Raw genomic sequence first — 144179 nt, 5'->3', positions numbered from 1 at the left:
ATGTTCTTACCATTGATTAGCTCTATCCATAAATAAAAACAACTTAGCCAGTAAATAAAAAGTATAGCGTGAAACATGGATTATTCCTAGATTATCATTCTAGTCAATGCCTTGAATGTTATTTCATGTTTTAGTATTATGTGTTTTTAAGATGATGAGACTTTCTTTTAAATGAATGTCTGTAAAATGAGAGGCGCTGCTATCGTCAGACACTCAAATGCCCTGAAGAGGAAGGTGACAACCTCCCATCGTTCCCACCATGCCCTCTTATTGTGGATGACACATTTAATTTGGCCTGGCAAGTACAGTAAGCATTTGACCCAAGAATGCATTAGCTGACATTCTAGACCAACTGGCACAAAGACGCACACTGCACAGGGCCTCACATACCTGCTCAAGCTGCACCAACAAGCTGGGACCACAAAATGCTTTTGGAATATAGTACAAAGAAATACAGCTGAAAATGTATTGTTTTAAAATCCAACTGACCTACAAAGTAAAATATGTTACACTCATATATAAGCAAATATTTGTATTTGCGTAAGCAAGTATTTAAGTATGTCACACTTAAATACTGTTACAAAAAAAAGATGCATAGTGTTACATAGTGTAACTTAAAAATATATAAATATGTCTGTTTATACTCACATTGTTCATGTGTTGTCAGAGTGATGGTGGTCACGAGCCATGAAGACTGATGAGCAAGATGCTGGCTGACATGCCCTGGAAGAAATGATTTGTTGTCATCCTTCATCACACCTACCTGCTTTTTTCACACTTGGCTTCTTTCACTCTTTTCCGTCCCTCCCTTTTACATGTTTTTTTTTCACCTTGCTGAGCACATATTTCACTGCTTCAGGACTTTTTGGAGCCATGTCTCCCCCACGCCTTCATCTGGTCATCAAACATGGGCACCAGCTCACGGTGCCATCCTGTTTGCCACCTGCAGAAAAACAAAAACACAAAACAAAAACCTGCTTCCTTCATCTGTCCTCAGACAAAGAGCCCCAGCATCCCCTCTCTGCCCTCCCTGTCCCTTGCTCTGTCACTCCTGTCTAGCTTTTCACTTACAATTAGCTGTGGCGGGCTTCGCACTCATCAACTGTCGCGAGTTTAGCACCCAGTCATGAAGGGCCCTGACAGATCAAGCTAAGGCACCCTGACACCACTGGTGTGAAAGAAGATTCTAATTCTGGATAATTAGCTGACGAGAGCATGTAAGAGGGCGAAAGGAGGGTGGGGGTCTGCTGAGGCGAAGTGGCACTGCGTCGTAAGCACTTTCTGTCAACTTAATGTTGATCTCTGTTCAGTCTTGCCGTCTCGCGTCCATGCGACAATTTATATCTCTATCTGTTTTCTATATTTTCCTTCACCTCTCCCAGCTTACTCTTATTTACACTTTCCTGCCATTTATTCCTGAAGCTGCATTCTGGTTTTCATCGTAAATTTATTCAGTTTGTCAGGAAATCCTTTTGTTTTGGTAGTTTCCGGTTGTCCTCACTCAATGAAGAGACACATATTTAAAATAAGACTGTATAGTGTGTATGTCTTGTTCAGGTATAAAAGACATCAACAAAAAAAGAAAAAACTGAAGATGTTGAGTTTAGAGAAGGGTCTTCTTTTTTGATGGCATCCTCTCAGTCATGACAGTATAAAGCTCATCTCAATATCGATAGTGACACCAGTGCTTCAGTAATGTTCAGTTTGTGGCAGGCTTGTTCCACCGTGGTTTCTGGGTTGTTGCCTCTATTAGACAGCAGTGAGAACAGTTATCACAATGCTAAAATTAAATATATGTACTTTCTCTATATGCCTTTGTAATGGACTGGCAATCTGTTCAAGATGCACCCTGCCTTTCGTCCAATGAGATAGGCATTAGTTTCCCTGCGACCTTGCAAGAATAAGTCTGTATAGACAATGGATGGAAAACTACGAAAGAGGATTAGGGCCACCAAAAAAAAAAAAGAATCTCACAAAAAAAGACTTTAAACTCAGAATTCTGACTTTAAACTCAGGATTCTTTTTTTTCTTTTTTTTTGGTGGCCCTAATCGTCTTCCGTAGAAAACCTTGTCAGAAGTCCAACTTTTCTTTCCCTTTTTCTTATGACACTGCATAAGAAAGCGCTTTAAATTGTCCAGCTGCTGGAATGTGCCATACAGACAAATTTCTCTTGCTTTGTATTAAATAGCAAATAGTGCAAATTAAAACAGGAGTGTGACCTTGTGATTTGCTTGAAGCTGATTTGGTGATTCCATATGCAGATTCTATTTGGATGCCCCTGGCGCCTACTTGTTAAAACAGAATTGTAAAATGCAAAGATATATACATCCTCTATAGAAGTTGTATTTCATGCCAGAGGAATGCGATGAAAAAGAGAGAACTGTCAATGCAAGTATATTTCCAATGGTGGTGCTAAAAGCGGTAATAATAGCTTGTGAAAACATAAGCAATCTTAAACTTATAGAAACACTTAAACAGATTTACACACAATAATACCAGAAAGCCTCATTATCTTGGAGCAAGTCTTGATGTAATGTGGAGATAATGCAGAGTGACACTTGTGATGTCACGTTCTTCACACTACCGGCTGGGTAGTTAATGGCGATTAGAGGCTGTGTGGGGCTTCTGATTGGTGTAAGAGGACAATGTGACAAATTCTATAAGCATGTATGTGTGCATCTATGATATCTTTATTTGTGACCTGCCCAGACCAGACATGGACCACATCAGTGCATTTATTCAAAAATTCAGAAACGTTCCTCGGATGACAGGGATTATGCATGTGGATACTTTCAAGCATCCTCTGTCTCCAGCTTCCCGGCCTTAACAACACATTTACTGAGGTAATCATCCATGAGTGTCTACATATCAGACCGTGACCCAACAGTTAAGACCGGCGCTGGGACCTCCATGTGCTGGACACACAGTTTGATCCATTCAACTGTGGAGAAGGTGGGCCCCAGCCACTAGGCTTGAGCCAGACACAATGGGGAAGATGACGGATTTTGAGATGATATCTATTACTGTTAGTGACAGCAGTCCCAGAAAGCGAGCTTTGACGCTCCCAGACACTGACAAGCCATGCAGAGTGACACTGATGGCTGTGGGCACAAATCAGAATTGCTTTACCGCATCGGCAGCGCCTTTGATGCAGCTATGCTCTCCCTAACCTTAGCAACAAACCTGTGCCTTGTGCTGCTATCATCTGAACCCAATAGTGAGAAACTAGTACTAAACCTCATAGTTAAATAGGTAGGTAAAATAAACTGAGAGAAAAACAAGTCAAATGTTAGCATTATGGCACAGAAAGGGGCTTGAGTATTTTCTTGCTTTTTTTGCCTTCTTTTTTGTTTTTGTCTTGTTTAGTTTTTTTTATACTGGGAGAATACATTTAAAAAGGCAGTCTTTTGAAAAACATTGCAATGTCTATCATAATGGTCTAAAAAATGTCAATGATTCTTCGACTCTTTGGTGCCAACATAGTGGCAGTGCATGTAGTTTTAGAACAGATACAAGTAAAATGTACAAAAAATGGGAACAATGACGTTCCACAATAACTTCTCTCCTTATTGCAGCAGATTCATGTAATTTTTCCAACTTCTTATCACTGATGTTGACTATACAGATGGAAAGGACATAGGTTGTCTGTCTAGCCATTGCTCAAAGTAGTGGCAATGCGTTAAGGCTTTGTACTCATTTTCCACTTCAGTCCTTGTGTGTTTCAGTTTTCACAAATTACAAACAGATTGTCATTTTAAAATGAAGCACTTTCTTAATTTGAACATTTTACATTTTGTGTTGTTTTTTTTTAAGAAAAAAACATGGCGATGATTTTAAAAATATAGATACTGTAAGTAATATTGGGTTAAATGTCCCCTTACCAGTTGCAAGAACCAAGTTAACTTTTGTAGCCATAAATAGCTTTATTCTGATTAAATACTTTCCCTCTAATGAGAAATGATGGCGCTCGTTTTGATTGGTGGATTTTCCGTCACAGAGCTAATGCTTAGCTTAGTGGGCCAATTCCAGAAGCTACATGTTAGCCTGCTTTGCCCATTCTAAATCCAGTTTTGATGTGTTTTTGTGATAACAAGGATCCAAAAACAACTTTTTATTTCCCTTTTATTGCTAATTTCCCATTGAAAGACTTTGATATCTAGTTTTAAAACAAGGTGATATAAAAAACACTTTCTGTAAAAATGCTTGCACAACTAGGTAGAGATAAGCATGTAAAAGAATGAATAATGAGTCCACAACAGCATCAGTTGTTTAATGTGTGTGTGCACACGCGTGTATGTGTGTGTGCATATGATCACCAGCATGTAGCTCCTTAGAGCAAGAAGGGAGAGGTAGTGGTCCCCGCTGAGCTGAAAGGCCTCTGGCCACCATGCCAGCACAATCTCTTCAGCACGTCGGGACCCCCATCGCTTGCGTGTCTCCTTTTCCTCCTCTGCCTCTCGCCTTTCCCCCAACCCGCGTTTATTTCTGTCAGCTTCCATATTCTTGTCTTCACAGCGTGTTTGCTCGTACTCACAAGACATTTCTAGTCCGTGCAGACGAAGAGCTGCCGCCAACAGTGGGGACCCCTGGTGAGATGGTAAACAGGCACACCAGCTTCTGCGGGCAGGCACTCCGGTCGTACACGGGGCCTGAGGCCACGTCGAAGTCAGACCTTCCTCTTATCGTTCCCCTCCACAGGGATGATCACTATCCCTTTTGTGGCCCTGGTTTGACACTGCCTGTCCTGTGAGATGTACCAACATGGGCACCCGGCTCTTCCCCTGCAGTCGTACGGCCTCCATATGCACACATCACTACAATGAGTGTCCTTCGGTGAAGACCCCAGCTTTCCCGATTTTAGAGATATTATCTGAAAAGATTGTTGCCCGTGGATAGCAACAAAAGGTCAGAGAAGCATTCACTGATCATGACCATGATAAACACAATGCAAGCTCCAAGTAACAATTGTGAATTGAGAGCTTAACTGTAATATAGCGTACATACTGAAACGAGTTCAACTTAATTAAGTGCCTAAGCCTTTTAAATAAAAGATGTTCAACAACTATTAGAATTTGACAAATATTAAAAAGAAATAACATTGCATTCAGCAATGTACAAGTGTGTAAAAAGACATCCTGTGAACTCTCAGTGTAACAAAAACATAAATAACATACATTGCAAACTATAATTCAGTGTTACCATTTTACTAATTACAACCAGTTTACAACTTCATAAGTAATCTTAAGATATTTTTTAAGAATAACTTCCCCATGTTGAAATTCTGTTATTTAGAGAAGACCATCATTCAGCTTGATAATCAATCCTAAGGTCAAGGAAATACGAGGCAAATGAACCACATGGGAGCAGGCAGACGGAAATTGAAATCAGGGGTGGACAACAGGAAATTCTTAAAGGTGGATTGCATTGCTTTAAGAACAAGAAATAATAATTAAAAAAAACTATGCATGCTAAAAAGTATTCAGCTCTGATCTGTATCTGTAACTGTATACAGTACTTTTGTTAGATTTCATGCAGCTGCCTCAGTGTACTTTATTACTGGTCTTTATCTTTGCAGCTTCATTATGCTTCAGTCACTGATGAACATCTTGGAGCCAGGACGGCTGTCCATCTGCCCTCTAATGAGATGAGCAGGAAGGAGGTCTTCAGGAATTGATGGCTGTCATTCTTGTAGGTTTCCTCCTGCTCCAGCCTCTGTACATCAGTTAGAGGAGGAAAAGCCCGTATATAATGACACAAGGGTTTGTTTCACTGATTTACAGCCCTGACTCACAGCATACCCTTACTGCATAGAGAAATGAACATTTGCCAGTGAATGTGAGTATTAACAATGTTTCTGCACAATAACCTTTTCTCATGAATATGCTGGATAATGAGCTATGGGTGACAAAATGTTTCTTGACCTAAAAGGTTTAAGCATACATTTCCAAAATGCATCGGTTAGATTTATGATGCAGGAATTTTGAGGATTATAGGGCAAATAATTGTGGAACCCCTAACACTGACTTTTTTCTCTCAAACATTAGATATTTCTTCACACTGAATAAATAAAATAAATGATTTACACATTGCCAGATTTATCAAAGTTGCATGGGGGGCTATAGTAAAAATAAATCTGACTCATGAGCCAGCAAAAAATTCAGCATCAGGGTTTTACAACTTTTTTCGAAACTCACAGAATATCAAGGTATCTATTATAAAAAATAAAAATCTGATATTTCTTGTCTGGAAGAGGAAGTTAAAAATATACGTATTTACAAATAACATAATGACTGTGTAGACTGGGTATCCTGGTTTACGGACTAAAAGGGATTCATAGGACAGCCAGTGTATCACTTTGTAAGACCCGAATGTGGACCTCCATCGCTGCCCAACAGCCAGAGTTTTCTGACAGATCGTAAAAGATAATTGCATTGCCTGGGCTTTTTAAAGTTTAGCCAAGGAGTCCTCCAGGGTGGGCTAGGAGACCTAAATGTGATCCTGCAAACACATTGAGACTAGATGCAACCACAGAACAGAGAGCAGATAACACATCAATTCTGTTCAGCTACTTATGCAGGTAGAGAAAGAACAAAGAAACACTTTCTTCTGCAACCTGTAAGTTCATTTCACACTTACAGGTGTGAAGTAAAAGGTAATTTCACAACTTTGCAGCATGGTGTGAAATTACCTGCAGAGGTAATTTCTAGCATACCTCTGCAGTTTGTGGCAACATGGAATAATCCTGTAAGTAAGTATGAACATTTGTCAGATTACCTGTGATTACAGTTCTGCAAATGTGTGTTTGTGTGTATGTGTGTGGGCCTGGGCAGACCCAGACCCAGCAGCCTATAGGGAGTTGTTGCCCCGTAGGCTTATAGCCCTGCTATAACTTCATTAGGTGTAAGTAATGGCACTGAAGTCCAGGAGCTCATAATGTAGAACCAGAGGCCCCATCGGCAGCCAACTATACCCCATCCCCCCACGGATATTGCTCTGGTATGCATGTGTCAAATATTTAGTTGCACGGACAGAATACATGACATTGCGTGTGAAACTGAAAGCATACTGAAAATTTGAACAAGAAACCTAAATAAATACATTAATTCTTACCAGACACATACAGGTCTACAGAATAAGACTTGTATGTGTGTGAATAAATGCTTGGATCGAATATAGATAGGTAAAAATAATTGATCCTAAACTCTTGAAAATCCATACAATTCACACCACTGATGTAATAAACACAGCCCAAACATGGTCAAAAATCTGCTGACAGGCAGATTGAGGTTTTTCCTTTGTTGAGGTGAATGAAAGGATGAGCAAAAATGTGCTGCTTCTTCAAAAATAATATATTAAACTCCCAGTTTAAAGCAACTTAATCTACAACCATTGCACTCTCAGGTGTAACAATCGATTTCAAGAGGTAAAGATTAAATTGCCTTATCTCATTATCCATATATCCCATTGCTTTGTAGGTTGTCACTCACTCTTGGCAGTCAACCAGATGAAAACAAAGTCTGCAGATAAAGGAGAGTTTCTATAGAGCTGAATTGTCATTATAGAAGTTACAAGGTTGATTATGCATTAAGAAGTTGGGATGTAATGAATTATGAGGATACATGTCACAAGAGGGAGATGTAACAATTTTGTTCAAGATAACAATATGAGATGAAAGTAATAGTTTTACAAAATTCTTTATACTTTATAAACAGCTTTAAAGATTATGATAAAGAACATTATGTTTTTTTAAAAAAATGTCTGACTACGTGCATTGTATTAATTTGTTTTCTTTAGAACAAACAACATTTCCTACACAGTAACTCTTTTATAACAGGATCAACAGGCTGATGTAGCATCCTGAATCAAATGTTGGGGACAAACTGGATTTAAACGTTTTTGGTCTGTTTTTTAGCAGAGGTGTTGCATTGCAATTTGGGAGTAAATTATTTATTGACAAACAAACCACAGTTTGTAAAACTGAAGTGTCATGTGTCTGTTCAAGTGGTGAGCAGCACAGGAGCACAACAGGGGACTGTACTCTCACCATTCCTTTTCACTCTGTACATCTCAGACTTCCAGCACAAAACAGACTTCTGTCATCTCTAGAAATACTCAGATGTCGTCTGCTTTGTAGCATGGAGTAGAAACAATCATCTTGAATGTGAACCAAAAAAAGGAGATGATCATAATTTCGATGGAAACAGCGTGAGATCAAATACTATTTCCTACATTAGAGAAGAAGTGGAAGTGGTGGAGGAATATAAATGCTTCAGTTTTCAACTGGACAATAAACTGGACAGCTTTAAGCCCACACTTTCATGTAGAAAAGTCATTAGAAATAGCTGTCAGATGTTGACAGGAATTGTGAGACAGAGTTTACTTTGATGTGAAATATTGTAGTCATTTTATGAAAACTCACTCCATGAGATCTTCACTAAACAGAATAATTTCTTATCTAGATTTCTTTTTAATTTACACACCTTTGAAAATCTTTTAAGATGTTATTCTGAAAGACAGCATTCGATATTTTCCTGGATGCTTGATATAAAACCTAAGAGAACATCTATCAGGAAGCAGAGCCTGACTTCTATGCCATCAACTACTTGTCTTTACTGGTTTTATTTGAGTGGACCAAAAGATATGTCTTATTTGAATAATCAGTCTGGTCATAGACAGCCACACACACTGATTGAGGCACACATCTCACTGCCAGCGTTGGGCCCTGTTTATTTATTTGTTATATGTCTGAACTTGCCTGTCTTGATGTTGTTGTGTTGTAAGTGAGTCAGAAAGGGGGCCCTTAATTTAATCAGTGGGCTCTCCTGTTGGATTGAGACTATCCCGCAGATCTATGGTAATACACAGCCCGGGGTGGAGGACAATTCCATTAGTGGAGGACAGTGACTGGGGCTGATAGTGCTACAGATAGGACCCCCTTCCTTTTTCCCCTGGCTCCCTTTGGCTCACTGGCGTTATAGCTCCTTCATCCTCAAGTTTTCAGAAGGCTTTGTGCAACTCGGAATAAATCTAGAGCCTGCAAAAAAAATGTAAAATAAAATATTGGCATATATATATATATATATATATAATCCTAATCTAATTTATTAGCCATTTATTACAGAAGTGCACATGTAAGATTACATTTTTATTATTTTGATCATCATCTTAGCATCACTTGTGTGTTGGTGTATCAAAAAATGCATCACAATTTGTGTCTTGTTTTTAAAATATATATGTTGCTTACTTATATGTTGCTTACTTTCTCTTACCATTTCTGGTCTTTTTCCTATGTCCAAAAACAGTTTGGAATAAATATTGAAAGCTAAATTAATTAAAATGTAGGTCACCAGGATTTTCATTAATGCAGACAGAGCATTTACATAACATAGCATTAGATTGACAATGCTGTTTGGGGGTTTTCTGCTGTATTTGAGCAGCACTGAAAATACAAAAATTAAATTCCGTGCTCTTTCCCCGTTTTGGAAAAACAATGGATTATATTGGTCTTAGCAGAGTACAAGGTGTAAAAGAGACAAATGAAACATAGTCAACCCTTTAACATTGGATCAATACAAGATACATATATTTGATTTACTTATTCATTGAGACTGTGTTTACACCAACATAGACACATAGTAAAATTGAGATTATTCTTATACAAACTTATAATTTTTAGCTTTTGGGAGCTAAAAAATAGAATTTTTAAAAATACTTTAGGGTTTTAACAAAAGCCAAGGCGCACTTCATTCTTGACTACTATTGTTTTTTGTTGTAGAAACATAACATCCAAGAAAGATATTAATCGGTTCTTTCCCCACAACTTAAATTATGGTATTCAGCTTCCAATGTAGCTTAAAATATTGTATGAATAAGAACTCACTTACAATGAAATCAAATGAAACAATCACATCAAATGAAACATATGAGCTACGGTTATTTTTCAGAATCTCGTTAGCCTGCCATTGTTGTTTCTGTGCTCTGAATCTTCCTCTGGGCTTTGATGAGGTTATTGATTATACTCCTACAGGTTGAGCATTGGTATTTGACTGGAATCATCGCTGACTTTTTGAAAACCAAAATCAGTTTAACAAATGTTCATACCAGTGCAGTAAAGGCCCAAGGCAGCATAAAACATGTATTGCTCCAGTGTGTATGCTATTCAGAGACATTCACAAGGCATGGCTAGATTTAGTTTACATTTTTCAGCCAACCTTTACAAAGTTGGGCCAGCAAATGAGTCAGACTTGGCCAGGCTCTGATAAAGCTTGTGATGAAAGCCCACCACTCTTGTTTTTATTGTCCACTCTCCACCAGGCGGAGTGTTGTGGGAACTCTGGAGACTTGTGGCTGCTGTTTGATCACACTCTGGGAGTCTGACCTGTCACTAAGTGGTGGCAAACACAGCCCACACACAGAGCAGCGAGCATCGACAAATCTATATGTGTGTACGTGTTTCCCACACACAGTGCCGCATACCTCACCAGAGGAGGCAGGTCACAACATGTCAGAGTGTTGAGGATTCATAATGGCCATTTAGCCTTCAACAGCTAATATCAGCACTGCTGATTTACAAGGAATTGGGTTGTTCTGTTCCTGTACTCAGGAGCTGCTCAGGGCAAACCTGTTTGAAATTAGACTGTATTAAAGTGTCACACTAAGGAACACAGATACTGCCCCCCTTTATATATGTACCTTGATGATAAAAATAAAAATAAACGAATTCCAGAATTTGATTTCTAACCATCACAAACCTTGGACTCGTTTCCATAGTTTGAAGAATGCCAATTGGTAACCAGCTGTTTGCAGCCAGAAAGAGTGACAGGGACCGCAGGGACCTACTGAAACTCTAGGGAATGACAGAAGCATGGTGACAAGAGATGACGGCACCCTCTCTCATGCTTGTGTTCCTAAACTGCATAGGACAGCACCCTCAGCAACAAGACAAGATGGAGATCATACACAATGCTAGGCTAATAGCCACAATATGCTCTGTTGAAGTCAGCTTTGATAGAGGCTTGGCTCCATGATCACTGCTGATAGGGGAACAGCGTGACTCGTGGATGTCGGATTGCATATCCGAAAACGGTAATGCATCGTCAAACTGGTTTCCAAGACTACAATGAGAACTGGGCAAAAAAATTTTATAAGTTACAATAGTGTTTAGTGATGGGTAAGCAATGATGAGCTACAGGATTTGACCTTAAATTCAACTGGAAAACAAATTTCTGAAAAGTGTCACTTAGGTGCTAATGGAGACTGTGTTTGGTGTTTGTTGGATATATTTGTGGCAGTGGTGGAGTGTACACAACATGTCCATGCAGATTTGACTAGACAGCCAAGCAGATAACATTCTGTAACAACTCTTTAAGCTTAGCTTCTTTAAAAAAAACATGCACATTTTACTGGCCTCTGTGACCAACTGGAGACCAGAGAGACATTGACATGACCCAGATAATAGGCCCAAAGTCTTGCCTCCACAATTTGATCAATTTGCAGTTTCCTCACAATCGCAGGCACCGTGCTGTCCCCCGCAGCTACTCTGAACCCCTCTTCCCTCCCTTCCCCAACACCCATCCATGCAGACACATTGCATAGTCGCCACAGCAAGATGCGCTGCCTTTCTCCCCTTTTCCCCCCAAATCACTGCTAAGCCTGCATGATGCCTGCTGCCGGGACACAAACGTGCTCTTGCTCCTGTCATCTCTTAGCAGGCACAGACAGGAGAGAAAAAAGCTGACAGTTTGTCTTGTACCATATGCCACGTGGCAGCAATGCCTAACTGATATGGCCAGAGTTTGGGTCACAGCCAACGGCTCCTTTATTCTATCTATTTTATTTTCTTTCTTCCTTGCATGTGCGTGCATCTTGAGTGGAAATGTTAAATATAATCGCTGTGCTGTCAGCAGGGTGGATTTACTGCCTCGGCCCAGCAAGTCGAAAGAGCTGTGTTGGCTGTTATTTAAAGAATAATAGTACTCAGATATCTTACTCTTTGCTGAAATTGCTCCACTCATTAGACATAGGCAGTGGTATACAAAAAGAATTATTTTTTCTTTCTGCAGAAAAGAAGAAAAACATTTAGTTAAATCCCCTCCTCCCCTTTGCCTGAAGAAATATTAGTTTTCAGCACATCCTCTCAGTCATGAATGTACCTGTGGGGTCTTTTCTTACACAGATCTAGGAGAGGAATTTGAGCAATGCTGTAGGTAGTTTAAAATTGACTTGTGTAGTTTTGGCTTAGTGAAAGCAAATTTGTTGCTGATGATGTTTTTAACCCCTAAGATAGCACAGCTTTGATCCTTTTCCACACAACTTGAAGAAAGGCAAGTCACAGACCCTGAGGCTACCCACAAATGTCAGACAATTAGGTGTTTGCTTACACCCTGGATGGGAGTGAGGAGGACATGTTAGGGTGAATGTATTTAGAATATTTGGACAGCAGGTATGGGAAACTGAATGTGATATGCTCAGTGCCTCTAAAACAAGTGTAATTTTATATAAATAAAAACACAAGGAGAAAAAAGCCAGCTGAGGGACATTTAAAACAATAAAAGATCACTAAAATCAAACAATTTCAATAAACCCCATTTGCAAATTAGACAAAAACCTCCCAAAAGTGAATGAACAACATACTCAAAATCTCTATAAATATAACATGTCCAGGTGATGATCTTTGGTTTTTATTTCATCAAACAATACAAAGCAGAATAGTCGAACACTCAATACTGCGGTTTTATATTTTTGTACTTGAGGTTAAGCTTGACTTCCTATTTTGATTAGGTTTCAGTGTTTTGTGTAACTTTGGTAAAACTTCACTGCAAGATCTGATCAAGACATTTATTATTGTATTTATTAAGCTGGTATTGAAAGTAGTTGTCTTTATCATGTTCTAAAATGATTTAAATGACTAGTGTAACAAAGGCCAGATCTAAATGGACCCTTTATGTAAAAAAAAATAGCAAAGTGGCACAGTTATTATTCTAAAAATATTTACACCAAAGTAACCTCTTCATTTGATGGTCCCTGACAGAAAGCCTATGGGTGTCAACATTAAAGATGGTGCTGCTCAGTAGTTGGTTACAGATGACATTTCAGATTAAATAAATGTTGTGAAACAGTAAGCGCAAACTGGTAGAGCAACTCTGGGACTAAAATGGGCTAAAACATTAGAAGTCCACTGACAGCTGACAAGACATCTACAGAATACAAATGCAAATAACTTTTACCTTTAACATTATGGCATGCCATATAGACAATACATACAAAACATGCTTCTGTTAAAGGTGAAAACTAAAATTTTTTCTAACGTTTTGAATAATCTGTTTTAGTACGAGATGGCTATGATGCATCATCTGTTGCAGCTGCCAAACCTGGAACAAGGACATCATGGTCACCGTTTTCGCTCGGATGGTTCCTTTCCCACCTTCGCTGAGAAATCAAAGGGGAAAACAGGAGCTGATGAAAAAAATGACAAGTGAGTGACAGATGCCTTGAGGAGCTGGAGGGATGAGGGGAGGGTGATGGTGGAGGTGCGTTAGCCGGCAAGGAATAGCACTACGCCACAGGTAAGAAGGTGCCAAAGTAGACGTCTGATGCACCTTTGATGGTGCCGGCGGGCAGCGGTGACACAGGTGAGAGGCGAAGTGAAGGGGGGACCTTCCAGGCTCTTCACAGCTGCTTCTTTGCCCCTGTCATACACATATTCACATGAAAGGAGCTTGAGAAAATGCAATTCTGTTTTTTGAGCAAGGAGGCCCAGTCAAAATTATATGACAGTTACACAGTAAAATTACAATTTCAACCTTTTTATGTGGCTATGTAAGGTTTTCAAGTTAGTAATACTTGAAAGAGGTCTATAACTGCTGGACAGATAGTGCTGGGGAAAGCTGGTTTGGGTTGCCTGGAACCACAATTTGTCTTGTGCATTGAGTTCAGCAGTTTTTCACTTGTTTTCTTTCTTTAATCCTTTAACGTCCCCATTCTCATCCCACTACTTCATAACAGGTGCATGTAATTATTGACTGTCTCATTGGCTACCTTTTCTAAATGGATAATGTGCTAATTTCTTTGTAGATAACCCAAACATTAAGCATTGAATTTGAGCCTTCCTTCTGGAATTATCTAATGTGGAGCAAACACCAATGTCTACAGCTGACCTTGATATGACCAGTGCAGCCAGAGTTTCTTCTAGCTTTGCAACATGTTTATTTGTTGTGTTGTGTGTGCTTTCCAGACTCTTTTCTGCTGTTTTACTTTAGACATGTCGACAAAATTGTACAATTATGTGTGTTCTTTTAAACCAGCATAAAAACACACAAAAAGTTAATTTTGAAGTCTCATGATATCCTCCATACAAACATTTTGGAAATAGATAAAACTTCCAAAGGAGACAATAACTTATTCACTAAAGTCAGTTGCCTCTTTGCGTCAACAGTAAGTAAGTTACTCACTGATAAAGATTTTTTTTTGTTTATGAAACAGTGGAAATCCAGCCTTGTTTTCTTACTTGTTTTTGAGGTTCATTTTTAATTCCAAATTGGCTCAATTTCCAGTGATTGGAAAAGCATCACCAACATATCCTTCAAAAGGTGATATACAAAGGTGGTGGCAGTGTGGAAATACTTTTCTATAGCAACAATAGAGAAACTGTTAGAGGATGCAAACTAAATGAGAGTGAATGGAGATTCACCCTCCAACACAATAACAACCCTGAACATGCAGCCATAGCTACAGTCAAATGGTTCACAGTAGATCATAAAATCATATTCAGTAAATAAAAATGTGGTTTCCAGTTAAGCCAGTTTCACCAGATCAAACGTACCTTTGAAGAAAATAACCTTTAAGCAGGTATAAAACAAATTTTATTTGTAAAAAAAAAAAAAATCTTAATTTTCCTTTCATTTCAAAATACAGCTTTTGTTGGTCACATAAAATGACAATGAAATAGATTAAAGTTCGTGGCTATACCGTGATTTTTTTTTAAGTGCTACGTACTTTTGCATGGCACTCTATCTCTTCAAATGCGGAACATTTAGAATAACTGAACATTTAACATTCATTTTCTTAATAATTATTTTGCCTTTCTAATACATTTTCCGGTATGTTATACTTGCATTTAGAGAATACTGGAACATGTTAATAGTCTTCGTCACATATACCGATAGCCGTCAGTCAACCAGAAGTATTGGTTGTTTTAGTGAATGGTAGATCACTCATAGAAAGCCCATAGTTTTCTATGGATGATATGGTGTTGAGGACAACATGCAACCCCACACCGCAGATTCAAAAGAAAGATTTGAACAATCAAAAAAGCAACTCTGCTTTTCTCCATGCAGATGAATTATAAATTAATCAGAGGTTTAATATTTTATTTAGGCGCCCTCAGTGGTGAACGGGGCACCCATCTGTCTCTCTTCTCTCTAGTCAGCCGTGGCATGTTTGACTGAAGTGAAAGAGAAAGAGAACCTCTGACTGCCTGCAACGGAGCTCTTTGCTGCTGCTCAGTGTCACTGCCACTCACCCGCTGTCCTGATGTGTTCGTTTCCCTCCACCTCCATTAATGTCACTGTATTCCAACACGCTTGCAAATGGAAACCCATACAGGTCCTCAAACTGGGGAGAAGGGGAACATTTCATTTATGTTTTAGGTGTACATGGACGCTTAAAAGACAGAACAAGAGTGGTATTTTTTGGCATATAAGGTTTGCATTAACAGATCTGTCTTTGAAATTCTGCTTTAAAAATTCTTGTTTTGTACTTTGGTGACCTGGTCTACAACTGAACTCTGCCAGTTGTAATCCAACTAGGCTGGCTATGGCCCCACAGTTGGTGAATGGAGATGTTTAAAGCACACTGAGTGACAAGGTGCATAAGAGGTCAGCATTCTAGAGGGGCGACCAATTGGATCATGACCCATGAGGGACAGATATGGGCAAGGGATTTAGCCTCAAAGGTCGCACTGGGGTCAAGGAGTGTCTTGCATTCCAGACTCCTAATCCTTTCCCTGCTGTCTGGAACGCTGGCCTTCACTGTTCAACACATCCATCCCCACATGAACAAAAACACACACCTCTCGAATATGCTGTGCTTAAAACAAACTTGCACCTCCTGCGTCCACATCGTCACCCTATTTGCCTTGAGCAGAGAAAGCGTGGGCTTTAGGTGCCCCCTCACTCAATTTTCTGACCTTCCACTTAACCACCCACCTCCTACAGGGCCATAGAGTTTCTCCTCTGCTGAGACATCAGAGTGGCAGGGATGTAGGTAATTTGTCAGGGGAACCCAATCCCCACTGTTCACGCATGTGTGTGGGGGTGTGCGAGCGCGGTGTGCGTGGCCAAGCATGTGCGTGCACTGGGGGCTTTCTCTGGGAATTTCTCAGACTGTGTCGCCAGTGGAGGCAATCCCAGACTGTTCAGTGTCAGCGGCTATGTAAGCAGTGACCATAATGGCAGCCATGAATTGGAAGCTAGGTCATCCTGGCTACAGTGATTCGAGCCATCCATCAGCCTTATGTGAAACGCATGTCATCCAACACCGTGCAGCATTTTAGGCCGCCTCTGTTGAACACATATATCTTACATGCAGGACAGATGATTTTGGAAGTCGAACCTGTTGACATTTACTCCCCAGTATCCTATCACACACTTAAAACCCACAAACACAGTGGCAAAACTACCCCTGCTGTGGCTTGGACTAAAACAGCTTGTGTGCAGCAACATACACTAACCATCAGCCTCTAAATGTTTGTGTTGGAGCAGCCCTCCTGCCGGGCTTTAGTTGAACCCCCACCCCCAAACCCCCTACTCACTTCCTATCCCACTACGCTATACCAAACAGAGCCAAATAAAACACAGGCTAACATAATGTAGCAGCATGTCAGCGGTGGGCCCTGGAGCAAGTCTGAAACATGACCCACTCTGTACCAGCCATTAGGACAAGAGTTAAAGCAGCTACGGTTTCGTTCTTGCCGCACAGCCCTTATGTTGCCCAGTGCAGGGCCTGTATGTGTCTGCTAGCAGCAGATTGAGTGATGTATCCTGTGTGGCTATAGTGTGTACAGAGGACCAGAGGGGAGTCCCAGTAGGGGACTACTTCTCCCTTGGCCCACAGGCCACTGCACTTCATCAGTTTCTCCAGTGGGAAAGACCTGCCACTGGATCTCAAGACATGACTAAGCTTACACAGAAGACAAAATCAGGTAATCCAAGCAAAGACACAAGCTAAATGTCATTTCTGATTTAAAATTAGTAACAGTGAGTGAATGCACTAAGTGCAAGTAAATATCTTTTGAAAATAGTTATTAGCTTATGTTGTGACTACTCTCCAAGTGTCAATTATGGAGGATTTGGCAGCAATGAAATCCGTAGATCACACAGTTTGTTGGAATTAAATTGTTTATATGCTACACCCAAAACACAGGAAGATATTTGCCTGTCTGTGACACGAGCAAAGTGTGTCTGGAGAAAAATAAATTTTGAAGAGATTTGCAAAATGTGGTCACTTGTAATCACTTGTGTTGTTAAAGCAGGAGGAATTCTGTTTGAGGGAGCACCTCACTAATTTCTGCCTTGGAGACAGAGTTAAAAGAATCACAAGCACATGGGCACATGTCAAAGCATATGGTCTGGCACAGTTCCTAGGCTCAGATACAGGCCACAAGCACAGATTCAGTGAAGGTGAGAAATACCTTGCCTTCTCTTGCGTTGATGATAGTGACTCCAAAACTTGAGAGGCATGTAGGGAATTTCTCATGCCTCAGCAGGAAGCAGGGATCCCTTCTCACTCTTTGCACAGATAGATTCAGAAGACATACCACTCAAAACCTTGCTAATCTTGAAGCATGCAGTGTGGCTACTGGTATCAAGTGAAACAAGGTCGTCTGACAAATTTTCTACTTAGAAAAAAAATAACACATGTACCAGATTCCTTTAGCTTTCATGATGCAGACATGTTTTGGGCAAGGCCTGCAGTCAGGGTTAGTATAAGCTTTACATCTCGTAAACATATTAGTCCTTATTAATATTTTAGTTTATTTTTTCATATTACAGCCACAAACCTGATAGACCAACACAAAGTTGTCCTTAATTGTAAAGTAAATAGAACATGATTTTCAACATTCCTTACAGATACAAATCCCACTTTTATTAGCAAAATACTCCATTCTTAGTCAGATGGAACAGAGGACATTTGTGAATAAATTTTATGACCTGTGAACTGTGAATTTCTACAGCCCTTCTAAAGCTACACTTTACCTGTTGATGACTTCTTTAATGCTTTCTTACTCAGTCTGTCAGCTTAAGTGGACAATTGTGTCATATAATTTTCATTTTCAGATGCTGAACTTTGTTCAAAGCTATTTAGACATAAATAAAACTTATAATATTGTTTCACCACAAGCTTCAGGAGATAAAAGAGGGTTCAGGTGGCTTGTTGAAGCACTAGGGCATATTTTAGAGAAACTCTTTTGATAGAGACTCAAGGCGGGGGAAGTTTTGAGTGCAATTGAAAGAGTCTCCAAACTTAAAGCAGTGATGAACAGTAGCATCATGTCATTAAAGATTGACTCAGGCAGAAATGAGGAAACAGAACTTGATAAAAGCCTTGAGAATGAGATGGACTTACTTCACCAAGAAGATCATCTAACTGTGTGAGAAATTTAACAATCTGGCAGAAAGTGGAGTCTGGACCCGGGCATTTATGAAGAGTGTGTATATGGCTGAATAGAAACAGCTGGCCTTGCTCACCAAGACCCAATTCTGAAATTAGGAGAGAGGGAGAAAAAGAGGACAGACAGCCACAGACTGGACTGTGGCAGCGCTCGCGACATGTGGAGCCTTTTTCAAGCTTTAGGGGTTGAATCATTGCTTCGTGAAGTGAAGAGGAAGCTTTGGAAGGAAAATAAGGAAGAATAATCGAGAGAAATGGAACACGAGCCAGAGCAGGCGAGGAGAGTTGGTTTACAGTGCAATCAGCATTAAGGAAATTGGTTTGCACTAGCTCTTTGAGTAGAGAGAGGTGATTGATGCTAAGTTAGGCTAGCAGGAAGGAAGTGGAGAAATTAGCAGCAGGCCAGGGCACTGAGAGCTGTCAACTACTTCCTAGTCAATCTAGGGGTGTGAGGTACCCGGAATCCAGTGCCAGACCTCACGTACCACTTGTGTTGGCTTTTCATAGTTAGCATTGTGCTGATATGATGCATGTACATAACGCAGAACTTTTCCACAAACTATTTTCAAGCAGTTTATTTGGCCCCTTTCCAGAGCACAGCTCACTCGCCTCACAAACCGTCAACGGCACTTCACAACAGCACAGCAGAATCTCCAGGGCACTGTGTCAAAACTTGGCTCAACGCTTGCCAACAGTGTAGCCATGTCAAGCCCCTGACAATAGTGGTAGTAGCATGCAGGCACTGTAATTAAGCACGGCAACAGAGGACAGATGCAGAAGGGGAGAAGACACAAAGATGCCCTTGATACCAGAGTGTGGCGTTGACAGCATTTCCTCTGACAGCTTCATCTCGTAGGCCACTGCAGAAGCCCTTACGTCTCCTGACATGTGCTTTACTCATCCCTGCCACAATCCTGTGTTTCCTCAACTCGACAAGAAAGATGGGTTGAAAGGAAAGAGAGAATGAGTTGGATGCAAAGATATTATGACGGTCAGTGTGGGCTTATAATAAGGGGAAGAAAAGGAATAAGTGGACGGATTTTACTGGCACAAGGAGATATGATGGTTTATTCTGAGCTTTAGCACAATGACAATTAAATTTGGAATGTAATAAACAGAATGTAACAGTAAAATCAACAGTATATTTTCTTCAGATAGTTCAGCTCTGGCAAAAGATTAATTCTAAACATCACCCTGACATGTTACTACCAAAAGAAACATAATACACAGCCAACAGACATTTTAGTGGCTGTGGCACCATGCAGTGCTAAATATCACATAGTTCATACATTCTACTCAATCTAAAAGAGAACCTTTCAAAGATAAAGAGGTCCTCAACTTCCCTGAGCATCTAATGTCAAACAGAAACTGAAAAAATATTTTCGTTCAGTCTACCACTGAATACAAATGACTATCACATTAGACTGAATAGTCAGCAGTTTTAACTTAAAATAGAGAGAGAACAAGCTTTAAGCAACTGGCTGAAAAATCTACACATTGATTGAGTTGTTTTGTTTAGCGTTTTAACCAAATAGACCAGTAACATTTCTGGAAAATACACGTCATGTCCTAATGATGTTATGTGTGAAGAATTTACAAATAGCTGCATATATATTTGCATCATCCTCCAGGAAAATGACATTTATTTCAGCCTTTAAGTGCTTTTCAAATGGAGGAAAATAGAAAGATTATCATTGAGGAAGAGCTGCATGGCTTACTGCTGAGAAGGTAACCAGATAACTGAATGTGGATGAACAGAATATAGTGTGCTTGGAGATGTTTGTGCCTTGGATCACAGGATGAGTAATTTACTGCTCAGGAAGAGAATATAGGCAAAAGACTGCTATTTACAGGAATTACTCTAAATGCATCTGGATCTATTAAGCAGACCAAAAATGTTTTGGTGCAGGTGATCAGTTGGTGGGCCTGCTGTCTGAGGCCCAAAAGACAGTGTTTGAATCCGATTTTTCACTCTTCAACCAGGTTTTTACACACAGAAAATGACTCAACAATCCCTCTAGACCACCAGAGTCACAAAAGTGACAGTATGTACCGGAAATCAAGCCAACATAAACACCAGCAGATCCTGCAGCAAATTCGCATGATTCCTGTTTCACTCTTTTTTTTTTTCTTCCATTTTGTCTCACCCTATGTAAGTAAGCTACTTTTTTTTGCAAGTAAAATAATTTAGTTGATATTTTCCCTCAAAGCAAATGTGTTTTATTTTGCCACTGTGGCTCACTTTTTCTCATTTATAACATTCCCATCAAATTACTGTGCAGCTCAGAACAAAACAGACCTCAGCTCTATCATGGTAAACAGTCAGAGACACAGTTACAGGGAAAGGTGAGCAGCTTGCGAGGCACCAATGACATTAGCGTGTTTTAATTGCTGCCTACATTATCCAACCCAATTTTCCATTGGAAAGGTTACCAGGACAGATCCGGTGTGTTTTGGGCTGTAGCCGTCTGTCCTGTATCAGAGGCACTTCTCAGAGCTATGAACTAGTGCCATTATCTATTGTAGCAGTTGCCTATTATGGAATCTATGGACACAGACTGGTGGAGGGACATTGCTGGCCAAGAAGTACAACTGATTTTCTTGACAAGTTCTCCAGCTGTTTGGGTGTCAAGAGTTGATCCTCTCCTCCCAAGTCCTGTTTGATCCATTACATCTGCAGGGAAATTCTAATACGGCAATAGGCTCTCCACAAGAAGAATGCAATTTGGTTTTATTATATACTCATTTAATTAAATGGTAAAAGTTATAGTTTTATATGAAGTATGTACCTTTTTAAATATGCCACAGGGATGTTTACTTAAAAGTTAAAGGAATAGTTAAGTTTTAACTCATTTTCACCAAATGACAAAGTATTACAAGGTGTTCAGAGGAGTGAGGCTGAATTACCAGTGAGAACAGTTTTCCGTTGAGTTCAGATTTCTGTTCACAAGGACCATATAGCTGATCAAAGAAAAGCTGTCATTAAACTTCCATCACTTTTTAATTACTGACCCTGGGGAGTTGGCAAGTTATCAATAACATTTTCATTAAGATGTCTGCTGAAAAAAAAGAATCATGTCACATACTACTTGTCAAACAACTGAACTGCAATAACAATCAGACTGCTTCTTTTGCTGGATATGCTTATTGATCTTTTTTTTTTTGTATCTGCTCCTCATGAGCCATTACTAATAATGGACTTTGTATTGTTATCGTCTTCACAAAACTTAGCTTAGTAAGTTTTCCTTTGAGTATAAAATCCATAATTTACTATGCACAGTAGAAACTATTTATGCAGGTAGAAATCTGAGAAGGTAAAGGATGAATATGCTTTGCGACAGATTTTGGATGACCATGGCCACTTTTTTCAGGCCAGTAGACTCGATATTTTTGTTTGTCAAATGACAGAGGTCCAGAAGAAAAAGGGCTTTTATGACCTGGTCTAAATGTAAATGGATGCCAGAATAGGTTAAATTCCAAAGATCTTGTCTCTTGCTTAAGCATTCCAGATTCTCACATGCAGAATGTGTTTATAGAGATTGCATGGCAAAAAGCCAAAAGCCATTTTTTGTAATTTGGGATCCTTAAAAGAGAGGTTCAGTGAGACCAGCTTAGTGAAAGAAAGATGGCCATTACAAAGGAGCCCATTTTTTACAAAGCACTCTGGTTCTTTCAGGCAGGATTGAGTTAATGTCCCTCTCCTCCCTCCAATCCTCTCATCCCTTCGCTGCCCCTCCTTTTTTACCATGACTCGCTGGCTTGATTTATCTGATGGAAGGAATTCTCCTCAGAGCTCTGGCTCTGGTGGTATCCTTATACTGTAACCTTTTCCCCCCACCAGATGTTCCTCTCTCAAAACATGGTAACGATCACCCCTCAAATCCCCCGGACAAACATATCAAGTGGTCTATACGTGTTTACGTGGATAGCCGCCGACACGAGCAACATCCACAGTTACAGAAGCACTGGGGGTTGGAGAGAAGGAAAGAGAGGAAGAGACATATTGGAATGGCCGATACTTTAAGTTCAGCAGTTTCCTGAGATCTAAGCACCTGGAATGATTTATCGTATCCTACGTTTTTACCCAGAATTTTCCTTTTACATGCTTTTATGATTCAGTGTTGTGCATTCCAGTGACAGAAAATGGCTGGGGGAGATGCTATAAAACCTGCTTTTAGCAGAAATAGTAGCTTATAATCCCAATTCTTATACAGACAGTCCTAAGATATTGCATGTTGTTAAGTGCAAGAAAATATACAGTCTCCAATATACAAGAGTAGTAAGGATAGTTAAGGGGATTTTTCAAAGGGAGGTTGTGTGAAGTTATCACAAGTATTTCCTTTACATGTACTAGGAAGATTTCATATCACAGTAAGTTTCTAGAAAAGTGAAGAAATTCTCAGACTTTCTTCTGAGTCTGATCATTTCAGACTCTAAATTCTTTTAAGAATTTAGAAGAATCTTCCAAATTCTAGAAAGCTAACATCTACTCAGATGTGCCATCCTTTTGTTGCAGATTTGAACAATTTAAAACCACTCTAGATTAAAATGATAATACAGAGGGGTGTCGCGTGGCACAGTAGTTAGAGTGGGTGTCTCAAATACAGAGGCCATAGACCTCAATATAGTCATCCCAAGTTCAACTCCCATCCTTAGTTCACTTGCTGCGTGTCTTTATAATTTAAAATAAAGGCCTCTAGTGCCAAAGAATTTCTTTAAAAAATAATAATATAAATGTATTACAATACAGTGTTAACTGAACCAAATTTATCACGTTTTATTTTTTCCTGCTGCCACACACCTGACTAAAATGAATGAATGATTAACAGCACTTGTTGGCATGAAAAGGAGGTAATGCAGACTTAGTGTCAGATTTTTGCTTGTATCATCTTGTAATGCTAATTTGAAATAACATTTTTTGTCAAACTGAAATCAATCTCTTGTAGCAAGAGTTATTTTGAGATCCATTTGTCCCCCTGTTGTGTTGACAGAGTCAGCTAATAAAGACTTCTCATTTTAGCCAAAAGCACAGTGTTACAAAACCATTAAAAGAAACCTCCCACACTTTTGAAACATTCATCTTAAATGATCTTATGTAGAGACAAGTTACAAACATTATGTAAGTGACTAACTGGTAGCTACTAACAAAGCTAAAGTTGATGGTTCAGAGCTTGATATTTCACAATTTTTTAGTGAATCTGAACTTTGAAACAGATAAGATTATCTTCAGTTAAAAATAAAAAAATACTTTGACTGACCAAACCTACACAGATAATTTTTTTATAGTCTACTGTATCTTTTATTCCTGCAAAGCAAATGTACTGGACTAGACAAACCTAGACTTGAATCTTTTATACTAATTAGAATGCAACATGGACAATACTTGAGACAGGAAACAAAACCAAAATTTACAGCCATGTCTGTAAAAGTGCAACCTTTTATTATTTGCTAATATAATGCACCATGTGTATGATAAATTACTGCCTGGCAAGCTGTTATTCTTGGTTTTCTTCACTTTTCAACAAATGGAAATTACAATTATTGCAATAAGTTGTCCTTTTAAGGTTTAGTCCTGTTATTTAGGTATTCAAACATTGATTTATTAGTGTAGTCTTTAAAGACTTCAGAATAGGGGGGTGTATTGTTTATACTGAGTTCTGCACACTTTACACAATATTTATGCATTAGAGACTCCACATAAACAGTTATTACACACAGTTTTAAATGCCTATAATTTCATAATAATACTTATCGTCTTCACAGATAATAGAGGATGAGCAGGAGAGATAGAACAAAACATAATATTGATGATGATGGTCCTACAAAGGATAAGGAGGGCGTACGCTACATCAGGGCTCTGACAGTTTTAACCGCCTCAGCCAATGTTTGTCACATTCAGCATGCATGAATTCTTGATTCGATGTGCCTTAATTGATTCAGCTCTGCCTGTCCCTGTCTGTCTGTCTGCCCTTTCTCACTCACTGCAGTTTTCTGACAATCTACTATTACAGTTCCCTGTTCATCTGCTGATGCAAGGAAGGCGGGGAGGACGCAGGCCAAAGTAGACACATTGTAGGAAGAAGAGCGGCCATAGATGTTGCCCTCTTGTGACCTCCTCTGTGATATAGTAAGCCTCCAAATGGCAGACATTATGGAGGATCAAGTGCTTCAAAGTGTGCCAAGCAAAGATGAAACCCTACAGGACTCATACATGATGAACAGTGTTTTTTTTTTTAGCAGGAAAAATCCATGACGTAGCCACCATGACACCCACACCCTGGAGAGCAGGCCTACCACATGTTGCATCAAGTAGCCGAGAGGTAAAGTAAGAGATATTAAGGGGCGAGGCTTCTCTGAAAGTAGTTAATCATTACAAAGTACTGGTTTATGGTTTACACTTGATACACTTGCATCAGTATTTGTTTCATTTTTATCAGTATTGACAAAGGTTTACTAACCGTCAATTTTCATCTCATCTGTTTACAGATTTTGATTATGGGCTTATAGAAGTTCAATTTTTTATTTGGGGTTAACATGCCACTTTTAGCTCACTGTGTCCTGTTACCATGGTGTTTTGATCAAGAGTGGCAATTGCATCTTTCCTACAGTGTATATCGGGGTGTGTGGGCGTGTGTATGTGTGTGTGTTTTTGTTTTTCACAGAAGAGTTGTTGCTTTACACATTTACCTTGGTTGTTCTCTAATGAGCCCTGCCAATCACAGCCAAAATTGATTTCCTTTTCCTTTTATTGTCATGGCAGAAGTATGCACCGTTTTGAGTGGTTCCGACTACAAGTGATGCCCTTCTCCTCATCTCATCCTTGGACTCGGTGAACAGTGGGACCTGAAAGGGATGGACAAAAAACATGCTTCATAAACACCTCAATCTGTGTGTGCATGTCAGAAGGGCTGATGGTGGTCACAAACCATTTCAAGAAGGAACACAAATGTGTGTAGGAAAAATGTCTTCTTTTTGTTTAGTATGTCATTTGTGATATGAAAACAATACAAGTTAATAAGATGATGTATATAGTGATGAGGAAACATGGTGTTTGTTTGCATAGTGAGCTAATCTCTTCTCATTCTGTGTGAACACAGGTGAACACATGCTGCCATTTGGTCAGAGATTGTGGCATATTCAAGATATGGGCAGATAATGCTCTGGTTCTATTCATAAGGAAAGCTTCTTCATGAGTTCCCCATCTGTGGGACAAGGTTTACTACCCAATATGCCACTTATAATGCTGCACTGTGAGACATTGCAGGAAGAAAATATTGTGGTAATTTTATACTTTATGTTATTTTGCTGATTGTTGTTCAGCATTTTCAGTCATCATTTGGTAGGCCACTGCAAATGGATTCAAGCAGACCTTTAAAGACTGGTGAAGTTTAGATTTTTACAAAGACAGTCATATTTTGAGCTGAATGTCTAAATATATTTAAAGTATTGTTTGGGACTATGTATAGAATATATAAAATGTTAGACATTTTTGTTTACATACATGGAAAGAAAAGAGCTTCTCCGTTTGCTTTCTTAATAATTATAGATACATTTAGTCTCAATTTATTTCTCACATTTCTTGAAAAATGTCAGGCAAATAAGAAGAAAGAGGTTGCTTTTTTTACAACAAGCACAGCAAAATGTACAGAACATGTCAAGTTAAAATTTAAATGCATGCTTGACTGCTTTTAAATTGGGTGCCGCTGATATCCAGCCATGATGTTAAGACTTCCTTGACGGGTGGTAAAAGCCTGAGAAAAACTTCTTCCAGGCAAAGATGTAATCACAGTGTTGTGTTCCTAACCCGCTCCACTCCAACCCCCGCACATTATGCTGCTGTGCTGATGTCACATTGATTATGCTGATCATAAACTGCCTTTGTTTGTCCCTCGCTTTCCTCCATCAGTCATCTGTCCGTGGGGATGAGCAGAAGTCACACTAAAAGCTCCCTTTTTCATGTTTTCTGCATTTTGAGGTTGTGCGGGAAAGATCATTCGTCCCACTGGAGGCAAAGGCGGCTCCCCTTTTTCTATTGCACTCCAATATATTAATTGCTTTTTAATGTTTCCCTTCTCTCCTGAAAGTTGCTGCTTACTAACAAATCAACAACAATAAGGTTCTTTTTGCTGCAATTGGCCCCAGCCTGGACTAAAAGGGTATCCAGTCACTGAATAATCCATGTAGGGTGCATTGGAATGAAGGCTTCAAGCTGGTAAAAGAGGAGCTGAAACAGGAGGCCATTTGGCTTTCTTTTCTCTTCGTCCCAAGTGTCTTCAGCTTCCAGCTGTGTGCATGTCACAGAATGGGATTATGGTGTGAGCAAGAATGGAAAGATGTAATACTGATCCAACTAATCCAGCAAAACCCAATGAGCCATTGTGACATTCCACATCCCTCTTGAGCAACAACTTTGGGAAAAATTAGTTTTTAGCATTCATTATTGATCTGGGAAATGTTTGGTATAGCTTTTTAGAGAAAGTGGAACAATCTGTTATGCCTGAAAATGAGGAAAACAGATTGTAACATATGTGAGCAAACATTATATTTTAAAGAAGAAATGAAAGAAACTTCACTCATTTTTCATAAACATAGAAGTTGCTTTCATTTCCCGCAAATATTGAATGCTTATCTTTTTTTTTTTTATATACAGAATTGTGTATTTTATTTTCTTTAACAAATAGATTGGCCCCTTCATATATGGAGTCAATTCCGCATTTTATCATATTAAAATAACCAACTTCAATGTTTTTGGGGACGCTTAGAGATTTGGGATATTAGTCCTACAGAAAGCAGAGCAGTGAGAAAATCTGTTACACATGGTTTTTCTTCCAGTTGACTTTTTTCCTAGTCGACATGTGTTGAGAAAGAGTATGAATTTCCATCAAAAAACATCCTTCTAAAACCATCCCAATGGAAAACGGTGGTAGTGGCAGTATAAGGATCTAGGGATGCTTCTCTTCAGCAGGGAACAGAAACGAGGAGCTAATGCAGGGCAATACCTGAAGAAAGCCCGAGGCTGAAAAGACATGTTGTGTTGGTCTATCACATAAAATCCTGGTAAAACACATTGAAGTTTGTGATGTCTCAAAACGGTATAAAGTTCTTGAGGTGTAAATATATTTGTGTAATATAAATAGTCACTCTGACATATTTAGGTAAAAAGGTTAAGATTATAACACCTAACTGTACGTAATGACCATCTTTTCGGAAGGCTAACACACTCACTATATAAGAAACAGGAGCTCTTAGTATTGAAGCTCACTAATCTGGCACTGTAACACGATTCCTAAATCAGACTACTGTATTATTATTATTTGCAGTATGAATTGATGACACTTATTTTATATTATTTCATAACATCAGCAGGTTGCTCCTTGCTGAGAAGTTTTGTCCCAACAGAAAACATACACACAGGTTTACAATGTTGCATGTTATTTCTTTAAATTTCAGCTGAATTTTCATTTTGAGTATTTCTTTAGAAAAATAACCAAAAATTTCCTAACTTGTACTTTACCTAAATCACTGGTGATTGTATTCTTATCTTTTACTCTAATAAGAATATGGTGATTCCAGTGGAAGCACGTTCTGATTGTCTGTAATATGTTTTGGTCTGAGAAACAAAAGCTAAATTTTGTTAGTTGTTTGCATTCAAACTTAAGCCTCAACATTGCATTGAGTGAGAAACACAGGGCGCAGAGGCAAGTGTTTGGAGCTTGAGTTACAGGGCCAGCATCTGCCATCCGGCCATCAGGCCCTCATATCCATCACTGGCCGATGGTGTGGTGCAACCCAGCGTTTGTAAAAACACCCAGAGGAAATGGAGTCTCTGGGCCAGACAAGAATAAAATTAGCTTGATGACTAAGTTCCTCCTTGGGTCCCAGTGGGAAAAGAACTCTGCCATTTGTTTTCATTACTTCCCTTGGCTGCATAAGGGAGGACAACGTGTGTGACTGTGTTTGTGTGTATGTTTGGTTGGAGTAAACTAGTGCGAGTATATGTATTTGCCTGCTCACAACCCTGCAAAGAAACAGGAAAACATATAATCACCCTAAAAACTGAGCTTTTTGTAATTTCCAGCCTTGTGTGGGTTTAATCAAATATATTTACTCATAAAAACACCACTTTGATTCAAACCCTCAGCCTGTGTATAATATTAGTGCTTGGTTCATAGAGGTGACATTACTGTTTGGAACTGTTCCACCACCCCTCATGGCATACTATATTGGCTTTGGCCACTTTATTGCATTTGCCTCAGAATATCTAATAAACACACAAAGGTTATAAAAATTGATCTGCACACAAATGTGTTTCCATTCATTACCAACGCAGTGACCTAAGCCAAGTTTTTCTGAGCTAGATGTGGCTTACCCTGGACAGCTTCTGTTATGCTAAAACATAAACATATGATATACATGTAGCATTAAGCTATGTTCAACTGTGTGCATAAAGGTTTAACCTATCAGCATCCTAATAATTTCAATATTGTATCAAAACCTTTGCCGATAAAAATGCAAGGATTCAAAGACATTAATATTTACTTTGGCATCATTCAAAAATAATTATGCTTGAATTAAGGAATTAAGAATAAACATAGGATTTAAATAAATAATTTTTAGACAAGATTTTGGGTGTCATCTGCATAGAATGAGAACTTGTCATGGGTAAATCTGAAAGACTGACTAAGAATATTGTCAAAGTATGCTTATTTGGAAAAATCTATTCCTTTGGATTAAAACTTCAGGTCTGCATTGTGCTACATTGAGATAATGTTGGAAATACTGAAGATTATGTTTGAAAAAAATAGCTGCCATTAACTCTTCCTTTCATTTAATCTCTTTAAACAGAATAAATCATTTGGACATAATAAGAATTCAAAGGGATCACTCAAAAGGCATGAAATAATTAGTGAGACTGAAGCTAATTATTGATCTAAGCAGTATCATCAGAGCAGAGGAGAAAAATAAGGCAAAAACAAAGCAAATGCAATCATTTTAATTTAAAAAGTGAATAACAAGTTATCAGTCCCAACTACTTTTTGAACTTAGAGTGGCAAAATGACCTTTGAACTTTACTTCCTTAGAAATGCAATGCGGCACTTTCGGTGATGTTTTTTAGTTTTTTTTACACACATTGTGAAACTCTCTTACACTGAGCTCTCTCACACACACACACCACAGATTAGTTCCAGCTTTTACCCAGGGTGCCTGTTAGGCCTGAAGTGAGGACATCTTGTTGTTCTTTAAAGCATGTAGCATTAACACCCTTGCCCCCTGTGTAAACCCCGAGTACTGACCTACACAAGAGGCACTCAGCTCTTTGCAACGCAGCAGTGTGCAACTCATAGGCCTGAGTGCAAATATAACAGCAGGCACCAACACTTTACAGCCTCTGCTCCACTGAGGAAAGAATCAGTAAAAGGGGATATTGAAGGTGAAGTAAAAGTAAAAAAATTTAAGTCAGTATGACTGCGTTCTGGGACATGAGTAGAGAAAAAAGTCATTGGGGCTTGTCTTAAATGTGTGAACAATGATATCAGAATGAAATCAGAAATCAGTCATTTCTGATTTCTAACGTTGTCTTGGACTCTCATGGACAGAGTCACATTTACTACACATAGGGCAGCTGACACCTTAGTCAGATAGTGAATAAGCAAAATGATGAAATAATTCATTTTAGTGCAAATGCTATCTGATTTATTTAATCATTTACATATTTAAACAGATCCTCTAAAGATGTGTTTGCTTTGACTGTGGCTTTATCAACCATTTTCTTTTATCAGATTAATACGGACAAAAAATATTTTGGAAATTCAAAATTTTCAAAAGTTCTGAACTTGTCTGCCATATTCCTTCACAATTAAATAGATATAATACAAATCTATAATAAAATCTTATAATGAAGTCAAACTATTTGAACACTGTTTCTTAACATTTATATATATATATATATATATATATATATATATATATATATATATATATATATATATATATATATAGTGCTACATTTGCAACATGCTTTGAATTTTATGACACAAATGGAAGCAGAAGCTCACGTCGCAACACTGCAATCTATACATGTCAGCTGGCCATAGAATAATGCAATTATAAAAGCATTTATGGTCAGATAGAGGGAGCACAGATATCGGAAGAATTGCACAACTTCCTAGAGCCATTGTTGCTGAAAGGGGGAAGTGATTTTCTCTAATGTATCTCTGTGTTGTGTCCTTGTCCTCCTGCAGCTGGCCTGGACAGACACAGTTCGGGGATCCTGCAAAATTAGGGTCAAATCAAATGCGTGTATGTTTGTTTGTGTATGTGTGTCTGTTGGACTTCAGCAGAAAAAGCGAGAAAGTGTTTGCCATCGACATGGAAGTGAAATAAAGTATAAAAAACCTCTGTTTCCCCAGTTAAACATACCCATGGGAGGAGGGAAGGAGGGACTGAGAGGCAAGACAGAAAGGTTATGAACCAACAGTTCTCCTGCAAGGAACAAGATTTACAGCTACCAAGTCCTGAGAGCTCTACCATGCTTACTTCTATAGCCAGTTAAAACAAATTGGAGCCATGTTTCAGTCACCCACATTCTTACATCTCTCATCCATTTGGGTTGGGCTTTTGGCTACAGAGCTGTTTCTTTCTTAATTTCTCTAAAACAAATACTTTCCTCTTGTGAGGTAATTTTTGTCTGGAAAGTCCCCACCTCCACCACAAACTTCACCACCCCATATATTCTACTCCCCCTGTGTGCTTCTCTGCAACTTATTTCATTTTTGCAAAGGACCTGCAGGAGTGTTAAATGGAAATATAGGCTGTCTATCAACATCAAGCTTTAGACCTGAATACTGGTCAAAAACAAGCAAAACTGAACACCTACAGCAAACGCAAAACTCTGCATCACAAGGCTGTCTGGGACTAGTGAAAGAATAAGAGCACATAAATTGCACACACAGCCTCTCTCTCGTCTATGTCTGATTGCAACGTTGCAGTAGAAATCTTGTGTAACCCGATATGCTGTTTGATTTGGGTTGAAATGAGAGTGACCAGCATCAGGCGGAGGAAACAGAACAGGGGCAGACGATCTTCAGGGGCAGGTATGGGGTCATTAGAGTGTCTTTTTCATGTTGCAGATTAGAAGCAGATGTCGGTGAGATTGCACCACCAGTGTCATCACTCAACCCACAGCTCCATCTTCATCCATACACATAATAAAAGCACCAACAAACATAAGACAGCATTATGACATGTTTATTGCTATTTTAAACTATCCATGTAGCTACTCTGTAAGAAAAGAGTAAAGATGACTGATGTGGAATTACAGCTAAATTATTTTATGTGTGGAAGAGTGGTTTCTTGCACATGTATTGAAGAAGAAAAAAGGTGAATGTGATTGCTAAGTCACTGGAGAACTGCAGATCTGGTGGGGTTTTCCTGATTTTATCTACCCATCCTGAGGGTTGAAAGAAAAAACTGTGTTGACCAATAACTGGTTCATGGGGAGCCAAGGCTTATTCCCAAACATGGTGCCTAAAGTGTTGGTCCAAGTGGTTTTATCCAATGGCTACTGCAGATCAAAAGAAGTTAACGGTGGTTTCAATATAAAGGTGTCAGAATACACAATGCATCTTACCATGTTACATAATATGAACTGTGAACCAATGACAGAGCCACAAGGCAGCAAAATTTGGAAATGAGACCATTGAAGAACAAGGTCTGATGTGATCAAATTTTCTTACATATCACATGGATATACATGGATATATGATAATGTGTGCTTTACTGACCTCTGAAAAACATTGCACTATGGTGACCTAATGTGTCTTCCTGGATACATCGGGTTCTACAATGTGAAAGTTATTTGCACATATACCGGATGCCTACAGATTCTTACAAAAGATCTACTATAGACCTTTTCATTGAAACTATGTCTGGGACAACAAACTTGAGCAAGTTCTCAATTGTCTGTCCACAGTTGAGAATCTGTGGGCAAACAAGTCTGATCAACAGATGCTCCACATTTTTAGCTTACAGAATATGGTGCTAATGCTTGATGCCAGGTACCACAATACACCTTGCAACTCCTAGTGGATTCCAATCTTTTACAAGTCAGACTCAGCAAAAATGGTAACAATACATGATTTAACTGGTGGTCATAATGTTATGTCTCATAAAATTATTTCACCAAAGTGTCGGGAGTCAGAACAGTTTCCCTGTTCTGCCTCTTATCTAGGATGTGGATAGGGAATAGTTTTCGAGATGAGGCAAGAAGATCCATCATCTGGTTGAGCTAACCATGAAGAGACTCTAAGTAATTCAAGAAGACTACCATCTACTTGATATTGCATTTGACTGACCTAGGAACACTTGTGGCACTGCCAGCTGTCTGGTCAGTTGCTCAATCTTGCCTTTTTTGTATGTTAATAGAAGCTCTCGGTTTCAAAGCTTTCACATGAGACATTATAGTCAGGTAAAGCAGTGCCTGCTTTTCCATCCCCACCATGAAATTGCCATGAACACTGAAGTATGTCTTCCCATAACAACAAATGTAGCAGAGCCTGATTAATACTGATGACAACTGATGTTTTTTTTTAAGTTTTACTTCCAAATGCCTTAACAGTAACGTTCCAAAACTGTTTGTTTTGATTCTACTGAATCTCAGAGCTGCATTCAACTTCGTTGATAATTTCCTGATTGATAGACTGAAAATGCGAGTGAGGTTGTCAGGTACTGTGCTAAACCTGGTTCAGATCTTTTGTGGAATACCAAGGGAGTTTTATCCTGTTTAATGGTTATTAATATATTCAAACAAATATAATTGGGGTTGCTGAAGGCAAAATTCTCTGGCCACTTTTAATTAATATGCTCCTGCTAGCTCAGACCATTGAGCATTACAACATTTCTGGCAATATCTATGTTCATGATGTATAATTTTATAACATTCTATCACCACTTTACAGTAGTCCATGACTCAGTTCCAACAATCATACAAAGTCTATTCTAATACATATCTACTACAATCTTATTAACAAAACCAAAATTTGAGATTTTACATGAAATATTACTCAAAAATACAATGCACGCTTGTCATCCCAGATTTCAGAGTCACTGTTCAGGTATGGACACCCCTCAGGTTAAAGTTTTTGCAGGACCAGAACTAAACAAGGGGAAGCAATACTTTTCTTATATGCTCTTCAGAACTGAAACCAACTTTCTGAAAACCTGAGACTCACAGAAACTATTGCCTCTGTTAAATCAGGGCTGATATTGGTACTTTTTACCTCAGCTGTCCCGATTTGTCCTACTGGCTAATGCAGTTTTTAAAATATAATTTATCTTCCTAAAACTATCTTTTTAGGAAGAAGAAAAAAATACACAGTCTAAGAAAATTCCTATTACTAATCTCAAATGTTGAATCAGGGCTTAAGATTTGTAGACCATTTAGTTGTAATAAAACTAAAAAACTTTAATTAATCCAATTTTAGTGGTGCTTAAAAGTCTGAAAACATGACTGAATAAAACAAAAGTATACTTTTGTTTTATAGCACTTTTGTCTGTAGCACTTTTGTTGTGCTATAGCACAAACTTGACTTTTTTTACTCTCCAATATGATAATAGGTACACTGTTGCTTAATCCCTCTCTTATGGCCCTAAATCTTTAGAGAGACCCACCCCCAGCAATGACCTCAGCGCCAGGCACCTCCGAGGGCCCTTGAAGTGGTCCCTGTTCTGGAAGATAAATGAAGTGTCTAAGGACCTGCTGTCTGCAGAAAGCTTATTGGAGTACTTCTGAACGCTGATGTAAAGCATCTAATCCTGAGTTTACTCGATCCTTCCCATGTACGAATGTCTGAGTATGTGAGCATTTAATGTATGAACAAATAAGAGGGATAACGTACATGTTTGTTAACCAAGCCTACAAGTGGGAAATGGATGCGCAAAGCCCGCTTTCCTAAGATGTTTGATCTCATTGGCAGAGCTTTACTGCGTGGTGTATGTGCTGAAGACAGAAGCCCAGAGGGTCCAAACTTTGTGTGAGGAGAAGAGGCTGAACTACACAGTGCTTATTATTCCTGACAGAAGCCACACTGGGGCTGTGAATACAGTCACAGCTACCGAGAACAATACCATATCCTGACACTACTTCATTATTTTGACCATTGTAGCCAGCTAGTGGGGCCTGACAGTTTTATTCTACTGGAAGTCATGAGTCTTGACCCTGTAGGTCAGAGGTAACTTGGGATCAACTATGGTTGTAGGCACTTGTAAAGAATTTGTAGTCTTATGAATAGGGAAACATCTTTGTTTCAAGAAGATTTTTCCATGTGTTTCATATGACATTTCTGCTTGCTGGAAATGTGAAGGAAAACTAAATCCTTTTGCGGAAAAAAATACAAAAATAGAAAAAGATCCATTAGTCTGGTTCCATAAGTGTGCACTGCCAGCCAATCATTAATTATCAACCAATTACCAACTATTATCAACCAATATGTTAATAATTTTGATTAAAGTACATGAGCTTGCCACATTGTCACCTTGCAAATCTCCATCTATCAGATTATGAGGACATTTATTGTCAACTCTGACAATCTGCTATTGAACAAACACCTAAACATACTGGGTCAAAACCTTTAAGTATTTCAAACTGTTCATAATTTTTTCACCTTGACAAAAACCCTAGCTCTATAATATAACCCCAAAGTATAATTCTGTCACCTCCAAGTTTCAGTGTGGGTATGATGCTCTTTTTATGCCAAATTGTACATTTTGTCCCAAAATTCACACCAGATCACACTTCCATAACAGCTATTTAAATATTTTAGCCAGCCATGGATGTTTCCCTTAACCCTTTCATGCATAGTGGTCACTACAGTGGACAGCTATCTAAAAGCCATTGTCCTGTACGTCTTGTGGATTTTTATGTTATAAATGCACACAGACCACTGAAGTGGACACTAATGCATCATAAAATACACTATCAACTACTGACCATCAGCTGCAAATGCAAGAAATAACTTTTTATTAAATCCAATATGGCCGACAGACAAAAAAGCATGCCAACCGACCCTGTCCCTCCTTCTACTGTAGATGAATCTTGCAGGTAAAAAAATATATGTTGTGTCATCAGATAACCCCTAAAGAACAATACTACTGATGTATTTTTCAAATAACAACTTTGTATTTGGAGAAAATTACAACTGATTACCTAAAATAAAATTATTATTATTTTTTTTTTGCAAATTGTTTTTCCTACCCTTTTTTTTATGACTTAAGAAAATCAAAAAAGAAAATTGGAAAAAAAATCCTGACACAAAGGATAATAATTTATGAATAAAAGAAAAAAAACTTCAGTCTTATAACTTTGTCCTTTAATCCAGAAAAACATAGATAATAGGAGATTGCACACATAGAATCTAACAATAATTTCCAGGACCTCAAAGACAATTCACGAAAAGATGCTTTGTTAGATGTTTTGAATTTTTATATATTTTTCCTCTAATAAATATTCTTTTTTGTTTTTAAATTAATATGAAGGGGTAAATAAAAAGTATTTATGTCAAAGAAACTTTTCATTGAAACAGAATTTGTTTATTTTTAATAACCTCTGTATGAGAACAATTAGTATCATTTTTAATCTGTAGTAGCACTGGAGAATATTTGACCTTGGAAAATGTTTTCTGGTTGCATTCATGAAGTAGAACGTTGTGAGATGTGAGAATTTAAGCTCCTTTGTGCGTGTGTGTGGGTCGGTGTGTGTGTTTGTTGTTGGTGTGTGTGTGCTCTGAGATCAGAGAGTCGAGACAGTTAAAGTTCCAGTCAGAGTCCAAAGGTGGGAGAAGATTTAGAGGCGCTGCTGTGGAAGCAGACAGCCTGGTGGAGATTAAAGAACTTAAGATAGACGGTCATTCAGAGAAGTTCAAAGAATGGAATAATAAAGCCCCTGCTGCTGCTGCACTTACTCTGCACATAACATTTTAGCAATTATCAAGCTTATGCTTTTATTGTTTGTTCAATTTCTTTTTCAGTTGGATTATAAGATTTAGAGTTTGGAAAAACAAATCAGTCATGTAGTATTTGTAATATTTTCTCTGCTTCTTAAAGTTGTAACTATGACTATGCACAATGTTGCTTTACCTTTTTAGGTTTGTCTTAATGTAAAAAAAAAAAAAAAAAGAAAACATGCAGGAAAAATACACTAATTAATTTCAAATGCTGCCTGTTAGAATTTATATTTAGTTTCAAAGGATAGTTCTGTCCCCTCTTATCTCGTTCACAACACAGCGACTGCATGCAAGCCCCAAGAGCTTTCTGAGAACAACCCTAGAGACCTGGAGAGCACACTCCTAAGTGACTCCCTCCAAGCTCTTGACCCAGCAGTACAGCATGTAGATAGCTTTAATTAGGGAAACTGGAGCCCACAAACAATATAAATTTTTTTAAAGAACTTTTGATAAAACCTCTTCCAAGTGGTTTGTTTGGATGATCAGATAATTTAATGGAAGTACAGTTGATAAGAAAAAAGTTCACATTGAGTTCAATAGCTCTTTCACCTTTCATTAGGTTCAGCACAGAATTAACACAAAACATCATTGAGCATCATCAGTTCACCTGTGTAAATTACAATCTCAGTGTTTTGTCAGAGTTTTAGAGCCTTAGGAGATTATATATACCCCTTCAACTTTTTTTACGTCAAGCTATAAACAGAAATGCCAATGTATATTTGGGGGGGATTTGTGCAGAAGAGCAGGTGAACATGTTTTATTCCATGATTGCCCTGTATTTAGCTCCATCAGTATTTACATCAACTCTGGTAACCTTCTCTATCCCTGCAAAAGAAAAGCATCTCCAGAGAAAATGCTACCATCACCATGTTACACATTAACCTTATTGGCTTTTTCAGGGTGACGTGCAATTTAATTTCATTCAGATTTTCTTCCATATTTTAATTATATTTCCCACATGGCCTGTAGCCAATTGTAAAAGGAATATCTGTTTTTTATTTCAATAGTGGCTTCCTTTTTAGTATTCCTGCAAAAGCGCCAAATTTGTGAAGTGTACTCTGATTAACAATTGTCCCGCGAAAAGGTTCGCTCTGCTGAGCTGTGGATCTAGAGCCACCAGAGTTAAAATGGTCCTTGGTGTTCATTGTGCTTTTTGTTAATTAATTGTCCTTAAACATCTGGAACCATTGCAGAACAGCTGGATTTACACTCATATTAAATTACAGTAGATATGGTTGGACTCTTAATTCTGTGACTTCAACAATAGGTTTGTGCCACAGGATTTTATCTTGGGTTATCAGAGATAATTGGGCTGAAAATAAATGGGCATCCCACCTTTTACGTTTTGATTTGTAAAAAAAATTAGAAACAGTACATTGAATTCCTTTAAAAAATGTGTTTAACTGTGTGTTAGTCTGTCATTTGAAATGAAATCATCACAACACATTTTAAGATTGACATGTCACAAAATGTAAAAACTTGTTGACATCACAAAGCCCAAAATCAAAAATTGTGCATCTTGGAAGGATTTCAAATTCAACATATTACACTTCTTGTATTTGAAAAGTAAAGTAAGCAGAGGAGAATACAGCTCCTCTGGTATATTTATTTCATAATATGTATTTATCACTCCAAAATCAATGTCAGTTTTGTTTGCATTCCTTTATAAAGAAAAAATCAGCAAGATGTAATGTTGTGGAACTACTTAATATCCAGAATAAGTGGGTCTCAGTGAAAACAATTCTTCATATTCAAACTGAGGCCACTCTAGTTACTTGACAAGAATGATGATTTGGGGGCAAACCAATCATGTGCTAAAACAGCCTGCCCTAACAGCAATTACTGATGCAGCAAAATGTAGCTAAAAGCCATTTATTCATGTTTATTCCTCCTGATAGCCTTGACCTGTTCCTGCATTCTGGATTTATGTGTAAAAGCTGCTCCCTCCGACCTACAATTAACCTTATTGAAATCAGGACAATGCTGAGTCTTTTGCGTTTCTAGATGTCTCGCAAGTGTGCAATGGTGTGTGCGCACGTATGGACGCATGTATTTATTCCCACATCCTCTCCCTCCCTTCTTTTTTAGTTTCTCCATGTTACTTTTCAGCAATTGAAATCAAGGTAATGACTAGGCAAGGAAAAAAAATGTCCTTTCAATAGATAATTAGGGAGATTGGTTTACCAGGACCACTCAAAGCCTATTCAAATGCAGGGCTGAGGCCAGGCCTTGTCTGCTGAGTCCAAAAGGCTCCCTAGAGAGGCATTTGCCTTGGCTTCATTTCTCAGAGCAGGTGCCTGGCAGGTAGTCAATGGAGACGGCCAGTTGAGACATACATGAAGCCCATCCCCCTGTACAAGGGGTCAACATCACAGTTCAGGGATCATGAGCAGAGGTCACATGGTCAATGTTTAGCACAGAGGACTGACTGGATGACTGGAAGTGAATCCCGGACAGCCCAGGTATCAGTTCTGGAAGTGGATGTGTGAAGGAAATGAAGATACTTCTGCTGTTGATTGACTGAGACTTCCTTCTTTGAAATCTGTCAAAATACGTCAGGAGACATAAAAAAGAAATAAATCAAACAGCCCATTTCTAATTGTACGTAAGGTAAAAAAAAAAATGTTTTAACTTTTTGAATGTGACTTTTGCCATAGTGTAACTACTGCATATTTGAGAGTTAAATGCAGTTTTTAATAATTCACATGCATCTTTTTTTGTGTTTCTTGCTCCTTTTTTCACATTTTCACCAGTTGAAGCTCTACATAAAGCATAAAAAATACTTCAAGGATCTTAAGGTATTGATCAGAAGCATATTTAATAGCTTAATATTTGTCTAAATTGGCCATTAAACGTTTCTTCATCCAGCATTTGGTCTGTGAGAGATTATGTCAACTGTTGAAGCTAAGATTCATACCAGAAGCTCAGTGATCTGAAACACACACCACAATTTGTTTGAGAATGGAAAACTATGGTAACATTGAGGTTGTGGACAGGCCTTCTCAAGTACTCCAATGTCCACACTATTGAAAATGTGTGGGTTCTGCTAAAAAGGGAGTCAAGTGCCAGGAAACCAAGTTTAAATGAAACCTATGAATGCTGCCAAGATAAGTGGTCATATAGTCAGCCAGAATTATGGAAAAATCCTGCTGATGCAACAAGCAGCCTGCTGAGCTGCAACTCTCTTTTTCAGTCAATTATTTGTGTGTAAAAAATTATCCTCAATGTAAAATTTTGAAGAAATGTTAGAAAAATCTATAAAACCAGTCTTGATCAACCAGTTGATGTTTCTGAATTTAATTGTGTACAAAAAGTGGGATTCAAATGTTTCTTAAAAAGCAAACAATGTATGTTATCATATACAAATGATGCTTTCATACAACCACAATGAATGGCAACTCCAAAACTGTCATTCTGTGCTTTTTGGAGCAATTCAAAGATTGATTTGTTGGTTCACTTATATCCATTCTCCTCCCAAATTTTAAGGCCCGGAGCAGAATTAATGGTTCCATCAGTAAAAGTAAGTCATCCAGTTCTTCCATCATATTTAAGTAGTGCTAAATTATATTTTCTGAAAAACGCTGTGTTGGTTTTATGCCATTTTATTTGAGATGTACAACTTCCAAAAGCTTAATTTTTGTTCAAAAATGTCGGGGATCAACTATATATTTTTATCTCTTCCACATGTGAAATGGGCCTTTGTGACCTTTTTGTTATCAGTTGTTTTGGCCTTGAAATTCCTCCACTGATCCGTTTTGCCTGGTCTCTCTTTCTTATTGTTGAATCCTCAGTGCTGACCTCAACTGGGGCAAGTGAGACTGTTAATGCTGGGTTTTTCTGTGACCTATTTGGTGAGTCATCTGTGAGCTCTTGAAGTAATGTTTGTTGGGTGATCACTCCTGGGAAGGTTCACCACTGTTTCATGTTTTCATCATTAATAGTTAGTTTGCTGGAGTATTAAAGGTTTAGAAATGACTTCTCAACTTTTCCAGACTGAAACATATCAATTACTTAACTTTTGTTTCTGTATTTACCCTGGTAATCATTGTCAAATATCAAAATATTTGATATTCAGATGATTTGTTTCATCATCTGAAATACTTGTGACAAAGCAGATGGAATATGTAAGGGAGAAAACACATTTTGAAAGTACTGTACAAATCAATGTGTTTAGCCTTCCTATCCATGAGGACACCAGACAAGAATTTAAGGTCAAGGGTGATGCGCTCCAATTATTAATTGAATCTCAGTTTGGAACAATGATATGTCATTGCTACAATGCCACTTTTGGCGAAACCATAGCTACATATGTAAGTGGATAAACTCTCCACGTTCATATTTCTCCCAAACACCACCTTGAGCTCTTGAGCTCTACCCCAAGGGAAACACTATATAAATGTCAATGCACTGACTACTGAAACTGTCACAGCTGTCAAAGGGAAAGCACACGAAGTACAGAGGGGATTTTCTTTTTATCGCTCTAGCGGTGGTTCCTGGAAATGCTGCCAATGATTGAAGGAGCGATCCTGTTACACAGCTCTGTGCACAGCCTCCGTGGTACAGAAATGTTGATTCTGCAAGGATGAGAAAATAAGTGTGCAAAATCTCAGCTGAATAAAATATGCATCCAAAAAAAAAATTTAAGCGAAAATGGAGAGAAACTCCACAAATCCCAATTTTCACTCTATCTACAAACAGTTCTCGGCAAGCAACTGACGCTGGATGTGAGAAGGTGCGGCAACATATCCAATATGCTTGTCAATTTCTCTTTCTATAATCAAATAGAAAGCCTGTGAAGTAAATATCTATATTCTTACAGCCGGCTGTTTACAACAATGGGTGCGGCTATAATAAACAGTGTGTAGAAATGAAGAATTTCTTTTAAGGAATCAGTGTGGCCAGCATATGCTCGATATAGGAAACCCATAACATCAGTGGCTCCTTATTGGCGGCTGAGGTCAAAGGCTAGGGAAGGTCAAAGGTGTCATCCTCCTTTCTCATCATGAAGTGCATTAACATCTTCTTCTTGTCCCATCTTATCCAGATGGCTGACCAGGCCACGGGACAGATGCCCCATTTTCGAAATATCTGAGGGATCCAAAAATGGACCATCGAGAATAAATATGGTTCCATTTTTAGGACATCATATTTCAAAGGAATATAAATACCAATAGGGGAGAACGTGCGGTGCATGAAGCCAGAATGTGTTAACCACGCCTTCATTGATTGAGGGTACAGTTGAAGCAGTTTCTTACTGCCTACTTTGTATTAAAACTGTCAAGGTTTTCTTAAATACCAGGTTTAGAAAAAATATTATTGTTTATATTATATTATCTCTTGAATAACTATTAGTATTTCTGATGTTTTTCACATTTTGTTACAGTACACCATTGAATTATAGCAATCTCAAAAGTCTGTTTCATCTGACCAGAGTATGTTCTTTGACATGTTTGTTTTGTCCCCTGCATGATTAGTTTGCTAATTTTCTTTCAAAACATCTTGAAACCTCCCCATTAAGGAGAGACTTGGGGAGTGCACAACAAATATTTATGTCATTAGATTGTAAGATTGTGATGGAGCTCTGTAGCTCCTCTAAGGTTATCATGGCCCTCTTTTCTGTTTCAGTATTAAATCTCTCCTTGCCTGGTCTTTTTATTTTGGTGAATGACCATTTCTTAGTAAGTTTGCAGTTTTGCCATGCTATTTCAAGGACCTCATCAGATGTTCTGAGCTCTCTCCAGCTTTGACTCCATCCTCTCTAGTTGCTTTTGGATTTTATAGAGGTATCAGAGTAAAGTGACTGATGCCTATACCATGCCAAAATAATACTAGAGCACATGTATTTCTTTCCTACCAATTGGGACTTACTTTGGTGGTCGATCACATACAATCCCAATAAAAGATATTGAAGTTTGAGATTGTAATGTGCCAGAAAAAGTCAAAGGTTGATATATACCTCTAAAAAACAGTGTAATGCATATAGATTGAGGCCATTGCTTAAAGAAAATGTACAACTCTTTTTTTTGCCATCATATACTAAATAAATATTTCCAGTGAATTACAGATATGTTGTTTTTTCACATTGTTTTAAGGAAGTAAAGAAAATATGCAGGTGGTTGGTACAGGAGGAAGTGACCTCACTTATGTGCCTGAGTAATTAGATCTCTCAAAGATGGCATTTCTCCATCTTTGCATAAATATATCAAATGATAGCCAAACCAGTTTGATTAATTGCGTTGGGAAGTTGTCCAACTGGTTGCTTTTAAAGTGCCAAAACAAATGTACCCATATGAGATGATTTTTCTCCATATTTCCCAAAGTTATTTTGTCATCAAAAGTCATTCGTCAATCCTTCACCATCTCCACTTGACCAATCAGCTCAGCTCATACTCAGATGACCCCACCTCCCTGCAGAGTCAGTCATTATTTTTACATCACCAAAAACCCCTCCAGGCATGTTCAAAGTCAAACAAATGGATACTCTCCAAGCCAAACAGAGCAAGGCTTCCTGCCGGTACCTCGGGTCTGGCCCTTGCTGCAGCTCCTCGGACATACAAGCGGCTTTAAGTGTGTAAAGAGAAGTGACTTGTACATGTTTTCTCATATGCACATCCAAACACACAGACAAACATATATGGCATGCTACCCTGCCCAGAGACCTCTGACTTGAACCTGCTGCTCTCACTCAGCAACACATAAATCACTGGGCTCTAAGCGGCACTGCTGGCCCTCATTGCCATGCTGAACTTGACTCCACGGGAATAAAAGTCTGTAACTAGATACCACAAACTAATCCAGGCCAGAGACAATTGCTGGCATATGGAGGCCCTGAAGGTGCCGATACCCCCTCGGACAATTTGTTGCCTCTGTCATGAGACCTTTGACTTCTGGACCAACTTCTGCCCGATTCCACTCGTCAGAGACAAAAGCATCGGAAGACTGAGTGAAGACATGAGGAATGATGACGACATAACCTGTCAAGTCAGCTCCACTCTTGGAGTGGCCATCTGTGCTTCTGAATATGTCTCCTGCACACACTGGTGTTTAATTGAGACATCATGAGACTAAACACCAAGCAGTTATTTTTAATGACTGTTTTACTTATAATGTCTATTTATTTTACCACTAGCATGGTTGTTAAAAATTTGCAAAATTGCAGACAAAATATTAGGTAAGAATCTAAGAATATCATTGAACTTCAAAGTTCTGATAATTATGAATAATACCAAAACAAGTATAAGACAAAAAAAAAGGTTCCATAATCTTAAAAAATTGTTTCACTGCTGCGAAAATGCCAAAATACTTTGTGTCTGCAGAGAATAACATAGAAAACATATCCTGGTAATATTTTAAAGTGCATCTATTTTGTTGATTTACAATGTAAAACTAAACAAATGTCCCCACCATGGGAATGATGCCTTTACATGACAAACCTGTCTTCTCTTCCTGGTGACAGTGGCTATATATCTAAAAATACTTTTTTAGATATAAAATTTTATTTTAGATGCCTGAAGTTTGTAACACACATTACTAATAATAGAATACCCCCTGTTGCAAAAGACCATTCTGACAATCTTTGTTCACCATCTGTCTCTTTAAAAAAAGATGTGCATTTTTGTAGATGAGTTGAGCAGAACTTTATTAGATTTATAGCAAATCCTTTCTTTTTGATTAGGCCTTTTCCTTAACCGCTCTTGACATTCATTGTGTATCTTTTCTTCATATTACGTATGTGAAAAAAGCTTACCTCTTAAACAAGGTACTTACAACTTATTTAACCACAATTTAATAAATGCAAAAACACATATTATAAACTGAAGGTGTAGACAAAAAAAAACAAACATATTTTGATATACTGTATTTTATAAATGCAGCCTACTCACTAAATGACTATTTTCACACATAATTGGAAATCTTTACTATCTTGATGTAAAGCTGATAATTTTTATGATGTGCCAGGTCTTGCCTGGCACGTCTTGATCCCTCAACAATAAAGAACATATAGTGATCCATTTAGGCACAAGTTTCATTTCCATCTGTAATAGGGTGAGTCTGGGTGGGAAAAAAAGGGAAAGCAACAAATTTCTAACTACAATCAATAATAAAACATGACATGTCAGCCATGAGCACCACACCCAAACTGTAACCAAACAATAGAAGTTTGCCGTGGCCTCTGCAGTAGCCACAGGCCTGACACTGGCAAGAAATACAGGAATGCCTCAGTACTCTTCTCTCCTGATAGAGAGCAGTGACTGTTTAACCGTGATAACATCAGGCACCGTCAGGGCCAGCACAGCTGCAGGGCTCCCAGATCCACTTTAATGACTTAAGTATCTGGGAGTGATATCTGCAGCCATCAGTTCAATGCAACCTCATCACATACTTACATTGATGCTGACACACTCTTCTTCATTTTGCAGATGCACACTTGAACTTAGACTACAAAGAGACATGAAAAATGACTGAGATTATTATTTTTTCTTGGCATAAATGGTGTGCACACTTGAACTCACGTTGGTGTGTCTGTACTGTTCGTGAATCAACTTCTAAATTTTATTCTTGCCCCCAAATGGCTAATTTAGATGACCTCTTAACACCTACTTAGTGTTTCTGTTTCAGTCTTCAATCTAACCATTTATAAGGCCTTACTTATACAAATAAGTACAATTACACAAATTACCTATAGTTACATAAATGTGTCAATATTATTACTCAAAAATATATAAATGTGAAATTCTATTATTGAAACTTGACATCACTACATGTTGAAAATAGTATCTATTTATTTATTGCAGCATTTTTTTCAACAACAAAAAAATTATGATTACTTTGCTGCAGTATGCAATGAAAAAAATTCACCTGTCAAATTACCTGACTGGTTAACTTGCAAAGCGAATCAATTCTTGACCAATTATCATAACTAGACCATTGTTTTCCCTAACCAAAAATTTCATTGGGGTAAGCTGGTAGGAAAAATAAATTCACTATGCATTTTGCGAATGTAAAAAATACAAAAATAATTATGTATGATTTTAACATACATCTGATTGATTCAATAATGACTTCCCCATATAATTGTTTGATACATAGATTAATAATAGACTGAAATTGTTATAAATACAGTTATTTAATTCATGTATATATTTCACATGTTACTTAAGCTGTAACATAAGTATTTAGTCAGTAATTTATCCATTTATTGAATTGTGGTGCTTTTAGTAATCAATAACTTTGAGATTTAGTCTTGAGGAGTAACATTGCAAAATCTTTTGTAACAAAAAAATGCAACAAATTAAACAAAAAAAATGTTGGCTGTTATTTATGTAGAATTTTATTGCATGACATTCTGTCTGAGCTACAATGCAAACCACAAAACACAGCAAGCATTAAGAAAATTATGTTTTGTTTTTTTCTTTCTTTCTTTTCAAATGTCCAGAACTCCGGTCAGAAGTTCAGTGAGCAAAACAATGTCTCAAAAAAGGACTCATTCTTCAGGGAGGAAGAAAAGAAAGCCGCAAAAGCTCTTCAGAGAAAAAAATGGGAAAAAAAGAAAAGAGGAAGAATAGAAAAAAGCCAAGATAAAGGTTTGTTTTAATGTGCCTTGGTATTGTAATGTAATGTAAAAGATTTGTAAAGCTGCTAATAGAAAATTAGCTGGAACGGTCCAGTTCAACAGCCAAACATTTTTGCTAGGGTCTTTGTGTTTGTGTGAAGCTGAGTTTTATCTTTAAATGAGTTGATTCTCATGGTTGGCTCTGTATATTTCTACGGTATTTTTGGCTTCAAAATGACATTTTTGATAACATTTGATAACAATAATTAAAACTTGTCAATGATTGACATTGTCTAGCAAAATGTTTTTACATCAGGCTACATGGCTGTTACATTGATGAGCTACTCTATGCTGTAGTTGGGGATATGTTGTTTGCTGCTGAGCATAATCATTTTGTGGGTAAAACAAACATTATTTTTACATCAACTTCTAAGTTATGTGAAACTTCTGTTAAAATCATTTGAAGGCACAGAATCAGTCCAGTACCAATCCACATTCTCAGGGGAGAAAGACTCACCTGGTATGAATTAAATTTTTAGCTATTGGAGTAACGCTTAAGAGAAATTAATTTAATCAAAGAATGTCGGCTGCACCGATTGCAGTTTTCTGGCCGATCCCCGGATCTTTAAAGAGCCTGAAATGCCGATTTTGATTTTGGTTGATACGAATTGTTTTTGTTTGAAATGTCGCTAAATAGAGCAAGAAAGTCGTTGGCAATAGCGGGGTGAATATTGTTAACTACAAAGGTGCAGACCTGACCTGGTGGGTCGGTCTGTCAGACAAACCTCTGACTGCAGAGCAGACGAGGACAGAGACTGATTTTTAAACCTTTGCTGACGAAGATAAGATTAGGGGATAAGATGGGCTTCACGTGCAAGTATCGGCCGAGCACGATCCCCCAAAATTAAGGAAATCGGCGCCCAGAAATCAACTGGTCAATAAATCAGTTGGCCAATAAATGTATCCTATATTATACATGTATATAATGTAAACAGCACTGCCAGAGATGCAATAAGTTTTATAGCAGGTGTGTGAATGATCTAATGATCGGACTGCTGATTGCAGCCAGTCCACAATGTTAGCAGAACTAACAATGTTAGTTCTGACAAAACTAAATTTTGCTTAGGGCCCCATGGAGGCTTGGACCGGCCCTGTCTAAACCTTCTGGATTTATCAATATCAAGAAAGTAAAACTGTGGGGATCAAAGATCCTTGCTTACTCTGAAATCAAACAAACCTTCCAGAATACATTTGAAAGTGATTAACAAAACCACAACTGAAGCAGCGTATCTAGGAATCAGATGTAAAGCACAAACGTTAGAACCCAAAGTCAAGGCATTATTATGCAAATAACTTATTTTACTGGTTGCCCCATTTTTTACGCACCAACAAGCACTGTAAGCAAGATTAAATACATTTTACAAAATTTAAGAAAGTTCTTGTTTTCAGCTGCTATAGATTATCAAGTTCAAGTAAAAAGTCAGCTTCCATTAATTAGTGCAGTAAATCTGACATTACGGTGCCAGGCAAAGGCATCGTCATCCCTGGAATCTTTTCTCATGACATGTTACAATCAAACCTCAGTATATTTATTTAACCAACACAAAATCTGTCATGTTGTGGTAAGGAAGGATCATTTTTGAAAATAAAAATCTGAAGTGTGTCAAGCATTTGTATTGAGTGCCCCTACTTCAATATTTTGCAGAACCACTTTTTGCTACAATCACAGCTGTCTGTGAAAGATTTATAGTGTACCTATTCACGGTTTATAATTCACTGATTCAAATATTCATGGACATTTCTTTGGAACACCACTCAAAATTTGGGGAAAAAGTGCCTATTCACCAATGTTTTTTTGTTTTTTTTCTGTGGAGAATTTCCGAAATGTTAAAAACAAAATGCAGCTTGGGAAGTTGAAACACCAAAGGACAGTGTTACCTGACACACTGTTGCATGGTGTTTGTAAAATAGGCAATCCAGGATCACCATTTAATTTCTGTTGTTTCTGTTGAAACAACAGAAATTAGATTCTGTTGATCTGTAGATTCTGTTGAGCTACAGTCTTTTACGAAGACTGTAGATCTTTGCTTCTGAGGTAAAGCTAAGACTATTTCCACTGTGCATATTAATGCATATTAAGGTATAGCTGGAGTCTAAACTATTAAAATAGGTAGCTATAAATCTCAAGTATTTGCAGAATTTATTTGCAGCTGTGGTTCGTTTTCCCTGAGCATATACACTGTACACATGTAGAATCTGTAGCTATGGTTGTATATTTAGGGTCGTTCCATGTTCACCATTATGAAGCCTTCACATGTTTTCTTCAAGTATTGTCCAATATTTGACTCCATCCATCATTCCATCATCCCTGACCAGTTTCGCTGTACTTGCTAAAGAGGAGTATTCCTATAGCATGATGCTGCCACCTCCATGATCAAATATGGAGCTGGTGTTCTAAGATTACTTAAGTTCAGCTTTTACACACACACAGCATTTTGCATGTTTTCTAAATTTCTAGGTTTAATTACCTCATCTGATCAGAGCTCATTCCTCAATGTTTGCTGTGTTTTCTACATGATTTGTAGCAAACTGGAAAAGTGATTCCTTATGGTGCATCCTGGCTCTCACCCACTGATAAAGTGATGCAGCTAGGCACTAAGTCCCTTGTGAGCCTGGAAGAATAAAGGAGGAGTAGAAAATGGATGCTTGGAAAGATAGATCAGTCTTCCATAAAGATGTTTTTAATGAGAATCATAGACTTATATTCCAGCATTAATAATAAAGTTGATTGATTGAGACGTCTCGATTGGTAAGCCCTCTAGAAAGTATGAAGTGGGTTTTACAGCTAAAACCTTGTGCTTAATCTGTAAATCATTTATTGCAGCAGCCACTGCAAAAGACCAAAAAAAAACTCCTCTGTGTCTCAAATAAAACACTCTGAAGGCTGAAGTACAACTTGTCCCATTAAAGTGATGTATCCACTTCTAAAAAACTCTAAGAAACCAAACCGTCACTTCGATCACAGACCCCTGGCACTGCAGACGGTCTTCACTCCTCCTTGACCCAAGAAATTGCAATCTGTGTGTTTGACGGACAGCCGCACTACCCTCTTCCCCATTGATGGTCAGTCACACAAACAAAAAGAGGGATGAGATGAGTTTCTCAGGGGAGTGAGGATAATAAAATCAGGGTGTCTGTGTGTCCTGAGAGGGGACAATGTTTGATGCTCTAACAGAATGAAGGTCTTTGGCGGCCTGAGCCGGCTGTCTTTTAGCTAAAGCAAGCAGATTTCTTTGAAGCCTGGCCACCTTCGCTGAAGAGCCATTACTCTCAGGCTTTTCTATACATTAGCCATGCCACAGCAGCACAAGTGCATTACAGGCTGCCGCCCCAACAGAGCCCAATTGTACTCCCTCTTGTTAAATATTACCCCAACAGAGCTTTTGATTTTATTTTCATTTTTTTCCCTCTCCATTGCTCTTACCCTGCCCCCCTCCCCCGATCGGATTAGGATCGATTGCTGCGTGGTAGAGCCGGCCCAGACATGAGGACCAGAACAACGCTCCAGCATGATTGTGCTCCTCAGGTCCCGCCTTGGAGACTATTCAGGCGACTAAATAGAAAGATTTGCCCTTAGATGTCAAATTTCCTCCAAGACAAGGATGTCAATACCAATTAGATTGTCTGTAGTTGCTGTAGTTACGCCAGGCTGCAGCCACCCCCACCCCAACCTCTTTTCCTTTAAAGATACACTTGCTCTCTCTTAACATCTCACTCACATCTCTTTTTGTAGGCAGAGTGGTGGTCTCGGCACCAAGCCTTTAGCCTCAAATCAGTTTTATGACTGGCGCTGTGCAGACATTAGGCTAACTCCATTAGCCTCTGAAGGAGATGGCCTGAGGGGAAACAGAGGGGCCAAGATGGGCCTGGCTTGGACTACATGTGTGTATGTAAGCGCGCGCATGTATTTGGTGAAAGGGTGAAGGGGTAACATTGTCTCACAGAGTCTTCTGGCATCTCTTTAAAGGTCACTGTCTGCTTGTCAGATGAGGCAAAAGCCCACTGGAGCAAGAACATAAACAAGAAAGAGAAGTGGACAGAAAATGGATTAATGAACAAATGTAATTAGGAGAAAGGGTGGACGGTGAGAGTGGGAGAGAGGACTCTGTCTCCACTTAGTACTGTGGCTCCTGCAGGCGCTCAAGTGCTAACATGACAAACAGATGTTGCTGTGGCTGTCTGGGCATAGAACTGCACAGTGACACTCATTCAAGTGCATCGACATATGCACAAAAACAATGTGCCTTTTACCTGAGTGTCTTTTTTATGTCTTCTAAAATTAAACATACGTTAATTAGAAAAACCGATTGTGACATACAGTCTCCCAGGTATAAACAAGAATGGATCAGACAGTGGCAAAAGAATTAATCCCTACCATCTTAACTACTTTTACATTTTTACATGAAACAAAATGCAAACAGCTCAAGTTCTGTCACGTTGGAAGGAAAGCATCTGTGAACAATTGTCCAGTGTTGCCATGGATTTGAAATTAAATAACAAACATTAACTAATTAGCACAGCTGTGAAGGGACCTGATTGGACTGCATTTTATTTATGGGGATTGGAGTAAAGGGATCCACATACATTTGATAACCGCATTGCATCTTTCTTTAAGTAAAAAATTGAAGAATATGTCTATTTTTCTTTCAACTTCACGATTATGCAATTTTGTGTTGTCTTATTGCATAAAACCCAGACAAAAAAAACAATCAAGTTTCTGGTTGCAACAGGAAAAATGACAAAAATGTTCCAGTTGTATGAAACACCGCAACACAATAAAGGGAGCAAAACATAAAACCTGAAGTAAAAAATTCAGAAGTGCAGATGTTAATCAAGATGTCTGAATATTTACACTATTGTGTCATTTTACTGCCAAACTACACGTACAAAAGCTGCAGACCCTTTTTGCTTTGATCAAATGTTGTAATATGACACTTAACAGCATGTCCAATATCCAACTACGTATTTTTATGTGAAATATTAAAATTAAATATGAGATCATGATCATAAAACCACAGAATATCTTGTGGTAAACACTGCTTTACAGCACTGCACAGAAGCCCGCACACACATTTATGAGAAAAGTATTGTGATCTGGGGAGAGCTGCATGATAAATGTTTAGGAGCAGTATGAAAATGTCTGAAAACTTTACAGCATTATCTTTATTATATTTTTTATATAATAATCACAGTGTCAGCTTTTTTCCTGTATATGAAGATATATGTAGAATAAAATATCAAAGAAACAAAGCTAGAAACTTGTTCATAAACATTTATGTGCAGCTTGAAACTTAAACCAATGCCACAGCATTTCATTATATAGATTAATTGTTTTATTTGTTTATTTCTTTACTTTTAGCTGCAATCATTGGTAATCCTTAAAGCTTGCTTATTTGCTTACTGAGGTAGTGGTGTTGTGACTGAGATGTCAAGAATCCTCTATGTTGTTTTAAAGTCTTTGCTGTAGCATAAAACTACTATCATTATTTTTAAGACAACACCAAGTGATGAATGTTGTTATCTTCAGAGAAACGTATGTTTTAATCTTCTGAAATCTATATTCATAAAACAAGAGAATTTACCAAAAAATTGTTGCAACAGTTTGCATTAGTTTATTAGACTGTATATTCATTTCTATCTATGAGTAAAAAATTATGTAACATAAACAACAAAATGACAACTAAACATATGTATATGAAGTCTGGCCATTTAAGTAACCTACATACTTAACTATCCATCCATCCATTGTCTACACACGTCAGTAGGCATGTTTGTCTATCTCCAGTGATGACCCTGGACAGATTTTCAGTCTATCACTGCAGACACTCAAAAACAGCGACACACGACACACTTGATGCTAATCCCTCAGATAGGCCACTTACCCTGGCAGTCATTTTTGGACGGAGCAGGAAGCAGGAGCACCCTGAGAGAACCTACACACGCACAGGAGACTGTGCAAAAAGATGCATACAGAAAGATAAAAGTTAGCATAACCGTGCTTATAACGGCACCACCGTCCATCAAAAAAAGGAGTTATGAGAAGTGAAAAAGGTAAGAATTGGAGAAAGGAATAAACTTTAAAAATGTATTCTGACAGGGTAGCTTGCCATTTATTTGCAATGACCATCTCAGGCCAAACAAGTCCCAGATTGCTAGAAAGCTTGAATTAAGCATTAGCAATGTAGCAGCTCTAGCTAAAAATAAACAGAGTTAAAGTTTTACTCCAAGACAAAAACCTTCCCAATCATATAATAATAATCCAGACTTCTATGTAGGTTTTACTACCAAAATAAAGTAGTGAATGTTTTTCAATTGTCAAGCTTCACATTTAAAAGCTAGCATATTTCATTATAATTCAAATGAATTGAATAGCTAATATTGACAAGGTAGCTTTTAGCAACTGCAAATCACTAAATTAAATGTATATTCTTCTCATTTTGTTGAAAATCTAAGAGTATTTAATACTTGTACTTTATTCTTCTATGAAACCAATAAAGAAATGTTTAACATAAAGCACCGATTGAAATACTTCAGATACAAAGCAACAGTGATCATCTTTTTTTCAAATATAATGCAGTGTTTTCCACATAAATTCATTCTTTCACTTTCATATCAAAGGCACTTACAAACTAATGTAAGCCATCCCCATGATTGCAACACTTCTTTTTTCTCTTTCCTGTTTCTTTTCTTAGGGCACAGAGCTCTGCAGAGTCAATTGAGCAACAAGGAATGAAAACAGGACTTGCATTTTGAAGTTGGCTTAACCTTGCAGTGACACCTATTGCAGATGGTTGGAAATGGTTGAGAAGAATAGTTTCCGCATGGTGGAATCCACAATTAGGTAGCACATCTGCACCAGTACCCACCCCTCCGCCCCTTAATCCCCTGAATCTGGCGTTCTTTGAGCTCAGTATTGGTTGACAGCCAAGGCAAACAGTTTCTACTACGAAACTGTTTTCAGCCAGGCAATTAGGCGAACTTCAGATCTGAATGTTTTCAGCAACATATAAGAGGGAAAGGGATAGATTGCTGGAGTGCAATGGGTGAAGTCAGAAACAGGAGGAGTGGCTCAAAGTGAAGAAAGTATAGGTAGGATAAACAGGAGCACTTAAAGGAGGGGAGGAGACATAGTGACAGCCATAAGACAGAAATCTACAACCAGATCATCAGTTAGCCACTCCAATCACAATGGATCAAGCCATTAAATGTACATTTTTTTCCCCAAACAACCTCATGGCTGACAGGCCCTACACATCATGAGCTTATATTGATGTTCAATGGAGCACTTTGCACTCCCAACGTCTAAGATGTTCTGTGTCTGTCAGTTAATTCAGCACATTTAATCTAAACTAAACTTGTATGTCATTCAAAGAACAGTTGCTTCCGAAACAAAGCACTAACGCCTCATCTGAAGTCACCGTGTCTCTCATTTCTCCTGCATTTACTGGTGCTGAATAAGCATCTAATGTGACCATTAAATGTATTGCTGATGGAGAGACAACGGCAGAGAAACATCAATATTAAAGTGAACCTGAGTTCTCTTTAATATTGACCATCTGTGTGATTTAACTGGATATTTCTGAGTGACATCAGCAGTGGGTTAGACACAGTGTATGTGAGGTGAAATCTAGACCTGACGAGGTTATCTGCAAGATGGCTTTTACATGCATGCATGTGGGAATGGATTGTTTTTCTCTCTCTTTCAATAATGAAACCATTTAAAAACTGCATTTAATCCAAATAAAACACGTTCATATTCATTTAGAAACAACAATACTAATGTTTTACCTCAGGAAGAGTTCAGAAATCAATATTTGGTGGAATAACCATGAGGTTTTCAATGGGGTTCAGTGTAGTGGTCTCTTAGTTTTTTCCAAAGCTCTCGCTCTATATATAGAGAGAGTCAGTTAATGTTGAAGTTGGCAACATTAACTCAAAGGTCGCTAGAAGTCTGTGATCCTAGTGGCAATTGCAAAGTAAGAGGTTTCACACCAGTCCCAAAATCAAAGTCTGACATGTACGCTGTGCACATAATATGTGTTGATCGAACAGTAAAAATGTCTTAATCTGATCTATCTGATGAGTTAAATCAAAACCACAAAACATTAGTTTCTTTTATTGGAACTTTAGGTGACAAATCAATACAATGTATTGGATAACTGAAAAGAGGGGAAATGGTGTAATGTTTTTGAAATGTTTTACAAATGAAAATATGAAAAGCTCAGCATGCTTTGAGGTTCCATCCCACCTAATGTGATACTTCTAAAATAAAATCGAGAAGTTATTTAATGCTAAGGTTTGTGGTATTTGCTGTAGCTTACACTACTAATAGTAGTTAGCCTTATCACTGACCACATCAGCTAGCAAATCCCACTGGGTTCAATGCTTCACCATGAAAGTAAACTGGGTCTAAGGTCTGGGTCTTTCCCAGTTAAAAGTTCTAACTTGGATCATAAAAGTACCAGGATAAAAGGAGCTACCAGGAACTGCACTGATGGCGTCTTAAATTCACCCAGGGGAGTTTTATGTTTATTCTCCATTGTATTTCTTTTTGGAAAGTTTATTGTTAAGTAAAGATCTGTACGAAAAACAACTGATTTGAATGTTGGTGCCTTTTAGCTCTTCATTACGTTAAATTTGTTTGTATTTACTTTGCAAATAGTCATGCCTCTCTGTCCTCTAATTATGGCAAAAAGCTGGCCAACAAACATCTTCCAAAGTCTGTGGAAAGTTTGAAAATTTAAGAGAAACGTTTATTTTCTTGCACAGGATTAATGCCTTCAGCTTCTGTTGTAGAAAAAAAAAATACATGAAACAAATAGGACCTGTGGACAAGGCAAGCTCCAGAAAAATCCTACTTTCAGCACCTCTGAAATTAGACCTAAATTCCCCCCAGAGGGGCTATTAGATGACAAATCCTCGCCATTGACCAGAATCTGCCCTTTGCAAGCTCATGAATGACGTCTAAGCTCTTTGATGTCCTTCGCCACAACATCAGCTTCACTTCCTTTACTATGAAGAGGGTAAAATGTGAGTTAGGTTACTCCTTTTCTTTTGGACACCCGAAAGTTCAGGGGAAGGAGAAAGGAGACCCACAACATTCCAGATAAACCAGATGTTTGCATCCCATGCTAACATGTGGAGGCATTCTCTAGCCGTGGGCCTGCATTAATGAAGGTGGAGATCCATCTGGGGGTGCTGATAGGAAGTGGGATGCAGTTTGATAGGCTATACGCACACAGTCTCCAGGTTACATATGTTAGCAATAACTTCTTGTTGCTGCCATTTTGTTCAGCCAAGCACTGGAAGCTGAGCTGAGGACCTTTTCGCTGCCATGGGAAAAACAAAGAACTGGATGCAAGTAAAAGTTCCACTTAAACTCTGCAGAGTTTAAAAAATGTGCGAATTAAGTTTACAAACGAAAGAATTCAATCTCAGTTGGGGAGAGGGGAAAGCGAATATATAAACCTTTTTTTTTTAGTGCTTAGAATTTCTGAAGAAATAAATTAATAGAATCTGCACTGGATAAATACATCATGTTTTTTTAGCATTTAATGTTCAACATTATGTGGAACAATAGTGCAAACACTGTCAGTCTTATTTTGCTTACACGCAATGACATTTCACAATTTTTTATTTACTTGAAAATAAAAAGTATTCGGCATAAATGTTAAATTGTTATGCTTAACATTAATCAGTAATTTTATATTTTAAGTTAATTTGCAAAAAAATAAATCTATTTAACCAACAATTGCCTTTTTCATTTCTTACCACCTCGGTTTCTCAGTTTACAATCATGACAGAATGTTATCATTTGTAGTTCCCTCCATATTTTTAAAATCCATGCAAAGACATTGTGAAAAGTCATAAAATAAATTAATCTTTCATTGCAAACTTTTCACTTATTACTCTTCTCTGGACTCATGCTAATGTGCGTGACTGACAGATACATTCTTCTAGTAATCTTCTGATTTATGAAGCTCAACGGAAAATCAGAATTTAAAATTTGTTTCAGCTTAAAAAAAATCTAAATTTGAAAGAAAGAGAGGCTTCAGTGACATTTCTTCTATTGGACTTGTCTAGAATGGAACTAGTTGTGGCACGGATGGGTTTCCATCTTGTTTTATTAGATGGATGTTTTTTTCAACTGAATAAATAAACAGAAATTAAATGTTTTTTGAGTGAAATTATTCTGTTTGGACGAGGGATTTGTTGGGGCCATTAAATGTTTTAGGATGGACCCTCCTCCCAGTGCAGGTGATAAATAACATTTTCAGTTCCTTGTTTATTTTTGTTTTTTTTTGGGGGGGGGGGTTGTGCAATTCCTGTAAATTGTTTTCTCTGCATAAATATGACATGTACATTTTGGACATTTTTGCTTTTTTCTATTCAGTTGCACATTTCTTTAAATCAGAGTGTGCTTTTTTTATAACTGCACAGTATCTTCTTATACTGTAAATTTTGTCTGTTATGTTATCATTTCTTCTATTTTAGTATTTTTATTTTGTGGAATTATACATGCTTCTTCTTACCTTTGGCTTTTCTGCAGGTACACATGAATTTTGTCACTGAGGAGGACAATAAAGATAATTTCTACCCTACTCTATTCTAAAATGAGGCATGTGGTGCTTAATCCAGAATAACCATAATAAACGCAACTAATCAGAAACAAATTACATAGCAATTTTAAAAATTTCAATACCAATATTTGTATCTAATATCACTGTGCACTTCTCTGGTAACAAAGCACAAGTGTACATGCACCAGTCCACCTGTCAAGCTGAACTGCTTCCTTTGTCACGTCATAGAATTACCAAGAGGGGGATTACTGTGCTGCTATGTTGTTGCAGTAGTTGAATAATGGCTCTGTAAGACTCGAAGGCTTTATTTTATATTAGCATATAATAATAAACTTTGGGGAAATTAAGATTAAGTGTGAAGAAGATACAGTATTTTCATTACAATGTGGCTCACATCTGTTATGGCAGAACAACTCCTGGGCATTGAGCAGAATATATTGTATGTCAAAGATTGTTTTTCTTAGCTGAAATACAGTAGGATTATATTTCAAAAAGAAAGCCGGAAGAGCCGTAAAGTGGGTGAAGGAGGATAGAGAGGATCAGGGGTGAATGAAAATGTAAAGATTGCATGGAATGCTCCCGTGTGAACTGTAAATGAACCCCCAAAACTCCAAATCCCCCCAGCTGCTAAACTCTGCTCCTTCACACTGACACGACCACAAAACATTTGCAGCCCTTAGAGCAGGAATGTCACATTAAGATCTTTACAAGCTATGAAAATCAATATTTCTCTCCCACAGGTAGTTCTGGAGAAATGCAGCGTGTCTTGCAACATGTTTCACCCCTTCAACTGCAGTCACTAAATGAAATGCAGTTCATAGGAATTTTCTTCGAAAAACCAACAGAGTAGATTCTAATTTTGAAGTGAAAGATGAACGCGTACAATAAAGAATAAAACTTGAAAATGGTGATGTGCCTTTTTACTCAGCCCTCTTTAACCAGGTATCCCTAAATAAAACCAGGTGCATAAATTGCCTTCAGAAGTCACCTAATAAGTAGAAAAAACAAAAGAAAAAGAATACAGTCTGTCCATTGCCTTCTTGTGCAACTCTGCTTGAAAAAAAGTTCTTGCTTACAGCACAATCTGGGTTTCTCCCCATAACTCGGATTGTCTCTGGTCGATTTGTAACCTGGTCAATCAGCAAACAGAAGGGGAAATTGAGGACGATGTCAATTTTCTATTATGTTTTAGAATTGTAGTTTTAGCAATGGCAGCAGAGGAAGTGAATAAAGCCATTCAGTCCAGTTTGGTCACACTTCCAAATATTGAAATAACATTAACAGTCATCTAGTTCGGATTGGCCCTTCCCTCTTCGCAGTGGAGGAAGGTTGTTTACAGTGCAGGCAATTTCCAGTAAGCTTCTTAGTATTGAACTGGTGCATCACTTACGTCACAGGCAAATGTTAGCAACTGTGTAAAATTTAAAACCTCGACACAGTCCACGCCTCCAGGAAGCAATCATTTCTCAATGGCCGAGAGTCTAGACCCTTTATACGGAGCAAAGCATAGAGCAAAGGGATGGCTTTTACCAGGCTAACTTGAGACATGCCCATCCCTAAAATCATAGGCTGGTCAAGACGTTCAAGGTAATTCTGGAGAAGCTGAAGCATCGCTCAGGTAAAAAAAAATTTGTTGGCAGGAAAATTATTAGCTGTGCTGTTATGAAGAAAGGCACTGTTATAAGAAAATGATAAAAAATACTCACTAACAGTTTCCCTTGAGCTATGTGAGGGACACGGTAAGAAAGAAGGTGCTCTGGAAAGATTCACCTAAAATTGAATGTTTTAGCCTTTAACCAAAACACAGTGTGTGACAGAAAACTAACACTGCACATTACCCTGAACAGAACACCCCCACAGTGAAACATGTGGGGCTGTTTTTCTTTAGCACAGGCAGGGAAGCTGACCAGATTTGAGAGGAAGTTTGATGAAACCGGACAGAGCAATCCTGAGCGAGAGTCAGAGAGGCTGTAAAGGATTTATGACTGGGATAGACATTCACCTACCAACCAGACAAACCTGAACATACATCCATAGCTATAATGTAGTAGATCAATGTATAGTCATGTGTTTGAATGACCAATTAAAAGTCTAAATCTAAGCCCAAATGAGAATCTGTGACAAGATTTGAAAGAAATTGATGTTCACAGATATTGAATTTGACCTAGCTTAGGATATTTTACAAGCATGTATAGGTACAAATTTTAATCTCAAGATTTGCAAAGCTGGTCGAAACATACCAAAAAGGTTTGCAATTTTCTTCAATGAAAATTGTTTGCAGAAAGTACTGACTCATGGGGGCTAAGTACAAATGCAAGTCACACTTTTCAGATTTAAAATGTTAAAAAAAATGTTAAAACAACGTCTTATTTTTCTTCCACTTAGCAGCTATGCACTACTTTATCTTAACTCAATATATACAAAATAGTAAGTAAATACTGGCCATCTTTAATAAATATTTTCTCATTCTCGTCGGCCGAAGTACAGATAGTCATTGTGCTGTAAGATGATGAATAATTTTTGTTTTTAATTCAAATGAGAAGACCAAAAAATAGACACTGATGAAGTGTCTGTCATCTGTGAGTTTAACACCTCTATGCTGCACAGCCACTGTTAGTTTTCTGATCTCTCATCATTGTCATCAGTGACAGGTTACATTTGTCTGGCACTGACTGGAGGTAATGATAACCAATTGCGTGGTAAGAATGGGATTTAAGGAGCCTAAGAAGCTTTAATGCCTTGTTTGTTTTCCTATGCTCTCTCTTAGAGGTACTCTCAGCCATGCTGGTGAGAGTGTTGTGATTGGTGTGTTTTGCATGTGTAGGAACACTCCCTCTCCTATATCAAGCAGGCCTTTTCGCTCTGCTTCTGTCCACGTCCCTCATTCACTCACTCACTTTTCCCTGTCCTGCCTTTTCTTTCCCTTCTTATTTCCCCCTCTTCATGTCTGCATGTTTCCTCCTCCTTTCTTTAGTCTCTCTCCTCCCACCGACGCTGTATGCATTCCTGCCAGGAGGGGCGGAGGTGTCTGTGATCCGGATAAGGACCAGACCTTCTCCTCATGCTCACCCTCGGCCCTCACCCCCTTCCCTGGGAAAATGGGCGCAGCCTCCTCCCTCTCAGGGCACCAGCTCAGCTTTGAGTGAGCTGCCAGGCATGGCAGCAGAGATTTAGCATGATTTGTTTGTCTGCTGCTGCGTATTTGCACCAGCACCCACCCCCCAACCCCGCTCTCTACTCTCAAGCTGGTTAGCTGGTGCAGATCTGGATCCAGGCTGCTGGAGGCCAGGGGAGCAGGCCGGGGTTAAGGGGGTGTTAAAGAGGGTGAGGTATGGAAGGCAGCAGTTAAAAAAAAATGTGGAGAGCAAGAAAACACACATGTACACCCACACACATGCAAGACAATCTCCCTAATCATTCAGTTTGCATTCACAAAGACTTCAGAGTTTTTTCATTACTCCCCACCACTCCCCCACCCTTCTTGTGTTTTGTAATTGGCTCGCTTCCTGGTGCAGTGGCAGACAGCAGCCACGACAGCGGCTGCCCCGCCGGCCCATTGATCTTTCATCAGCCCATAGAGTTAAAGCTGAAGGCATGAGGGGAAAAGCTGGAGAGGCAGCCCCTCGTTTTATGGCAGCCCACTGGAGCCTGCCGAGGATTGTTCCCTGCTTCCTCAAATTGTTTTTCATTTAGTCCGGGTGCAGCGCCGTGCTGCTCGGAGGAGAATGAGGTGGAGTGACGCAGATATTTAGGGGCGCACATAACAGCCACAGTCTGGGTAGGTGAATAAAATAGTGTGTTTTCCAATTGTTACATTGTTCTAGGTGTAAATGTGGGTTTGTGTGACATCTCTGTATTGTTCCCCATCCCAAAGCACATACTGGTTCTCATCCAGGCCTACAATTGGGAAAGTGATGCTGAAAGCTGAGAATTAATCAAACAAAATTCTGTGTAGCTGTAAAAATTACTTACCCTGGACTGCACATTAAAAATGTATGAATATTAAACACAGATGAATGTACATCCAACGTACTTTTAAAACCCCAATTTTGCTTTTATTGAAGGAGCTTTAATTACCTTGCTCAATTTGCATGAATCCCGACTGGGTGGTCAAGTTGTAGATGGTAAAGAAAATCAGTGCACAGGTGTTGTCCATTGAATCCGCCCTGCAATATCCTCGCGATCCGAGCTTTAGCTGTCATGTCATGTGTGCCCTGCCTTGGTCATCTAACCGATATGTGATACTGGTATCCTTCTTTGACATCTGCTCCACTGGGATCTTGTTGGAGAGAGGCAGAGAAACAGATTTCAGATCAGCAGATCCATTTTCACAGGACTTTGAATATTTCATGTAGAGGAGTCTTGTAGCAGGCATGCAGATATGATAAATAACAACAACCCCATCCAGCTACAGACACTGTACAACGGGTTATGTTTTCTTTATTGAGTAAGAAACATTTAAGTCCTTAAAAAATCAAGTAGAATTATTCAATACATCACACGTTTACAGCCAAAACTCACAACTGCACATTTTATGTGACTATACAATATAATTTACATCATGAAAAAATATGTGTGAAACATGCATGCACAGTCAGGTTAGAAAGTAGTTGTGACTGCTTTCTGTTTCAAGTTTCAGCAAGCACGTGTTCAATGTAAGGCAGCAATAACTACTCAATACCGTTCCTAAATGTGGACACAGGAGATAATATTCTGGTGCAGTGCATGGTACAGATATGACGGAAATACCTCTGTTTATATGTGAACTAATTTGTTCATCCAGGTTATTAATTTATCAAATTTCTATATCCGTTTCCAGAAGATCATGCCAGATCGTAAAAGTTTCTGACACAAACATATGTAAAAACAACACTTAAACATGAGAGACCCTGTTAAAACAGACAGTAAATCAATCCTGGACATCAGCGATAACGATGCAAAAAGATCTCTCTCTCTCTCTCTCTCTTACTGCAAAACCCCACACCTGACCCCTAAACCTTCACCCACAGAAACGCTGCCGTTTCAAAAACTGTCTTTGAATACTCTTCCTCTGGAAAGACATCGTTGAAACCGGAGCCATCTCAGGCCGCTGTATGTGTTTATTAAGTACGCTCTCGGACTGGCTTACTCCCAAGATGGCTGTAACTGAGAGATTTGTTCATGTAGGCATTAGGTCTGGCTATCAGTGGTGAATTATTTATTGAAAAAAATCTTCCAGTCCTTGGCGGCTGAGAGAGTCTGTAGACTGCTCACTGACTTCTTTTTATGTGTAGGACAGGTAGTTTGATTTTGATACACGGTATACTGAGTATCAAAAGAAGTGCAAGAAAAAAATATATATATTTTTCTAAAATAAAGAAAAATGGTGAAATACTGACAGTGGATACAGAAAGACATCTGGCAATATATATTATGTATTACCTGTTTGTGGGATATTTTGTTAAAATAGCACAAAGGCTGCAATGTGTCTGTATTTGATATTCACAAATATAAACAAACGAAATCTTCCTAAGTGAGCAGCATATCTGATGAGTGAATATTAAATGCATATTTTCTTTTGTCTTTTTTTTTTTTTTTTTTTTTTGCAATAGCAGATTCGGCAAACAATGAAGTGGAACTGATGGCCTTGCAGTGTCAGAGACAGATTAGTTTAGAGGAGGGGAATTATGGGATATTCAGATATTCTCCCTGTTATACATTTAACTTTAATGAAATAAAGTCATGACAGGCTGTAACTACATTAGGTAATATATTGGACAGGCCATGTAATTAAACAAGAGGCGGAGGAAAATAGAAGAAATCAGGGGGAATTAAGCAAACAACAAAAAAAAACTCATCTTAAAATGTCATAAAGAGAATGACAATTATTGTATGTAATATAAGTGATAATAGTATCAGTGTGTAGCAATTCGTACAATAAAATGCATCATATGTAATGCAATGACTAAGCAAAATTCAGGCAAAAAAGACAGACATGCAATATTACTTTCCATTTGATGCCAATATGTGGTTGAAAAGAAAAACTAAAATAAAATATGTCTTTGGATCTATAAATGTAATAAATATGTCTTTAGAAACTTTTGTAGGGGTGTCCAGATGTTGCTATTTTTAGTCATTTTTAAATTTAAGTCAAACTTTGTCATGCTCCTCTTCAGACACAGTGACCAAACAAGTGGTGCATTTGCATGTATTTGAGTTTGTATGTTTGGTAATAAGGTATTGTATTTACACTTAGAAAATATGAAAGATTTATTTTTATTATGTTTTGTTGGTGGAATGTTGTCTGAATTACAGAAAAAAAAATCATTATCATTATTTTAAAAAATAACTAACATATTGAGGAATTTTTAAGCAAATTAGTCGACTGCAAAATTGTGCTTAAGGTACCTATACACCAAAAATATGCTAATTTGATAAGACAGCACATGGTTCTGTGCCATGAAAAATGTAGTCAGGTAGGATATGTCATTTTCGACATTTTTATGCACTGAGGTGTCCAGAGAGGTTGAGTCTTTTTTTTTTTTTTTACCTATAGGGCCCAAAGTGAGTGGCAAACACTTTAAAAGGGACTCTATGAAGAACAAAAACACAAAATCATACTACTATAAATACAAAGATTGATAAATAAGACAATTCTGGAAGTTTGCCCTTTCTACTTTTAAATTCATGCATGAACATTTTTGTATAAAAATAGAATTTTCAGGGTTGGAAATTAGGGCAGCTAATTTATAAGGGTGGGCAATGCTTCCTCACCCCCAGGCTAAAAGTTACATTTTTGTGGGCTTAATAAATACAATAACCTTTCAGCCTGAAATAGACTTAAAAAACTATCCATGAATGTTTGAAGGATATGCTCTGCTTACGGGACCAGTAGAAATAAAACAAGAAGACTGTCTGCTTAGACAACATTATTGGAGCCGCAAGCCCTATTTTTGTCCAAGATAATGTCAAATATGAACAAAATGGAGACATGAGTCTCACCCACTTGGACAGGAAATTCAGTTATCATCCATATCTCCTCTTCCAAATTTAAATCACAAATGATTTGTTCAAACTCGAATAAATCACATTTGGTAATTTTCTTTGCCTCCATTATTGCGTTAGGGTTTTTTAAATGTTTATGGTCGTCAGTGATAGAGAAATAGAGACCACTGGAGAGGTCTGGCTATTGTCATTCAATGGCCAAGCCATTTTGGAAATCACCGCTTTCCGTCTGCCCTGGCTGTTTCTCCTACTCTTTCTCTCTTTCTCGGTCTCTCTCTCTCTGTATTTCCTCATGGGCTTCATTGAATGGAAGACTTCCTTTTATAATTTCCAGGTTTTTTTCATATGCTGCCAATTCCACGGCATCTCAGTAGAAGAACGGCTGAATGGGTCAACGATTGAATGAGACGTTAGATAAATGAGGAAGAAGTTAAATTTATCTTGGATGGCAAGATTTATGACATAAAGCTATTAACCCTTATTTATCATGTAACAACAACAGACTTTACTTTGGATAGCTGCTGCAAAAAATTTCCATGAATTACTTTAAAGGACTGATAAAAATGCGTTATCTCCCCTGCCTAAGTTTAGACGACCCTAAGTTATACTCATTTGTTGCCTTTGAACTGAATATTTTCCACAGATTTTGGAAAATACATAACCGATGAAGGGTATAATTTGAGAGCAGCTCTTCTGCTGGCTAACCTCATTTGAAATCAACTGTTCTCCAAGATGTAATTCCCGTTAACATGTCATTAGGGGTTTGTAAACTTCAGATGTAATTTGAAGATATCACTCTCTGACTTGTGACCTACAGCTGATTTGAAACGTCTCTTAGCCACCAAGCTCCCATCTGACATTTTATATCTTCTCTCTTTAAAAAGAAATATTCGAAACATCTCATAGCCACCAAACTCCAAATAGTCATTTTATATCTTGTCACATGAAAAAGAAGTACAATTACAACATGTTTTTTTATCACCAAGTCAGATATTTTACTGGCAAAAAGTAAGAAAAAACATAAAAATGAAAGAGTCTGGAAACAAATTAAATATGTCCAAAACAAATGACTAAAACTGAAGTTAATTCTAAAAAGTTGAGCAGGAGATTGCTGATAGTATTTAAATTGCAGCAAACCAGAGGAGAACATCTGTGCTGCCTGTGTCACATTGAGAAAGACTATTTCCACCAGAAGGGCATGAAATCCACTTGCAGGACTGCCAAGACATCATTCCCACTGCTGTGGTCAGCAAAGTGACTCGTAAAGGAAAGCCAAAATTTGCAGTTTCAAATTATGTGTAAGGGAAAGAGAGAAAGAAAATTAGGAATTAAAGATTTGTGTCCTTAGGGTTGAAAAGTTGAGGCTGACTTCCAATTAAATGTTGATGTCTGCAGAATTAGCTAAATATTGTATGTGGCGATAAACATTTAGTATTTAAATTAGGAGACTTTCTGCTCCTCTCACCAAAACTTAACAAAAGCTCCAAAGCGCATCTCTGTTTCTTTAAAGCATCTAAATATATGAACATTATGGTTTACCAAAAAAAATTTTATAAAATTATTTAATTATATAGTGCATTGATTGACCATGGATCTGAGTCTGTGTTGCATGATTGGCATGGGTCACTTCACATGAAAAACCTCTGTGATTATTTTTGACTCCAATAATCCTGGAGGATTCATTTTTTTGTTATTTTCATAGAATTTTGCTGTAACTTCCAGAGCTCAGAGGTTTTGGTTCAATCCTGGGAACTGGAGCTGGAAATGAAGTTACACTCCAGAAGAGAATGTCCACTTTGGAAAACACAGTTGGATTGGTGACTGCTACAATGCTTACTATTTTAATACTATTCCATAAAATATGAATATTTGGAGAGAACCAAGCATTGGTTCCCTCCATTATTGCTTTCAAAAAATAAAGCACAAGTTTGCAAAATATATATTGCCGCATTTTGTGTGCTACTGGGTTACAGAAAAGCAACGTTGTCAGCAGAACTAACAACTAGTTTATAGCTGCAGCTCTCACTGCACTCTGTATCTGCAAAGGCACTGTTGGATCCTGAACTTGGGGCTGCTCAGAGAGCTTTGGCTTTCCTGGGCAGACTTCAGGGGCATTCCTGTTGTGGGATCAATTGAGAGTGTATGTATTTTAACTTTGAATCTGTATGATTTCTTTAATTTGATGTTGTACTACAGAATATATACTGCTCCCAATGTGTTTGTTTTGCAAAATGCCGTCAGATACTGATTGTTGTGAATCGGTGCAACATAAGTCAACTGAAATAAACTTTTACTTTTGAGCACAAACGCCACCAATACAGGCTGAACAGAAGATAGGAATTATTGTAAAGGATGTTTCTTGTGCGAGTTAGCCTGATACTGGTTTGACTTCTGTAAAAATTCTTTGGGCACTCTTTGACCCACCTGCTGGTGTGAAGCTAATTCATCAATTTGTGCCATGCTGTCAAAAATAATGTACTTTCAAATTATGCCCTCTATTGCTACTTCTTGGTGTTCAAATCTAATTTTTCTCTGTCATATACAAGTTGAAGATGTTGTGATTGTGCCTTTTCTCACTCTTACAGTGACTTTCTGCATAGATTATCTGATGTTATCTGGGTTTTTGATTTGCAGGCCATACAAGGCAGTCGTTAACCTTAAGGTAACTGAAAGCACACAGTAAAAAGCCTGGGAACGGGACATGAAAAATGTAGATCTGATTAAAGCCGAGTGATGAATTAATGACACTAATGATGACACGTCTTCTGCTTTCAAGTGATGAATGTTTTTCACAAAGTTGAAAGGGTTACAAAGAGACCTACTGACGCACCTTTGGATAAACCTATAGGACCTATGCATTGGTGGAATGCAACTAAGTACATTCTCATGTACAGTATTTAATTTACTTTAACTCCACTGGTTGCTGCAGAGAATATTTGTTCTTATGAAACCACATTTGACTTCAGAGATAAGGAAAAATCTCTTGCAAAAGTATTCAACGCTTGAGATTTTACAAATTTAGTCACGTTGCAGCTTCAAAAATCTAAGCGTTTTAGTGGGGGTTTTGTACAAATTAATGTGAATTCTATTCTACCAAACAATTTAAAAATCTGAAAAATTTGGCATGTGCTTGCATTCAGCTGCCTTTAATGAGATACCCCTAAGTAAAATCAGTGCCACCAATTCTTCTGGAGTCACCTTATAAACACATAGTGTTCACCTGTGTTCAATTTAATTGAATTTTAGACTTCTTTAAGAAAACATAAGAATCATAAAGACAAATGAGTACAGACAGGTCAGATAATTTTAAACAATGATTAGGTTATGAAGCCATTTCCCGAGCTTTGAACTTCTAATAGAGGTTTGCTCAATCCATTATCTGAAAATGGAAAACTGTAAAACATGGTGGTGTTGGCATCATGCTGTGGGGATGTTTTCATTCAGCAGGGAACGGGACTCTGGTCAGAGTTAATGTGAAGATAGATTGAGCTAAAGATGAGATTGGATGAGATTTCACCTTCAGGTTGGAATATGTGGCCAGATCTACAATAGAATGGTTTAAATCAAAACATATTGATTCATTATACTAATAAAATCAGAGTCGAGGTATACATTTTTCTCTAATTTCCTTTCACTTCAGTTATGCAGTGTGTTGCATTGGTGTATCACAAAAAAATCCTAATTATGTTGACGTTTGTGGTGCCAAAATGTGGAGAAGCTTAAAAAATAACTACTTTAGGAAGTGTGTATATCAGGGTGAGGTATATAAGCCATTAAGGAATTTATAATGACAATAATTATTATATAAAATTATAGGGTTATATATTATAATGCTTTTCTGCGGAAATTTACAACATTCTGATTACAAAAGTGTCTATTATTATATAATATCAATAATTATTGCAAGAGCTACATTTTTCAAACTTAACATAATTAACTTTTACTTCAAAATCTTTAAGTGTAGCTTAAGCTATGTATGCTGAAGTAAAAGTTGTGGTTACCTGTATGGTGACATCTCTCATCAGTTAAGATGAGGAATGCAGCAACAGGTAAAACCGGGGTCAAAAAAAAACAAACTGGGCGTGTATGTTACAAAGCATTAGATTGTCGTGTCATCCCAAGCTCTGTTTTACATTTAACATCCCTTACAACAACAAGCGCGTCCTATAATATACATCTGCAACTATCCTCTTGAAACAAGGTGTCATATATTCCAAAGCTCTCTTGTCATGACGAAATGGCTCCTTATCTGGTTACAAATGTCCATCAGCCGCCTCCCAGGAGTCTCTCCAGTCCACAGCCGAACAACATCAAACGCTCATCAGTATTTACATGACCGGAAAGGGTCCGGAGAAGTGCGGGGAAACGGAGTGCAGAATGATGCCCATGCGCTGCTGCCGGGCAGCACACGGGTTGCCCCGCTTGTCGCGTCTCCGCCCTTAAAAGCGTGCAGTTTGCGCGCCGGGGCGCCAAGGAGGGGTAATCTGTTTGCAGTATGCGCGCTGATGGTCATTTTTTATGATGTTGTTTAATCCACAGTGGGAGAAAAAAGAAAGGGATGGGGGCGAGCGGGGGGGATGTCTAGCAGAGCCCCAGACAAGCTGGCTCCAGCGGCCATCTCTGTAGGCTATTGGCTTCTCTATTTGAGCACAGAGGCAGGTGTAAATCTCTCCTGCGATCTTTACTCTGCACTCTGCGCGACACTCACCTGGAGGTAAATAAATGGTTTATGACCAAGTAAATGAACCACCTCCTCTCTCGTTTTGCGGGCTTGTGCAAATAGAGAGAGAACAGCCCCGGGGAGGAAATGTCAGCATTGTCATGCACTGAGGTGTGCGGAGAGGTTGGCCAATGTATCCATGCTGCCTGCCATGCTTAGAGGCATTGTAGGCAGCAATGCTCTTTAGTTTGTAATTGCAGTGGTTATATTTTCCGGACTTTTAGCCCTTATTCTCTGAGTTTTTTTGGGGGGGGGAAGGGGGGGGGGTCTCAAAAACAATGAACAGTTACATTAAAATTGGTAGATAGACGTTGAGCAATTTCACTTACAGCGTATATTTACAGAACCACAGGAGCCAGTAGCAGTGCTTCTTCTATGAATGCCTCCATGACCTTTGCCCCTCCTTCTTAGCCTCACCTCTCACACTTTCTGGTTACAGCAAGCATTTTTTTACAAGGCTTAAACTGTGTGTACATCACTAATGCCGATTAGTGATTTATTGCCGATATCAATAAAAGTTGCCTATAACATGAATGGCACTTGTTTCTTTCTCTTTATTTGAGGGCTGGGGGGGAGGTGTTTTCACACCTGTCTCAATTTGATTGTGGATCAAAATTGCAATATTTGTTACATTTTTAGTTGGTATGCTTTGCTTTCAAACTCCACAGGACACTGTCTGACAGTGCTTCGTCCACTGTCAGACAAACCAAACCCTTTCACCTGTTTACCCCCCCTGTGGTGGCATTGCATCAAGAACCACCAAAGAAAACCACATGAAGACTTGTAAAGAAGACACTGAGCGCAATATCCTTCTTTACAAAATGTAAATGGAGAAGGATTTCTCATTTCTCTTTGGTAAAAGACCACGAGCCATTTCCCCCACCAACACTGGACTTGTGTGTTTGTTTTGATTGTATCCAATCAGAATGCCCTGCTCTATAGTCCACTTCAATGAAAGTGATACCAAGGTTTTTAGGTGGAGCAGAATTCGCTTTTTTGGTCTGCATCAGAGTTCAATTACGCATCCACACCTCCACAGACAAACTGGAATTTCTATGCAAATGAACCAGTTAGATTAAAGCAGACCAAACAGAGATGGTCTGAATGCACACTTTCATTGCTTAAGGCACCCATGAGGCCATATGGCCCATTTTTAAAAAGAAAATTTGTCTTGTTCACCATAGATTGTAATGTGCATATAATTAGAAATAAAACGTTGTTTTTTTTTTAAATAAAAATTTTACAGGATATTTATCAAAGAGTAAGAACATTATTTATTTTGCTTGTTTTATTATTTTTAAACTTTTCAGCGCATCACTTTTGAATATTTGAAAGTCACTGAAGTTTCTGGTGTATTTCAATGACTGTATGACATCACCAGATACAGACGAGTAATCAGATTACAGGTTACTGTAAAAAAAAAAATATATATATATATATATATATACATATATGTGTGTGTGTGTGTGTGTGTGTGTGTGTGTGTGTGTGTGTGTGTGTGTGTGTGTGTGTGTGTGTGTGTGTGTGCGCGTGTGTGTGCGTGTGCGTGTGCGTGTGCGTGTCCGTGTGTGTGTGTGTGTGTGTGTGAAGAAATTTATAGGTATTAGTTTTAAACTAAAGTTTTTTGTGAGTGCACTTGTTGGCCATTCAGTCCAGAATGATTTACCTATTGAATGACTCCAGACATTTAAATATTTCAATTAATGTCACTAAAACATGTTGCATTTTGGATACATTCCCTAGCTTTTTGAGTTTATGTAGGCTACTTTTCTGCCCTCTTATTTTACATGCACTGATACCCAAAGGTGATCTCTGCCTGTCAGGGTCACATTGCCACATTGTCTTGCACCCTATCTCACGCAAGTGTGAGCAGGGGTGTGTGTGTGTGTGTTTTCAGGGAGAGAGAGGAAAGGAGATAGAGGAAGTAAAAGGGGGGCTATTATATCCCAAAGTTCTCCAAAGTAGGTCTGTGCCATTCTTGATTAGAGCTTGTTCCCAAAAGATGGTTGCAGACATCAGATAATGAGGTCCTGTGATAACGCGGGCCTCCTTTAAGTTTTTCCCATGAAAGGAGACTGTCGCCAGTCCACAAAACGACACTGTGCATCGGCACCACGCTACTCACTTCTCATTTGTCAAACACAAAAGCTGATCCACCTCAAATCCGCACTAACAAACCAGGGGAGCGGGAGCGAATCATATAATGTTCGGCTGTATTCACTTCACCACTAATTAACTGCAATCCCACCTTATTCGTAAATACAGTGACCAATTAAACCCCCATGTATGCTAGAGGTCTCTGGGGCCACATTCGGTCGCCAGGAACATTTGTGAAGGTCTGCGGCTTCACTATAGGCAATGGATCTTATGAGGTGAATGACCTCAGTGAGGAAAGGTTACAGGCTTTTTCACTGCCCTCTCTTCAAAAACTAAGATGTTTCCTAATCGGATTTTAATTGGTTGGTTGCCTGGTTGGCTGGTGTCTTCATAGGCGCCCACTGGGATGAATTTGGTGTTTTTGTTTCAGCAAGGATGTGCAAAAATGAAAAGCGAGCACACAATAGAAAGGGATGACTTTGCTGAAAGAAAAAAAACTCAAACGGTGGTGGTGTCTTTTTCTAGGTGTGGTGCAAAATAGGGCTTATAAGATGTCAGACAATAAATGAAAGCAATTTGAATTTTAGCAAAGCATTTTATTTAAAACACAGTGTACAGCAATGGAGACATTTAATTAATGTTACCTATTTTATGTTGGTAATGAAGCCTATTTTAACAGAAGATGTTGGTTTAGTCAGCTGTTATTTTTTTCATTTGCTATCATACAGGCAGTATGTAGTAGTATGTATAGATATCAACTTTGTCAAATGTAATAACTATCATAGGAACATTTCTGTTTTAAGTCAATAATTTTTAGTTAGCGATAGCTCTATTGCTAAAGTCAAGCCAGTAGCAATTTAAAGTGTTAAACTGCCACCAAACCAAAGCCATCTAGCCAAAGAAGATAGGATGCCACTTTATTGCAAAATTTGTGCCCAACCTTAACTTGCTTGATGATAATGCTTAAGTCAAACTTGCTAGCTAGCTAATTTACTCTGAGGAAGTTGCTTCAAACAAATGGCAGATCTTAACTTTTCCTGTTAGGCAAAAGGTTTAAAGGCAAACTTGTTAGAATAAATCATGAAGTTTGCACCAGATTTTAAATCATTTGATGACATGCTGTGCTAATGCTAATGTCAGGCTTGCTTGGATCCCTAATTCCATACTTCTGAGGCAGATTTTGCCAGGAAGAGAAAGATCTTGTTTGTGGTTGTCAAGGGAAAGCTTGAAATGCCAAGGCTAATGCTAACTGAAACTTATAGCAAAAACTTCATTATTATAAGTTGCTACAAAGGAGCATAAGATAAGATAAGATAAGATAAGATAAGATAAGATAAGATAAGATAAGATAAGATAAGATAAGATAAGATAAGATAAGATAAGATAAGATAAGATATGATATGATATGATATGATATGATATGATATGATAAGATGTTATTTTGTCTTGCATCAAATGCTAAAGACATTTTCAAGTACGGTCGATGAAAAGATAAATGTGTTTAAAACCGTTTCAGTAACATTGTACGTTTTCATTATAAACCAACTGTTATATTGTGTTTACTTTTCAAACAAACCAGATGATCAAAGTGATAAAAAGTTAACTACTTTAGTTTAATTGTAAAATTGTTTTTCAGCTGTTAAACTTACATAATTCATACTTGGAATTATGGATCCAGTCAAACAATATGAATGGATTTTGTCACAACAATTTTATTAGTTGAATTGTAACAGTTATATTTAAATTACAACTCGGAACATGCATACATCTGCAACCGTTTTATTTTATTTTTTTTTAACCTGTAATGTACAATGCCGCAAAATATATTTGAAAGCGGACATAACCGCAAAGGATCATCAATCTAACATTCAGTCCCACTAAAGAGAGGCAAAGCCATATTTTCTACCCAGCAAATATATATTTATTTCCCCTCTTTGCAACAGTGGCATGAATCCAGTCTCCGAGCTTAATCGAGGCTATCCTATAAGTTAAAGCCGCCCAGGTTCATCTTACGTTCAAATACTCCCCCTCATTACCCCGAAAACGTCTTTATGCAAAACATCTGTAGGGAGTTCAATAAATGAAAAGCGCTGCTTCAAACCGCATCCTACTCATTTTGATTCTCATGTGGCTTCTGGTGTATTGTTTGACTTTAAATACGGCCAGTCTCATATTTCAAATGTCACAAGTAAACCCTTCCAATTTCAACATGAAAAAAGCAGCAAGGGCAAACAGCTTGTAAAAGGAAAGAGACAAAAAAAGAGGGAGGAAAGTGGCTCTGAAGCTGTTTGACTCGGGTCACGTTTAAAAACACACAATTGAAAAATAGAGGGAAAAAAATGATAGTTTCACGTTAATTCTCGTCGGCGGATCTAATTTATTTCCGTTGGTTAAAAAGGTACACTTTATGTCAGACTTAACACACACTTAGAATAAATGGCATATAAACCAGATTATTGCACCTGGAGTGTGCAAGCCTGTTGATGCATAACACAGTGGCTAAAAGTAAGCGCCACAAAGCAAAAGAGCTTAGCCCTCTATGTGTTCAAGCATTACCGCCTGATAAATTACCCAGCAAAAAGTTAGGTGGGGCCACGCGGTTTTGGAAATCAGACTGGATTTTAGCTGCGAAGGATCTTCTTCGATTCCAGGTGTTAACGAGTATAAATAAATATGAAAAAATGTGTGCTTGACAATATGTTTTTTTTTTTTTTAAAAATGCAATTATTCACAGGAATTTCTCAAACGCAAATAAATGACTAAAAAAAAAAAAACAAAAAAAAAACATGTTTTGAAAAGGATTCATCACACTGCTCTTTCTGAAGTTATGACTGATTGGGTCCACTGCTCGCACTTACTGAGTTGAGACGCATGTGGGAAGGAGGGGTGGAGTGGGGGTGGAGGTTCAATTGACCGCACTCAACTTTGCCGCCGCTCTGGCTCGCAGCATAACTCTTGAAAATGTTATTCTCGCTCCTGACAAAACAGTTAATTCACCCAGAAACGGGGAGGTCAAGTTCCAGGGAAGAGAAAGAAGAAAGGGGAAAAGTAGTCGACAAAAAAAAAAAAGAGAGACATCATTTGGGGAACATGGGACGGCCAAGGCGGCTGCATTCAGAAAGAAAAAAACCCGTCAACAAGGCAAAGCCGGACCAAATTACTATCAAACAAGGTTGCTACGTTTGGCTAATGTATATCCTAAAACTTTAAATCTGTTCTGCTGGTCAAAAATGAGTTCACTTTTAAATGAACTTTGAAATAGCAAATTTCAAATTCTTAACAATGTAAGGACTCATTTATATAATGTTTCTCTAGTTTAATCATTTCTGCTGCTTGGATTAATGCACAAGTAATTTTGCATACGCTGTAGCTGCAAAAATAATCAATAAATAAGTAACATTTTCCCATGTGTGCTTGTCAACAAAACCAGTTTGCCCCTCCTCCCAGACTCAAGCCTGCCTGAAACACTTTACTCTGAAAACAACTTCCAAATCAAACCAGTGAGTCAGAGAAAAACATTTTTTTCTCCAAAATGTATTTACCGTTATTTATTACACAATTTGGAGTAAACAACTCAAAGACCAACCCAAACAGATTATGATAGACAATTTACATGCAAACAGTCAAGTCTGGATGGTTTCGACAAATATTATTGGTGCTGATTAGTTGAGCTGATTAGCTTCACTAAATGCATGGCTTTTAATTACATAAAAACATGTAATCATTTTGGCATATTTTTGTAATTTCTTTTAGAATTCTTTTCTTTAAGAAAATGTAAATAATAAACTGTCAAAAGTTTAAAATAAATATGTTTTGTGTTAAGAAAGTATAATGAAAAGTAGCCATCCAACTTCTGGGGGTCTGATGCTTTAAAACAAAATTAAAAGATGCTTGTAAATGCTGCCTTCCACAGAGATAATAGCAAAAGTTTGTCTAACAAAACAAATGCTGTTTATTCTTCTGACTGCCTACCTACATGGAGTAAAACAAAAAAAAGATCAACTTTGGTGGAGTCAAGCCAAATCCAAACTGAAAAGGTGGATTATGGGCTCAGGCCTGCACACAGCACCTGCAGGGAGTGGTTGCCGGGGAATATTTCCCTAAATAACCCTGAAAACTTATCCCAGCAGGTCTGCAATGAGGTCCGACAGGAAAAATGACACACCACCTGAGGCACAGACCTGGGGTTACCTGGAGGAAAACTGACACCTCCGTTAGTTTTTACAAGGTCGTGTAGGGATGGGGTGTGCTGCAGTGTGCATAGTGTAACTGTGCTGCAAAATTCCTTAAGTGCACTTAAGGAGTTGGAAGCTAAAGACAAAGCTATGATGTGGTCAGTCTGTGAGCATAAGCATGGTGCCTGAAACCTCCTCATTTCCTATTAAATGTCTATCGCAGTTCTTACCATGGATTTAATTTAAGGGTTTGTATTGCACTTGATCCATTTACCTCAACCATCATCCCCTGACACGGAATGCCTGGTTGTGCCGCATGATACACATAAAAGACGCGTATTCAACCATCCTGTCAGTCGAAATGAATGCTGATTTCTTTTACCAAACTGTCCAGACTGCATGGCACTTGCTTTTCCGCCTATGGTTTTCCATTTCAAAGCCTTGTGTCTCCATGTAAATACCAAAACACAGTAATCCAATCTGACCCCATTGCAAATTTTCCAGAAACTATTGGGGGGTAGTGAGGTTGACATGAGCCACACACTTATCCCACTTAACCTCCAGAGAGAAGCCACCCTAACCCCTTTAGTCCAAGATTCCTCTCATTGAAGGAATGCACTGCTTTTCTGCTGCTCTACCCTTAAACAGATCTGCATCTTGAGGTTGGACTTAGTGGCAAAACCTTAGAACTTTGTGCGGTTGCGAAGTTGGAGCAGCGCAAAAGAGTTGATGTCAATGGTGGGGGACAGCAGAAACCCACATCAGGGCACCTCTCTGCTCACTGCACAGTGCAAACCAAAACACTTTTGATTCAAGCTCAAAATAGTCCCCCAACAGATGCCTCTCATGAACATTGCAGCGACATATTTATACTGCGCTAACTTGATGACAAATAACCCGAGGATTTGTCTGGTTCCTATTTGCTATTGTTTGCTTTTTAGCATGCAAAAATTCATCAGCTCTCCAAGTAGAAGGCAGGGGGGGGGGAAGATTCTTATCTCCCATGTTAGCGAGCAGAGAGCTTCTGACACATGGTCCACATCTGAGGCTTTTGCCATTAGTATCTTGATCGCACAGCTTGTATCGCTGCAGAGAAAGCCTGACTGCTGTTTACTGGGTTGAGCAGGCAAATCCCTCGCATTATGCTCTACAGGTGATGCCTGCCACTGGACCTGTTGGTTAAAAAAGTGCAGCTGTGAGAACTTTGCCCTGCAGAAGCAAGTGATAACAGAACTTCTTTTTCCATGCTGGTTTGAAAATCATTATGCATCATCACTAGGCTTTTCAGTATTCTTTTAGCCAAACAACGTCATGTAAAGATGCGTTTAAGCAAAATTAAACTTTGGACTTTTTGACCAGCCATTTTTGTTTAAATTATCTGCATTCATTTGATTTTGTCACATTACAATTAAAAACATCAATGGATTTTACTGAGATTCTTTTATTTGACAAGCACCACAAATTATCACATAACTACACAATGGAAGGACACTGATGGATGGTTTCAAAATGTACTACCAACTAATTACCTTGTTAGGTTTAAGTCGCATGAATTTGTATTTAAAATCATAGTTGGAAAATGCTGAAAGAAAACTATATAAAGGGGCATGAAGGAATGCATTCCGATCTGGTGAAGCAGAAACTAACATTTTTGGTGTGCATGCTGCATACGGTGGAAAATTTACAAAGACCATGTTAAAATACCACCCCCACTGTGGAACATGGTGGTGGCAGCATTATGCTGCGATCAAGATGGAGCTCAATAAATCTTATAGGGGTTTCAAAAGAGTCGAGTCTGAGGCAGAGGTTCATCTATGCAGGGAGTCTAAACAAACAGCCAGGGTGTTTTGGTCAAAGCATATTTATGAGTTGGAATAGAATAGTCAAAATATAGGCAAGAAACTGTTGCCAAACTTAAAAAGTGATATTCACACAACGTCTCCATGCAATGTGTCGCTGAGCCTGAGAGTATTTACAAAATTGAGTGAGCAAATACTTCAGTCTCTAAATGCGCCAAGACATACCTCAAAAGATTTTCAGCTCTACTTGCAGCAAAAGGTGATTCTCCAAAGTACTGACTCAGGGGAGCTGAGTGCAAATACATAATAGAGTTTTTAAGTTTCTATTTATATGAGCCGGTCTTTCATATAGATTCAAAGCAAAATGACATGTTGTTTATGGATGTCATTCTTTTTCAAAGCAATTCGGATGTTTTTATTTGAATACTTATAAGTTAGAAGTATCAAAAGCAGAAAGTATCTGCTTCATCCTAATTTTCTTTCCTTTCTGATATGGCCTAAAGTTAAAAACCTGTCTCAAACTGTGAGCACAGCACCATTTTACCTGTCAATCTCCAGTCAATCTGCTGCCATCAATAAGCACATCCCCTAATTAACTAAAATAGTATTCCATCGATAGCCATAACTAGCCAGTGCAGGAATTGATGGGAGCAAGGGTTGAATTGACTTACAAATGCCTGACAGAGACATTTCACAGACAGGTAAAGAGTTTATAGTTTCTGAAGCCAATTGACTAAAACAGCCCCGATTCTGCAAAGTGCAGTTTATGGTTTGTATTTTTCTGGGAGCTGCATTGTCTCAACAGATCAATTGCCACTCCACCTACATCTTTGAGGGAAACGGTTTGCATTTAGAAAGTCATTATGTTGTCAATTGAACATCCTCCCCTCCCACGCGTTGCGTCGGGGATGTGCGTAACGAAGTTTGCAGTCATTACAGTCGCTGAATATACTAATCTGGTGATGTTTCCTTTCCCTATCACGTCCTGTTAAGGCTGACGAGTCTCACCAGACAATCTCCTCCATTCAGGAGTGGTGCCACCAAGTCTGTCCTTGCTTATCATTAACAATCTGCAAATAAACAGGACAGCATACATTACATCACTTGCAGCTCCGTGATCAATTCCAGGAATGTCTTTGAAGCTTTGCTTAATGAACATACACAGTGTGGCTGTTGTGTGCAGTCAGGGCATGAAAGTCCCACAACCAAACACCTCAATGCATTACTTTTTTCATTTAAAACTATTACAAGCTCAAACAATGTCAACTACACATATAGGTTGTTTGAATTAAATTCAGAGGAAGGCTTTTTCACCCAAATTCCTTTACAATGCAGCATATCTGTAGATCTGTGCACCACCAAAGGTTACCAACCTCCTGCCACTTGTGTGGACAGAGCAGATTTAAAACACGAGTCGTCACTGGGTACTTTTAGAAATGCACCCACGCACACAGAGTGAGAAATTTCCGACCCTGTCCAGTCAAATCTACTCCCTTCTTCTTTGATTTTGATATGCATGATCTGAGTGGATGCATAAAAAGGGAAGCGCTGACAAAGTTTGCTTCATCAATCAGTCATGTCAGCTCGGACCTTTTTATAGCCTCTCCAAAGTCCCTGGGAGCCCTAACCCTGTAAAAGTTTATATAGTGTATTGACCATCTCCTACTTGCTTAGCTAATGAAGCCAGCTCAAGAGAGCCTGAGTGTCAACACAGCTTCCTATTTGATGACACCTTCCACTAAATTGAAATGTGCTTCTAATGGGGCAGAGTGTTTAAAGAAGAGTAAAGCCCACCATTTGACACAACCCTGACCCCACTCACCTAAAAGGAAGGGGTTAGGGTTAGGGTTTAATGCCATGTGAAGGTTTATTGGCTCTCCAGCTGCTGCAATTTGGAGAGATCTTTTTTTTTTTTCATTTATTCTGATGCTGCTGCAGCTCAACAGCGCTGCATTTGTTTTGTGTAACAAATCAATAGCACACAGCACATGCCAGATCCCCTTGCCACCCCACCCAAGGACCGCCTTGGGGAATACTGTACGTGCATCCACGGCGCTCGGTTTCGTGCGCACACACACACGCACCGTGTCTACGCAGAGGAAGGCAAGGTTACACTTTATTTCGACAGACTCAGACCGAACTCGAATTAACGCAAACCCGCAGAACTCCTCCAAACAATCCGTTTTTGAGAGCAACTGGTGTGAGATTCAGCTGTAGCTCTGCCGTTATCGCCGCCCAAGTTAAACCCCGAGGCTACAACTGACATGTTCAAACTCCAAACTTCAAAACAATATAGGCTTACATTGTTGCTTTATATGCAACACGTTCATCACACGGTTTAATAGCTGACGTGAGAATGGATGAGACAAAACAAAAAAGAAGAAACGCACACATAAAAAGAAGGATATCATGGTCCCTTTTTATCGGTTTTCTCTTGAAGCCCCCTCAGGTCCCCACTCACCCACCTTCCACACCCTCTGAGGACTTTGAGATCCACGGCTGGATCCACGGAGACAAACAAGAGACTGAGAATTGATGACCAATGTTTTTCCTCGGTGGCTCACCTTCCGCTGCACTCTAGTTTGCTCGTGAATTTGTGACAAAATTACATTTTGCAGACAAACGCTTGAAGGCCATATTATTTCATGGAATAATGATATTAATAAGATACGTCCTTTTTATTAGTGATTACATCCTGCTTAGTCCGTATCCATTTCCAAAAAGGACTGACTGCAACCCAGATGGTGATGGGATTACATATTATAGTGGATGAAAAACAGATTATGACAGATATGGCCAACTTCTGAAATAAAATGAAAAAAATTAATTAATAAATACACTCAAGCATCCTGTCACACAGAGAGACTGAGATTGTTTCCCTGAGACAGTCCTAACCGGAAAGCGAGGCTATATTTAAACACTTAATTGATTGGAGCAACTCGAAACAATTGACGTTTTTAAAGAATATCTGATGATCTAGAAACACAAGTAAACACGTCACTGAACTCTGCTCCGTCTCAGGATAACCCGTAAAATTTGAAAGAAAAAAGAAAAACAACTTAGGCAATTCTTCAGATCGTCATATTGGGCAAATAAATGCGCATAAAATATATTTTAAAAAACTAAGCTGATAATATTTTTTCAAAAATACACAAAGTAATTAAAAACATAAACTGAAACAAACCATTGCGAGGAGTGTAAAGCGGTTCTTTGTTATTTTATTAATAAATAAATACAAATTGCATATTTATGTCTGATTTCTAGAGGAGAAATACTACAGGAAATGTTCGTGTAGGTTACCAAAACTTAGCTCAGATAAGCACAGCTCTGTTTTCTTATTGTTTAAAGCACAAGGGAACAGAGCAGAGAATGGGAGTCAGCAGCGCAGCAGATCGGTAACATCTCCCCGCCTCACAGTGCCGCTCTGTCGGGCTCGACTCTCACAGACCGGCCGATCGCGCAGCTTCTGCAGCTAACGATGTTGACATATTCACACAACACCCGACCGAGCCAGGGGGTTGGCGTTTCACGGCGAAGCCCCTCTTTTTTCCCCGAGTTCCAAACACCTTTTTATAAGTCTGAAAGTCTGTCCCCTCCACCCGACCTGTCAAAACCACGCCCACGCAGCCACCCAATTGGTCCGAAAGCGTCAAAGAGCCAATCAAACGGAGCGCTGCTGGTTGTAAGGCGCAACACATCCACACTGTAAGAAGCCCTATGGGCCACAGAGGCGCTAGGAAAATCACGGAGCTGGGACCTTACCTCCTTTCTCTCTCTCGCTCGCTCTCTCTCTCTCTCTCTCTCCGTCGGACTCCTGTCTCTCTGCACACGTCTTTCTCTCCTGAAAAGTGTGTGTGCGCCAAAGGAGAGCGCAGGAATAAAGCGAATGTTTGTGTGCGTGTGTGTGAGGGTGCATGTCCGGAGCGAGTGAAGGCAAGAGGGGGGGGATTATTCGGCGCTATCGAAATATTTCAACACGTCGCGCTCTCGCTGCAGGACTGAAGCCAATAAGAAGGAGCCCATTTTAACAGGAATGCCGATATTGTAAACAGCAGCGGAGGAAGAAAGGAGAAAGAATGCGCCGCGGTCAATTAAGAGACTCACCCCTGTTGGTTTGATTCGAACTTAATGTCCGAAAAGGAGCAGAGAGGTGTCCCGATGCGCGTCAGCCTGCGGAGAAAATCGGCGTCGCAGCGCTCCTGAAGATTAATGGAGATCACTTTTGCTGTTTTGCTTTGCGGACTTTTGATTAAAAGTTAACAAAAGGACAGCAGAGATTTTGCCCGAAACTCGTCACAAATCGTGGATGTTTGTCGGCGTCTTGCTGAAGGAGGAGTTCTAATTTCTTACGTCTTTAATTTTTTATATATATATATATATCTACATATATATTTTTGGTTCAACTTGCTGCTCCTATCACTCAAAGTACGATATTTCAAAAAATATCGCCCCTTCTCTGTACCAACCCTATTTGCTGCCTGCACTTGGATGAACTTCCTGATGAGAGATCCAGTCATACAGGGATCAAGTATGGCATATCATCCGTTTATACCTCACCGGGGTCCGGAATTTGCCATGAGCGCGATGCTGGGTCACCAGCCGCCTTTCTTCCCGGCCCTGGCGCTCCCTCCCAGCGGTTCCCTGTCTCTACCGGGCGCCCTGGGGAAGCCGATTATGGACCAGCTGATGGGAGCCGCTGACACCGGCCTGCACTTCTCCTCGCTGGGGCACCAAGCCGCGGCCGCGCACCTAAGGCCTCTGAAGACTCTGGAGCCCGAGGAGGAGGTGGAAGACGACCCCAAAGTTCACCTGGAAGCCAAGGAGCTCTGGGAACTCTTCCACAAAAAAGGCACGGAGATGGTGATCACTAAATCCGGAAGGTGCAAAATTATTATTATTATTATTATTAAAACTCATTTCTCACGACATTTTAAAGATGTAATCTGCAATTCTTTTACACAGCGCGCCCTAACCTTTTTTCTTTCTTTCTTTTTTTTGGGTTACAAAATTCAAACTATTGTAATTGCCACACAAATGACATGCAATCACGACCTTCAGATTGTTTTCACTATAAACTCAGACAATTAGGTCTCCAAATGATAAGCTTTAACATTTGTTTTGGTCCCCAGTAAAACAGCATCTTAATTTATGAATGAAGTGGGAGAATTTTAGTTTGCCCGCTAAAAACTTTATTCACAATAGCAACTATTTATTAAAAATATATGCATGCACGCGACTCCGATAGAATTTATGTGCAATCATTTTCAGTTTAATTTATGAAATTCTGTCTGCAAAATATATTGCACAACTTTTCATTTAAATGCTAATGTTTATTGTGAGTCAAACTCCAGCAGAATTCTCTTCGTCATCGTGGCGTGACAGCGTGCAAAAGCTTTGCGTTTCTACGTGTGTGTGTGAGTGTGTGTAGGACTGAAGAGGCAATAAAAATCAAAGCAACATTCCTTCAGTATTTAAATTTCTGTTGTGGGTATGTTGTGCTTTGAGAAAGGATGGATTCAATAAGAGTTATGACAGCACAGGACTTTTTTTTTACGCTGATAGGTTTGGTTTAGACTTGCAAAATTTAAAGAAAGTCACGTGCAAAAACGAAATCCAGTTTCTGTGATTATATATATATATATATATATATATATATATATATATATATATATATATATATATATATATATATATATATATATATACACACATTTCTAATTGCGTTTATTTATTTTCAGACGGATGTTTCCACCGTTCAAAGTGAGGTGCACTGGTCTGGACAAGAAGGCCAAGTATATCCTCTTGATGGACATCGTCGCAGCTGACGACTGCAGGTACAAGTTCCACAACTCCCGCTGGATGGTGGCGGGGAAGGCCGACCCCGAGATGCCAAAGAGGATGTACATCCACCCGGACAGCCCCGCCACGGGTGAACAGTGGATGTCGAAAGTGGTGAACTTCCACAAGCTCAAGCTGACAAACAACATCTCCGACAAGCATGGATTTGTAAGTTCAACTAATGTATGTCAATTTTTACTATTTATCAAATTACTCTCTTTTCTTTGCAAATGCGCGTGTTTTAGAATGCATACAAAAATCGTGCAAACGTTTTTGTACATGCCTTTACATTTTCATAATTTGTAATATTTTATTGTTATAATATTTTATTAATGTGTATTTTTTTCCCCCAAAAAAAAGAATTTCACTGAATATGTCGGGCTTCGAAAGGAATCACTTTTCAAGTCCTTATTTTCACCGAATGCGCTCGTTCTTTTTATTTCCGCAAAACTGAGATTTTGCTCAATTTACATTGGACTTCCTATGCACAGATTCTCCTCACTATGTGTGTGCTTGCGTGTCTGTGCGTGCGTGCGTGCGTGCGTGCCCGTGTGTGTTATTTTTGTTTTTGCAGACCATACTTAATTCCATGCACAAATATCAGCCTCGTTTTCATATCGTGAGGGCCAACGACATCCTCAAGCTCCCGTATAGCACTTTCAGGACCTACGTGTTCCCCGAAACGGACTTCATAGCTGTGACTGCTTACCAAAATGACAAGGTAAGATCAGCAGGTTTTCTTATTTCATTTTTTATTTAGTTATTCAGTTATCGTTGCACAGTCCCGATCAGATTATTAAAGTGTGTCTTCCGATTATCCAGTGCTTGTCAGGCGAGCTTTCTTTCTCGCTTTGTGTCGCTTTGTCGTCATAAAATATGGAAGACGACAGATTTGTTTGATGCAGAGAGCTGTGACTGTAGGCGTGCGCATGTGTGGGTGTGGGGTGGGGGAAAATGTAGCGTGGAGGGGTGCAGTTTGTGGTAGGAAAGTAATAATTCTGAGGAATGTTATATACAGGTTACCTTTCATTTATTTAATCACGTGGAAAGGATTTGGCAGTGGCTCAGCCTTTTTCTCGCTCTGTTAGCGTATTTAAACGAGTGTGTGCGCGCGTGTGTGGGGGTGTGTGCGTGCTTGTGAGGTGTGTGTGTGTGTGTGTGTGTGTGTGTGTGTGTGTGTGTGTGTGTGTGTGTGTGTGTGTGTGTGTGTGTGTGTGTGTGTGTGCAGAGCTAACAGGGCAGGGGGTTGGAACTGACGAAAAAGTAGAAAGGGGGGACTTCAGTGGGGGAGAAGAAAAGGGAGAGGCACTTTTGACAGACCGTGCTGCATTTGTAACATTGTATTCTCAAAAACACGCAGCGCAAAACCAACCAGCATATCATCTCAGCAGTCTTGTGAATTGTTGGAAACCCTTTTGGCACCGCATCTGTGACCTCCTTTAACCAATAGCTGCGGGGGAATAGCTTTTCATAAAAGCTACAAACACACGGAGAAAGGGGATAACAAACCGTGCATTTTGTGTTCTTTTACGCTCGCATGTCCTTATTTATTTGTTTATTTTCTTTTTCTTTTTTCTTTCCTGCCGCCAAGGTTTTATGTTGTCCTAAGCACTACTTCTATTTTTTATATATATTTATTGAATTCTACATTCCACTGTATAAAAGTTTGAACAACGCGGTTTTAGCAGCTGATCTATTTACAAGCACTTACGGTGTGCATAAAAAAAAAATTCCCAGCTCAGACACAAGCAGCAAAAACTGTGAAATTATCTCTAAATGAGTATAAACGATTGGCCTCTTCATATAACTTTTAAACCACAAAGGTTTCCCTTAATAAATGCAAATCAGGTGTAAATTCAGTTTCTCCTGCACCCCCTCCCCCCAGGTAAGCAGGGGACTGTAAGCAGTCCCAGAGTGCGCTTATGCCTTCGGCCAATCGTGGATTCTGCCTGGTGGTGTTTTATTAAAGGGCACGCTTTGTTTTCTATGTTAACATGAACACACGACTTTGTTTCTTTCAGATAACCCAGCTGAAAATCGACCATAACCCATTTGCCAAAGGATTCCGTGACACCGGCAATGGGAGACGGGAGAAAAGGTAAGCCAGGAGGGGAAATATACATTAACGTTAATCAAAAAGAAAGGGAGGGGGGGAAAAGCAAAGACGCCTTACACTGAAAGAGAGAGGGGGGATCATGGTGGATTAAACCATGCGTCTAAGCTTCCACATTAACCCCCCGGGGAGTCCCCGTCTTGTCTCACTTTCATTTTAAACGCTAATTCTGAACGTCTTAACCTCTGTAACACCGGGAAAGTAATATTTGCCCAAACAAGTTTCCTCTGGATCTGTGGGGTTTATCCTGATGCTGCTTCTGAGTGAGAGCCGTGTGACCGGCGCCACCTGTAATAACCTGGACACTTGTGCGCAGGAAACAGCTGGCTCTGCAGTCTATGCGATCGTACGAGGAGCAGCAGAAAAAGGAAAACGGCGCTTCGGATGACTCCTCGGGCGAGCAGGCTTCCTTTAAGTGTTTCGGCCAGGCCTCATCCCCCGCCGTGTCCACAGTGGGCCCCCCACACCTGAAAGGTAGGCCCCACCGCTACTCACAGCTCTCGTCACAAGCAATAAAATTAGCAATATAGAAAGATTTATACTGTTTACTAATGCCTTGTCTCAATTAGTGACCATGAGCTGATTGTAATTAAGTTGGTTTGTGCTTGCAACAGATACGTTTCTGTCTGTTTATTGGAAATGGATAATGATCATCAGAAAAAATAAATAAATAAATAAATAAATAAATAAATAAATAAATATATATATAAATGATGTGTTTCAATTGATTTTAGACTATTCTGCAAAATCCATTTAAAAAACCTATTTAACCTTATTAGAAATAGCATTATGCTCACTGCATAATAATGTGTTCACTGATAAATATTCTTTTCCTTGTGGTGGGGGACAGACAGCCCTAAGTGTAAAGCATATTTTTATAATTATGAAATAAAGAGAGAAACAATAATTTGCAATTAGAAATGCACCAGCCCAGAGATAATTATCCGATTATGGTTGTGATCGACTTTTCTTATCTAATACTTAATAATTTGACCAATCCCATTCGCTTAAATGTATCACATCTAATAAGTCCCACCATTTTCATTTTACAACAACTTTGAAAGCAGCCACTTTTCTTTTACTTTATTAACAAAATCAGGTAAAGATTGAAGTACGTTGATGGTTAAAAGGGGAAATTCTTGTTGTCAGAATTTACGTTTATCAAAGAAGCTAGTCTCTTATGGGTTATGGTTCTTTGGAGTCAACATCAGAATCAGCTGATCTTAAAGGAAACCAGAAATTAGTATTGGCCTAATTTATTTATTTATTTATGTATTTATTTATTTATTGTCATTTTAGTTTTGCCCTTCAGTTCATGTTTTTAATATCCATCACTAGTTTATATAGTAGTGATGGATAGTGTTAAGATAGCGAGTATCTTAGCAAAAATAATTTTTAAAACAGTTTCAAAACTAAGCGAGTCTGGCTGTTTAAAATAACCCAAGTTAAATATGAACATAATTAAATGATTATACATATAAATGAAAAAAAAAATAAACTGTGTTTGTATTTTAAAATTAGGTATGTTAAATCTAGTTAGCATTTCAAAAATATGTGCTAACCCATCAGATTAAAAAAACAAAAAAAAACATGAACTAACAGTTCATGACAGCAATAAGAAGGAAAGTTAAACTAAGTCTTTTTTTCCCAAAAACTTGATGAACGATCAAGCTTTTTCATGATTATTTTACCTAAACTTCCACTTTTTGCTATAGGAGAGCATAGCATACCAAATAAAACTCCTGAAATTGTGTTCTGGCTTTTGGCGTTGGTGTGCTGCTCCAACGATTAGCACTGAGCTTCAGGTGGTCGTCCATCACAAACTTTGTGGAAGTGCCCCATTGCCCTTTGCTGAGTCAGCAGTAACGTAACATTCTGCTCATTCTCCCGCAGATTTCTGTGACAGCGAGGAGGACAGTGACGATGAGAGCAAGGATGGCAATCATAAAGACGGTCCGGACTCCAGTAAGATCTCCACCACCACGGGGGACGGAAAGGATCACGAGGCCAGCCCGGTTAAGGGACATCCCTTCAGTAGCAGCGACTCCACAGGCAGGAGAACTGAGAAAAGTCAGGCGGACTCTCGGCAGAGTCCCATCACCGTCATCTCCAGCACCACGCGTTCTGGGGAAGAACTCAAGAGTCCGAGTCTGGACCAGTCCAAAACAGACGAATGTAGGTCGATAAGCAAAGACAGCTTCATGCCTTTGACTGTTCAAACTGACAGCGCGCACATGGGCCACAACCACTTGCATAACTTTGGATTTCCGCCGGGCCTGACAGGACAACAGTTTTTCAATCATCTGGGGAGCGCACATCCGTTCCTCTTGCACCCCGGTCAGTTCAACATGGGGGGCGCGTTCTCGAATATGGCTGCTGGAATGGGACCGTTACTAGCAGCGGTGTCTTCGGGAGGGGTGAGCACCATAGACACAACCAGTATGGCATCCCCTCCACAGAGCTTGACCGGGGCGCCGGGCCTGCCCTTTCACCTGCAGCAGCATGTCCTGGCATCACAGGTAAAACATATTTTCTTTGATTTGGGAACTTGAGACTTTTTTTTCCTGCAGTTCAGCAGACTGTCATCCATGGAGGCCAATAGTGTGTTAGACAGTTTAACACTTCTAGTTTAACTCAAGGATTTTTGCAGCAGCTAAAACATATCAGATTACATTTGATACGGTTAGATCCATGACTGCAGTGATTCTATTTAGTCCTTCACATTATTATTATTATTATTATTATAAATATTTTATGTTGTGTTTTTTCCACAAATTCTAACCAATAATATGTATACATACATTACATAAATTATATTAAAAATGATTTATCAGCAACTTATTAATTTCAATCAGATCAGCTGTGCAACAGGTGAATATCTCATGGCCTAGGACAGCAAATTTTCCAATCACACTGCATGGCAACCGTACCGCCCTCCTGTTTGCATAAACTGCAAGGACAGAATCTGACAGCAATACATATTTTTTTGTAATTAGTTGGATGTGTAACTTCAGAAAAGTTTTAGTCTTTGTCTCTGCTTGAAAGGACTGACTTAGAAAAGTTTTTGTTGGCATATTTTGGTCAGAATTCTTATTTTTGATTTTTCGCTAGAATTATTATTATTATTATTATTATTTTAAAGACATATCGAAGACATATACATGTATATGCTTATTAATTCTCGGCATTAGAGCTGGGAAATGGTGCATTATAATGACTAATAAGTTGGGAAAAAGAAACATCATCATGTTTTAAAGGGCAATAAATGTGTCTTTCTCCTATTCCTTGTCAAACAATTGCAATAGCTTCAGCTTTACTGGAATCCCGGAGAATGGGCTGATACTTTTTATTATTATTTGCATTACAAATGCGTAAAGCAAACGAGAAAAAATCCGTTTACGTGGAAGCTAAAAGTATGTATTTGCTGCAGGATGTTGTTTCGCATGGAGATGATTTAAAAAAACTAGACAGTTTTCAGCAAATAAGAAGAATAATTGGCACATATTCTCTTTGGATCCATCTCTTGTACAGCCTTCTTGTTTGACACCAAGTTCCTCGGTTTATCCACAGGGCCTCGCCATGTCACCGTTCGGCAGTTTGTTCCCGTATCCCTACACCTACATGGCAGCAGCGGCCGCCGCCTCGTCCGCTGCCTCGTCCTCGGTGCACCGGCACCCGTTTCTGAACGCGGTGCGCCCCCGCCTCAGGTACAGCCCTTACTCCCTCCCCATGACGGTGCCGGACAGCACGCTGCTCACCACCGCCGTGCCCCCCATGCCTGCCGGCGCAGGAGGCGGTGGTGGGCCCGAGCTGAAAGCGGACGGGCTGGTTCCGGCCAGCCCCGCGGTCACCCTGGACTCCACCTCGGAGGTGACCAGCCACTCCTCTGGGATACCTTCCGCGTCCCCGAAGGCCTGCGCGGAGAAGGACGCTGCCAACGAGCTGCAGAGCATCCAGCGCCTGGTGAGCGGACTGGAGTCCAGTCAGGACAGGCCCAGGAGCGGATCCCCTTAACCCACCCACACCCTCAGCCCACCTGCTGCTCCTCTGGTTGCTGTCAGGAAAAGTGAACCGTCATGACGGTGATGAAGACTCATGCAGGTTTTTAATAGGAAAAAAAAAACAAACTAAAAGCTTTTAGTTTCTGAAATGCACTTTGTTTATTACACATCTAAAATGTATATTTCTATCTCCTCGGCTTTTTTTTCTTTCAGTTTTCGTTAATTTAAGCTACTCTTATTTTTCCTATTTTCTGTCATTTGAATACCGTACAAGTATTGAAACTGAAACGCTGGCATGGGTGTGAATTATACAGATTACGGAGAAGTTGCTGCTGTGTCCTGTCTCCTGTAACTCTTAAAAAAAATATGCACTCTGAATTGAATTGACTTATTCACGACCGTTTTGACCTACCTTTTTTTTTTAATATATAAAAATACTGCTGTATTTTCTCGTACGCTATGAATTCATAGATTGAGCGATTGATGCATGCCCTCGAAAATTAAAATCCGACTTTTTTAAATGAAATAATTTCCCTTATCTTTTTTTTTCTTCTTTTAATTAGATTAGGAATTTAAAATGAGTTTCTTCTAATTATTTCAGCTGGGAAAGGTCTACTGAAAGAATGGTGCTCCGGGACAAAATTAAGGCGCAAGCATGCGGAATTAAGGGAAGCGGAAATTTTAAGTAAATATTGAGGAAGAAAAAGACGAATGGTAGTATTGATCATTGATGTAAATAGGGATATATAAAATATTTATGTAATTATTTGATATTGTTATTGCGTGTAAATACAACGGAGTAGTTTGTTTCTAGGGATCTGTTCTTAATTTATTGTTGATATACCTGTGTAAAGACAGTTTGTGGACTATTACCCTATCTGCATTTATATTTCCCTTTAAAACACGGACTTCATATTCCAACCCCTTAAAAAACATCCTCACAGAGAGATAGTTATTCACACTAATGTGCCATTGTATTTTCACCTGTCCTTGTGTGTGAAGTGCTACTGTTTAAAGCGAATGGAAAAGCGACAACGCACTGCACCAATGGCTTGAAAATAAAATACTTTTTATCTTCTTTTTATTTTTGGTCTTTGAGAAGTGTCGTTGAAGTGTGACAAAAGTGAATTTATTTCTCTCTTGTTTGTTTTTTTAAAGAAAAATCTCTCTTTTTTTAAAAAAAAAAAAAAGTGCCGCATAATCGAAAATATGAAGGTTTTCTCTCTGTTTTTTTTTTTTGTTTTGTTTTGTTTTTTTGTGTGTGTTCCTTAAGTTGTCTGTGGGTTACGTTGTATTGGAGTTATGTCTAGTTTACATCATCGACATTGTGTTCTTGAAAGTTTCAATAAAAAAATATTGAAATGCTGTTTTTGCCGTGTGTGCGCCTCGCCTTTGGCAGGAAAAAAAATCGCAGCTTTTTATTTAAAATCTTGATTTATTTAAATTATGAAATCTTGATGTAGAAAGCATGACCTGATTTAAAAGTAACATTAAGTTGCGTGCGAAGAATCAAGTTAAGATGCGTCTAAAATCGACGAGTACCTGAGGATCGCCTGGGCGTTTTATTTGTCTACTGCTTACAGGGATGACTCTTAGGTCAGGATATGGAAATTAACGATGGCAGTTAATTTCACTGTAGGGAAAAATGGGGGACGGGAGGCGGGAAGTTATGCAAAAATAAAATGAGTCATTTTTTTTTCCTCTCCTAAAATTGAATAAAACAAAAATCATTGCACTTTGCTGAAAAGCAACAGCACGAAAAGCCTCGCTGACGAGGCGTCATCTCATACTGAAGAAGCTATTGCTTTGTGACAGCAGTAAAGCACAAAAAAGCGGCTCTCCCTGATTACTGCTCCTCTATTGCACCTTAAAGTCAGGAGTTTATCAACATCATATCTTCATTTGTGTATCGCCTGGTTAATGTGTAGCAGGGCTGGCGCGGGTGGATAGGTGTAAACGCGATACGAACCGTCTGAATTGGTCCGTCTTATTGCTCACCTGGCGCCTTGCATGAGCATATCTTCCATTTTATTGCACGGAAGGCGACAATGCGTCTGTAAATGGCGACGCCCCCTAGAGGTGGCTGCGGCTGAAGGAACTTTTATTAACCAACAGAGCAAAGGACAAACCTGGATGAGAGCTCACTGAGGAGGCAAGGATCGGGTGATAAGGATATTTGACTCGGTCACAGGTCTATTGCAACCTCTATTATGTTTGCTAATGACTAATAAAGAAATCCTGAATGAGTCTGAAACAGCCTACAAAAACAATGGAGCAAAGTTAATTTAGCTGCTTATCAAGTAGCATAAAAGCCTAATCATACATTTTGTATCACAATCATCACTGCAAGGATTTATGCTATAAAACAAGGATTTTTTTTTTCTTTTTGCGTTTTCTTTATTGCAACAAAGAAAACGAAAATAAATTACTGAAGCATATCCTTTTTCGTCTGTGTACATTAATAGACAAAACCTATACATTGCATATTAAAGCTGGATATGTCTTGAAGGATTTTTTTTTCTTACGCTATTTTTGCCCCAGAAATTATGACAACTTCTGCTGTGAAGAACATGGCTTCATTTTTCAATTTTTTAATTTATTTGTTGAAGTTGCAATCTTTTCGATAACGTTGCTTTCTGTGCAGTTGCGTCATCTAGTGGCAGTAAAGGAAAATCACTTCTCTTTCCAGGGTTCCCATGCATTCCAGGTGTTCATCTCCAGCCAGGAAATGAACACTTCATTCAACTGAAATAAATTTCAGTTGAATGAATTTTTTTTTTTTTTAAATGTGTAGGGTCCCTCAGTGTTGTAAATTTTTGTAAGGATAAAAATGAGCCTAATAACATTTGTAGATGATATGTCATGTCATCGGTGTCCGAACCTTTTGCCACATAGGCCAAAATCGTCAAGCTTCCATAAAATAGTATTTTTTAAGTTAAAATTTCCAAAGATTAGTATTATTTTTAAACTGCTCAACAAAAAATACTTTAGTAAAACTACACTTTAGTGAAGAAAATCCTTTTTATTTTTCTAAGAAAAGAGCTAAATCATTGTAGATCCATAAAATGCAAAGGCTTTTGTTGAAAAATATGTTGAAAGTTTTTATGGGGTATTATCTCTGTTGCTATATGTAATAACAGAATTTTAGTAATTCTGTTTAGTAATTCTGTAATTCTGTCTTGGAAACCCAAGACAGAATCTTCATCCAAATCTCCATAAAAAGGAGATTTGGATGAAGCCAGGTCTGCTTCTCACAGAAACTTGCTTGATATTGCGCCTATCAAATTAAAGCAAAAGGAAAACGCATGGCTATTAAAAGATGAATACTTTATTATGCTTCCTAGCATTTTATACTGTACGAATTTAATAGACCCGTAATAATTTTGCTTTGGCCATCAACTGTGCTGCTGTGTGTTCGAAATACTTCTTAAATAAGTGTCAGTGTGTGCACAAAATCTCTCCAGGAGCCAAAAATGATTTCCAGACTGAACTTTTGACACCTCTTCTTTACATTTATTCCATCAGATTTATGCAATAATGGATCAGATTACCTAAATGTAATCATCTGCTTAACTTATCTGGGATTTGCAACAAAGGTAAAACAATAACGTTGGTGTACTTTTAAATCAAAAGCTTTAACTTAATTCCTAAAATTGTCTCTTGTAATCTGTTAAGTATGTGTCTATATCTGCAAGAAAGACTGTCCTGCTCAAGAAGAGACTATTCTGTAACTCAGAAAAATATTAAATATTTTTGGTAGATATTCATTAGTTGATATTAATGACATAACGCTCTCTAAATTAAAAAAGCCTTCCTAAACTGCTTCAGCATTATCTCAGATTTTACACGTTGATGTAAATGTGAGCAGGAAAAACACTATCCAACCTTTTAGTTATTTTATTTTGTAAGCTCATATTTAATCAATTCCATACTTTTTAATTTTAATTGAGTAATTTTATTGTGAATAACACTACTTGAATACAATTTCTGGGTATTCTTCACTGAATGAAGAACAAACGTATTTTAACCAAAAATTTGGCAGATGCAGAAACAAACCTGCAGTTTATGTTCAAGTGATAGTTTCACTTTAGCACAAGGTTTGTTACACTTCTGACATTTACTGTCATTTATAGCAGAAGCTAGTGGGCCAGTAATACTATACATTGTCATAGAAGTACTTTATGCTGTTACAACTTATGCATACATTACCTATTGCAGTGCATATATTTGTATTTTTCTTATTTTGTCTTTAAAATACTAGAATTGACATGAAACTTTATTTTTAGTCTGTTTGATGTTATCAGACTATAAAATTCAACCCTTTGGATGGACTTCACCTGTCCTGGATGTCATCCCCTGACAAACAACTTGGAGAACAAGAGGCTAAAGCATGCACAGTATATAGCATTATCACATTATTCAAGAAAAATGCTACAATATGTTTCCTCATGTTATTCAGACATAATGGTACCTAATGGCAGTCTTTTTCATGGCATCTAGCTTCTGGAATAAACTGACTTTGAACATAAAGACTGCACTGACTATTGATCCTTTGAAGTCTCTTAAAAATGCATTTTTCCCCTCATTGATTTTGAGTTGCAGATGTCCTAAACATTGTGATAATTGTTGTGCAAACTCATATTTATTGTTCTTTTAAGTAGTGATTTTATCTGGTAAAGTTTTATTCATCAGAGTTGTTCAGGATGATTTTATGCTTATTGCAAGACTTTGTTTGACTAGTATTGCTATAGTTATAAAGTAAAAAAAGTAACTAAGTGTAACAAGAGCTCAGTTTTCAATATGTATTTGGTTTCAAGTTCTTGAATGATGTTTGTTCAGCTGCTACTTTGGAATGATCTGCCCCTATGTTCTTCTGTCATCCAACAGGAAAGGTAAGTTTATGATAACACTGGGGGGCAATTTTCACCTTGCAAAGCGTACACAACAAAGAAATGGTGTCAGCTTCAATTCATGCCGATAGCGCCTGGGTAGGAGTTCTCACAAGCTCATGAAAATATTTTTTTTTTTAAAAGCTTTGCAAGCCTATAATATCATGGTTGTGAGTTTAAACAAATCTTTTATTTTGGACAAATATGTCATGCAATGTCTGGAGATTATATGTAACACAGGATGGGCACTCTTCCAGTTACACATTCCAAATGTGTTTAATTTTTAGGAACATCAAGTACATTGAACAATTTTAATTTGAAAGATTTTTCTTATTTTGCTTGTCTTTAAACACCCCAGGTTTCCATTTCAATTTCAAAGGGGTCTGGATACTTTCAAACTAGAGATGAAATGTAAATCATGAACTCAATATGTGTTTTGCAGAATCACAATACAGATAATAGAGTGGAGGAGCTAAGAGACCTGGCTCATGCAGCAAATAAAAAAAATTGAACAAAAGAAATCAACGGCACCAATATGATTCAGGATTTCTTACATGTCGGTGCATCAGTGCTTTTGCTTTTTTGTCTTTTTGTATGGAAGTTCTGTTTCAAACGCTGCATGCCAGCGTACCCTTTCACTTGCACATAGCGCACTCTAGTGTCCAAAAAACATTATTACAAAAGGAGTTAAAGTTTGAGTACACCAATCAAATAAAATGACAATGATTTAGTTTAATTTAAAAACTAAACTAAAATAAAAACCAAAATAATAAATAACTCGGTGAGCTCAAAGAAATTGTTTGATTTTTGGGTGCAGAGGGGGTGTGTGTGCGTGTGTGAGGGAGATATTAGTCTTCGACTAATCCAGGCAGATCTGGTTTATGATACGAGGACTTGGATTCATGAATACATTTTTTGATAAAATAATAAACAGATGAAGCTTTACTTGAAGCATCCAATACAAGAAAAAAAAAACAAGTTTGACTCAGGACATGTTAAATATGGTGGCATCATGCACCTGTAAAAACTCTAACTTAATAGTTTGCTATCAGGTTAAATTTGAATTTGTTTAGGTCATATTTAATTTGCTTCTGCTGAGAATGTAAACAATCCCTGCACTTTTCAGAGCAAAGGACCACCAGGGTAAAACAAATAGATGTCAGCTTTTGTTCTAAAGCATCTACAGTTAAATAAAACACACACTTATAACCCTTTTTAGAGTTAGGTTTCAAGTAATCATTTTATTTACTAACAAAAGTTTATTCTGACTGCAGTAAAGTTGTAGGACAGCAGTATTGACATTGTGGAATAGCCCAGCCAAAGTTCTGACTTAAAATTGATAGAAAATCTATGGCGATAGTTAAAGATTAGCGTGATGACAAGGAGTTCAACCAGCGCATAACCAAAGATCTTCAAAATACCAGAATAAACATGCAAAAAGCTAGTCAGCAATAGGAAGAGATTGATTGTTCTGGATCCAATAAATACTAATATTTAAGAGGGTATAAATTAAAATTAAACAGATCACTTCTTTCACAAAAATGACGCTACTTTACATTGTTTAATTAACCTTTGAGAGATATCTGTCTTTCTATAAGATCATATAGAAAAAAAATATCTTGATTGAATGAAAAATAATTTTAAGTGTAAGTTTGCCAAACCAAATAACTTTTTGCTTGCAGATGAAAACTCATTTCCTGTGTCTGTAAAAGGTATTCAGCTCCATTGATGTTTTACCTTTTTTATTGCTTTTGCAAATCATGATCAACATAATTGGGCCTTTTGGACAAAAAAAAGAAAACCCTTTAATGTCAAAGAGAAAACTGAAAAAAAGAGTGTCAACTGAATAAAAATATGTAATTAGTAGTAAATAATTACATAAATATTCACCTCCTTTAAAGTGATTGACTTAATACCACAGATCCAGCCAATTGGTGGGTCTCAAGTGATTGTGGTAAAAGGACACCTGTGTCTGGAAGGTCCATTCACTGGCTGAGTATTCCTGAATAAAATTAGAGCACTTCAGGCAAATCAGAGAAAAAATTACTGAAAGCTGAAAGTCAGGGGATGGATAAAAACTCTCGAGGGCTCAGAGTTCATTTCAATTCATCATCAAGAAATGGAAGAAATATGGCACATGTGTTAAACCCTTCCTTCCTCACAAACTGTGGGACCATACAAGAAGGAGACTAGTGAGAGAGGACACCGGGATGCCTATGAAGGAGCAAAAAAGCTTCAGTAAATTCAGGAGAAACTCTGCCCAGAACAACTGTTGGGCAGGTTCTTCACCAGTCAAGCCTTTATGGGAGAACAGCAATGACAAAACCACTGTTGAAATAAAAACTCACATCAAGACTCGATTAGCACCTGTCATAAGGCATATGAGAGACTTCATGACCAAATGGAAGAAAGTTCTTTGGTCTGATGAGACCAAATTGGAGCATTGTGGCCATCAGGCAGGATGCTATGTGTGGTACACACCAAGCACTACACGTCACCACAAACACACCATTCTCATTGTGAAGCAAGACTATGGCAGCATCATGATATAGGGATGCTTCTTGACAGCAGGTCCTGGAAGCCTTGTAAAGGTAGAATATGAAATCTGCATCTTGTTTTAATTTTTTAATACTATAAATTGTCAAATCTGCTCAAATAATTAGCTGAACTCATCAGAAGGAAGATCAACGTATATCAGCTAGAATCACCCTGACCATTTGGCATCTACAGACTTTACTCTTTATCAAAGCAAAGACTGTGACTGCATAGCTTAATGTGAGATTCCTCCACTGTTTGGTAATTGCTGCTTTAGTTTCATAACACATCATTTCTATAGCAGTTTAGCATACTGTATGGCACATATTGCACGACTTCTCAGCATCTAATGAAATGACATGTCCAAAAACTAGTAGCTTTTTGTTTGAGTTGGTTATCAAACTGTGCCAAATGTGCAGGGATGAGATGATTACCTACATAAAACTAAACATTCTTCCTGGTTAATTGGAAGTAAATGAAAATAGACAGCTTTACCATCCAAGTGAAATACAAACTAAAACGTTGAACAGAATCTAACTTCCAAATAGTTTTAACTACTGATGTTATGAAGGCATTTTTACCCTATCCTGATCGAGTTCAATAGATCAAGCAGCTTATTTTGGGTTATGAATCAGAAATAATTATTTGTGCTTTTAAAAAAAAAGTGCTTAAAGTGTAGAGTGAGTGCTCACCTCTCAAGCTTTGAACTTCTACCAGAAACCATGGAGCTGGAGGGTTAAACACAGTATCTTACTTTTAAAAAAAAATAAGATTGTACTGTGCTGCATTTTATTTATAGACCTCATTTTCATAGAGCAGAGAGTTCTGAATGCCAATGACCACTAACAACCCTGAGGCTTTGATCACTTCCATTTCCTGCTTGAAGACATACTGCTGTGAAAAAGTATTTGTACTCCATCTTTTTATTTTAATAATTTGAAGAACCCACTGTCAGTGCAGACACAGCAAAAAAATGTATGGAATCTGTCAATTCTTGCATACAGAGGCAGGAGGTTTTGCAATTCTATTTTGCGCAGTAATTTTAAAAAGTAGTTAAAAAGTTGGTAATCCATCATGTGTATAGTCATTGCCCACAATGATTTAGGAAAATTTGCAATCAGTGGGTAACATATAAGAGTTAAAATGATTTAGGGCAGTAATGTTAAGAAGAAACAACATCACAGCTGAAATATTAAAACATTGAATGAAACAGTGACTTTTACAAGTATTAATGTTTACTGTAAGGGAACAAACATGCATGGCTTGAAGTTTAAGAGAACTAGATCAAGACATCACCTCTGAAGATAGAGTTACATTGCTCTGAGGCTTTTGTAGCTCACCATCATCCACTTCTCACTCAGTGAAAGTCTTCAGTTCTGTTAGCCTCAGCCCCACTTCTAACCTGTCACACTGTGCTGCCCTGGAGCTGCTGGGGTGTGTTACGGCTTGCTACACAACATAAAAGTGCAAGAGTTTGTGGTCAATTTTCTTTGCAGCATGTTACAGACTGTACTCTGCAGTTCTTTTGTTGTGTTGTTGAATTACCTCCTCAGAACTATTTTAAATGAGGGGGCCAGAATATTTTAGAGTTCCAGAGCAGTTTTATTGGTTCATACATTTATTTCACAATATAAGTCATTTTTGTTTATTGGGAAGATATCTGTCATCACTTAGCCACCAAAACCCATGTTCTCATCAGCATTGCAGCACTTTGGCAGATGCTTGTTTGCTGTTTGTTAAAAAGTTCATTCTTTTTAGGTGAACTGGTTTTTCTTTCACACATGTGCAATGCAATATGTCTTTTGGACACATTTAGAGCTCAAAGTTCCAGCTCTGAAATGAAGTCTGGCGTAAACACCAAATTTCTTTTCCACTTGGCCTAATGTGACAAGCTCTTAAACGCCAAGACCCACTTATTCTTCATCAGAGGCTCACCTAATGTAAGAATATAATTCAGAAGTGGATGGGATTTTTAGTTCTTCTTTTTACAGATAAAACTTTTTTTTTGATTATTTGTTTAGTTTTTGTTGTTGTTTTTTACTCAGCTCATTTTAACACACCCACATAACACTCACACCTCCCAGAATGATTCAATTTTTTGTTTTAACAAATGTGTTTCATGTAGAACAATTGCATCTCCTTACTTTTTTGTCTCTCAGGAAGTCGTTTAGAGTTTTTCTGTTTGCCTGCTTGCTTGAATGTTTGATTTTGTTGATTAGAGCTTGAAGGGCTGTTTCAAAATCAAAAAGTTAAACATGTGAACTAAATTATTCTTTGTACTATTTTTGAAAATGCAACATTTCTTAATTTTTTTAAAGTGTATAACTCATTTGAAAGAAAAAATCAGAATTTGCTTCACCACTATAATTATGCAGTTAGAAACAATAAATAATATTTAATTTATTTAAACTGGACAGCAGATATTGAATAATATTGAAAAATAAATTCCACATAGTTTGTGGGAAATGAGTGCTTGTATTTACTTGAGTTATTTTTGTCTGATGTTCAAATTTGTTCTTTGATCTTAAAAATGTAAGACAAAAAAAGAAAATAAATTAAGGAAATATCTTTTCAGGAAACAGGTTTTGTTTGAATAAAATTGTGTGTCACTTCAGGCTTACTAAACCTCAAACCCAATGCTTCTGATTTCTGACATGTCTTCATTTTTGGACATTTCATTGGACAAGGTTCACAGGATGTTTACAAAAAAACCTAAGAACCACCAGTAAATCCAAATACAATCTCAAATTGCATGCTTCCAATAAACTCCTCTATATTAAAGTCAAGACCACAATTGAATTATTACTTTACTATTATAGCTTTAAAAAAAATATCTTTCAGTGATTGTGATTACTTAAGAGACTATTTTTCAGCAATGTGCGTACCTGACATCTGCAAAACTCTAAAAGCAGATTACCAGATGGATGGAGGGAAACAGACCACATGTGTGGTATTGTGTGCCGTGTGAGGCCTGATACATATTTTGCACATGCAAACCCACTGTGGCTCTGTTTTCTTCTACTAAATGGGTTCTTTACATGCCTTTCACTCATTCAAGATTCTTAAATAGAAGCCCAAGTGGAGCCACAGAATCCTTCTCAAAGAGAGGATGTTTAATCTCCTCGGTAAGATGGAGATTTAAATGAGCTGCGCGGAACAGAAGAGGACAGCCAACTCTCCCCACACAGACCTAATAGTCTCAGACATCAGCAGCACGTCATATACAACCACCGCCTGGCAGATTAGAAGGAAGACTCGCCACAAGCACAGACAGACACACACCAGTAAACATGCAAGTGAATTCAGGGCACACGTAGTCAGACATTTACTGAATAAATCCACCAATTATGACCCATAGAAATACATCTGCACATGTTGACTCTCTAATGAGTGACACGGCAGCCCACCCTCAATGATAGGCATGAAGTTATGTTGTGCTGAATGAAGATGGGTCTTTCCTAAGACCGTCAGAAGGTGCAGCAAACAAATGCGCGTACGCCAGCCAAGCCATGCAGTCGCAGAAGTATAGGCCAGGACTTTATTTTGCAAAAGCAAATGTAGAAAACTTTTAATTTCATTCAACCATTTGATGATTCAAAAGATATATTTTCTCTTTTTATGGAATAAATAAAATATACTTTATTATCCCCATAGAAGAATTTGTTGGATTTGTTTATACTTTAGCATCACAGCAGACATTAAAAAAAATAAACCAAAATGGTTGCATCTTTCACAACTGGCAGACCTTTAGCATAAATTTAACTGATCAGTCTTACATATGAACATAACATTTAACTTGTATTATGCACCATCTTCACACATTGAACTGTTTAAAGTAGTTTAAAACTTCAATAAAGAAACTAGTTCTTTTACTAGACTCATTTGCAATTAATTATATCCTTTACCAGAGGGCAGCTAAGGTAGCTTCACTGCAACAACACAAACAGAAAACGAAAAGATAAAGTATGTTTTCGTAATGTTCTTGTATTTGGCAAAGAATTGTTATTATATGAATGGAGCCCTGGGAGTCCTCCTCTTTATGTCAATGAGCATCAAGATATGCAAAACCCCAAAGTTACCAAGTTATATTTTAGGTTGAAGATGCCTCCACAAAACAGCTTCTTAGATCTAATACTTTTCTATATAAAAATTAAAAATAGAAAGTATAAATATGTTTCAAAAATCTGCTGTCTGTTTGAATAAAACCTGTCAAAAATATTTTCAAGTTTGTGGTTATAATGTGAAAGATGTTAAGTTCTACTGTTCAATTTTCTACTCGCAGCTGTTTTCCTTAATATGCTGCGCATTATTGCTCCATATTGCAAACAAATATGACTTAAAAACCTCTGTCCGTTGAAAAGCAAATATTAAAAACTACGTATTTTGTGCAGGCACAGCACTAAGTGATGCATGAAAACTGTCTTTTGATGTTCTCCCCTGAGGTTTGCACAAAGCATGTAGCAAAGAAAGCTGATTACCACCGTCTGTAACCAGTTGTAAAGGCAATCTGTGATTTGTTTTTGGGTTTTTCTAGGTTTTGCTTAAGCAGAGGAGCCCTGCCTTTCCAAACTTGCTTCTTGTTACATCCCTCTGGCGCTTATTTTTCTTTGTTTTACCAGGTGTCACTCCACCATGTTCTTGCTTGTTGCAGTGTTCCTCCACCTTCAGTCTGGTTTTCAACATGAGGAATGCAGCTCAGCTGGATCAGCATCATGTGACAAACTTAGCCGTCTCACTTTGTGTGCATGTTCTAAAATCAAATGGGGCAAGTAAAATGAAGGTGTTTTGATTAGTTTTACTGAATCTAACAGATTTCGCCAACATTACTCTATAATAAACCTAGCTATGAAGCCAACAATATAGGTCTGCTGTTCTGCAAGAGGCAAGTAAAAAGATTTATAATAAAAGGCGATTAAATTCATAGGTAGAGGTGTGAAGGTGTATATCAGTTAGATATAAAACAGATTTATTTACACTGTACATATTTTTATATACGTATATATATACGTATATATATACTGTATATATATACAGTACAGACCAAAAGTTTGGACACAACTGCGTGTCCAAACTTTTGGTCTGTATTCAATACAGACCAAAGGTTTGGACACACCTTCTCATTGAATTCAATGAGAAGGTGTGTCCAAACTTTTGGTCTATATATATATATATATATATATATATATATATATAGTTCTGTAAACTACAGAAAAGTTTACAGAAATGAAAGCAGTAATGTAGTTGGTAGGGTAGGGGCACAGTTGTCTATTTGCCCTATGAGGGGCGCTAGCCCCCCCACACTTTAAAAACTTCTCTAGTCCATTATGCAGCAAGACACCCACACAGCATGATGCTACCACCTCTGTACTTCACAGGTTTGCAAGATTTCCATTTTTTTTTTTTTTTATTCAACTGTATTGAAGGTCCTTATGGGTAAACACATTTTAGTTTCATCAGACCGCATGACTTATATGTTTTTGCCTCGCTGAATGCGTTTGCAAACTGTAATTTTGCTTTTCTGTGTCTTTTGGAAAAATGGACTTTGTTGGTCTAATTTAATGTTGAACAGTTTGAAGAAACGGTTGTTCTTATTTTTATACAGTTTATGGAGAGATTCATTTAGTTGTAACAAATGTGCCTCATAAAACAGAGTTGCCACTCACCTTGAACTGGAAAATCTCCAAATATATCAGGATTCACGTGAAACAAAAAAACCCCACATTTTTTATATCCCATATTTTTTAAACTGTATCTTTAGTACTTACTATTTCATTGTACATGACTAATGAACTAACATGTAATCTAAAAAGTTTTGTACTGTAAACAAAAACATACTGAAATCTCCATGTAAACATATTTAAGGCAACTTGCCATCCATTCTAAAGTCAACGGAAGCATGTCTTTTGCACTTTTCAGAATAGAAATCAGTGGGTTACAGTTAAAATTGCAGAATCCAAACAGATATAGAGCACATTTGCTTTTACCACATCCTTCTTCAAACATATCCAACATGGATAAATCGAAGGGTGCAAACTAAAGCTACTTATTAAGGTCAGTTTTGTTAGCCACTTAACTGGCAGTATGGAAATTTTAATGCCCTGGATGATGACTAGCAGGGTCACTGCTGACTAACTGAAGACTTGAAAAGATCTCTGTTAGCCAATAAACACTGTATATTTTGATCTTTACACAAATTGAAACCTACAAACAGAGCAAAATAAGCTGCTGTCTTGATTTTTTTAGACAACCCAGGAGACATTTTTAAGTTGTTGCTGAATACTGCAGAAATACTGAAGAAATTTATATACACTCAATATCTGAAAAATTAGAACGTCAGCGCTTTTGATAACATTTAAGCAAATATTAAGCATGGTTTTCATCAAGCCAACACTCACTGTAATGTTAGTTATTAGTCCGATTTAATATTTTAATCTTAAATCTCATGTTTTTGTAACCACTACTTAATTTAATTAGCAATAAATCCAGTAGGAAAGTTACTTTTGTTCTAGGGTCACACAGGAGGATGATAAGCATACAAGTTTTAACAACTCAAGTTTATTTTTATTTCCCCACAAAAAAAAAATAATCCAGGTAACACTAATTACCTTAATAAAATTAAGGTATAGAACTTAAATTATCCACCCTTATATAAAAATATCAGATTAATATATAGAAAATTGGGGGTAGTTTTTTAAACAGTAGCTTTAAAGCTTATTCAACAAAAGAAATTACATATTCCAGTTAGTCCTTCAGCATAACAGTTCGGTCAGTCAGTTCAGTCAATGTGCACATAAGTTGTCCGTTATGAAAATGTTCATGAACAAATAGTTTGTGGAATAAAAAAAAGATTTGGGGGCCCCCCTTTTTGTTCAATAAGCTTATCTGTTGTCCACGCAAAACATCCAGCTCCAGCAGCACCAGGCCCTCCGTCTTTCCAGGCTTCAGTCCGAGTCACAAAGATGGCGGCGGATCCCTCCTGCTTCTGGAACCACTGGCTCGTTCAGGTATCGGTCGTCCCAAAAAAACACCAACCTGCATGCAGAGCGTTAACCAATCAGGCAGGTATACGGAAATCATAGAAATCTTTCAATTACTTCTCAGTGAAAATCAAATTAGCGTTTAAAATAAACCAAAAACGCTCAGTAATAAAGAAATGACTTAATAAACATCACTTCATCATAAACGGTCTCATTTCACAGAGCTATGCTGCTTACAGAGCGACATTTTATACTCCGGTTGTTGTTTTTTTTTCCAGTTCGAAAAATCTGAGCAACGTTAGCTCCAGCTAGGTAGCCATTCCGCGTAAGTAAGCAGCTGAAAATAAAACAACAGACTCACCGGAGAACTCCCAGAACAGAATGTACATTATCCAGTTCAAAATAAACAGATTTCTCTCATATCATAGCAGCACTTATGCGTAGTAACTTCTCTACTTCTGCTGAAATGTACTTAGTCTGCATAGTCTGCCATTTCTTTTTTCTTCTTCCCTCTTCTTCTCGTACCGACATAGGAGAAATGTGGGTCTAGTGCCCTCTACAGGACAATCTAAGAACTAACAAACAAACACATTAAACATACAGACAGATCAGCATAGTTTATGGGGGTTATATTTTCATCACCTTTTCATGAGAAGACAATCATCATATTTAATTGAAATAAAGCCTAGAAACGATCAACCTGTGTGTTGCTAATCTATATAGTGTTTAACTTGAATGTTTCACTGAATAGAGTTACTAAAGTACAAAAATCTTTAAAAAAAACTTTTTGTAATAAATATGAATTTTATGTCAATTTGAGATATGCAGAAAGTAACAAAATATTCTAACAATCCCTCCTCTTATTGTTCTCTGAATTAAGCAGAAAGATTATTAAGTAAATCAAAATGACCTAAGACAAAAAAGGTTTAGTAAGTATTAAAAAAGAATATGTTTCTGTTTTCTGTAGTTGCTCAATAAAGCAAACGCAGAAAATGGTTCCTCTCTGAATTGATGTTTATTTCTTGTCACTGAGTTTATTTTATTCAACCGAGAAAAGTCACCAAATGTAATTTGACAACAGATAAAACAGATGTTCAAACTATAAAAAAATACATCATACGTCTTGACCAAGAACAAAAAGATTACATAATTATAAATTGAGCAGTAGCACTTTTGAATATGCTTTAAACTTTTCGACAGATTTTTCACTCAGGAATAATATAGGAATGATCAAGGCTAACATGCTGACAAATGAGTTATTAATTTCCACAACACCGCTATGCAGCAGCAAAATGTTAGCTGAATAAATACTTCTGAATTTTATGGCATCCCCCAGATCCTCAACTAGACGACAAGTGAACAACTTCAAGTGTTGACGGATTTTATTTTATTTTTTTAATTATTTATTCCCTTTGGGTTTGGTCAACTCAGTTTTCTTAATAGTAATTTTAGTTCAATCTTCTTTCAATATGCATTGTTGCCAACAATTTGAATCTAGAAGCACTTTTATTTTTCCTTCCACACACTTTTAAATGTCTGTGCTACACTAGCACTGCATGTTGTTTTATCTTACTGTAAAACTAAATAACAAGTTTTGGTTTTTGGGGGGGGGTTTAAGAGTAAGTTGTGCTTAAAAAAATATGATTTTTTTTTCTGAATGTAGTTCTTGCAATAATTATAAAAAATGCATTCATTCATCTCACTGAAAGATCTCTGAGTACTGTTCTAAATTGGACTCTTGTTTCATTTGAACAACACAATTTCACAACTACAAATGAGTTTATGAGAAAGGATCCTCTCAAACTCAATCAATCCCACTGTTTCTGTCTTTAAATTAATGTGCAGGCAACTATGGTTCTACTTTTACGTTCATTCTACACTTCTTCCTCGATATCATTTTGGGAACCTTGCCATTTACCTGTTAATTGTGGCATTGGAATCAAAGCAAATTTTCTATATAGTCATTTTCTTTTCTCTTTTGGTGGAAAGATCCAAACTGTCACTTCTTCAGGAGAGAGTCTCAATTTTCATTTGCGACATGCATGTGCCGCAAATGTTCATCGAAAAGGATCCTGCATAGGACAAAACTGCTGCAAAATAAGCAAAAACTGAAAACAGTTAAAAATCAATGTGTATTCTATATGCGAGTTACTTGTTAACTGGGGGTTGGGAGGAAAATTTATTCACACTTTTTACCTTTTTCATGAACTTGATCAATTTCCAGAGACCAAACTCGCTTTACAACATACCAGCGGGGACAATGAAACAAACAAAAAAAAAAAAAATCACTTTTTTTCCTAAGCTCAGGGTCATAATTTGTGGATTTGAACATGTCAGAGTTGTAGGTGTGTTGACCTTGGTGAGGTGAGACGTGATGGCCACCAGGCCCTCGAGGTCTGTCACTGAGGCGGTGGCCGCAGCAGACCACACCGTGCGATTCTCAGACTCACTGGCTCAGCTTCGTAGGTGGTTTCATGGCTTAAACTCTGCTTTCGATCGCATCAAGATCTTTGTTTGACCATGAATGTGTTTACTAAACTTCAACATGTGCTTATATTCTGAAATCATTTCTAGCATACTGAATGCAACAAAAATATCATTAGATTTAACAGGACAGACAAATCCAAACGATATGTGTGTGTTGGTAAGGTATTGGTCTCATCCACATAATTTTCTTTTTTTGTTGTTGTTATTATTGTGTTACTATTCTGTGTATTTCTTCGTTTAAAACCACTCCGCTTTCAGCATGGAAAAAGTTATGAAACGGGATATTTGTAACAATGAGGCAAAAACAATAATAATACTTTTAAAGTATGTCATAATGATTTCGTATTTCCTGTAATTTTATTAAATGATGGATTACAGTGTGGATAGTTTTTAATCTATCTTTCTCACTCGAAACAAAATATGTTTTTAGTGTTATTGTAATTTTGTTATTTTGATGCTCTATATTTACTTATATTCTCATTTCTGTTCAAGTTGAAACATCTGAAATCAATATAATCAATGTTTTCGTTGTTCTCGGTCACAAAGATTTATAACGTTTTACTGAGTTTGTTTCCATGTTTATTGCTTTTTTAACATAATTTTTTCTTTTACCTGTGATGTCTGCTGATGTTTTGGTTGAAACTTATTAATGAACTTGGTTAATTGACTCAGAAAGTGACTACTGACTGGACTGGATTTAGTCTGATTTGAACCAAAATGTATTCTGTGTTATTAGGTTTCAGTTGGAACCAAATGGCTTGAAAAATGTGTCCAGATAAACCTTTTTGTGGAACCTTTTAATCAAAATAAACTGAATTTAAAGATTAATCATCCGCTACATTAATCCCTTTTTACAATTACATAGAAGTTTGCTAAAGTTTTCACAATATATGTTGCTGTTATTTCTTAATCTAAATAGTTTAACAAGTGTATTGTTATCATTTAAAGGACAAATAACTATTTCCTTAAGACACAAAGTCACATTTTAAATGTGATTAGTTTAAAGAGACATGCAAGTCTGCAAGCAGAATAGATGGAGTAAAATGCATACAGCAAACTGCAACTCAGATAAGACAACTACAAAATATGCATGGAAGTAAAATAAAAAAGCCAGTAGCTTTGGAAAACTGAAGCTTTAAGAATGTTATGAAGAACTCCAGTTATAAAGATTTACAATGAAATTAATTGGTTTTAATTGTTCAATGTATTTTTTGTTTGTTTGCTGGTTTGTTTGTTGTTGTTTTTGTTTAGTTTTTTTGTTTGTTTGTTTGTTTTTTTAACTGTGGCAGCTATTGATAACACAGCCGTGAAGTCATGTTTATGTTTGGTTTGTAAAGCGACAGAAAGCAGAAAAAATTATATATCTTTTGCTGAAATGTATTTATTTATTTATTCGTGTTGATTTTTTAAGAAGCGCTGATATGAATTTGCGACACGTTTATTGCGAGGTATTCAAATCGACACTAGAGGGCAGCAGACTACACGACATGGCAGTGGAGTGACTTTCGCGCCTCATTTATCTGCCGACGTGTTAAAGTGAACCACATCCAGATGTGCAAGAGGAGTTTCGATCGCCCCTTAATCAACACTTCTTCCAATTACGGATGAAATTATGAACAGCTATTATAAACATTGGAAAATTATGCTCGAGCTTCATAAAACCTGCCATGCGTGTTATATTTATTTATTTATTTATTTATTTTTGTCAAAAATGTTTTCTCTGACATCTGTGCAGTCTGAGACAGGACCTGCGGATGGGAGGGAGGCATAGCGGAACCAGGAAGTCGGAATGTGGCTCCCTGTGTGTGATGTGATTGTTAGCAGAAATGTGTCAGCCCCAAGCTCACCGCCACCATCCCACCGTCACCTCCGCTCTCAGCCTCCGGATCCTCCTCAGCAAAAGTGGGAGCTCTTGAGGCGAATATGCGCGCTGGTGCGCACGCATTTGCACGCAACACAGATACCCCTCGTCGTCTAATTGGGTTGCCATGGAAGGCCCAGATATGTTATCGTGGTGGTCACTAGTGGAACAAGGGTAAACTCATTCACGAGGTCGGGAGTGGGGATGGAAGAGGGGGCCTGGAGGATAATGAGACGGCCAAAAGGAGAAGAGGCGGGTGTCAGACCACAGGCCCATGCATGTGTGGCCATGGAGGGTGAAACCAGGGTGGATTAGCAAGAGCTTCAACAAACCAAGACAGTAAAAGAAAAAGAAAAAAAAACAGGAGGAGGATTTTATTAAAAGCGGATTTTGGAGGCTGACTTTGCGCCTAACCTAAACGATCACCAAAAACCATAAACAATATCACTTTGCAGTTTCATGTGTAAAAACAGCAATTTGTGTTTTTGATTTGCTTTTGCGCAAACTTTTGCGCATCGGGCGCTCATGTTTTTCCTGCCGATAAAGTCATGGGTTAAATTCTGCTTTGCTCAAATATTTCCCAGTGAGTTGTTTGCATCAAAGAAAGACACTTTCCAGTTGCGGTATGTTAAAATTGACTTCTATAATTCATATTTCTCACATTATTTGACTCTAGCGTTTTGGCTACAGAAAATATCCCGACATGGAAGTTTTACGTAAACATACATTGCAAACTTTTCTTGCTTTTAAATTATATCCTAAACGTTTATGTGAGAGCGCAATCATCTGAGTTATATCATGATAAAGCACGCTTTAAATCAAACTTGTTACCCATTCCAAACGTTCCCAATGCAACATTTGCTGTCCTTCTCCCCTCACCTCCTGGCGCAGCTCCTGAGAGCCAAACTGTGGCTGCAGATCTTTTTTTTTTTTTCCTTCCTCCACAAGTCTCACAATTTGGTCTGTGGATGCAGCCTCCTCCTCATTCAGAGGTCCTGGCTGCGCTGGTGGTTAGCCGCACCAGCCCGCTTCACCTGCCGGTCAGCTCAGATCCACACTTCCAAAGGAAGCATCAGACCATACACTCAATCCAGGAGGTAGGAGAGGTGTTTAAAAATGATCCTGGATGCGTGGATTAGACGTGTCAGCAACAGAACAACACAACCTGGCATTTAGGTCTCATGCATTGTTCTTGCATGCTGTTTGTTGCTGTTTAGTTTTTTCTTCTTGAAAACTCTGATTATTTTTTTTCTAAGTGGAGTTCATATTGCGCGCGATCAGCAGAATTTCAAAGACATGTCTATTTTTAAACACAGCAGATTTTTACATTTGCGCAAAAACGCAGCGGAACAAGCATCAGTGCATGCAGAGAATGCTGCTTAACCAACTGCCTCAGGCAGATTTTACAGTTTAATTTTCTTCGTTAAGTAAAGTTAAAGACAAACAATTTAGAGAATATGTCCGTTTTATGTTTTTAAAAATCTTAATTTGGCTATTTTTTTATTTTCTTTATTACTTTTGTCTCCCAAAACTCATAGATCGTTGCAGTGAAACGTCATTTTATTCTCCCCAGATTATGAGATTAAATGCTCAGTTCAAAGTGTCAATAAAATCTCGCTTTTTTACGCTCACCCTGTGACATAAAAACAGATTGTTACAGTAACAGTTTGAAGGGATGCGAGCCACAGTGAGACGCGGTAATGGAAATCTAAACGTTGGTTGATGGCTTGTAATGCAAACACGTGTATTCATTTCAATATGTTTTATTTGTGGTGTGTGTGTGTGTGTGTGCGTGTGTGTGAGTGTGTTCCTGTTCGCTTGTTTCTCAATAAAAAGCGCAATGCTCACTTCAGCCTGTCAACGTCGCATTATATCTTTTAGTATGTTTTGTGGTTTGTCTTGATTTTACTGTTTGGTAACCACCAAACAGTAAAACATATATATATGTTATTTTTTATGCGATTTGAGCTTTTAAAGCAACAAGCAGCTGCATTGAGAACTGATTATATTCCTGACAATATGATACTGCTGCATCTTCATAATGAATTTCGTTATTTATTTATTTGTTTGTTTATTTAGTCATTGCAGATACAAATCTATCATTTAAATAAAGCAATATCAGAACACCTGATAACGTAGATAAATGATTATTTTAGTTCAAAACTAAAGGGACATTTTTTTGCTTAAACTTTATCTGACTTTTTCCAGATGTGACCTCTCAGTTCCTTCATTAAATAATAGTTGCACATATTCATTTGTGACCATTAGACACTTGTTTTTCTCTTTTCTAGTTTTTTTCTTTTCTTTTCTTCAGTCATGAATCCAGCAAATTCGTCCAGCTTTCAAACTATCCAGTTATAGTTCTTTCGTTGCTCAGTGTATAAGTTGCTGGCGCACAGGTACATTGCGTAATGACGCACAATTTCTTCAACTGATGAGCGTATTATTGACGTATCTATGGCTTAAGGTTGTTGGACATTATGCTGTTCTACACATTTTTTGAGCTCTTAAACGTGTGTGTTTAGGTTTTTGTTGTGCGTGTTTCCAAAAGTCAGAGAAAATCTTGTCAGCCAAAAACATTTATTCTTTTAAATATAGACTGAATAAAATGTAGCATTTTCTGAAATGATCTTTACAAATAAATAAATAATCTCCATGTGATGCTTCTAAAAAAAAAAAAAAAAGCTCATTTATGCTTTTCAGAATATCGAAATTCTCCACCAGATATGACGGGTTTTTACTGTTCCTGGCAGGATGACTGTTTTCTTCGAAAACAAACAATTGAGCAAACGTATTGAGAAACACGTGATGACAACCATTTTTAGTTAAATGATCTACTATAAAACAGTTTGCCTGCGGGAGTCAGTCATTAAAAAAATGATTAGATTTTTTTTTTTTTTTTTTTTAGAAAGCACAAGAAGGTCTTCAGTGTAAGCCTGTGGCTCTCAGAAGGATCCGCAGTGCAAAACAAACACAACTTCAGTGGCTCACCACAGTAACCTGAAGTTCTGCTTCATGTCAGGTTAGTTGTTCCAATTTCTCCGCTGCTGTTCACTCTAGTTGGCTTATATTTTTCTATCCTTTAAGTTATCTCTCGGAAGGAACATTTCTCCTAGTTGTAAGTAAATTACAGTCAAACATAGCCCATGTTTAACTCAGACCCCCATGAAGATACACCTAACTTTTTTTTTTTTTAACTTTCATAGGTGAGTATTTACGCTTCATTGCGCCTCGCTTTTATTCCCAGACAGTAGAAAAATAATAATTTTTGTGTCTTTTTTTAATTGCATAAATAACACCAATGTTTATACATTAATAAATACAAAACCCAATTCCTTGAAATTTACTTTATGTTTAACGTTGCACTCGTAAATTTAGACTGACTGTGCTGGTAAGCAGTATTTGGAGATTTGGTGAGGATTGGTTGCCCATAACAGCACAAGATCTCTAAATATAAATAAGAGGATTAGATTGAAAAAATAATCAGACATGGGCTGAAAAACTTGAAGGAATCATTATTTTGGTCATACAAGCTAAAGCTACTCCTGCTCAGTGAACATCACCTCCCTCCTCCTCCTCCTCCTCCTCCTTCTCCTCCATATACCCCTCCTCGTCCTCCTCCTCCTCCCCTCAGTGCTGCTTGCACGTCTCGGACTAGATTTCCGCTTCACAATGTTTGGTCACTGATGCGCAGTGGAGAGTTTCAGAGCGATCGCGCAGAAAGGAGAGCGAGAGGAGAGAGGAAGGGAGAAGAAGGAGGTGTCGGACCTGCTCCACTGGGATTCGGCTGCGGCTCGGCGCTCGGTGCTATCGGCGGGCTCAGCTCACAAAAGCGGGACGGGGCTGCAAAATCCTCTACATGGGCTGTGAGCGGCGTCTCGTAGTTTGGTCCTCTTCGGTCAAGGCTCCGCTTGGATGAAATCTGGAAACACATCACCGAAAAAAGGGAGCATTCATGGGGAGACTCGCGCAAAACGCCCGGACTGTCTGACTGGAGCATTTGGACGTTTTTAGAGTGGTCTGCCCAGGTTGCAGACCAAAGCGTGTTTTTTTCTTCTTTTTTTTTTTGTTTTTTGTTTTTTTGTTTTTGCTTTTAGGTAAGCAGACTCCGCTCTGATCGGATTGGGCAGGCAGCTTTGTCATCTTAGTTGCATACAAGCGTATAGTTCTCTGCAGAGGTTTCGCTATCAAGCAACCCATGCATTTCATTTTGCATCTTGCTGCCGGCTGTGAAACAAGTAAATCGATCAAATATGTGCATTGATTTTGGGGGACAATATGAATAATGCACATCATACTGTCCAAAATAAAATGTCACATTTTAACCGACTGGGCCATTCAGTGCAAATCCTGTGATTTAAATCAAGTGTGTTTATGGTATGCGTAAAACCGAAGGTTCTCCTTTTATCCTACTCGCTTGAAGTACAAAAGCAAAAAAATATTTAACAATAATTGTTTTGACATTCAGTTACGCGTCTATTTACATCTGTTAACTTCTGAGAAACACTCTGCGTCCTTCCGCTCTCACATGTCTCCCATCGGTCTTCCAGCTGGGTCTGTGTAGTTTTTCGGGGCTCCGGTCATGGCGGACCAGGAGGAGACGTTTGCCGTCCAGAACTCTCCGGGAGGCTCGGATTCAAGGGAATTACAGAACGATAATAAACCCGAGAAACAGAACGGGACTTCGGGGAAATCCCCATCATCGCAGACAACTTACATCCAGCAGGTCAGTGTACGTCTCTTTTTGTGTGATTTTTGTTGTTGCTTTTTTTTTTTTGGCCTCAGTCTTATTGCTTCAGACCCTTCACACTTGTGTTTTTAAAGATTGACACTTTATATTCGATTAATAAATACAGCGTTGATTGGCTGCTATCGAACTGTTACTCAAAGTGATCGAGGGATTTATCGTAATTTTTTAATCTTTTTTCAGCAATGCAATCAGGGGAACTTTTGATACGCTGGGTTTTGTTTGTTTTGTTTTTTCTTGTAAAGTTTTTTTTTTTCAAACTGCATAAGTAAAAACACGAGTTTATAGCAGTGCTTTAACATCAAGCCAATCACTGAAACATATTCTGCTGTACTTTGTTGTTCTGCGACATTTGAAACACAGATTAAGTTTATAAAAGTAGCTACATTGTGAACGTCGTTCTCTTAGCAGTTCTTTCTCGGTGAAGGACAGCGTCTCATTGTAGAGGCTGATTTTTTTTTTCTTTCAAAGTAAAGGGGCCGCAATCTGATCAGTTCTGTTTACACAATGATTCCGAATCAGTTCTGGAAAATCTAAGCAACTGTAAGAAGATTTTCCATCATTTGTTGCAGGATTACGATTTTTGCCGTTATAGGTGTTATAGGAGTGTTGGTGCCGCACTGCATGATAGATTCGCATTGATTTTACAGTAAAATTAAAATGCGGAACTTCCGGCCAATTGTTGCCTTTTTCTTTTTTTTTTTTTTTTTGTTAACGATAAATTCTCAATACCATTTACCCGCTTTAATTTGTGACATGGTGAAGATCATAGACATTAAGATGTAAAAACTGAAATCCTATTTATATATTAAACTTAATATGTACAGATATTATGATTTTTAAAAAATGCAGAAATGATTTTACTTTCAATTAATTGGCATGCAAAATTGTCATATTTATGAATTATTATGTGCGTCTTTATAGCCCCTTTCAAAAATGTTTTAAAAATTAAATGTAACTGTGTGTTTTTTAGGCCTATCAGTGGTTGGAAGGCTATTTGAGTGGATCAAATTTCACCGGAAATCTATTCGATAAAAATTACATTTTTACTAACAATAGGACTTTCGAAAAAGACGCGTGAAGAATTATTTGGAGAGCATATCTGTCTGCCTGATGTATTTACGTTTCTCTTCTGCAGCAGACAAATTCTATTTTCAAAACAAACTGACATTGGATGTCTTGTGTCCAAAGCCTGTCAATAAAACACTTTTCTGTTTTCCGTGTCAGTAGTCTCCTGTCAGACAAGGATTTCCAAAGTAAACCCTTTGCCAGCACATTAAGCTTTAAATGCGCATGGATGGTGCGCATAATGTGCCAGAAGTGATTCCTCCAACATGAGACGTTTTTTATGTAGCCTAAAAAAAAAATTGTATTGTTAGAAGTTTTCAGCTCACACGTTCTCCACCAAATTAAACCTGAACCAAAGTGCTGAAAGTCAGGCTTGGTTGATCCACGTTCACCTCTTCATGTTTACTTATTTGTTGTCGATATTCAACCATATTTTCACGATGTTTGGTCGTTTGTCTCTTCAACAACGTTTTGCGCGGGAAGTGGGTGTTAACAATAGAAGACACTTTAATGCACGATTGTTTTTTTGTTTTTTTTTTAAAGGGAATGGAAGGCATAAAGGTCTACCTGCACGAAAGGGAACTGTGGATCAAGTTTCACGAGGTGGGCACGGAGATGATCATAACCAAAGCTGGACGGTAAGATCAACTCTTTGAAAGCTCTGTTTTGTTCTGCTTTTCTGTCATTTGGTGTAGTTTTAAGGTGTTTAAATAGTATTTTCAGTCATGAGAAAAGATAAAAACAAAACAAAAACAGCACATCTGGCTGACGCGTCGCAAAAACCACTCTATAATCACACACTTTTACCTTGGGTGGCCTTTTTGTTCTGTGAAATGCAATACCACCAGACACCGATCCTTCAGAAACTGAACTCTGGTGCAAAATGTTGTTTTTTTTCTTTTCCTTTTGAGTAAAGATCTGTTTTAAGGAAGTTATTCTGTTCTTCCCGCTCTGCTGTAATTGCATGCAGACACTTTTCTGTGTCCCAGCTCTTGAGCTGCAGCATGACTTGAAGGAGGAGAGAGGGGGGGGGGGGAGACGTTGTGCATGAGTGTGTACCGCTGTCAAGCCCGGAGTGCATCCGAGTCAAAACAGCTCGCAAAGCGTGGTGTGAACATTCATATATGAATGCCGACCACTGGTGTCCCCCACCCCCTGCGGCATACGGCTCACACGTGTTCTGTAAATGATTAAAATAAATAATTCATTGTAGCTGCATTACACCACAGCCAAGGCGCATCACCGTTTTCCCATGAGAGCTGCAGAAAAAAAAATCCCTCCCCGTCTGGCATTTGACGTTTGCTTTTGTTAAAAAGAAAGTCTAGATTCCTCCTTGTCCCCAGCTTTGTTCTTGACTTGTTGTGCAATAATTTTGTACTGTATTACATTTTAGCCTTTATAGTATTGCACTTTTAATCAAGTGTGTGAAAAATGATGCCTAATAAATAGATTTTAGATGTTACCAATGAAAATTGTAATGTATTCAAGCATAACAGTTTGCTTCGTTGTCATTCCGTATTTACATGAATGGTAAGCTGTTGTTTAAGAATGATTTAGCACTGTAAAACGAGCAAGCAAAAAAGTCAACGCTAGAATAAAATACAAAGCTAAACTATGCAGTAAAAAATGTTGCGCTAGGAAAATGAAGGATTAAAATCAAGGTGTAAATGTAGTGTTCAATCGTTTTTAAATCCAGGCTATTCAAGCTGCTTACCATATCATAATTTAAAGAGATTAAAATTAAAACAGATAGATTAAAATGTAACTTTTCATGTTATTTTTTAGATGGTGAATCTTTACTCTTTCGCTGTGTATAATGTCCAGCAGAAAAAAATGCTACTTCCATATTTGTTGTAAATAATATTTTAGCAAAGCTTAAAAACTACATATGATTTGTAGTTTTGTGTGCAAGACTTTAAGTTCACATGTGGCTTTGACTGGTTTACTTTAGTGCTAATGCTAAAGTCAAACTAGTAAACAAGCCCAGCTGTTTACTTTGAGGGATTTGTGGTGCATCTTAGTGATGGTTTTCAGGAGACAAAGTTTTTTTATGTCACCTCATAAAAAGAGACTTAAGAAGTTAAAATATAGCTTTAGCATGAGCAACAGTGCTAATGCTAATGTCAAACTTGCTGTAAGGGTCAGATGTTCAATCCTGAGGAAGCCGTTCCCAAAGACCGGCACATTATAGCTATTGGTTAACAGGGATAAAACTTTACAAAGCACATTAATAGAAGAGTTCTAGTTCGTTTAAATCCGATTTCAGCTAGCATCCAACTTGCTGGTAAACTGAGCTATTTAACGCCAAGGTGCACGTTGAGAAAATGCTTACATGCCACCAGGGCTGGCCTAAGACTATACAGGGCCTTGAGCAGAATTTGATTTGTGGGCCTAATTCCTGTTCAGACCATCACCAACAAACAGTGTTTTAATACAGGCTTGATAGAATCGGAGAGAGGGCAAAGTTTAACTGGCTGAGCTTAAAAGCAGTCAGAGATTACCGTTTATTAATTGCTTAATTCCTGATTTGTGAGCAAACTGAGCTGAAACACAAAGAAAAGATTAAACTTGTATCACTATACTGTGGCTTCGTCAAAACAACAATGAAGGTTATTTGTACTTTTACAAAGAAACTTGACAATTCTCTTAAATAGCACATTTAAGCTTTCAAGCTATTTAAAGTCCTTTATTTGATTTAACTTGAAACCGTCAAATCAAATTTAATGCTATTCACATGCTTAATAAACAAATATTAAAATTTTAGATCTATGGTCGGGTTTAAAATTAAAGCATTTAGAGAGTCTCTTGATGGTTTTGCTTATACCTTGGGCTAGCTCTGCATGCCACCTTGAAAGACTTTAAATAAGATTAATATTTTAAAGTTTCACAGAGGTTTTACAACTCAATCAAAAACAAATAGTTCTGGGGGGTTTTTTTAAACAGAGGCCAAACTGCATGACCTCATGAAACTAAGAAGGAGATTGTTTGGCATGACTCTCTAACCAGGACCCACCAGAGGTCTGTTGTTTTGAGGATCCTCTGCATCCATTACTTTTTTTTTTTTTTTTTGGCACGTAATGACTGCGGCTGTGAAGCAGGTTTCCAATGTAAATTATGGAAAAACCATTCAAAAATCAAGAAATTTGAAATACTATCATATTTACGAACAGCTGATTATGAAGGTTCACTTCAAGTTGAACCTTAGTGTTGTCTAAAGTTTAATATAAAATACAGCATAGAGGTTTCAGTAATCTAGTTATTAGTTTGAGTAAAATTATCTTAAAAAGAAAATTGAATTGTTTAACCCGTTTGATTCAGTACTAATAGGAATATTTAGCTGCGTTGTAAAATCTTTGCTATGAAAATCACATCCTACTGGACAAATAATCCAGTAAGGTCATGAATCTATAGTTGACAGATTTCAGTATAAACTAACAAATTTACTGTAATTCATCACATTGTTCTTGCTATATTGTTCATTTATTGCGAGAACAGTGCATTTTTACCCTCATTAATGATAATCAATGAAAAATATTCCTCCTAACCTGCTTTATTTCATCATGGAGAACTGGCTATTCTTTTCTACTTAGCTAAATATATTTTTTATTTAAATACAAAGGACTAGAATTCTGTAAACATTCATTATAAACAGATTATATATTACAGAGCTAAAGAACAATGTAAAAGAAAAAATCTCTAACTTTATGTTGACCTTCTGTATATTTTAATGTAATTTAGGTTTCTGTTAGAAAAAAACACACCTACATAATTTCAGAAACGCATAATTAATGTTTAAAACCTATCCAAATGTACTCAAGTACCAATTATATTGCTTTAACTCGAACGGTTTGTTTTTTCAGTCTAGAAGGGCAAATATATGGTTCATAGGATGTCTGCTCTTTCAGCATTGCAGCTCCCACGTAGCCTATCCCATAATTTACTAAAATAAGAACAAATAGATGCATGTACAGTGAAATGGTTTCTTTGAGACACAACGTCCAGATCCCTAAAAAAAAAAAAAAAAACCCACAACGTTCCTCTCCAAACTAAATAAAAGCATTCATATAATTCAGCTGCTTCCATGCGAGGTTGTGTGCGTCATAATTGTAAATGCGCTCATAAAAAAGGTTAACTGTTCAAAGTTGCGCTGTAAACTTTTGCGGCTTAATTAATGCAAAGCTAGCTTAAAGAGATTTATTTTTCCGCCTTAACTATTTGTGCACATTTGAGACACAGTTTTACCCAGAGTCATAGAAAAGTCGACGTTTGTTCTTCGCAGGAGAATGTTCCCCAGCTTCAAGGTGAAGGTGACTGGACTAAACCCCAAAACGAAGTACATTCTTCTGATGGACGTGGTTCCTGCGGACGATCATCGATACAAATTTGCCGACAATAAATGGTGGGTAAAAAAATAAAGAATTAAACTGGATGAAACTTTTAGGGGGAAAAAACAGTTTTCCTCCCATGTCCCATTATCTGGAGTGGACTTCAGCAGGAAAGTTTTATGTTGTCCTGACGGACGAGAATCGGAAGCGAACGTATAATTTCCTGCAGAATTATGACCTGCCTGTTTTCTAATGGTTGCCAAGAATTACAGTCAACATGACTGACGTGTTTCAGTTGGAGCTGATTTTTTTTTTTTTTTTTCCCTTTGAGATAGGCTCATGCTGATGACTTTTCCTACAGTTGCAGTGGCCCTTTGGAGAAGTTCTGTTTAGTTTTTACCCTATGTGATCTCCGACCTTAAAGGCAGGAGCGCCTTGTTTGGGTCAATGCCTTTAAAAAAAAGAGGGGAGACTCGGAGAGGATAATCACATGCCAGTACTGCAGATAATGAGCCGAGCAAAACACTGTGTGGAAATAATTGTTACACATGTCCATGTATTGCAGAATATCGGGGGTCGCTTTATTTATGTGAGTAGTATTTAAAAAAAAAAAAGGGCTAAATGCTGAGCCAAATTGCGCGCACAGCTGCGGAAATTGTTCAAAAATGTTAAACGTGCCATTTTTAGGTCTTTATTTTAAAATCCTAAATTAAATTCATGAAAAGCTTTTAACTTCAGATGGCAGTCTGTAAAATATGCAAATCATGCATCACCTTTTCCAGTCCATTAGCTGCCCATCTACTGCTTACACGCTTGCTTAACCCGTTGCGCATGTGTTGCTGTCCCTGTGCGTCAGGTCTGTGACCGGGAAGGCAGAGCCCGCTATGCCCGGGAGGCTCTACGTCCATCCGGACTCCCCGGCCACGGGGGCGCACTGGATGAGGCAGCTGGTCTCCTTCCAGAAGCTGAAGCTGACCAACAACCACTTGGACCCGTTCGGACACGTAGGTGCCTGGGCCCATATCGTTCTGCTAACGCTGTGTGCGGAGTCGCGCAGAGGCATGTGCGCTGCGTGGATGGGGCTTTTGCGTCGCGGTGTTGTTGCACTCATCCAAATGTATTGTCGTTTTGTCACCGGGAGGTTTTCACTGCTGCAGCTGAAAGAATATGGTGTTTGGAATCCAAAAGAAATTTGATGATACATTTATTATTATTATTACGTTTTGTATTTTCCATTGCAATTAAAAAAAATAATCTTTCATTTTATATATTCAACATATATTATAATGATGTTAGGTTGATTATTGGTTAATTATTTTCAAAAAATAGATCGACCAAGGAAGATTAAATTTGTTATTAGACCACACCGATGCAAATTTTACTTGATCCTTTTTTATTTTTACACCAAAAAAAAACTTTTATAAATCATCTATATTTTTAGAAGAGTATCTTTCTTGATGTAATTACACAATTATATTTTTCTGCCATTTTATAATTCTCGCATTCTCTTGCCTTTTCTGGAACTTTATGGATCTTTTATGTTTCAAAGAAAAATACATATAAATGCACTTTAATAATTCATTTCACTTTTAGTAAAAGGCATCTCATTTTCTCATTTTTATCTAGATAAAACCAAAAGTTATTGTTATTATTTGTAACTACCAAACAAGTAAAATATCTGAAAGGTTTATGTATATTTATAATTTTATTTTTTAAGTAAATTTGAACTAAAATACTAAGTTTTCATTTTATAGTTACATTAGTCTTCAAAAAAATATATATTTTAAGCCAGGCCCTTTGGATCACAGTTTACACAAGTTCTCCAGAATAATTCATCTAGTTTTCAACATAAAGTTGCTGTACATGCCAATTTAATCGTAAAAACAATCGTAACAATAATGTATAAAAAATATTTTTTGCCCTTTTCAAGTTCGTTCAAAGACTTCTTACATTTAGAAATTTAAAAGTATATTTTTGCACTTTCTGAGCAAGAAAACAAAAAACAATACCTGAACCAGAATTTCTCTACATGGTACTCATTTTCTAAACTTTAATTCCTCTTTATGGCTTGCATCTGGCTCTGAGATTTATTCATTCCTACCCTTACAATAAAAGGAAAAATAGCATCTTTTACTTTATGAACAAAGTGTGCAGCTGGCAGCAGGTTTTCATGAAATGTTGAGTTGATTGGTAGACTGAGGTCTAAATTGTTGGTGGTCACTCAATTACGGACATTTTTGTCAGGAACAGGCTCTGCTAAGAACGGCTGTAAAAAGATGCATCGCTGCTATTAAAAAGAACAGAAGACTAAATAAGCTTATTAAAATTCTCAAGCAGTTCCAATCATAAGAGAGAGGCTCTGCAATGCATCTGCTGTTCCTCTAAATGTTCCGTTAGCAGATGCAAATAATGACTGAAACATAACAACACGTTCTCGTGCTATAAAAGAATTTGACCGCACAGACGGCACTGTTTTCCAACATTCAAACCTGTTTTTAAGTCGAAACTGTTTTTAGTCCTTCAGTTACCAAAACAAATCATATTTCCACAAGCCGGAGTCTGTCCACGTGGTTTCTATAGAGGTTGTTGACCTGCCAAAACCCAGCTGGAGAACATAGACTGGAGCTCATTGAGTTGTGTCGTACATTTTTGGGGGTTAAAGTGTGTTTTTTGATTGGTCACAGTGGTTCCTGACTCGCCCGCTTTCTCAGCACCATGGGATCCATCATTGAAATGCTGGTGGCTTGCCAGAAAACGCACACTCTGTCAGATTGTTGGTCCAGCTGGAGGGAATAGCTTAGAGATGTTTTATAGTTACTTACAGGGACACATGAAGCCAAAACATATTCCTGATGTATAGATCAGGACAGACCTGTTCAGACTTAAATCTGAGGGTTTTTTCCCCTCTCTTTCTGGAGCTGTTTCTTAAATGAGATAACTATCAGTGGACTGATCAGAGCTGAGCTCATTGGTTGAAAAACAAAGAAGGCCCGAGTCTGATGATGCTAAATGGTCTGAATGTAGTTATTGTTGTTGCTCTCAACATCTCGTTTTTGAAGAAAAATTAACTGAACTGCATCAAGTCTAAGTCTTTGTTTCTAAACATTCTTTGTTTAAATGTTTAGAGTGATGTAAATGTTTGTTGTTTTTTTGTTTTTAATAAGAGTATATTCATTTTTCTAGATCGTTTTTAATATTGCAGGTTGAAAAACAAAAGTTTCATAATCTCATATTATTTCTATTACGTTTTCGGTTATGAAAATGCATGCATGCGTTTTTTGCAAAATTATATTCTTAATAATATTAAAGCTATGCAAAGAAGTGCACAAATGTTACTTAAAATGTTTTGTTGCATTTCTAACTGTTCATTTCTGTGAGATTTTTCACAGCTACGAATGTCCTATAAAAGATGTTACAGAGATCTGCATAAAGTTATTACGTACAGGGTTTGCAATGTCAAAATGCTGCTTCATTACATAATGAAACTGTTCTTTTGCATAATGCCTAAAGGCATTTTATTAGAAATGCTTTTCCTTGCTCTGTTACCTGCGTTTTACTGATGGAACCAGTGTTCTTCAGGAGTAATCATAGTTTGAAGTAGCACTTTCCCTGCAGGGTTAGAGTTTTTAAACCACTGCTCTCCAGTTTCACTGCACACACGTAATTTTCCTATGTTGCTACTTCAGTGTTTGAATTCCTAAATATCATTTTTTTTGTCTCAAGTTTCATACCATGCTGGACTCGTTTCCCCTTTGATCTCCCTCTCGGCTCCCAGAATACCTCTCGGTGTTATTAATCTCTCCTGCGCTCGCCTCACTGCCTTCCCACACATGTTTGGGCCGGCCGGGCGGAGTGTGAGGACCGCACTGTTTACGTTTGAATGGCAGTGTGTGATGAGCAATAGATGCTGGTGCACGAAGTCCACTGATCCCAGGGCTTGGGTGGGGATGGGAGTGGGGGTGGGGGACTCTCTGATGTCGAGGTACTTGAAAGCGAAGGGCAGACGCACGAGACCTAAAGTGATCCCTCACTATCATTAAATAGTATCATCCAGAGGCTGAGGGGGGGTGAAGATACAGGAACTGGTGCAGTGAGTGAAGGCCACAGAGACGAGGCGTGAGCTGGGGTCCCAGTGGGTGGTCCACAAATACACCACAGCTCTTTAGGGAATGGAGATGCGACTTGTAATATCTTCGCAGGAGTGATTTTTTTTTTTTTTTTTACCATTGACTGAAAAGATTAGAGAAGAAATAAGTATTAATTTCATAAAATGTTTCCCGGAATTATTTTTATTTTTTTTAATATGGACTCAGAAGTTCTTGTGCAGCTTTTGTTGCTGTAAAGATGATTTATTTACTCCTTCAGCTGAAAGCAAGCAGGACCAAAGCAATTACCCTCACAGGTTCTTGCTAGGTGTCACTTGAAGGAGTTTGACCATTTCCTGCTAAAAAGCATGTTTCACCCTGAAACGAGATCAGATTGGACTCTGCAATGGACGACTATCAGCAGTGAAAGCCCCTTTGAGCTGACTCATGTCTGACTCAGAGGGGATTTTCTTTGTGGAATGCTGCAGGATACCTCAACTGGAGACCAGGGCAGGCCCTCGTCTCCTCTCATGCTGGCTGTGAAAGGCAGGTACAAAAACAATCCTTAAGATAAGAAATAGGACGACATGCCTGCAGGTCACAGGAAGGTAGGGAGCTTTGTAGATACAGAAAGAGTGGGGAAAGGAGGAGGACGCCCTAGTTTTGGTTTTTAAATCTTCAGATTATGAAGTATTAGCTTTTCTCCTAGACTCATAGCCATGACTCGCTGATCAGTTAAAGAAGTTTGGCTTGGGGTCCACTGAACGGTGGTGTGTTGAAGGAAAAGTTCAATGCTCAAGTTCAAATGAGCTCCATCCTAATTGACTCGTTTCAGGGCACTAACTGGGTTAGAACAAGAGAGAAGATGCTGTTATAGCATCCTTGAGGATAATCTATCTAGACCAATAAAGACACATTATTATTACTACTATTATTAAGGTGACTCATTAATCCGTACTATATTTTAAATTCTGTGTGAATAAAATTAATTAGTTACGTCCTTATTGAAAGAAGATAACGTTTTGTGTGTATTAAATCCTATCAATTCAATTCAGTTTGTCCACAAAAGCTTTTTATATTTAAATTTATTATTTGTTTTAGTTCTTTTCATTTATTTTATTCATTTTTAATCAATTTTATACCAAAAAATAAAAGATTTTTTTTCTGCGAATTTGTGGTCCAGAAAGGCATTCATTTATTGCAACATGTTACGTTTTTAAATTACAGACAAGAAAAAAAAGTGCAGTCCGCAAGATACATGGGCAATAAGGTAGCTATTACACCTTCAAAATAAGAAAAATCGAGACAATTTCAGCCAAGATTGTCTGACGAACGGGATTTTAGTATCGATTGTCCTACATCTATTTTTAATTTCACTAAAGTTTTAACTAAGCCATCACTTAAATCCGTTTTTTTTTTTTTTGCAAAAGTCCGAGGCCAGGTTACCAAGAGTTGTTTACTATTTAGTAACATTAATGTTCTACAGCCAGACGTTGTCACGCAAAAATGTAAAACACAACCCTCTCTTTATTCCAGATCATTCTCAACTCGATGCACAAGTACCAGCCGAGGATTCACATTGTGAAAGCGGATGAAAATAACGGCTTTGGCTCCAAAAACACGGCCTTCTGCACTCACGTTTTCCCGGAGACAGCATTCATCGCGGTCACGTCTTACCAGAACCACAAGGTAGAGGTGCTGCTTTTGGATATTTTCGTGTCGTCTTTATTCGCAGTTTCTCATGTGGTAAACAGCTCTTTTTAGTTGCTTCATGTTTTTACGTGTTTCAAACGGCAGAGTTGTTGTTGTTGTTGTTGTTTTTATTATTATTATTATTATTATTATTATTATTATTAAAATAAACCCCAGATTTGAGTGCAAAGTTGTGTGCAGGATTCACATCAGCGTGAGATTATAAAAAGCGTGTGTTTTCAAACAGTAAAGGTTTTAGGGTAAACTCTTAGCAGCAGTGTGTGCGCACAGACTGAAAGAGAGAAAATGACAGTTTCACCGCCAGCTGAAAAGTTGCGGATATCACAACGAGTCACTGGCAGACGACGAAAAAACTTCAGAAAGCCGATCGGAGGAGAAATGACCTAAAGCAGCTTTTAGAAAAGTTGCAGCTCTTTGTGGAGAAAGACGAGCTGCAGAAGATCCGAACAAATCTCAAACAGATTTCCCTGCATCCAACCTTTTATTATTATTATTATTATTATTATTGCTTTCAATAGGCTGTGTGAAGTTTGTCATTATTTTCAGTGTATCCTAACGGGTTATTATAGCATATATGTAAAATTGATTTTATATTGGTTTAATACGCGCCACTCAAAATTACATTCATTTCAATTCAGTTTGTCATTTTGTCTGATTCCATTTTATTTCAATACTTTGGGTATGTTATTTTTTTTTTTTTTTTACTTTTCAGTTTATTTGGCATTTGAAGCCCAAAACATTATTTTATGGTTTTAGATTATAAGTTTCTCTTCCACATTAGTGACGAAAAGATAGCACGTATAGAAGATAAATGAGCAATTCCGTCTAGAAAAACTCGCTTCAAAATAAAAGAAAATAAGCAAAATTGTGAAGCATTATTAATTGTCCGACAAAATAAAAAATAAAAAAAGCATTGTAAGATCTTTTAGGCTTTATATCTCGCTTGTATTTTATTTCTAAAATTACAACTTCAAAAACATTTAACTTTTTTAGTTTTCTTGGTTGTTTTCCTGAACTTCCGTTGTTTAATTCGTAAATTCACTTCTAGTTGTGCACTTATTTCAGTGTTTATAAACTAAAGAACAACTGGAACAATCTATTGTTTTCCTTATATTAACTGCTTGGAAAATTATGGCTAAATGGTGACACATTGGGCATAAATAAATACATTTTTCGAGACTTTTCCGACCAGAATCTAAAGCTGAACATCTACTTTGTTCAGATTTACTGGGGGGGGGGAAGAAAGTCTTGGCGGTGTAAATATCTGTAAACAACGTCTGGTAAGCATCATTTTAGCCATGAGGGCCTATATATGTTTCTTGTTTGGGAAATAATGGCGAAAGGGAGAGAACACGCATAGCGTCCCTGCAGCCAATCAGAAGCCTCTGCGCCTCTGGGAACAGGAAGCCCAAAATGACCAGCTCTCTGTAGAAACCATTCATTATTTTTAAGCACGTTATTGGGGAGAGCTGGGATCGTAACCCCAGGGCTAATTATTGAGGCTCTTTCCAGACCTGCAGAGAGAGAGAAAAAAACAAGCATTTCTGATTTCCGAGCGTTTTACCACAACGGTCTAATCAAACATTTAAACATCTGCAGGAGCATTAAGCGCTGCAGGCGCGTCTCCAATTCACCTGTTGGACTTTCAGTTAATAAAACAGTGTCCAATTTCCAGACTTTTCTGCAATTAAAACATTTTTCCAAACTGTGTTTTCTTAGGTAATGTTTTTTTTTTTTTGTTCATGCATATTAGAATTTATTGCAGCTGTTGCAGACATTTTAATATTATTTTTGGCTATAATAGCATCTGAAATAAAGCAACGATTGTTTTAATAAACAAAGCTTAGACATGTAGCCTATAAAACTGCTTTTTTTTTAAAAAACTTGACCATGTATGATTATCTTGAGTTTAATTTGATTTTGTACTAGTCCTCTGCATAGGGTTAAATTTATGGAAAATATTGAGCATTTTTCTAATTAAATAATATTGTCGCGGTGAGTTTATCTGCATTAATCAAGAGGAAAGCAAAGGAAATTGCAAACATTTTACTTTCTAGTTTGAAAATCATGAAAGAATACATAAATCATCTGCCTGTCTGCCTGCATTAATTAACAACCAGCTAGTAAAGTGTCACATGACGGATTTTACAAGGTTCAGAGTAGGTGTTGGCCAACATGCATACAAACCTCCAGTCCTGTCAGAAAGCTGGAAATACACCAGAACCGCCAACTCATTACCTGCAAGAAACCATGACAGGGATATCCCTGCATTCTGCTTTAAGCCTGCAGAGCTTTGATTTATATTTTTAAAATAAGTTTGCATCTTTTTTTGTTATCGAGCAAGACATTCCTGCCAGAACTTAAGGCATTTTAAATATTTGGATTTCTAAAGCATTTTCAAAACAATGTTCAGCATTATGGAATGAGCCATGCAATAAAAATATGACCTGCTGAGATACAGCTATATTGGACTAAAGGCTTATAGGACCTCCAGACCATCTTTCTAGAACTGCCGTTTTTCTCTCTTTGATTGGTTCTGAAAAGTTAGGAACATCCACCAAGAATTTAAATCTCTTAAACCTTTTCAGAATTTTTTTTTACATTACAACAACAAATTTGTAAAAGAAGAAATTATAACTATTTTTTAATTATGATTACACCCAAAAAAAAAAAAAAATGGACAATCCAACCCAGAAGTCACCTGGTTATTGAACAGAGTTGTGCTGAACATAATTTAAACCCCAGTACAAAAAACACCAGACAGACCACAACTGCAAAACTTTACCAAGGCATGGCTGTCCATCAGGCAAGCTGGGCAAAAAGAGCGCCAAAGAAACAAAAACTCTGCAGAGATCAAAAGTTCTGACGGGAAAATCTGTCAGCTGCCCAACAACTAGATGTACACTTCATAAATCTGGCCTTTAAGAGTAGCATTATGAAAACAATTTTTTGGGAGAAATTCAGAAGAACTCCTATTCAAAGTTTGCCACAAGCCACACAGGGGACAAGAAATGTAGCAAGAAGGTGATCAGGTCCGACGAGATGAACTTGGTTTTGCCTTTTCCCAGGAGGAAAACTGCACATCACTCTGAACACTATCCTAAAAGGTGAACGCTTCCCCTCAGCTTATAAATTATTAGTGGGTTGTTAATTACCAAAAACATACATGACAGTTTCTGGTTGTAACAAGACAATAGGTGAAGAATTGAAAGGAGCAAAGCCAAACTCAAGTTGAAGTCTGGAATCTACTGCAAAGTTGCATTTCTAAAATCACGTCAATTTGTTATAAATTCGGCTTTGACTTCTATTATGAGACCTGGGACTCTTATTTTATTTTATTTTTTATTAATGCAAAGTCTGTTTGCGGTTTCAGATCACACAACTAAAGATTGAGAACAACCCGTTTGCGAAAGGCTTTCGTGGAAGCGATGACATGGAATTGCACCGGATGTCCAGAATGCAAAGGTAGCTGCAGCCGGGATGCTATTTTGTTCAATTTAAAAAGAAGTTCCCTTGAAAATCCTTGACCTTTAATATTTGGAAATTCTTACACATGCAGAATGATGTCAAATGAGCAGATAAATGTCACTTTAGTTCAGCCGGAATCAGAATGTCACTTAACAAGCCCCTCTTTAATCCTTCAGTCACCGACTTCCAACCCAGTAATGAGTGTAACTTTCAGTGAGTGTTATTTTCAGTGATGTAAGTGTAGTTCTTGATCATTAGCCAGCTTTCATGGTGAAGACTTTTATGACTGATCTGGCAGAACCTCTGAAACAAGACTGTAACATCCTTCTTCCACAGAGATGTTTTTTTTTGTTCTTTTAACTGAACTGCTTTTGTGTCTGCTGTGTGTGTGGGTGTGTGTGTGGGTGTGTGTGTTTGTGTGTTGTACTGGTGAATATCGCTCGGTCAGGCAGCCAAGGCGGTACGCAGCCACTTTGCTCTCTATTATTCAGTCCAGATGAGCGATGGAGCTGGAGTCCGTGCTGTGTGGAGAAACACTTTTTCAAAGGGGAAAATCTGGTTTTGAAAAACCCCCATCATCCTGGTTTTGGGGAGAAACTGAAGGGTTTTCCAAGTGGAGAAGTCCCAAATCAGACAAAACTTGGAAAGTTGTCTTTTTCCAGAAGGTGTTGTAATCCTACATCCGTCGCCGTGAATGCTTTATTGAGTTATGGCACACAAAGATAGATTTTAGCTCATTATCAGCAAGAAAAAAAAAAGGGAGAATTAAAACAAAAAAAAAAAATCGCTGTATTTTCATGTGAAAATATGCACGTTGTTACTTTGAGTAGGTGTGCAATAACTGCAAATCCAAAAAGTGATAAGAATGTAAGCCCCTATCAGTCTTACATGAATTTGCTCAGCCTTTGTCTGCAGTAAGCATTGCACGTCTGCTTCTGGTTACTCTAAAGAGAGAGCTTATTGGAAAACCAGGTCACTTTTTCAACTGACGCTACACCAAAAATCAAAGAACCAAAAAGCAGCACAATGATGCAACAATGAATTCTGTGAATTATTCTGATGAAAATCATGTATTAGTAGAAGGGGGTTCCCCCCCCCCACAGAAGCATCTCTGTGTTTCTAGAGTGTCCTTTTCAAACTAATCATCCAGTGGATTGAACCTTTCAGTTGCAGTCTTTTACTGAGCCTGTTTGGCAACATACAGATAATTACTAATAAATTTCCTGTGCGCACACACAGCACCAAAGAGTACCCCGTTGTGCCTCGCAGCACGGTGAGACAGAGGGTCGGCTCCAGCCACAGTCCGTTCAGCGGGGATGTCCAGGGCATGGCCACACCCAGCAACCTGAGCTCCCAGTACTCCCAGTGTGAAAACGGGGTCACAAGCACCTCCCAGGACTTGCTGCCTCAGTCTGGCTCCTACCCACTTCCACATGAGCACGGACAAGATTACTGCATCAAGAGAAAAGGTACGAGACTGTGAGGTGATATGAGCCATGCAGGGATTACATTAAAAGATTCAGTGGTTTTATCTATTGTGCTACACCATGATACATGAAGGATATATTTAATTGTGACAGTTCCAGGTATCTTTAAAAGCCCTGACAATTAAACAGCCTATGTTACGTCAATTCAAAAGTATTCAAAGCCTCCTAAAAGCCTGCGTACTCCATGAACATTTTGCATATTGTCACAAACTTCAAGGTGTCATTTCTAACATTTGATTTTCTAAAAAAAAAGTGCTCTGTCTGAAAACCAAACCACAAAGTAATCATTCTCCCACTATACTAAGGACATATAAGAAATACACTGACATCCATCAAAGTGCAAAGGGTTAAAAAAAAAACAAACATTTGTAATGGCTGAGTATGCCACAGTGAGAGCCATAATCCGTAAATGGAGAAGACATGGAACAGTGGTGAGCCTTCCCAGTAGTGATCAGCCTACCTTACTCAAAGATCATGCATAGGACTCATCCAGGAGTTCACAGAAAGAAAGAAAAAAAAACCCATTAAAATCCTTAAGTGTCTTGCTTAAGCCTCAGTTAAGGTCAGTGTTTATTATTCAACATTAAGGAAGATATTTTGTTTCTGTGGAAGGCCCTTCTTGAATAACAAAGTTGTTTGCTTCTTTAATTTTACCAACAGCGGATGATGACTGTCATTCAGGCGAACACGGCTATAAGAAGCCATACCTGGAAAGTTCTTCCAGCGAGGAGGACCACTACTATCGTCCCGTTGGCTACCACCAGAGCCTCACCCTCGCCAGCGGGGCCTACCGCAGCGAGTCCAGCCAGCGGCAGGCCTGTATGTATGCCAGCTCCACACAAGGTGCAGAACCTGTTCCCAGTTTGGAGGACATCAGCTGCAACACTTGGGCCAGCGTCTCTCCTTACGGCAGTTGTTCTGTCACCACCATGCAGCCAATGGAGAGGCTCCCCTATCAGCATTTTTCCGCTCACTTCACCTCAGGGTCTCTGGTGTCCAGACTGGGAGGGGTGGGTGGACACTCCTCTCCACAGCTGGGTGAGGGCCACCATGCAGCGATGTACCAGAGCTCCATGGCTCACCAGACTCTGGGCCGCCAGTGCAGTCCTGGAGCTGGGATCCAGTCACCGACAGCTGGGTTACAGGGAAACGAGTACCTCTATGCACACGGCATACCACGCACTCTATCGCCACACCAGTATCACTCTGTACATAGTGTAAGTATCATGCCAGAGTGGAGTGAGAACAGCTAAGAATCGAACAATTGCATACATTAAAGAGAAAACGAAAGAAAATGGACCAAATAAAGCAACATTGGGTCAGTTATATTTATATTTCCAAGGACTTGTTGCAGTTAATCTTAAAAGGAACAATATTTCTTCATTGAGGAAAGTTGATATTCGTTGGGTGATTTACCAGGAGATAAGTGGGTATCTTATCAAGTAGGACGTTTTAGCAGAATCTGCACTTATAAAGAAGCAACACGAACACAAACAAACATTGGGCTGGACCAGAACACTCGTGAAGCCTGCTCAAGTGCAGAGAAAGCTGACACTGAACAGCGCAGAAATGCTTCAGATGTTTGGCCAGGAGGCTCCAGGTTAAAGGTGTTTTTCTGCAGCATTTTGTTTTGAATGATAGCAGAAAGCTGTTGTATGTCCTGAATGTTTGTCCTTTTCACATTTTCCCGACCAGACAGTTTCTATGACATTTTTGTAGCAAATTTACGTTGTAAAAAAAGAAAAACTAAAGACGGGGCTTAATGTCAGTTTCGTTGTGGCTCTTTGGTCAATGTGTTTTTTCTTTAAATCAGAAAGTTGATTTTATTTGCTTATAGGTAGATTCATTTATTTACATTCAAGTCAAATACCTCATATCAATTTTATTAGGTTTATGAGACAATACCTTGTAAACATATACATACCTCTTAAATATTTTCACAATTCACTTCAGTGTATTTATTGGGATTTTATGAAATAGCCCAACAAAAAGTAGTGCATAATTGTGAAAGTCTCATAAAAATGATGCATGATTTTCAAAATGCTTTACATATATAAATCTGACACGTGTGGAGTATGTAATCACTAGGAGCAATTTTTTTGCACACTCAGACTGAATCTGATTGAGTAAATAGCTTAATCACAATTAAACTAGATTTTCAAGGAGAAGGGATCACTTTTTTTTATTAAAAAAGAAAAGCCAAATGTAGTGTCATTATTTGATTTTACATGTTTTGAAAAAAACATGGAATACTTAAAGTGTTCAGATTTCCGTAGAAGTGTGATCTTTAATTTCAGGATCAACAATGGGATGCGTTGTTGGATTTTTGTTGGTTAACGATGTCCAGGCTAACAGTTCCCCCCCATGAGATGATGTTCTGGGTGATCAGTTTTCCACCTCATCTAAAGTTTTCTCGTAAGACATGCAGATATCCCCTATATGTCTTGTGTGAACAGGAACATGCCAAAAGGACTTCTTGTGGGGTTTTTTTTTCACCAATGACTTTCTTGCAACTCTTCCATAAGGGCCATATTTGAATCCACGTGTCAGATTCTCAAAGCTAAACTGTGGGCCTCTTTAGCTATCCTTGAGTTAGTTAAAGGGATAGTCAACTCCCTTTAGCTATCCTGTATCCCTTGATTAATTCTCTCCCTGTCCAGCCTGTTGATTTAGTTGGTCAGACATGCCTTTGTGAGTTTGCAGTTGTGCCATAGTCTTGATGATGAATTGAACAACGTTCCAGAAGTTTTTTAAATCTTGGGACATTGTTTATCACAACCCTGCTTGAAACCTGACAGGCATGTTAAGGGTTTTCTTCCATTTGTCCATGTAATTTATACAAGTTGAATTTTTTAAATGATGCCATGTATCTTTTCCTGTTCACTCCACAATTATGCACAACTTCATTTTTATTCAAATCCAGAAAATCCCAATGAAATATCCAGTAGCTGTTTCTGCAATGAAGAAAAGTTTACCACACCTATTGCTGCTGAGTGCATTCAAGATTTGATAGGCATTTAAATATCATGCTGACTCTCTCCCAAACATATTCTAGGAAAAGCTATATTGTGGCACCTATGTTTTGTGCATGAAATTAGATTAAATTAGGATTTCTTTTTAGTTTATTTTTTGCTCCAGTAATTATCCCAATATTCAGACATCTTCTATTTCTAGGGTTCATTCATTCAATCTTAGGACTGCCATTGCAGCGTAGTGGAGTATGATTTTTATATGATTGTGTCAAACTGTCCTTTGCAGTAAATATGTAAAAGATATGCATTCTATGCATACTATACCAGCCTTTCACCAGAACCCCACAATATAACTTTTGAACTAGCCCTTTAAAAACTTTTAAATAGAACATTTTTATTAAATAAATTAAGGGTTTAGACTTATCACATTTTGAAACACGCAGATTTGTTTCTGAATGATGGTTTGTATGACAACAAATTGCCGCTAATAATAAATATCTATGAGTCAGGTTGATAAGATGGTCCTCATGTTGAGATATAATGATGCACACAATGAAGCTGTCACTGTACGAAGAAGGCATAAACTTGATACGCAACATTTTGCATCTGTGAGGAGTTTAAAGATTAAATCAGAAAAAGCAAAAAGATCTAAGAAAATATTTGAAAGTACCCTTCTACAATAATACATTTTTTCAGGACGGAAAAGAACAAGACTTTCACTAGATAACAGGAAAGCTGAATGGATTAAAACAAATGGGATCATTTGGGGTTTAAATTTTCTTAGGAGTATGCAAGGAAACTGCTGTCTTTGTAATGCTAATTGTGCTAAACACCTTGATTCCTGGCATAAGAAGCAAAACATTAATTCCATCATTTTCATTGACAGCGACTGCTCACTTGCAAATGTAGCATGAAGTCAGTTTTGCCCATAAAGAAAAGAATAGTAGCCCCTAAAGATGCTAGCTTTGGAAAATCCAGGAATCGCACACTGACTCCATGATAACACCTACAAAGATAATTTAAATATTGCGCATCTTAAAGAAATACAACTCTTCGTAACCTGCTCCCATTGCATTCATATTGCAAAAGGATGACTGGAAAACACTATAAAAATACCACTTTAGTTGACTGGGTGTTTAGTTAACTAATTTTATGAAGAATAAAAAAAACGTTTTTAGAATCCCATTTGGATTCAAATTAAATTTTATGAGGATAAATCCTATCGAATTTAAAAAATAACCTTAATATTATAAGTTCTTCTTCAAAGACAGTTTAGTTCCTTAGAGCTTTCCATCAGAAATTTGCTTTGACTTCAGGACATAATACTGTTGAAATATTTTAAATCAAATGCCAGTAGCTGCACATGCATTTAGATTAGCATTTATTTTCTTTTTTGTATGTGATGGCCAACAACAACATAGTGTGGATAACATTAAGATTTCTGATTCTCTGACTGGACATTGTATGTTTATACAAACCCATGTTGTACCAGATAATTGTGTTTTCCGAAATATTTCACATCCAACATCAGGAAATTCCCTTCAGACAGTTAAAGATGAAAAATAGAAGTTGAACCTGAACTTGACATGGGGCAAAAATCTGTTTCATATTTGTAATGAGTAAGTTCGAGGTTGTTTTTTTTTTGTTTGTTTTTATAACATTTGGGGGAAGGCTAAATCTCAAGTGCTTGTAGTTAATAGCATTTTTTGTCAATAGTATTTATTTTTGTAACTCTGCAAATCTGCCTTCTTTGCCAGGTTTAAAGATGGTTGGCCCAGTTTATTTTTTTATAGTCCACTTTTTATGATTGTACAGGATTTTCTAATCATACTTATATAGAACATAGGACATTACTATACAGCTGTCAAGAAGTACCCAAGACTGAACAAATGAGGATATACCTAACTTTGTAAATAAGCATGTAAATAGCAAAATACCTGCATTAAATGTAAAAATTTAAAGCATTTCGGAGGAGTTTTTTTTTTAGTTTTACTCTATTGCTTTCTGTAGTTGTTTTATTGAAAGGGGAAACCTATTGAGTGATACACAGCATTTTATTAAAGAATTAAGAAATTGTTTACTTGTTTTATACTACAAATTAAATATTTCCAACAAATTTGGATAATAAGCTAGATATGTTTAGCCTGTTGAATATGTAATATGTAAATTTGAGGTCAGCAGCTATACACAGGCATTAAGTCACCTGGTATATTTTATACTGAGTATTTGTTTGGGGATGTCCATTGAGTTATTTTCCAGAATCTATCTTTATATTACTGTAAGGAAATGTGGTTATGGTGGTCCCATAAACGATAAGAACAAGAGGTAACACAGAATTAGCCTGATTTGATCAGCTGTGATAGTAGTTATTATAAATCAATTGCCACAAAATCAATCAGAACAACAGATGAGAGTCAATGGGGGAAAAAAGTTAAAAAAAAAAAATCTAGCCATATGAGCCCAAAATGTAACTTTTTGGCTTATATTCAAAATGCTATGTGAACACCACGCTCCAGCCCAAACACATCACCCCAACTATGAAACATGGTGCTGGCTGTTTGGGGATGCTTGCCTTCAGTATTGACAGGAAAGCTGGCTAGAGTTGATGGAAGGATGGACAGAGCTAAATGGAGGGCAATCATGTAAGATGACCTTTTAGGGCCTAACAAAAGAGCTGTAACTGAATATTTAATGTGTGACAAGCATGCACGTACTTTAAGAATTGTAAGTATGCATGGAAACCAGACAGTATCTGTCATGATGCAAGGGTCACTGGAGTCAAACAGTGTCTCCAGATCACAACCCTTAACCAGCTCAAATGCTGCAGAAATCTATCCTCAACACCAGCTGATCATTAAAATTCTCAAACCTCTTGTGATGTCATTGTCCCAAACAAAGCAAAATTAACTCTTTTTCTCCTCCCTTAACATGCTTTTAAAAAAAAATAAACATTTGTTATTTTGCCAGATTCTGTAGAGGAAATCCATTCTTCATAATCTTACTGTGTGAAACTTGTTAATGGAAAAAACAAATACATCATGATATTGTGTATTTATATGGAGGACCAAAACTCCATATAAATTGGTCCTCCATATATTTAAACATCTCACTGGAATAGTACAGACATGTTATGAATACAGAAGGCTTTAGGCATGAAGAATTGAACAAAAGGTCACACATGAAGTTAAAATGTTTACATGAACCTTGAAAATAGCTCAATTTTGTGCCATCCCTCCATGTTATCCTCCCCATTCCTTTGTTTTTGCACTTCTATTTCTCTGTCTCTGCCTCTTCATCTCTGATCCTCCCTGTGATCCTGCCCCCAATCCCTCTGTGCGCCCCTCCGCTCTCTCCATCGCCCCTTGGCCAAACACGATGACCCAGACTCCCTGCCTGCTTTGATGTGAGTGATGTGACCCCTGCTCTGCAGATGCCCCCACACCGCCAGCCTTATCCTCTCTTTGAGAGCCAGTACAGCCCACAGAGAGGACCAGTCATTAACCCTGTATAACCATCCACTGCTTAAACACATGATGCATCGCAACCCGCCCCCCTAGGTTCCCCTAAGATTCACCCAAACATGCATGTGTGGGCGAGAACCGATGATGCAACAGGCTCTTTAAACATTTTAAGAACGGGTCAGCCTTTCAAAGGGAGGAGCTGGAACCTTTGGCCACTGCTTCAGTTATCATGGTCAGCGGTGGACCGTCTGCTGATATGTCAGAAAGAAAATAAATGAACACTTAATGACCAAAAAAGCCTGGATAATGAATGAAACATTCCATTTATTTGGATTATGAGTGTATATATTTTGCCATTCCAGAACTGATAGAACATTAAAAAATAAAATTATGTCTTTTATCCACAAATGCAGAAATAAACCAGTGTTTGCAAATAAATCAGTGTTTAACTCATATCTGGTGACTCAACCTTTTTTTTTTTTACTTTCATTGAAAGCAAATTGAAAACAAGCCATCTCAGAGTAATGATGAGTCATGGCCTCAGCCAACCTTAAAGCTTAAACCTAAACAAATCACAGTCTGGCTGCCCCATATGACAAAGGAGAAAAGAGCAAGAACAAGAGCATTCCTCTGGGTAGAAAAACGAGGGAGGACGGTATCTTTATTAAGATGTACTGAAACACAGATCACCACAGATGGATGAGCGCCTTGCACAAAGAGGGTTTTCAGAGAACCAAATCCATCTTGTGCAGAAGTCGCAAACATCTGCTTGAAAAGTCAAACTTTTGCATCTTTTGTCTTTCATTAGTGACCTGAACCCCCCTTTTGAAACTCCTCGAACAGCCTGCTAAGATATTATGTCTAAAAAAATCAGTATATGCTACAAAAAAGATATGAGAATGTGGGCTTCTATCAACAGTTCATCTGGGAAATCGACTTAAGACGCCAAATGCTAATATTGTTTTAGCCGGAAGACTAAAATAAAGTATAACACACTTTTACCGGCACATTCCCAGGGGTGATGTTTATACCTGGCCTGAGGCTTCTTGCGCTTGTGCTGGTCAGTATGGAGCTAGCAGAGTCTTTCATCAGATAACACATTTTCTGGTTCATGTAAAGATGTCCACCATATCAACAAAGACATGAGTCACAGTGATGTGAAATATGTATCTGCGCACGGCAGCCGCTTTCACCTCCAGCCATGACAACAACAAAAAGAGAAGAAAAAAAAAAGCCTGACATGGGAGAGCAGACCATTCAGTCTTTCAGCACCATTTCTGGCCAGAATCCTGAGGGAAGAGTGGGAGGAGAACGGGAGGCCACTGAGCGTCCTCCGGGGGAGGCAGACAGGGATGGGGCAGTGATGAAAGGGTGAGAACCGGCATGTCTCAAAGAGCGGAGCAGAACCCAGTGAGCTGTATTCATGTTAGCGTATGAAGTAAAAATGCTCTCTGTGCAGTTTTGGACATCAGGAAGGAACCACCAGGGTGTACTGCAAAAGTATTTCTGAGTTGGCTGAGATCTTTTGTAATAATTTAAAAAACATAACACACATCAGTCAACATGAGCATTTATTCCCATGTGCCTAATTTAACCGTAGCTTAACTTCCGTCTGCAGTCTCTGGGAAGTAATGGTATGAAAACAAGACAAAGCTTTATATTGTGTAATTTGTTAAATTACAAAATAATGAACAAAAATGTGATGAGTAAAATATGCAGCAATCACTAAACTACATGTGATGACAGATTTGTTTGGTTAACAACCAATGTTTTATGAATTTAGAGAACTGCCTCCAAGATGTAGTTTTTTCTTAATGCTGTGGGCAAAGCACTTAAAGTACGAGCTTCCCTGCAAAGAAAGCTTAATAAAAAAGATCGCACAGACTAATAGAATATATTATTCCTTATACAAGTTTTCTGAAGCTACATGTTAAATGAAAGCTGTCCAGTGGCTGTATAAGTCTGACTCAAAGTCTATAAATGTTGTTTTTATATTGTGTCTATTGTTTGTAATCTTTCCTGTTTGAGTCCAACTTATAAGATAATGCGAGAGAATCATCCATATGTGTGAAGCCTCAGTATTTACGTAAATAATTGCTGTGTTTAAAAAGTATCATCCAACAGTTCTTTTCCAAATGTCCTGTACCTCTTTCCATTTTGCCTAAATAACCCAGTCGTTTTTCTCTAATAATATTTTGTTCTCCAGAAGATTTTTAGCATTTTCCTATTGGCTAGTGCACATTTCAGTCCAGCTGGGTGGGGTCAATTCTGGAGCAAACATTTCTTTCTTCTTCACTATTTCTCTGTCCTCGGAAAAAAAAAACATTTCCGTTCAAGCAGTTTCCATATTATACATAAACAACTATGAATGTTTGTTTTCTTCCTCAAATACACCTCATACAGTTTTCACAGCAGTGCAAATATCATTATCAAGTTTTTCTTCAAACATCCCACAATTTCCTCCTAAGAAAAATAGATGGGTCATTTGGTGCTATTACACAAAGAACTACATAAAATTTTGTACTAAAAGTTGACATAAACAGTAACTTCTGAGCTTCATTTTGGCAATAAAATACCATTATTTTTAAACTTCACCTTATAAAAGTGTTGGGAAGATGTTTATAGCTATGGCTATGTTTTTAACAATGTGCCATTCGTGGATGAAAATTAAAAATCGAAAGTAAACTGACTCTATAGCTTAGACCATAGCATGAGAAAGAGAAGGCAAGAATCCTAATGAACCACAAAGTTACAGAACATGTAGATAAATAGTTGTGTTTAGAAACCCAACATGAATCTGTACCAGATTATGTTACTGTAAGTTGTGGGGATTTTTTTGTGACATGTAAATTTATGACTTCCAGCGATTTTTATCCCAAAGGCCAGGACACTTGAGAGAAATACTTATCCAAAGCAATCATTCCTCTTGGTTTATTGAAAACACAGTTTCGCAAAGATACAATGACATCTTGGTTGAAGTTCTTTAATCACAACCCACACTAATCAGAATTTAACTTTAACAATGTATTCACATCTGTGTCAAAGGATTCAATGTCATCTAAAAGTACAATGGTTTCAGCTTGAGTTCTGCACGAAAGACTAGGGGGAATTATAGTATTTCCACTATAAAGCAGTCCAATAGAGTTTACATGATGTGTCTAATAATGAAAACTTTTCAACCCTGCCATTGGGACACAAGGCAGAGTACATCATGGTCTGCCTTAGTATGACAGCTAGGTCTCTGAAAAATGACCTCCAGTTATCTCATCAGTGGACCTGATAAGACACCAGTCTCTTTTTTTTGTTCTTGCTCCTGTCTGTGGGAATTTCAGGTACAGTCTGCAGGAAGCCAGGAAGAAAAGTCTTATTAAAGTTCCTGCATGTGGAACAAATTTAGACAATCCCATTCTTCAAAATCTTGGTCATAACCTTCAAGCATTTGCATCAGCTTTGCCATGACAAGAATTTCAACTTCTCTGTCATGACTATAAATTATAATTCTCTTACCACTGCTAACCAGCTTATCAGCTCCCAGTTCTTTTCTCATCTTTTCTGACTAAAAGTAGAGCACTACTGTGCTTTGCAAAGGTATTCTTGACCTTTACATTTTACATTTTTATGTTACAACAATAACTTCAGTGCTGGGATTTTATGCAGACAAGCACAAAGTAGGAGATAATAAAGATGATTCATCTTTATTACCTGATATTAGGACATGGAAAAACCACAAGCATACCAAAGCTTGACTAACAGGAGGTCCATTGCAACTCTGCAGAAATACACTGCTCAGATGCAAAAATCTATTGACAGGATGACCATTAGCCATACACTTCACAAATACAGGCATTAAGAAAAAAAAGGGAGAATGCCATTGTTGAGAAGGCCACACAAAGCCCAGTTTCCAACTCAGCAGTAAATGTGTGAAGTGGTCAGATGAGACAAAAAACAAAGTTGAAATTTTTTAAATTGAGTGCAAAACATAATTTAAAGGCAGCAAACTAATGCTACAGACCTAAATTCAATTGAGAATTTATTCTAGCCATGAGCTAGTTTGCAAATAAAAATGGACAAAAATGTCCGTCTCTAAATGTGCAAAGCTGATAGATATAAGGACAAAATTTAGCTTTTCTTGCAGTTCCGGTTCTACATGGTAGGTATTCACGCATTGACTGAGGGAACCTGAATACTAACGGATCCCAAACATTAAAATTATAATTTGCATCATTTTTCTTCCATCTTTCATTGATGAAATATTTTGTGTTGCACCATCATATAAAATCCAAATTGAAAACACTGAAGCTTGTGGTTGTAATATGACAAAATGTGATGGAGTTCAAACAATATGAATACTTTTTGCGAGGCACTGTAGCAGTACTGAAGTGTATTAATGGAGGTTTGGTCAACTTTGAAGTTATCTAAGTAAAAATGTTCCAGAGAAAAGTGAGGACAAACTTATTGGAGGAGTTTAAAGGAGGAGTTTATTTCAAACATGTCCGGGGAGAATCATAGAAGATGGTATAATTTAAATGTCAATACAGGTTGTCTATTACAGCCTTCTAGATTGCATCTATACATTGTCATTTCAACACATGCCTCTAACTTTTGGCACACACTTTCCATAAAGATGTCCTTCAGCCGACTATCTTTAGTCATGTTTTTGATTATTTCAGAAAATGACTTTGGCATAGAAGTGTGCTCCTAGTCCAACCCAAGGCCACAAGATCTAATGTCTAATCTATGCTATCTTTAACTATCTTTAAGACAAACAAAGCATAGTTCAGAAGAGAATGTCACAGATTAAATATAAGGAAGACTTATGCAAAAAACTTAAGTTACTGGAAGGCCTTGCCGAAACAAAAATGTCTGATCACTGATCACACGTAATCTATTAACAGCTGGAAACAAATAATATGATCATATTAAAATGTCGACTGAGCATCACTGCGACCAGCGTGCAGGATACCCTGGTAGATAAACCTTACTGTACACTACATATGAGCTGTGGGAAGCCTGTGACTTTTGCTGCTCTTCTACAGTATAGGAATACTCAGCAGGGAGCTCTGTAACTGCTGGGAGATCAATAACCGAGTCCATCGGATAACTGAACCTCGGGGTAGTGAGGGAACAGCTCCTCCTGGCCCCTCTCTGCCTTCAGAGACAGTGTGCCATCACAGCAGGTCAATATGTCTAGAAGCAGCAGTATGGGGCCATCACATTTTGGGACAGCAAGCTGACTTGTCATGCGTGTAACGGCCTCAAAGAAAAAAAAATACAAGGCAATTGCCCTAATTACACGCAAGCATGTTCTCAAAGGTTTTAGGTTGCAATAGTTTATGCTTTGAATTTCCTAAGCATATTTTTTACCCATTTTAGCATTACTGAAAGAAGAAAACTGTGATACATCACCTTGTATATAGACTATAGTGCGACAGAAAAGGTTATGACCACTTATTGGATTGCTACAATTTGTCTTCGAAACACAAACAAGAGCCAACGTCAGTGAAAAATACCAGAAACAACTGCCTTTCTATTAACACCAACCATAAATCAATAAAGGCTATTCTCCGAAGGCTCTCTCTGCTGCTTGTGGCAAGGTATCGATCTCCCTAAATGCAGGTGTCTGCATGTTGTTTTTGGAAAAACACTGGCCTTTCTGTGAGCCGGTATACTCTCGCCTCCCCCTCATTCAACTTTTACTCCATTGGTTTCTGTGTCCAGGCACTGTGGTGAAGCAGCCAGCGTAGCACCTCCATAGAGGCCAACGTGTGACTTGATGCCATCAATAAAACCATCGTCTGAGATGGACCTCCGTCGCGTCCCGCACAGTTAGTACTGGCCCTGTGCGATGAATCACCTTGATCGAGGCATGCCCTCGAGGAGGAAAAACACTCAATATCTCACCAGTTGATTTTTTTTGGATCCATACTGGTTTATGTTTGTGGGTTGTTGTTTTTTTTTCTTTTTCAGCTTTTTACATCACATCTTCAGGGTTCTGGGTTAGTCAGTTGAAAGCCCAATGAATGGAAGGACATGAAAAAAGTTAAATGGATTAAAAACTTTAGATATTCAATGCAATACCAGGAGAGTATTTGCTATTTGTTTACAGCTTGGTACGGGTCAGTGAAAGTTACGTAGCAGTCATAGAGCTAAAGTGTTGAAAATGTAGGGGAAATCATGTTTCTCAAGATGAGAAACATCTTGAGTTCATTTCATTCTCACTGTTCTTGGCCTCATGAACATTGTGCAACAAAAGTACAACAGCAAGTGTCGGGAGCCGGCATGTTCAGTCATTTCATTTTGTGCCCACCCCACTAAAGTGTCACAGCAAAACTTGTAGTTGCACCTCGAGTCCCCACATAAATATTCTTCTTCTAATGTTTTATGACAGACCGACTGTAAGTTGCATTTATGCCACCTAAGAAAAAGCACTATACTATTTCTAATAGATTTATCCATCCACCCACGTTCTTCAAAAATGACATCTCTTAATTTAATTACATTGACTTAGAGAAGGTTTTTCATAGTTAGTACTTAAAAGTATTGTCAGAAATCTGAAGGAGTTGTTACATTTGTAAAAAAAAAAATAAAATAATTTTGTTCTGGGGCATTAGGTGATTCAGTTGTTTAGCACCTGAGGCTGTGGTCCACTATGTAGTTGTCCTGGGTTCGATCCCCAGTCTCTGGCAATTTGCTGTATATCTTCGCCTTCTTTCTCATCCCTATTTCCTGTCTTTATATTATGTTATAGGCCACTAAAGTCAAAAGAACCTTTTTGTTCCACGTTTGTACAAATTGTGAATAAATACCTTAAAACGAGCAAACATATACAATAAAAATATTATTTTTGAAAAATGAGAGGAGCAGAACATGGAAGGCTACTTAGCACAGAGAACAGTAAGAAAAAAAGTCCTGAGAAACCAGAATAGAGGTGTATTGCTGTACTTGAGTTGAGGATATTTTGGTACGCATTTAATGCTCTATTTTGTGTTTAATATTAAATCTTGAAGATGCCAAGTAAGCCCCAGTGATAAGTCAAATAAAGATGAAATTTTAAAAATTCCGTCCATAAATGAAAAGAATCAGTTTCCAGCTGGATTGAATAGAAACGGACTTGATTGTGAAATAATTCTGGAGTATGTGAACTTAAACTGCCCCTTTGTATTTAAATGCAAATTGAATGATGTTGATAAAACGGCACAAACTTATTGAAGACAAGATGCCAAGTCTTACCTGTAAGTATTATGTTGGATTATAATACTAATCCAATCAGAGCTGGTTGATTTAGCTACAATCCCAACACTCATGTAACAAAATACTGGTTGAGCATGCCCTTAACAATTTACCAAATATTCTAATAATTGTTTAACAATTTCTTATGGGCCAGTAACAACAGAAAAACACCGATAGACTTAAACATTACACTTAGCCCAACTTCTTCTGTGTGTGAGGCATGTGAACACAATGGCATGGTTAGCTTACCTGGACCTCCTTTGACTCGGCCCTCTGGAAAGCAGCTTCACATCTGATTGCCCGCAGCTCAGCCCAGTCCAAGGTTTCCCTCAGGGTAAAACCTTTGGTTCTGCATCAAATTGTGTTTTCTGCACGGTTCTTCTTCTTGATTATTTTATCGGCAGTTGGCAAGAAATGTATAGTATGTATTACCCCCACCTACTGGTGTGATTGTCTATTAAATAAAATGTCTTATTTTTTAGATGTATTATTGGTAATTATATTTTGTAAATCAATTTTGTTTTCCTTAAAAAACCTAATTAAAATTTTTATATTTTTAGTTTCTTGAATCTTCCTGTAGTTTATCTATTAAATTAAAGTTTTCTTTATTTTTCTCTAATTGGTTTCCTCAATTCTCTGTCATTGTTTTGCAGGAGGGCTGCACAGTGGCGCAGTTGGTAGCACTGTTGCCTTGTATCAAGAAGGTCGTGGGTTTGATTCCAGGCCTGGGGTCTTTCTGCATGGAGTTTGCATGTTCTCCCTCTGCATGCTTGGGTTCTCTCCGGGTACTCCGGCTTCCTCCCACAGTCCAAAAACATGACTGTTAAGTTAATTGGTCTCTCTAAATTCTCCTTAGGTGTGAGGGGGTGTGCATGGTTGTGTGTCCTGTCTGTTTCTGTGTTGCCCTGCGACAGACAGGCGACTCGTCTGGAACGTTAGCTGGAGATAGGCACCAGCAGACCTCCCGACCCCACTATTCACAAGGGTGTTAGAAGATGGATGGAATGGATGTTTTGCAGGACACGCCCACAGGTGAAGCTCATCAGCCTACTCAAGGCGGTGTGCATTTGCTTCTGCAGGATATTTAAGCATCAGACAAATCACAAATTGTTTATAAGCCAAAACCAGTACATGATGTATGGGGAATAACCCTTAATGACTTAAGCATTCAACTTGTGTACTGCTTAAAACAAATCTGTATTTGTTTTAATGTACCATTATGACCCTGTTTTTAGTGAAGACCACTGCTATCAAACTAAGAGTAAAGGTAAAATGCAGGGAAAAGATTACAACTCATAATTAGCTAAGTTGTTTTTTGTCTGAGAATTAGCTGCTGTGTTTTTATCTTATCACTGACAGGTTGCTTGGCTTTTGTTACAACTTTGTATCTTTGTATGTGTGTGTGCATGTGTGTGTGTGTGTGTGTGTGTGTGTGTGTGTGTGTGTGTGTGTGTGTGTGTGTGTGTGTGTGTGTGTGAAAAGAGTTCCAGATTTGTAAATGTATCTGTGAGAACAAATGCATGTTGGTGGTCTTTTTTCTGTCTCATACTTGAATAACAAACTGGCTCATCAGCGAGATAAATATTTTATCTGTGAGATAATATCTTAAGGTAAAAAGTGTCAAGATGACTTAACAGTTTTATAATCATCAGTCTTTTTAGGATGTGGTATTATTTTTATCCCTGCAGAATCCCATGTTTTATACAGAATACTGTTGGCACATCCTTACTCGGGAGGAGGTATTGATGCAAAGGCAATTGCTCAATGCAGTCAACTAATTTTTATTTGATTAACTGAATTTGACTGTGCTGTGTTAAATCTGAACCTAAAGCAAGGCAAGCTAAAAAAAAATGCAGCTTTTGGCAAAAGGCACCTCAAATTTCATCATGAAGATGAAACACATCAAAACAGATTTAGATTTAAACATTAAATAAAAATCTAAGTTAATTGGGCTATGCGTATCTGGATCTAAATCTGGGAATATGTCTGGCTTTTACTGAAATGAACTGTATTGAACAGAAGCAACTTGGATGCCATTAAACTGGATATGAATTTGGCCTTACTTGAGATTACATTTGTTGTGAATTGGTGCTATTTGAACAAGGCACATTACTGTTTGAAACACCTCCCACTGTGTCGATATCATGTGCATGTTGGGAGCACTGGTGAAGAGTTGGCTCTCTCACTCTAGCACTTGACAGCAAACAGGAACAGCATGGAAGACACCCTGTGGATCCATATCTTACCAGAATGTCCTATCAAGATGGATGTGTCTGGGAGACAAT

The 144179-nt window shown here is 38.0% G+C and overlaps 2 protein-coding genes and 1 long non-coding RNA gene across 6 annotated transcripts; 2 read left to right on the top strand and 1 right to left on the bottom strand.

Moving 5' to 3' along the window:
- Positions 1-25367: 25367 nt before the first annotated feature.
- Positions 25368-80474, bottom strand: LOC111609578. The gene is made up of 3 exons (XR_002753192.1): positions 80400-80474; positions 60940-61141; positions 25368-25513 (listed from the first exon to the last, which is right to left on the bottom strand). It is a non-coding gene; the product is annotated as an uncharacterized LOC111609578 (long non-coding RNA).
- On the top strand, positions 80438-89958 carry tbx3 (T-box 3). Of its 2 annotated transcripts, none has more exons than XM_005803742.2 (7): positions 80438-81517; positions 82376-82643; positions 83050-83196; positions 84497-84573; positions 84905-85062; positions 86482-87107; positions 88159-89958. In XM_005803742.2, exons 1-7 carry the CDS (start codon positions 81126-81128, stop codon positions 88600-88602), a joined length of 2112 nt encoding a protein of 703 aa, XP_005803799.1. In that variant the 5' UTR covers positions 80438-81125; the 3' UTR covers positions 88603-89958. The 2 variants fall into 2 exon arrangements, with proteins under 2 accessions (XP_005803799.1, XP_005803798.1); XM_005803741.2 differs by having other exon boundaries at positions 82376-82658.
- Positions 89959-110192: 20234 nt separating this feature from the next.
- LOC102231173 (T-box transcription factor TBX5-A) lies at positions 110193-140469 on the top strand. Of its 3 annotated transcripts, XM_023337933.1 has the most exons (10): positions 110193-110360; positions 111889-112070; positions 113697-113791; positions 117433-117552; positions 118335-118482; positions 123100-123252; positions 126650-126741; positions 127984-128213; positions 128892-129448; positions 140383-140469. In XM_023337933.1, exons 2-10 carry the CDS (start codon positions 111921-111923, stop codon positions 140392-140394), a joined length of 1557 nt encoding a protein of 518 aa, XP_023193701.1. In that variant the 5' UTR covers positions 110193-110360; positions 111889-111920; the 3' UTR covers positions 140395-140469. The 3 variants fall into 3 exon arrangements, with proteins under 3 accessions (XP_023193701.1, XP_005803797.1, XP_023193700.1); XM_005803740.2 differs by lacking the exon at positions 140383-140469 and having other exon boundaries at positions 111889-112064; positions 128892-130053; XM_023337932.1 differs by lacking the exon at positions 140383-140469 and having other exon boundaries at positions 128892-130053.
- Positions 140470-144179: the final 3710 nt, after the last annotated feature.

This window comes from Xiphophorus maculatus, chromosome 8 (assembly GCF_002775205.1).
Source record: "Xiphophorus maculatus strain JP 163 A chromosome 8, X_maculatus-5.0-male, whole genome shotgun sequence".
Classification (NCBI taxonomy): Eukaryota; Metazoa; Chordata; class Actinopteri; order Cyprinodontiformes; family Poeciliidae; genus Xiphophorus; species Xiphophorus maculatus.
This window is presented reverse-complemented; position numbering and strand designations above follow the sequence as displayed.

Excerpts from the sequence above, each read along its gene's own strand:
- tbx3 (XM_005803741.2), top strand. The coding sequence starts at position 81,126 with ATGAACTTCCTGATGAGAGATCCAGTCATACAGGGATCAAGTATGGCA. Across the intron at positions 83,197-84,496 it reads CTGCTTACCAAAATGACAAG|ATAACCCAGCTGAAAATCGA; the intron begins GTAAGATCAGCA and ends TGTTTCTTTCAG. Across the intron at positions 84,574-84,904 it reads AATGGGAGACGGGAGAAAAG|GAAACAGCTGGCTCTGCAGT; the intron begins GTAAGCCAGGAG and ends ACTTGTGCGCAG.
- LOC102231173 (XM_023337932.1), top strand. The coding sequence starts at position 111,921 with ATGGCGGACCAGGAGGAGACGTTTGCCGTCCAGAACTCTCCGGGAGGC. Across the intron at positions 112,071-113,696 it reads CTTACATCCAGCAGGTCAGT|GGAATGGAAGGCATAAAGGT; the intron begins GTACGTCTCTTT and ends TTTTTTTTAAAG. Across the intron at positions 117,553-118,334 it reads AAATTTGCCGACAATAAATG|GTCTGTGACCGGGAAGGCAG; the intron begins GTGGGTAAAAAA and ends CCTGTGCGTCAG.